Source organism: Rhinolophus sinicus, chromosome 12 (genome assembly GCF_057876585.1).
Source record: "Rhinolophus sinicus isolate RSI-liver-muscle chromosome 12, RSI-T2T, whole genome shotgun sequence".
NCBI classification, from domain to species: Eukaryota; Metazoa; Chordata; class Mammalia; order Chiroptera; family Rhinolophidae; genus Rhinolophus; species Rhinolophus sinicus.
This window is the reverse complement of record NC_142512.1, coordinates 47406208-47549927: the sequence shown is the minus strand read 5'-3', so window position 1 is coordinate 47549927 and position 143720 is coordinate 47406208. Positions and strand designations below refer to the sequence as shown.

The 143720-nt window shown below is 46.9% G+C and overlaps 1 protein-coding gene and 1 long non-coding RNA gene across 4 annotated transcripts; one reads left to right on the top strand and one right to left on the bottom strand.

Annotated features, from left to right (window-relative positions):
* Window positions 1–22574: 22574 nt before the first annotated feature.
* Window positions 22575–23985, bottom strand: LOC141568883 (uncharacterized). The gene is made up of 2 exons (XR_012492136.1): window positions 23706–23985; window positions 22575–22802 (listed from the first exon to the last, which is right to left on the bottom strand). It is a non-coding gene; the product is annotated as an uncharacterized LOC141568883 (long non-coding RNA).
* Window positions 23986–32545: 8560 nt separating this feature from the next.
* Window positions 32546–95692, top strand: RGS9 (regulator of G protein signaling 9). 3 transcript variants are annotated; one of them, XM_019733013.3, is made up of 19 exons: window positions 32546–32775; window positions 43892–43988; window positions 47647–47697; window positions 49172–49278; window positions 49476–49527; window positions 49788–49846; window positions 50627–50703; window positions 54067–54148; window positions 61237–61299; window positions 69324–69353; window positions 69897–69958; window positions 71825–71938; window positions 73818–73933; window positions 77265–77352; window positions 79254–79392; window positions 81489–81574; window positions 83839–83956; window positions 93567–94039; window positions 94203–95692. In XM_019733013.3, exons 1-19 carry the CDS (start codon window positions 32719–32721, stop codon window positions 94351–94353), a joined length of 2022 nt encoding a protein of 673 aa, XP_019588572.3. In that variant the 5' UTR covers window positions 32546–32718; the 3' UTR covers window positions 94354–95692. The 3 variants fall into 3 exon arrangements, with proteins under 3 accessions (XP_019588572.3, XP_019588571.3, XP_088658462.1); XM_019733012.3 differs by having other exon boundaries at window positions 32581–32775; window positions 61237–61308; XM_088802336.1 differs by lacking the exons at window positions 93567–94039; window positions 94203–95692 and having other exon boundaries at window positions 32581–32775; window positions 83839–84160.
* The last annotated feature ends 48028 nt before the right edge of the window (window positions 95693–143720 follow it).

Genomic DNA, 143720 nt, shown 5'->3' with positions numbered 1-143720 from the left:
TGTACTAAGTCTTCAAAATCTAGTGTGCATTTTACATTTGCAGGAATCTTAATTCAGATGCTAAATTTTCATTGAGGATATCTGGTCTGTGTTTAGATTTCATAAAAATTACAGTTGAAAAAGGACATTCACAAAACCAAATGTTTCTGAACGTACTTAATGTTTTCCAGTAACTGAGTGGAGTGTCAGTCTTTAAATTTAATCACAATTAAATAAAATACAAAATTAAGTTCCTCAGTGTCATTAGCCACATTTCAAGTGCTCACTAGTGACTTGAAGCTAGTGGCTATTTGCTGGGCAGAAGCCTTGAACGACTGGTTACAAGGAAAGGAGTGAGGAAGCACGTCCAGGCAGGTGACACAGCCTGACAGTGGGCATGCATCTGGTGTGTGCCTGGGGGCAACGTGGCAGCTGGTGACCAGACCCAACCAGCTGGGGGTGAAGAGGCATGGTGGGGTCAGGTGGGGAAGGGTTTCGATCCCTGGGGATGCTGTCAAGATTGCATTCTGTCAGTAACCTGGAATCACTGGAATATTTCTGAGCAGGGGATGGGTGACGTGTGCACTATTTTTAAGACTGGTGCCCAGGAGGGGATGGAGAGAGGCGAGACAACAGTCTAGGAGGCAGCGTGGAGGTGGCCGTGGGGATTCAGGTAGGCAGTGGGAGCTCCCGCTAGTGTGAGAATGATTAGAATCACCCAGAGTCTTTACAAAGCCAGACTCCATAGGACTTAGAAAGCAATGAGGCTCTTTAGAGTGAGGACAAGGAAAGGGGCAGAGAGGGCAGGAGGATTGGTGCTTACATGCTTGGGCAACTGGGTTGACATGGGAAGGTTTAAGAAACCAGGTTACCTCTGCAGGTCAGGAAGGAACTCCTCTAGGACAGAAGGCAGAAGCCAGGCCCAGGAGACCGGACTTTTTAGAAAACAAATATATAATTCATAACATCCATTCCACCCTATGAATCACACAGTGATCCTGACTTTGCCCAGAGCCTCTGAGATTGTGAAAGTCACTAGGGACTTTTAGTTCTAGGGAACTCCTGGAGGTGCTGGGTCCAGGCTGGAGTCCAGTTAAGGACTTTTCAGATGTCAGAGAGGAAAGTTCTAGGCAGCAACTCCTCGTTCTCTGGCTAGTTTTTCATACCCCTAATATCTGCCCTGGGGAAAGCATTACTTCTAGTGTGAATTCAGGTTTTGTCGCATTGTAAGGGAGCAGACTGCTGGGAAGGAAGCTGCTTATCCCTGTTTCACCCCCAACCCCCAATCCTCCAGTGGCTCGAGTCACTGTGACCTCCAGTCTTCACGTCCAGATGACCCCGGTCAGAAGGAAGCCTGCTGGGGCTGCTGGCACATAGTGAGGGACTGACCTAGGGACTGTGAAGCAAGCCCAACACTGCATTGTCTGGACAGGTGGGGAATGCCTGCTTGGGCCGGGCACTGCACTGCATGTTGGAAGTACATAGGGGAAGAAGTTTACAAGGAGTTTACGGTGGGTAAGGCCAACTGATCACCCAGCCATCACTGTACTAAGTGCTCTGTGCCATGAAGGGGGCAGGGACAGCCATGAGAGAGCATCTCAACTGGCCTGGAAGGTTGGAGTGGGGCCTCTCTGAAAGCGGTGGGTGATACTTGAGTGGAGCTTTAACAAAAGAGAAAGGGGAGAGGGGGCATGAGGGCGGGGGAATAACATCCAGATGAAGACTAGGAGCCATGGAATAAAACTGACATCATGGTGGTGGTCACTGTCTGTGAGCTCTTGCTAAACGCTAGGCACGGTCCTAGGGCTTCTCTTCTGTGAGCCTTCTCCCCATTTCCCAGATGGGGAAACTGAAGCTCTTAGAGGTCAAGTGCACTCGCCAAAGTCACACTCAAGGGATGGTGCTAATTCAGTTCCAGAAATGCCTGACTCATGCCATCTCTTTTAGCAGCACAGTGCACTCCAGGGTTGCAAATCCTTCCGCGTCATATTGGGAAAACATGGGGACCCCACACTGATCTACAAACATTGGGTTTCAGTATTGTCTCGATGAGTGGACCAAAGTCATATGTGAAGGGTGTCATGAAGTATGCCCGGTTGCTGACTGGAGTAACTGGAAGAGGGGAACAGGTAGTTCCGTGAAGGACACGAAGGGGCCACCGAAGCAGCTGTAACGGCCCTGCCCAGCACGGCAGTATCAGTATTAGGGCAGAAGTGTGCCGAGCGGGCCTCACCCCCAATGTGTCCAAGCAGCTCTCAGCGCCCTGGCTGGGTGGGTCTGGGCAGACGCTTCCTCCCGAGGCTGGCTAGGCGTCACGCGTGGGCTTTCCTAGGTCAGGCAGGTTTATCTTCAGCTGGACCAAGGAGGCAGTTTGTATAAGCGGCAGTGTGTGTAAACACAGACTATCTCCCAGTCCAACGTTTCCTTTGCGGAGGCTCCTTTTCCAACTGGGATACTTGATTCCAACTTTCTTATCAACTGGAGCTTCCTACTCTGATAAAAGGAAGCTATTAAAGTCCATTTCCTGGTATTGCTTTGACCTCACCAGGGCAGGCTTGCATTGAAGTGAATGTCCCTGAGAGGAGAATATTTTTCACCTTCAAAAATCTGTCATCCAGCCACTAATCTCCCACGTGAAACAAGCCTACAGGCATTTTGAAAATGTGTTTCGCCAAAGCTTTATGCCTCTAATGTTTCCTTTCTATTCCACCTAGTTTAAGTGTATTTGTTTGGCTTTTGGGGCTCTCCTCAAGCCGGCCCAGGCTGCTTCTAGCACCTTATTTCTAGACTTCTTTCCTTCCCAACGGCAGTCTCCCCTTTACTCTCCCTCAGATAGGTCCCACTCACACTTTTAAACCGTTCCTCATACTTCCCCTGCTTCCCTCTGCCCTTCTGATTGTAAAAGTCCTACCCTCCTCTCTTTCCAAGTGCTATGGAAATAAGGAATAGAAGGAAAAAGAAATGGTGAAAGACATCTCTCAAGATCTGGCTAAAAAAAACCCAGGGTACTTTAACTTTCATTTTCCTCTCTCTCGTCTGAACTCCTATGGAACTCAGAGTCTCTGTCACACAACGCAGGACTTGTGGTAGCCAGGCTCCAGGCTAAGCCCCAAAGAGTCTCTACTGGTATTCCCCTCCCTGGTGAAGCCCCTCCCAAAATAAACAGGCCTGACCCGAGTAACTAATTGGTTATGGTGGCATAGAATTTCATAATAAAAGACGTGTGGCTCCCACCTCGCTCTCCTGGATTACTAACCCGAGAAGCCCGCAGCCATCTTGTGAAGACACTGACGCAGCCCCCTGCTGGGGTGCACCGGGGAAGAAGTGAGGCGTCCTGTCAATAGCCGCAGCCAACTTGCCAGCCATCTGGGAAGCAGATCCCAAGGCATCAGCTTGTCTGCAACCTCTTGAGCAGTACTGAGCTAGAACCAGGTAGCTATAGGTGGCTACCAAATTCCTCACCCACAGAAACTATATGACACAATAAATGTCTATTGTTGTATTAAGCTGCTAAATTTGGGGTCATTTTATACACAGCAATTGATAACGAATTCAGGACTTAAAACTATTAGGTTGGTGCAAAAGTCATTGCGGTTTTTGCAATTATTGTTAAACCGCAATCACTTTTGCACCAACCTAGTAACAATGATAATAATTAGAAGAACGGCAGTTGACATGACCGAGTGCTTGGTAAGTGCCAGACATTGCTTAGCACTCTGTATATCTACAACATCACATTTAACAGTACAGTCAATAATAACAACAACACTGACAGAGGGCCAGAGACTGTTATAAGTGCTTCACAGACATTCCACTCAATCCTCAGAAGTGTCCCCATTCCACTCAATCCTCAGAAGTGTTCCCACGCAGTACATACAGTGTCCTAGGCTTAGTACATGTAAGGAAATCGAGCCAGAAAGAAATGGAGTGACGTGTCTAGGGCACACAGCTTGGATGTGGCAGAACTGAGATTGGAACCCAGCCTGGTCTAACGCCTGCGCCCCTGACCACTCTTCCTCGTGTGTTCGTTCTGTTCTGCGAGCCTTGGCTCCCAGTCCAGGCAGACCCTCTTTCTGTAGTGACCGGGTCTTTTGCCTTTGATTCCCCATCATGATGTGCACCTAGCCAAGGGCTAGAGAAGTGCTCGCAGTTTGTATAAGGTCTACTGCATTCCTTGGCTCAGCATGTAATCAGTCAACCAGTTGACGCTGGCACTTATCACACATAAATACGGTAAAGCTTTCTCAGGCAGAGCAGGACTGCTGCCACACAGAGAGAGCAGGACAATGGCACCACCTGAAGCAATGTATTTTTTTAGAAAAACCCGTGAAGAGTCTCACTGGACTGGTTTGTCCACACAGGCAGGGCCAGGACTGTGGCCCTCCAGGCTCCTTGACCCTCCAGGCTCCTAACTTGCCCATTCCAGGGTACTTAGCTCCTACCACAGACCCTGGGGACATTCAAAGTACCTTCTATTTATCAATCAGAGTAACCTCTGGCATCTATTTCACTTAAAAGCACAATCACGCAGTTCCACGCAAACCTCAGTGCACTTCAGCTCCTGCCTCCTGCTCTGGGAGAGCCTGGGAGAAAAGAGGGTGTGGATTCTGCAAAACTGGGGAGTCCTTATTTAAAAGGGTCACTGGAAGCGGCTGCTAGGAGGAGCTTAAGAGAATGGGTGGCTGGCAAACCCTCTGTCAGTTAGGTTCTTTTGTGTCATTTTGCTCCAGCATCGAGCTGACGACTCAAGAGTTGCTTTAAAAATTCATTTTACCGACTATTTGTTGAGCACTTACCAGGAGCAGAACCCCAGACCATAAAGATTAATATGACAGGGGCCCTGCTTCCAAAGTGCTACCATCTAGTGAGGAAGACAGATGAAAGTGGAATATATGATTCAGACCACTTTAAAGGCTTGAACAGGGGAGGGGGAGGGCAGCTGCCGGGCTCCAGTTTTCAAATGGGAACGTCATGGTCACAGCCACTCAAATGTTATCCCGATGGCCTGCTTATCCTCTTGCAGCTGGAAGCAGGATGCCAGGCTGGATGGAAAGAGCTGCTTTTACGTCCTGTTCCAAGGGCTTCTTGGAAAGACAGAAGGAAGGATAAGAAAGCACAGGCTCTTGAGTCCTAGCCTCCTTCTCTCACCAGAGCTGTGAGTCACCTTGGGAAACTGTCAGCAGAACCCTCCGTCCCGAAACTTTACTTGGTCGTTTTGACCGAGCATGAGACCGAGAGTGTCCCAGGGGCTGGTCTGTGTGAGTGGGCACAAAAATTATGCTAGAGTCGGGGATACTCCTGGAAACGGCGACCTCTCCTTGCTACCTTAGCTGATCAGAAGTCACTGACTCAGGTCATAGCCCTGGAAGCCTACAGGGTCCCAGGCATTGCACTGGGAGCTGGGGATTTGAATGTACTTGCGTCCTTGGGGGTGCCTCAGGTTTACAAATTACCAGACATCACAGACCTCGGAGGGTCACTTTTAAGGCACAACTTTAAATCGGTGACTGACAGGATGCACTCAGTATTCCCAGCAGAGGCCCAGGGAGACTCCACACTCCAGGACGCCAGCCTCACAGCAAGGAAGCCTCCAAGCTCTTCTCAGGGTCAGCCTCCCCAGCTGCATGCATTTCCCAGAGCTGTGCTAATGAAGAGCCAAAACTTCAAACAACAGAAATGCGTTGTCTCAGTTCTGGAGGCTACAAGTCTGAAACCAAGGTGTGGGCAGGGCCACGCTCTTTCTGACAGCTCTGTGGGCCGGGGGTGGGGGGCATCCTTCTAGAATTCTCTAGGCAAACTCTCTAGCTGCTGGTGTTTGCCAGCACTCCGCGGCAGCCCTTGGCTAATAGAGTCACATGATCATCTTCTCACCATGTGTCTTCACATGGTCTTCCCTCTGTTCAAATTTCCCCTTTCTATAAGGACGCTAATCATATTGGATTAAGGCCCGCCTAACCTCATTTTAACTTGATTTCCTCTGTACAGATCATATTTCCAAATAAGGGTGCATTGTGAAGTACTGGGTGTCAGGACTTGGACATATCTTTGGGGGGCCCACAATTCAACCCTTATCACTAGCCTCACCAGCCTATTCTTGGCCAGGCCCATATCCAAGGGAGAAGGAAAGAAAGAGAGAGAGAAAGAATGAACCAAGGCCAAGGAGGAGATAGTAGAAAACAGACTCAAGAGCACGCACAGCTGGAGGTGGTGGCCTTGAACAGGGGAAAAGACACCTACGCTGTGAAAGGAGTGAATCAAGATGAGTTGGAGGAGGGGTAGGAGTCGAGGCCACCAGCTGCTTAGCCGAGCCTGTTGCCTTTGGAGAAGAAGAGGGGTGGAGGTTTGATCTGGGACTTGAGAAGGAGGCCGATTCGTGAAAGACCTGCCGAGGGAGCTGACGTATTCAAGGAGGGGACGTGTAGTTTGAGGACCTAAATTAGCTGGTAACCTTGGGATTGTACTGCAGGGGTTTCACAGTTGGGCTTTCCTCCAGTTCTCCTATTCAATTGCATATGCAATTTCCCCAGTACTTGGGGTAACTGAAGGTGACTCTGTGGAGAGAGGGCCCAAAGAGGGGATTGAGAAGTTAGTTCACGGGACTGACCTGGAGTCCAGGCTGAGTGGGGTGAGATGTGCAACCAGGGAGGGCCGGATGGGTGACGGGCACTCGGGAGGGGAGTGAGGGAGGCAGAGAGAGCTGGAGGAACTAGAAGCCAGCCCCCAGGAGCTGAAATCCGGGTTTTGAAGGCGGCATACTGTGGGTGACGACAAGGTCCAGGATAAGGCTTTGCGCGTGGTGGTGAGTGGGCGGCTGGAGGGGCAGCAGAGGTCCTTGGGGATCTACGAGATTACAAAGTTCGATGGGTCACCCAGGGGGACCCTGAAGTCACCCAAGAAGGGAAAAAACCTGCAGCCATACCTGGATGGGTGGAAGGAGGCAAAGCTGGGTGGTATGAGCCCCAAAGGAGGTGGGTTTTTAGTATCTGAGTGGGGGAGTGTCCAAGGAAGCAAAGAGAAGTCGGCTCCCTCCCGCCTTGGGCATGGGGGAGGGAGGAAGGGGAGAAGCTGCTGAGTTCAGGGAGGGGTACTGGGAGGACAGAGGGCAGTTTGTTTAGGAAGGGGGCTCCTGGGGAACCGCAGATAAGATGGGAAGGGGGTGGGGAGGTGGGGAAGGGTGCAGTGAGGGGCAGGGTGTGGGGTGTGAAGAAGTTGTCTGAGCCCCCAGCTGTACCCCTGGGGATGCCTGGGGATCCCCTGGGGATGCCCGCAGTCCGGAGGAGACATGGAGCCCCTGGGAGCAGTGAGTGTCACAAGCAGGCACAGAACCAGGGCCAAAGAAGAGGAAGGAAACATGCTCTGACTGGGGCCTAGGGAGACATTCCGGAAGGGGGCATGGGGCTGCGGCAACTGTCAACCTTGTGTAGGAGGGGATTAGGCCAAGAGAGAGGCAAGAGCCCAAAGCAGGTTCAACACGTGCCCAGGAAAAAGCAAGTCACCTGAATTGACTAAAGAAGGGGGTGCTAAGGAGCGGGGAGCAGCAATGGCTGGAAAATTAGTTCACATTAGTTCCAGCCTCAGAATGCCAGGATGAGGGATGTGGCCTTCATCTTGGGGGCAACTGGGAGTCACAGAAGATCTTTAAGGAAGGCATGCTAGCGGTCTTTAAGGAAGAGAAATTCTCTGGGTTTGGATAGAAAAGAAGTGTTTGGTGTCTGCAGAGCAGCCTTGGCTTTGAACCTAGGAGGGCTGCCTCCCAAAGAAGAGAGAAGGGAGGCCAACGGGCAGAACTAGTGTTTCTAAGGCGAAGGTGTCACTAATGTTACTAGGGACAGAGCGAGAAAGGGGAAGTGGGGAGAGGGAAGGGGGAGAAAGGCAGTGTTTAGACCCACATGGGAGCAAAGAGAAATAACAGCAAGGGAGATAGGATTTGAAACTCTGTCTAAATAAAGAAAGTGAAACTTGTGGATGTCAAAATCCTCCCAGGTGCCCATGTTTTCATTTCCTTTGTGTATCCTGGATCACTCATCTTCCTGCGCCTTTCAAGAAGCTGAAAAGAAAATCAGAGGCAGAACATAGCAGGTGGGAACTTTGGAAAGTCCCTGGCTTTGGAAAGTCACAGTTGGACAGACACACTTGCTCCTGCTTCCCATCTGTTCCTCAGGAAAGAAGGTGTCTGCTGGAAGCAGAAGGAGGGGCTGGCGGTACAGGAAGCGTGAGGCTGAATCTATTGCAGGAACACCAGGGATGCCTAAGCCCTGGGGGAGATCTTGGTGGCCAGTGTCCCCAGGGTCATCAGATGGTTACTATTTGGGCCGAGGCAGCCCAGGGCAGAGTTTGGAGTATGGACTCTGCAACCAGCCTGCCTGGGGTGAAATCCCCTTATTGTTCAAAGCTACCTGACCTGGGCTAGTTAAAGTCTCTTTGAGTCAGTTTCATAAATGTAGCCTCCCCACGGGGAATGTATGCCTATACCACATTTTATTTATCCATCCATCCCTCAATGGACACTTGAGTTTCTTCCACCTTTGGGCTACTGTGAATAACACTGCTATGAACATGGTGCATAAATCCAACCTTTGCCTTTTACAAGTGGACCAAGAAAAGTCGTAATGGAAGGACCTAACCCAGTCTGGGGAGGGAGTCAGGGAAGACTTTTGTCCGAGGAAGTGACATTTAACTGGAACCCAAAGGATGAGAAGTTAGCCAGGTAAATAATAAGTGAAGAATAGTTTCAGCCACACGTGACAGCCCTGAGGCAGAAAGAGGCTTGGGCTTTTCCAAAAATGGAAAGGGGGCCAGTCTGGTGGAGGCATAAAGATGGAGAGAGAGAGAGTGAGAGAGAGAGAGAGAGAGAGAGAGAGGCATAGAATGGGCCCGAGGGGCCTTGTAGGATTTACTACAAACGGGCTTTTCCCTAAGGACTACGATAGACAACTGAAGCTTTCTAAGCAGAAGAATAAAATGTCCATGTCTGGAGTTAAAACAAAAAAATCGCTCCAGTCATAGTGGGAGGAATGAATTGGAAGCTGAAAGGGGGTGTGAGACCGGAATGAATGTGGCCCCATTAGGCACCATTGTAGTTGCCCAGGCAAGAGGTGCTGGTAGCTTGGGTTTAGCTGGTAGCAGTGGAGATGATAGAAGTAGATGCATTAAAGAAACCTCCAGAAGACAGTCAACAGAAATTGATGATTGATTAGATCTCAGGAGTAAAGGAGAAAGAGGTATCTGATCAACTCATAGGTTTGTGGCATGAGCAAGTGGGGGGGTGTTGGTATTCTTTGCTGAGGTAGGGAACAGTGAAGAAGTCATAATTGGACCATAGGGAGTATTTACTCAGCTTTGGACATCACAAAGTTCAGATCCCAAATGCCATGTGAGGCATTTGGCTCTCAGCCATGGACGTATGGCTCTCAGAAAAGAGTCTGTGTGACATGAGATATGGGCCATGTTTAAGATAATAATGGGGGCCCACATTCACTGAATCATCAACATGTAAGAGATATTACCATTATGTTCATTTTTAGATGGGGAGCTGAAACATGGATGGGCTATGAAATTTACCTGGTCTCAAACGACCCATGAATGACAGCACAGGAATGTGAACCCAGGTAGTCAGGTATAGCATCTGCCGGTTTAACTATTCTGCAGTCCTGGGGAGTTAGGAGAGTGGGTGTGCCTGGCCCAACCTTTCCCTTTTACAAGTGAAAAAAAAATCATCAGGAATAAATCACTTACTCAAGGTCGCCCCAGCTAGTTATAGCAGAGTTGGGACCCGATTCCAAGTCTCCTGGCCTCCAGCACGTCCCTTTCTCTCATATGTTCCATTTCAGGTCATTCAAATTTCTTTTCCCAGATTAGATGTTATTAAATTTTAAAAACTTTGCTTTTCTCTATTTATAAATTTTCAGCAGTGAGTACGCATATTTATAATGGAAAAAAAGAGACTTGTAAAAGCAAAGACATCAATATTATTAAGCAGAACCCACCTGACTCCCAGTTAAGGGAGGTATATTGTGGTGTCCCGTGGGTATAAAAGATGGGATAGTATTGTCATGTTTGCCTTTGATAATTTCTAGCAGGTGTTTCTAGGAAATTCCTGCTCTGGACTCATTGCAGGCACTCCGATCCTTAGGATGGAAAGGACAGAAGGGAAACATTTCTTATTATAGAGTGACATACTGGGGGTGACTAAGCTCATACTTAGGTCAGATACTCTATGTGAAATCCTTGACGTTGTGGCATCCATTCACATGCCTACCGGCTTTCTCCCCTCCTCACTTGCTCACTCACCTACCTTACCTGGAGAGTATGGAGGTGCAGAGAGGAGAGAGGGGTCTGGGCTTGCAGGAATGAGACATCCTTTTTACTTCCAAGCTAAGCTGATCACTGTTGATCAGGGTGTCCAAACTGCGGCCCGTGGGCCAACTGCCGTCCGCAATCCATTGTTAATTGTCCTGCAGCAAATTCCAAAAATATATTTAGTTTACTTAAATAACCCAGGTGAGGCAATACGTACTTCACCTCGAGTGAGTGGCTCGGCTGTTTGTGTATTTTACCGCATAGGGCCCTTGGTGAAAAATGTTGAACAAAGTTTGGACACCCCTGCTGTAGATGGACAGAGTGCTCTGATCAATTGTCATGTAAGGAGAGCAAGACATTTATCAAACTCAAATATGTTTTCACCACACCGTTATTTCAGGGTATCTTGGAGTAAAATAAAACAATTCAGGTTCAAAAAATCGTTTGGATAAATATAGCTGTTTATGTTGAACACCGCTGAGGTTGCTCGTTGTTTTCCTTTCTTCCCATCTTGCCTAATTCATTAAGCCATGTCCCACTCATCTTTCAAGTATCGTTTATTTAATACGTTTATATCCCAAGTCATTCCAAAAAGGAGTTGTTGTGGCTTACCAAAAGAAAAAAAGCCCAGACAATACAACCAACGGTATATGAACTCAAATAAGAAAACAGATCAGAGAAAAACATTAGAGATCAAATGTTCATTTCAGTTGTTCCAAGGAGCCAGCCTAATGCCAGATTTAAAGTGTTCTGCTGGTCGAGATGAAAAAGGAATCAGGGAAAAGGATACATTGTGGGGCTTTTTCTTTTTTCTTTCTTTCTTTCTTTTTTTAGGGAAGACTAAGTGTTTCTTGGTACTAAACTTTGAAAGAAATTTCTCCGATAGTACATGGTAGAGAGACAGAATGGACAATATCTTGACAACAGTTTTGGGTCAAATCAGAATTTTTTCACAAAAAAATTCACATGGCTCATTCCTATAATGACTTTTGATAATAGTTAGAAATTCTAACACTGCAGTTTAGCCCAGAGAGGCTGATTCTGTGCAAGCATTTGATCAGTTCTTGATCAAAGCACACCTGATGAAGGTGACTGACAGGCAAGAACTTTTTGGATATAAGTGCTGTTTCCTAATGTATTAGCTATTCTTTCATGTTGTGTCTTTGTTTGAAAATGTAAACAAGGTGTCATCAATGTTGTCATCCAAATCATTATGATTTTTAACAGGATGAGATTTGGAGTGAATCCTGTGACACGCAACTGGAGACCTATCTCTATGCCTGCACTGATGGTTATAGAGGAAATGGGGAAATGGTCATTCAGGAATGAATCCACTTAAGTTAATTCTCCTCTGATCTATTTCTTTCTTGATACCATGTCTTTTTTCACAATTAAGTCAATGGTGCATACAGGGGATGCATAATATAAAATGGTAAAGTATAAATTAAAAATCAGGACAAAGGCAAATTAAATGTTGTCAAGACCAGAGTGGGTATAGGGTGAGGTAGGACAGAACGAAGATATGACGGCAATAAAGTTCTACTGTCGCTCTGAATTGGCTGCAGATCTGCTTTGGACTTCCTACAAGGGAGAGGCAAAGTTCACTTTTTCCCCTCTGGTCCACAAATGTCTTGCTGGAACACCAGTATACCATGTTTCCATTGTTCCCTAATCTGTAGCCCATTACCTCCTAGGAAAACTAACTAAAGATGATATAATTTGCTTTCTGTGACCCGGCAATAGCCCCCAGTGGTCTTCACTTACATTTGTAAGAGCACTTGGGGTATCTCTGCCTGGCTCTGTGCTGCTGTTCCATTCTCGTTTCTACCCTAGGCTTCCACTGCCTGTTCAGAGTTTGTCTCCCTCATAACTCTAGCTCACCTATGGCTTTGCTTCAATATGGGCCTGATTCCACCTTAGGGCTTCTTTTCGAATTCGGCTACCTTTATTAGCTGGCTCAAGTGGCTATTAATATTTCCAAGAGTGATGATCTGGTTGGTCCAGTTCATCATTTTATATCTGGCCATGTTATAGGTTGTTGACCAGTCTATGGACTAGTGGCCAGTTATAGGTTGTTGGCCAGTCTGTGGTCTAGTTAGCCAGGGGTCAAGTTACATGGTCCAAAATATGAGGCAGGGAGTGGGGTGGGGATGTGGAGGGAGCTGTGAGTGAAACCATTTTCCTTACAATGAGGTTTAAGCATGGCAAGCAACCAAAGACTTCATCTGCTCATCTGGGTGAGAGATTGAGCATAAGCATGGCAGACCAGCTGCCTTCTTGCTCTGTTGCATCTGTTTATAAAATAAAGGGCTTTGTCTTTCTGAAAACCTTTCCTTCTGAGTTGCTCAAGTCATTCTCTTTGGAAGTATGTCAGAGGTTTGGGGAAGCCCTGCAGTAAACAATCCCTTTAAAATGTATTAGGCATATGGACTTCTGAATGTATTTTATTATAACTCCCTCCCCACTTAAAAAAAATGTCATATGGATTTATAGTCGGTGGAACAAGTCTTTTTAGACCTTTGCTACTCAGACTGAGGTCAGCATGGGCATCACCTGGGAGCCTGTTGGAAATGCAGAATCTCAGCCTCTCACAGACCTACTGAATCTGCATTCTGACAACTTCTCCAAGGGCCTCGTGTGTCCATTAACATTTGAGAAGCGGGGCTTGCAGAGCAAACTGTGGGAAGCGCTGAACAACTCTGACCAGTAACTGAGGCTTCAAGAAGTGATGTGACTTGTTTGAAGTCCCCCAATGCATCAGTAACAGATCTGGAGTCAGAACTCCTCGTCATAGTCTCTTTCCACCACCCCGGTATCTCCCTCATCTAGGAAACGAGGAGTCTTGGTTAGATCATTGTTAGAGAAGTAAATTGGCATGTGATCAGGGTGAGCACGATTTATCATCCAAACATAGTCACTTTTGGGAGTGCAAGAAGACGCCACGAACTACTTTAGGACAATAGGTGCCAACTGACACAGGTGGTCACTCTATATGTTATTTTACAGTGCCCTCCCACATCTGTTAACTCATTGAAACAGCATCAACATCCAATGACTACATGATCTAAAGTGCTATGAAACCTGGTTCTCAAGTAAACACACACACGGTCGTACTATCTCTGTTCATCGGTTTATACATCACATAGATAAAAATCACAATCTGACTTAATCAAGGAAAAAAGGAGAAAGCCCAAATCAACAAAATATGAGAATGGGGAAACAATCACAGATACACACACATTTAAAACAAGTTTGAAATTACTTTGTGTAAGTCATTCCAATACATTTGAAAACCTGGATGAAACGACTGGTTCCCCCCATCACACCGCATTGCAGTGGCCCAGCTGGGGCTGGAAGCTAAATGTCATGGCTTTCTGCCATCATCTCCCTGAGTCAACCAGACTTTTATAGAGTATGGTTTCTGAAACTGGTGTTCCAGTGCTTTAACTCAGAGCTAAGGTGTCTAGGTAGCTTGGCAGGAACTCAGTTCTTATCCTGGGATGGGAACCAGATTATCTGTGGAGTTGTTTGCTGAATGCACCTCTTATGGCAAATGCCCACCTGCATTCTTCTGATATCAGCTTTATCTGCCACTCTCCAGCTGCCCAGCCCTAGAAATGAAAAATAGGCATGTCCCTGATCCTGAGAATCCTGAGCATTAGGCCTGAGAGGTCTCATGTTGTCGGAGATTAGTTAATTCTAGTCCCTCTTTTTATAGATGAAGAAATTGAGAATAAGGGGAAGGAAGTAACTGTCAAAAAATAGTTGTACATATATACAATGGAATATTGCTCTGCCATAAAAAAGAATGAAATTTTATCATTTGGGACAACATGGATAGACCTTGAGGGTATTATGCTAAGTGAAATCAGTCAGACTAAGAAAGACAAATACTCTGCGATCTCATTTACGAGTATATGTGGAATCTAAAGAAGAAAATGAATGAACAAAGAAAACAGAAACAGACTCAGATACAGAGAACAAACTGATGGTTACTAGATGGGAGGGAGGTTGGGGGCTGGGTGAGAAAGGTGAAAGGATTAAGAAGTACAAATTGGTAGTTACAAAATAGTCATGGAGATGTAAAATACAGCATAGGGAATATAGTCAATAATATGGTAATAACTATGTACAGTGTCAGATGGGTAATAGACTTCTTGAGTTATCACTTTATGAGGCATATAAATGTTTCATCACAATGTTGTTTTGTACACCTGAAACTAATTAAAAAAATTTTTTTAAGTCTCAAAGATCTAAGAGAAACTGGTTTACCCAACATTCACCACCTGCCAGTCAGGGTTCTAAGTAATTTCACATGTTTTAGTTTCATAATCTCAAAACCAAAACGAAAACCAAAACACCTACTGCCCACCCAACCCTCCCCAGCCCCCACCCCCGGAAAACTTAAAACACGCACGAAGACGGTGCAGTATCTCCATTGATCAGATGGGGAAAATGAAGGCCATCGTTTCTGTAACTCCCTTGAGATCCTACAGCTAGTGGCAAACCTGGAGCTCAGAGCCAGCTCATGTGGAAGGTGAACATCATTTTTCACCGCCAACCACACTCCGCTGCCAATTGAACCCGGTTATTCCTTCTGCCACAACACCTCACTCACTCGCTTTTCTCTCGTTAGATTAGGAAACTGACACGTAGTGACTCGGTGGCAGGCTAGCCAGGGCTCCAAAGCCCGTGGCAGACTGCTTTACCGCCCCAGGCTTTAGTGGTTGGTGTGAGCCAAGGCTCGCTCTTTGCGACAGACCCTCCCACTCGCGGGTCGCGGACACCCGGTTCTCACCTGAGCTTCTGCTGGGTTCCCGCGGATCAGGACACCGCCCCCTGGCGCATGCTAATGAGCCCGCGGCGCGGCTCGCTGATTGGCTGGAGCGCATTCCAGGGGCTGTCCCAGGGGTGCCCGCTGAGCGAGAGTAAAGAGGTGCCGCAGGCAGCAGCCACCCCCGCCCCGCGACCTCCTGCTTCCCCCACCTCTCCTTGGTCGCCCGGGCCTTGCGGGGCACGCTGACTCTCATTTGAGGGTTTTCCCCTTTCGGTTTGGATGGCATTTCTCCAGAAGATAAGCGTGGTCGGGCCACCTGGGCCCTGGGAAGGGCGCAGGGACCCAACTCTGGGAAGTGAAGTGACCGCGGAGATGCTGGGAGGCTCTGAGTGTGTGGGCTGGGGTGGAGGGCATCCTTTACGGTCTTAAGTGACTGGTATGTATTGTAACATAACGGTATCTGTTTAGGTTTCTAAGCTGCCTGTTGGTTCTGAAGAATCAGCACTGCTTGGGCAGCACGTTGGAGGGTGACGAGCCTGTTACCAGGAGCTTTCTCCCCTCTCTTGTGGGCCTGTTCTGAGGGTGTTTCTCCCAGAGGCTCCCGTAGCTTAGAACTCCAGTGGTCCACAGAAGGCATCCTGTATTGCCCTCCTTTCTTTCCCTGGCTCCAAGCCCCTGCTGCCACTTCCCGGATCAATCCTCTCACCAACGCCATGAGATACGTTCGATTATTAACCCCACTTTACAGGTAAGGAAACTGAGGCTAGTAAGGACCAACACTGGAAGGTGAGATACAGTGAAACTGGTCTCAGTGCAATGGTAGAAACATAAAGTACAGCACGCAGTGGGAAGGACTTTCTATGATTCTACGTGAGGAGTTGGGAAAGAGAGCCTTGAAGCTGCGACTGAAGGATGCTGGGGCTTCTGCTGGGTGGAGAAAGGGCAGAAGAAAGACCCAGGCAGCAGGGCAGAGGTGTGTGTGAGTCTGGTGTGTTTGAAGCAAGTTGTTCACTGTTGCTGAGCTTATTATACAAGGGGATTTAAAGCTGAACAGGCAGGCAAGGATGGATCATAAAGATCTCCTACGCTGTTCAAAGGTCTCCAGTTTTTCCCAAAGAAGTCATTCAGGAATTTGGAGCAGGTGAGTCATGTGATCAGATTCAAGTTCAAAAGATCACTCTGAAGTGAGCGAGAGCAATGGATGGGGTGTCATCTTTTTCCTGAGCTAAGAGTTCCGTCACGGTCCTCCTGTGTTCACTACATTCCAGCTGCCTAGGAAATGACAGGTCGAGGAGAGAGGTGTTGGTCAGAAAGGCCCTTCTTTCTCCTGGGGCTCCTCTGCCTCTATCTCAAGTTCAGTGCAACCCCAGGTAGACAGTCCCACCAGCCACACTGCCACTGCCTCTGATGTCTGTTGCAAGGCCTGCTGACTGGCACCCCGCCGGGGAGGGGTCCTGGGCTTGTTTGAGATGTGGTGGAGTGTCCACAGTGCAGAGCTTTGCCTGGGGGAGTTAGCTGATGACACACAGTGGACTTGAGACTGAATGGCAGCACTGTGGTTGGGATATGAGCCCCTACTAGGAAAGAGGGTGCAGGGGTTTTAGGTCGCTAGAACATTTTTGCACAGCCAAAAGGACATGATTAGTATTGTTCCCAGGGAGCCCTCTGGTTTACAGGAACACTCCCTGAGATCTTATGGAGAGTGACACCAACTTAATACTGTGTTTCCCTGAAAATAAGACCTAGCCGGACGGACAATCAGCTCTAATGCGTCTTTTGGAGAAAAAATTAATGTAAGACCCGGTCTTATTTTACTACAAGACTGGAAGGTTGTGATAACAGTGAAACTGGTCTCAGTACAATTAATCTCTCTGGGGTCTCTTATATAAGACCCGGTCTTATATTAATATTTACTCCAAAAGATGCATTAGAGATGATCGTCTGGCTAGGTCTTATCTTCGGGGAAACACGGTATGAGAAGAAACTGAGCACAGGTAAACGGGACATTGAAGCCATTGCTGACACTTTCAGGGATTTTCTGGATTCTTTGAAATACTTTATGTCATACCTCACGCAGATGGAATCTGAGAGGGAAAAAGCTAGGCCTGTTGTGGGGTGAGAGAGGCCAGCGATGACCTCTTTCTTGCAGCATCTGTTTGTGGCCTCAGGAAATAATTGCGGAGAAGTCACGATTCCGGGAGAGCCAGGACACTGTCATCAGAAAGAGAGACAGAGGAGAGAGGAGAGAGGAGAGAGAGAGAGAAACAATGTGGGGAAGGGCCAGGGGGTCTTCAGTGTGTCTGGTGAAAGGAGATAGCTCAGGAGGGATGCACACAGTACACAAAAATGAGGGGGGGCTGGAGAAAGGCCACAGCAGCACCTTTTCTGGCGAGCTTTAATATCAAGGTAGATTTTCTGTTGACGGTGGGCAGGGTTTCTGCTTAAGGAGATGGCCAAGATCACCTCTCTGAGACGCTACGAGTTAGTCATACTTTCGCACTTTAGATTTATTATAATTTTTTTTAGGGAGCCACTTAAGTGAATTTACATGGGAAAAGGTCAGAGGAAAATTATTCTGTGCCCTAATGGGAAGACTGCTGTCTTCATGAGTTCGGGTGGCTGTAACAAAATACCAGATACTGGGTAGCTTATAAACAACAGAAATTTATTTCTCACAGTTCTGGAGGCTGGAAGTCTGAGATTAGAGTGCTAGCACGATAGGGTTCTGGCCAGGGCTGTCTGTCCAGTCACAGACTTCTGGTGGTGTCCTCACGCGGTAGAAGGAACAAAGGATCTCTCTGGGGTCTTTTATAAGGACATGAATCCCACTCACAAAGGCTCTTCCCTCATGACCTAATCACCTCCCAAAGGCCTCACCTCCTACCCCATCACCTTGGCGGGTAGGTTTCAGCATATGAACTTTGGGGGGACACATTCAGATATAGCACCTCCCTAAACGTGTACATGGCACACACGGTCTCTTCCCAGCAAAACCTTCCTTCACATACAATGGGACCTCCCTACTTGAAAGAAATCTGCCTCTTTATTGTGTTTTTAAAAGTAGTTCTTATGGTCCTCTTTGAAGTTTAAAATTCTTCATAGATTGATTTTTTTTTTTTTTTTTTTTTTTTTTAACACAAGGGAAAGGAATGAACCTACTGATATTTTTATCACAGAAGTTTAAATTTCAAACTGGCAAAGCCGGTAAAACGCTTCCATCCACTGTTCAGTTTTGACTCCCTACTAAGAAGATGGTCATTTCATAGTGAAGTACAGTATTTTCAGAACAAGTTACTTCTAATCTGAAAAGTTATGAGTGAAAGGAGGAAGTTTTAAGGCCTGTCACTAGAAATTAGCATAACAGGGTGTGTGTGTGTGTCTGTGTGTGTGTGTGTGAGAGAGTTAAAGGGACAGCTGGCTGCTGTGGGAAGGACTCCTGTCCCCTGGTCCCCAACCCCCCTGCTGGGGACATTGCTTTGCTCCCCTCGCTGACCCAGTAGCCTGAGACGCTGCCAGGCCTGGACATTGCAGCTCCGAATGGAGCCGAAATGAAGTTTCTGTTGCAGAACAGTTCTGTGAGCCAAGGAAGTGTCCGCGCAGATGAAGCCTGCAGTCAGTCTTGCACAAGGAGCCCTGGGCGCCACCTGGGCCCCCACTGGTCCTGCTCGCTGGCTGCGCAGCTAGTGCTGTGCCTGGAGTGACCTCGACCAGGCACCTGATCGCAGCTGTTTCTCCAGAAGATGGTTCAGCTGAAAATGCTAGTTTAGCAGCAGACTGACAGAGGAAATCTGCCCTTAGCGTTGATTTAGGACCTTGTCCCACACTCCTTCCCTCCTCGGGAAGGTGGGAGCCTTCCAGCTTCAGGAGCTGTCTGGCCGAGGGGGGAGGTGGCAGGAAGAATTTTCCCAAGTCAGGGCTCACCTGCAGGATTCTTTCCCGCCAATGTGGACAGGTCTCTCTACCTGGCCCCATCATGGGCTCCTTTCAAAATGCACTTCTTACAGGAATCGTTCCTTGATCATCCCGATGGACTCTGCTCCCTTTGAGCTCCTGTACAGTTTGGATTTCTCTGACCCAAGTGGGGCACAACTTATCCTGTGCTGTTTGTTAATCTCTGTCTGTATACTTTGCTGCCCAAGCTCCTGGAGAACAGAGCTTGTGTATTTGTAGCAATCATAGAATTGGATGCATAAGCAACATTCAATTAAGTCTCTCTCTTTAGAATCAGTTGTCTGAGTTTTTCTTTTGTAGCTTTATTGCTGGTTCCTAATGAGCATATTGTGACAAAACTTCCATCACTACCACTCCCATCCCAGCTGTCACTATTCCTGCATTGCCTTAAGAGATTATATAACTGTTTCACATTCAATTATTTTCATTTAATCTTCACAGCTGCCCTTTTAATAGATGGAGCAGGTATTTTACCCCCCAGTGGATGAAAACAGGTTCAGAGAGGTTAAATGACTGGCCCAGGGTCACACAGCTGACCCAGAAAGTTTCACTGGATCTGGAAAACCAGTGGTTCCATTCAGACCACAGGTACATTTGTGCATTATGTAAAAGGACTTGGTGAATTTAGAGCTCATACATTATAGAGGATTAAGATGAATTGCAGGAAAATGGTTACCGCAAGATGGAATCAGTTAAACTAAGAGGGAGCGTTCCATTTGGATGGCTCTGGACTTGGTGGGCAGGAGTCAGGGTGTTGGTTCCATGTGAGGGGCCCTCCAGGTAGAGATGCAGCAGGTGGGAGGAAGTGGTTATGAGAAGGGCGGGAAGGACTGAGCGAACAGGTGAGGAAAGACCTTTGTTGACACTGTACCTGTTGGCACATATCTTGGTATTTCTCGTCTCCATCCCTCTGCTTATGCTGTATCCTCATCCTGATACCCTTCGTGCCTCACCAGTTTGAGGCTGCGTTCCCAGTTATCTTCTAGACATTTCGGTGTGTATGTTTCAGCACTATGGCACTCACTGAGGGCTTTCTCTACCAAAATAAGCTGCTGCTTTTCTGTTTTCTATTTTGGATACTGCTACCACTATTTGCTTGGCGAGGAGGCTGGAAACCGTGGAATGATGTCCTCTTTCCCTCACCACATCGCATCCAGTCGCTAAGGACTAGAGTCCACATCCACAGTGCTTCCGCTCTCCATTCTCGTCCTCACTGCTCTCCCTGGACTCCCACCTCTCTGCTTGCCCTCCTTTTTGTTACCTTCTGTAATCTTATAAAACAAAGCGAACTCTGATGCTTCTTGCCAATAGCTTTGTCTATTGTTATGGGATGAATTGTGTCCCCCCCCAAAAAAAAAAAAATTCATGTGCTGGAGCCCTAACCCCTAGTACCTCAGAGCATGACTGTATTCAGAGCCTTTCTTAGTCTGTTCGGACTGCCATTAACAGAAGAGCAGACTAGGTGGCTTAAACAGAAATGTATTTTCTCACAGTTCTAGAAGCCGGGAAATCCAAGATCAATGGGCCAGTGAGGTAGGTTTCATTCTGAGGCTTCTCTCCTCGGCTTGTAGGCAGCTGCCATCTTGCTGTGTCCTCACATGACTTCTGTGTGTTCCCAGAGGGAGAGAACAGGCTCTCTCGTGTCTCTTCTTATAAGCACTAATCCTATCAGATCAAGATCCCATCTTTACAACTTCATTTACCCTTAATTACTTCCTAGAGGCCCCATTTCCAAATATAGTCAAAATGGGGGTTAGGGCTTCAATATATAAGTTTGGGGGGGACAAAACATTCAGTCCATAACAGAGATAGAGCCTTTAAAGAGGTGATTACGGTAAAATGAGGCTGTTAGGGTGGGCCCTAATCCAATGTGACTGGTGTTCTTATACAAAGAGGAGAGTAAGACACACAGGGACACACCAGGGGCCTGTACACCACCATCTGCAAGCCAAGAGGAGAGGCTTCGGAAGAAACGGAAAAAACCAACCCTTCTGGCACTTTGATCTCAGATTTGCCAGCCTCCAGAACTGTAAGAAAATACACTTCTGATGTTTAAGATACCCAGTCTGTGGAATTTTGTTATGACAGCTCAAGCAAACTCATACACGTATGAAACGATGTTCAAGGTTTATTGAGTCCTAGATCTATTTGCTCTTCACCACGCATACCATACGCATACCGTGCATTTTTATCCTTTCATGCCTTTGCACGTTTCCTCCTCAGTCTGGAATGCCCGATTTCTCTGTGGCTGAGGCAATAAATTCTCACCAAATAGTCTATGTGCTCTTTTAGTTAGAACTGGGCCACGAGCAGAAGTGATGTGTGTGGCTTCCAGGCTGAAAGCACTGAAAGGCAGGTGCGAATTCCCCACATTTTTCTCTTTCTCTCTCTCTCTCTCTGCATAGCGATCCTGCAGGCATGTGATGGAATGAGAGACCACAATGGTAGCAGTCTGGATCGCTGAGTCATGACATTGAGAGAGATTGAGAGAGTGCCCTGGACATTGCCAACTTGAATTAGCATTTGCATGAGAAATTAATCTTTGTTGTGTTAAACCTTTTGTTACCGCAGCATAAGTCTGTCCTGACTTATACACTCTCCTTTTCTGCCAGTTAAAAGCTTCATCTTTTAAATCCCAGTTTACAGGCTGCCTCCTTCTTTAAAAGCCTTCTAGAATCAACCCACACCCAGTAAGAATTAATTTCTTTCCTTTGTGCTTTCACAGCATGTGTACCTTATGTCTAGCTGATGTTTAATGCTTAGGGTTAGGGTTAGTTAAGTACATGTCGAGTTAGTGACACAGAATGATGAAGAGTATGAATTCTGGAACCAGACTGGCTGGGTCCACATCTCAGCCCTGCCATGGATCAACAGTGGGACCCTCGATGAGTTAATCTTCCAGGACCTTGGTGCATATCTGTCCCTCTAGTACCTTCCAGAACACCTGGTACAATAATTAATTGTTCAATAGTACCCACTTGCCAGGCTCCTTCTTTCTGCCCTACAAAATGAGTTCCAGTCACTGGAACAAGGGCACTCCAATGTAGTTACTGTCATCCTTGGGCTGGTCTTGCTTGAAACTGCAAATTTAGTCACATACTAGTAAGTCACTTCAAAGCTCTCCTTGACAGAGGTTTGTGCCAAACATGTGAAATTACCTCATTATGATCTTCTATTGTTACTTCAATAACTAAGCAATCTTGAATGAAATTCAAGACAATCCTTGTACTAAATTTTATTCTATAATGTTAGGGGACGTTTCCAGTGAATGTCACTTAATGCATACATGCAACAAACTTAAATGGTTTTTAGCTATATTCTATTTATAGGAGAAAATGTTAATCCTATTTTACTAAAGAGAGTCCTTCTAGGAGTCCATGAACAAATTTCCTAGGTTTGTCATTAAGAAGCCCTGAGTTTGTAGAATTTCTACTTGGAACAATTCATTTTTCCAAATAATTATTCCCATTGTTTTATAATTATATATTGATAATATCTGCTCAATAATAGAGATGTTATCTACTGGTCATGATGGTATGTAGGCGGAAAGTTCACAAGGAGGGTTCACTTCCTTTTCCAAATATTGTATGGCTTACAGTACATCATTAATTACGGACCACTTTCTCCAACGTTTGTAAAATAGAAACTATCCTTACTGAAATCCAGTCAGATGATTTTCAAAAAGGAGTTCTCACCAGTCTTTTGAGAAGTGAGAGTGCCTTTAGAGCAGGTCTGAGCCCAGGTGCATGATTTCTTTATGTCAGCATTTCTCAAAATGTGTTCTGGGAAACACCACCTTGGAGAGATATTACTAGGTTATTACTCAAGTTTCTCTGATCAAAATACTTGAGAAACATCAGGCTGATCAAAGTTAGAAGAGTTCCATTACCACAGGGCTTCTCAGAACAAATTAATATTCTATTATTAACTGTGCTAAGAGACCACAGTTCAAATCCCAAACCTATCTGTCCATCTTTCCTTTTCCCCTCGGGAACACATTATGGTAAAAGCTTTTTTATATGAAATATTCCCCAACACAACCTTTAAAATCGTGCCAGAGAAAAGTAAATCCATTTCACAAAAGAACGTACACCACTGCACAATCACACACAGTAGGACAGGATGCCAGACATTAATTATCCTCATTTTAACACGGAGGAGACGCCACTTCAAAAAGTTTAGGCAGTTGGCGCCTGGGACAAGTGGCTGCCCTGGGAGAAGGAGAACCCAGGCCAGTGTTTTGCCAGTAATCTAACATCGCCCGAGTCCCATTTCCCCTTGGCAGGAGAACTTGATTCTAAGTCTTCCTCTTCCACGTGGGAGGCATTCCCACACTCTCCCCCCCACCCCGGACCGTCCTTCCCAGTTACACTCCGCCTTTTCTCCTTTCACCCCATTCTTCTTCCAGGCCCACAGGTCCTCGTGGGTTAACCTACCTCCGCTCTCCCACAGCTGACCACAACTCAATACTAAAGTGCTAGATTTTTAGTTACTTGACTTTTAAATGAGCAAGTGGATCGTTCTCTCAGATGCCCGAAAACAGGCTCTAAGTTATGTATTTTTAAATTGGGGCGTTATAATAATGGGGCCATTATTTTCTACGAATCTTCTTCCGTTATAATAATGGAAAATAATGGGACCATTATTTCCTACGAAACAGTTGGCGACGAGTAGTTATAAAAAGGAAACAAGTCCACACCTCTGGGCATTCGAGGGGCCGCCTGATTCCCAGGCATCACTTCGGGGGGAAGGGGCTGCCGGCGCCATGGCTTCCAGGTGGCCCTTCCGTGAGGCCTTCCTCTCCGCCCCCCCAGCTCCGCGGCGCGTGGTTCCGCGGGGCAGGCGCCGCCCAGGACCCTGCGCCGGCTTCTGGGGCCCGAGCCCAAGTCTCACGTCCCACCCGAGCCCCGAGCAGGTGTGTTGAAAGTAACAGGCCAAGACGCCACCCAACGCCCGTGAATTCAACCCACTAAGGCAGGTGGGGCGGAGCCGGAAGTGGGCCGCCGGCGGAAGTCCGCCTCCCGGGAGCCTGCGTTTCCTCTCTAGGAGTTTGGAGGGATCCGTACCTCTATGGCCCAGACTTCGCAAGATGCTACGGAAGGGAATCCTGGGCGCAAATAAGTGTCTTCGGGTCACTTTCCTACCTGATTTCATACCTGTGTGCACCTGGTAGCACTACTAGTAGAGAGTAGGAGAACTGCCCTCATCAAGACTTAAAAAAATGAAGATACAGAAACACCCCCAAACTTTTATACAATAACACTGCTAAAGTGACCCTAAATTAAAAAATAAAATAAAAAGTTTTTACATTTGAAGTATCTTTTGAACTTGAACCCCAGGCTGGAGCTGGACCTGCTGCTCCTACCTCTTCTCACAGGCCCAGCCCTCTTGTCCCCTGGTACTGCAGGCATGAATGAGCACACCTGTCCTTCCCCTCACCGCCAGGGCCCCAAGTGGCTCATCTGTTGATTCAGGGGTTCATGTTAAAACAATTTTTATACATTCTCTTATTTGGATTTTCCGCTCTAAAAAGAGAAAGAAAGCTATACAAATGTAAATACAGAATCTAATAAAATTAGAATTGTCTAGTTGAAAAAAACAACACAATGGCATCGAACACAAATAAGGGTGCGGTGAAATTAGTTCATTCCGGGCAAACAGAATGTAACTATGCAATCCTGTTGAAAAACCTCTCGCTATTCTATGTCAGAAGTCATTTAACGTCTTTAGGCTCTGACCCATGAAAGATCATTTGTAGAAAATTGACCCCAAGCAAATAATCCAAGAGAAAGGAAAAGCTGCATTTCTGAAGTGATTCTACAATGGACAACTGTTGATTTGGCTTGCCCAACATCCAGTTTTCTTTTTTCTGACTTCAGTGCTAGGATTTTTCTATAGGAAACCAGCTAGCGCTCAGTTCATGTCTGGGGTGAGTGCATGACTCCTGCCTGGCCAATCAGAATATCTCAGGATGGCATGGAGGTAAGGTATAAAGTCAGAGGCCATGCTGGCTGGTCCCAACCCTGGCTCTGCTGCTTAATATGTGCGTGAACTTCAGCTTGTTGTGTCTCCTCTCTGAGTCTCAATTTACTCATTTGTTGAATGGGAGTATTAATAATAGATATCTACTTCATAGGGTTGTAATGAGAACTAAATAAATGAATGGAGGTGTACTAATGTCTGTCATGTATGTACTACCATTATCTTTTCCTACCTCCACACCTCTGAGCAGGACCTTATCACCTTTCCTTTCTTTACTTTTCTTTTGCCTTCCACATACTCCAGTATCATTTCCTGCGTTATCCCATAATTACATTTTATGCCTTTCTTTCCTATTGGAAATGTCCTTGTAGTATAAACCCTGACTTTTTTTTTCCCTTCTTTTTTGTAATGCAAGTGCCTGACTTAAGCTTTGATTGCCACTGGCATCCACTTCAAAGACAGCTATTCCAATAAACACTTTGTCAGCCACACAACTTGATAAAAGAGTCAAGCTGCTGAGGTTCAATTGTTTTAGAGATCTTGGTTGATTTCAATAACTGACCAATTGGGCTGCTTGTTGTTTTCTCTTCCTGTGCTTCAAATTCCTGCTCTCATTTTTAAAATTCACTGATAAAGAGTGAGCTCCCGAAACCCTAGGCTCCCACCCTCAACCCCAATAAAAGCAGAACTCCAGGCATGTTCTCTCTCTCTCTCTCTCCCCCTCTATCCCTCCCCCCACAACCTCACTGTGTGGCCCCAGGTGTTCTGTGTAAGTTCCAAGTTCTGTAAGTAATAAACCTGTATCTTTTCTGTTTCCTGATGGTTATTTCTGAAGCGCATCTTGCAATCACAATAAGAACCACGAAGACTGGTTCAGCCACAACATTGGCTATTGATAGGCCAAGACCAGTACGAAACAACCCTAAAGGCAGGACCCCATCTTGTTCACCCTTACACCATGGTTGCTTAATATAGTTTCCACTCCAGAAACAATGCTCCATAAAGGTTTGTTGAACAAAATTGAACACTCTCTAACACAGAGGAGAGAAAATTGGAACAATGAATGAAAATGTCATAAATCCTAGAGGATTAACAAAAGGGAACTAGAACCACATGAAGCTAGAACAATTTTCTTACCAAAAACAAACAAACAAACAAAAAAACCCAGCTTGATTCTTGGGGATTACAGATTCTGTTTCTTCCTGGCCCTGAACTTCCTCTTGTATAGTGAGCAGATGAATTCTAGCAATAGACTTTCTGAATTACTGCTTCCTTTTTCTGCCTTAGAACCCATCTCTTCCCTTGGGAATTGGCAGGAGAAATGACCATTGCCTTCAGAGAGCCTTGGAGCCACTGAAGATTTCTAAGAAAGGGAGGGATATGATAGTAGCAATAACTTGGGAAAATGAATTCTCTGAGTTTGCACTTTTAAAACTTGAGATATAATTCATGTGCCATAAAATTCACCCTTCTATAGTGTACAATTCAGTGGTTTTAGTATGTTCACCACTGTCCAATTCCAGAACATTTTCATTACTCCAAGAAGAAATTCCGTGCTCATTAGCAGTCACTCCCCATCATTCTTTCCTCCCCTAAAGCTTTGTACTTTTTACAAAACGCTAAATTTGGTGCCTGTAAAGTGGCTTGAATTTTGAACCCAGCAGCGTTGCCTATCAAAGATAAAGAGAGAAAGGAAGGAGCAGAACTAGCCTTTCCAAAGTTCAAGTGATGTAACCAGACATCTGTCTATGTAGAAAGAGAAGAGAGAGAGAAGAGAGAGGAAGCAATACTAGATCCATGATCCATGCATGGGAGCACAGGGACATGAACATGGGCAAAGCAGATCTTCAAAAAGCAGCATCTAGGCCGGCCCGGTGGCTCAGGCGGTTAGAGCTCCATGCTCCTGACTCCGAAGGCTGCCGGTTCGATTCCCACATGGACCAGTGGGCTCTCAACCACAAGGTTGCCAGTTCAATTCCTCGAGTCCCGCAAGGGATGGTGGGCTCTGCCCCCTGCAACTAAGATTGAACACGGCACCTTGAGCTGAGCTGCTGCTGAGCTCCCAGATGGCTCAGTTGGTTGAAGCGCATCCTCTCAACCACAAGGTTGCCGTTCGACTCCCGCAAGGATGGTGGGCTGTGCCCCCTGCAACTAGCAGTAGCAGTTGCAACTGGACCTAGAGCTGAGCTGCGCCCTCCATAACTAAGATTGAAAGGACAACAACGTGTCTTGGAAAAAAAAAAGTCCTGGGAGTACACACTATTCCCCAATAAAGTCTGGTTCCCCTTCCCCAATAAAATCTTAAAAAAAAAAAAAAAAGCAGCATCTAAATAAAGTAGAAGTTATGGATGTTAAAAAAAAGGCCTTGCAGGGGTTAATGTTTTTATTTTCTTTGCATTTCCTGTATCAATCATCTTCCTGTACCCTTCCAGAGTAGTTATTCCTGGGGAAACCAAGGGAAAAAAGCAGAAGGGGCAGAACTTTGGAAAATCCCTTGCTCTGGAAAGTTAAAAAAGACACTTGCTCTCTGTGCCCTCGGGGCCCTTCACAAAGGGTGGTGACGGCTGCTGGAAGCCAGAGGAGGGGCTGTGGTGCGGAGCCTGCCCCACACAGGCAGAGGGAGCCTCTGCTGGTCAGTAGAGGACCCTCAGCTGGTGTCCATTCGGTTTAAACGTCCTTAGCAGGATGGGTGTGTTTGACAAAAGAAGGGGACTTCAGTAAGACTAATACAAATGGAGTGCACCAAGTAGTACATTTTCTTGGGGGATGGGGGGATCTTCTAAACTGGGTCCTTCTTGGCCCTCACCCCACCCCCTCTGACCACTCTGACAGGAATGGTTGGGATATGTAGATGGTAGTGTTCAGCTGTTTTGAATGTCTGTCACATGGAATCGCATTTTGGGGTGGCTGGTCTAAGTCCAGAGGGACCTCGCTTTGTCAGGAGCACTAAATTCTACCCTGCCAGCCTTCCGGCTAATTGCGTTTTTACTCAGAATACTAAAGTCATATGATTTTAAAATAGCAGGAGACTTTTGAATTCAGCAAGTCTGATACTTTTTTATGACTAGTAATAAACTAGAGAATCAGAGCGATTAAGTAATGTGATCAAAGTCATCCCTCTAATTCATAGTGACAGAAAGGACGAATGGTTTCTGGGGACAGCGGGGGCGGGGCGGGGAGGGGTGAAGAGCACAAAGGGCACAAGAAAACTTTTGGGGGAAATAGATGTGCCCATGTCTTGATCGTGGATGCAGTTTCATGGGTGGATATACATATATACGTATCAAAATTATCAAACTGTACATAGTTGAGTGTGTGTCCATTATACCTCAGTAAAGCTGTTTAAAAATGTCACACATCAGTCAGAGGCAGGGCAGGGACCAGAACACACTTCCTGTGCCACGAGGCCTTCATACTTCCCTTAATCTCAGCGCTGTCTTAAAACCAAAGCCTATTTCAAGTTGTGCAAATGCCTTTTCCCGTAATGTCATTTTTTTTAAACGGTCATAGTTCCAAATTTTCTATAGTGAAAAATAATAAGATCCTTAACAAACAAGCAGCAGATGCCGTTCAGCAGTTTCAATCTGACCTGGTCCGTAGGTAGACAGAAATGTACCCCACGGAGTTGGCCGTGGGGGGGGGGGCGCAGAGCTCGGCGTGATTTTGTTCTATTTACCTATGTTTACCTCTGGCAATGCTCATGAAAAGTATCATCTCCGGATGCGTCCAAAGAATTTAATTGAGGATAAAAAAGATAAGGATGAGGTTTTTATAGGACTATACTTTGTGGTGTAGTTGGTGGCTCCCATGGGCCAAAATAGTTTCTGAACAATTCCTGGATGAGGAAGAGGCAGGAAACCTTCCAGAAAAGTTCTAGCTCTTCTCTCCCCCTCCCCGCCCCTCTCTCTCGCCCTCACTGAACAGCCAGAGCCACCAGGTGTGGCCAGCTTCCGGCGGTCTCAAATAGCTTCTTTGTGGAGAAGGTGAAAGTGCAGGGAGAAGGGTGGCTGCTCCACCCTTACTTGCTGTGTTGCTGACCAGCAGGTGGCCCGAGAGATTCTGTCCCGCTGGTCCTGTGTGCTCGCTGGGTAGAAGATAAGGCCCTCTGGTGTGCCCACCAGAATATGTTTTCATGAGCTGTTGCCTCTCTAACAGGAGCTAGGAAGAAACTTGCTTGCATCTAAGGTGTTTCTTTCCTCTATATGACTTTTTAGAATTGCAAATGTAATACCTACTTGTAACACAGTCAAACAAGATAGAATTACATGAATTGCAAATCGAGGGGAGAGTACAGGCAGCGCCCCAGGGAGTCAGATGAATTCACTGTGGTTTCTGTCCTGTCAGGGAGACTTCTGTGTGGGTGTGGGCGGTGCTGTTAACAAGCTGTCCGAGGTGCTTGGGGACACGAGTCAACTCAGAGACCTGTCAGAGACATTTAACCCCTTGTGCTGCTTCTCCGCAGTTTCCTTCCCCTGGTCCCTCCCACCCTGGAATCCTTTGCCCTCCTGCGCAGGCTGTTAGTCACCCAGGAGGCTAACAGACGGCATCACCCAAGCTCCATTGCCCTCTGGCTTCTGGTCAGGACTAAACAATGGGAAGCAGCAGAAGGAGAGAGTGAGGGTATTTATTCCCCTGTGTTTTTTTGAAGCTTTCTCTTCTCAGCCCTTAGCACAGTGGACTGAACTAAACTGTTCAGTGGACTAGGGCTGTTGGAACATTTTGCTGTGGGAATGACCTTAGACCTTTTAAAGGGCACTGCTGTATGGACGGCCCCATCCTTGTGCCTGGACGAGGCTTATCCTACAGGGACAAGGTCCAGGTCCAGGTCCATCACATTGTACAGCGTCCAATGGGCATGACCCCAAGTTAGGCCCTGAATCACACCCTTCTCTTGATGAGGACACTCAAGTCCATAGTGACGACAATGGTGGTGCAGTCCACTTATGTGACTGAGTCACAGGAGCATTGCATTTTAGTCTGATGGCCCTCTGTCACATTGCAAGATAATATTTGCTTTTTGGGTCAGTCCTTTTATTGAGGTATAGTTTACATGCAATGTCATGCTGCAATTTTAAGAGGACAGTTGGATGAATTTTGACAAACTTATTTACCTGTGTAACCACACTCCCATCAAGATATAGAATATTACTCTCACTCCAGAAAGTTCCATTACATTCCTTTCCATTTAATCCCTGATCCAAACTCTCTAAACCCCCCACTCCTACCAAAGCCAACACTCTGTTCTCTGCTCACCTCCCTTTCCCCAACCTCCTGGGACCTCGTGTCCAGTGAATTCCTTGTTACTTCCCTCAAAGGATGCTGATCCTTGCCTCTGTTCCTATTTTTGTGCTGTTCTCTGGGATGTACCTGCATTTATCCCTTTTCACCTGATAAACTCCCTGACTTCCTTTAAGACTCCTCCTCCAGGAAGTCTCCCTGACCTTCTCTTTTACTCAGGCTGGATAGGGTGCCCTGCTACCAAATCTTGTATTGCGTTGAGTGGATCTCCACTATATATAGATTCTGTTTTATAACATTTTTGTTCAAATATTCTTCTCCCCATTCACCGGTGAGCTCCATGAGACAGGGACTGGGTCATATTCCGCTTTGAATTTCTGACTCTAGTGCAATGCCTGACATGCACTATGTTTGTTGTTTAAGTGAATAGGTGAAATTAAATTGATGGTTGTTTTCAGGACATGGTCACCAAACTTTTAACACCACGTTACATGTTAGGCCCTTCTGGTTGCAAGAAGCAAAGACTCAGGATTAGTGGGAGGACTTGCGAAGATGCACGTGCCCTTGGAAAGACATGGAGCCAGGTGAGCTGTAGGGACTTCTCTGTCGGCCTCTTGGCCCCTCTGCTGCACTCCGCCTGCTCCGTTTGTTTGCTTCTCTTTTCTGATCGGTTCTGCTCACCTTTCTTTTCTGCATCCCCATAACTTCAGCTTGTGCTTGGCCTCTGCTTCCTCTGGCCCTGACTTTACCTCTGTTTGGCTCAAGCTGACATTAGTGAAGGTAATAATAATCTAACAAGTTCACCTAAGCTTTTCAGATCCACATCTTGACCACATCGTGGGCTGGGGAGTGGTCATTGGGTCACATGTCCAGCATCTCTGGTCCAATGAGCCAAGGGTAGGTCCTACAAAATGTGGTTGCTTGGAGAGTGGGACCAGACAGAAGACAGGGTGAGGAGGAGAGTGGCAGGCATTCTGAGGCTCTCCTATCCTATGATAGAACAAAATCCCGTGTACTTTTGCCCCTCTTCGCTCCAGAATAATTTAAGTTTCCTCATCCTTGATCTTAGGAAAGCCAGTTATCTCTTCTCTGCTTAGGGTTTATAGAATTAAGGAATGTTGAAGCTGGAAGGAACCTTATAGTTCACTTGCTCCAGCATATCCCAGTGTGTGTTCTGTGTAACGCTAAGCCCAAAAGATGCTCCAGGAAAAATGTCAGGATAATCCTGCACTTTCCTTGGATCTCAGCTCATACTTCTCAGCGATGGACCCCTGTAGAGTCGAGGTTCCTTTAAAAGGGGTGTGCGTGGGGGGCTCTCTGGCTCTGAATCAGGAGTCCATGGAAAGCTCCACAGGGGACCAGCCAGAAATCCCTTGAAAATGTTTGCAAACTTGAGTCAGTGTTGTGTGAATGTGAGAGTGTGTGCACGTGCATACACAAGCATGTTTCCTGAGAGAGTGTCCGTAGCTTTCATCAGTCTTACAGGTGTGTACCACCAAAACTATAGATAAGAACCACTGCTTTAAAGGGCCGTTGGCTGACTGTGCCTTCCTGAGGTAAATCCCTCTTTGTTCTCTTCCAGTTTATCCATTTTATCTGCTACAATTGATGGCCATCCAACTTGTATAAATAGGAAAAGGTGCTTTGTATGACAAAATTTGAAGGGTCCTGATGATTCCTTATCTTTCATTTTCTAGAGAAGAAAACACTAAGGACCAGAGAAGTAAAATATAACTTGCCTAGACCAGGCAGCTGGCTCAGTAGGGACTACAACTTTCCTCCCTTTCTTCTTTACTTCCTTTCTTTCTTTTATTAACCAATATCTCATCAATGCCACTTACGATTTCTTTCCTTAAATATTTATTGAGGGCCAAGCAGTGCGTTACACATTTCCCCATTCAATGATATAGCGATCCTTCTGTTGGAAATTATTATCTCACTTTTTATTTTTACTTTTCAGATGAGGAAATTGAGACCTAGAGACTTTTAAGGAACTTGCCCAAGGTTGCCCAGCAGGCTAGTGGAAGAGCTGGGAGAGGAATTATGCTTTCCACTGCACTTATTAGTGACGCTGTCTTGTCTCACTTCCGTACATAATTCCGAGCCAGGTTTCAAGGCTCGCTCTCTGCGACAGATCCTCCCACTGGTGGGTCCGGGACACGCGGGTTCTCACTTGAGGGGCCGCCGGGTCCCGGCGGAGCCCGACACCTCCCCCTGGCGGCAGGTGGACGCAAGCGCAGCACATATTAATAAGCCCGCGGCTCGGCTCGCTGATTGGCTAGCGCGGATTCCAGCTGCTTTTCCAGGGGCGTGAACTGAGCGAGAGTAAAGGGGTGCCGCAGGCAGCAATCGCCCCAGCCCCGCGCCCTCCCAGTCCCCCCACCTCCTCTTGGGCGCCAGGACGTTTACAGGGCACGCTGGCTTTTTCACTTGGGGGCTTTTCCTTTTCTCTCCCTTTTGTGTTCTTGTTCTGAATTCATCCAAGGTCCAGGATGACAATCCGACACCAAGGCCAGCAGTACAGGCCGAGGATGGCATTTCTCCCGAAGGTAAGCGTGGCCCAGTCACCTGGGCCCTGGGAGGTGCCCAACTCTGGGAAGTGTCCGCAGAGATGTTGGGAGGCTCCCAGCTTATGGGCAGAAGTGGACGGCATCCCTTCTGATTCATTAGCTGCTGCTGGATTCTATGAAATGACTCGTTTGCTGTGTGTGTGTGTGTGTGTGTGTGTGTGTGTGTGTGTGTGTGTGTGTGTGTAAAGACTATAATGTAGTCTTTACACTCTACTATAATGTAGTCTTCATGTAACCTGTTTGTAGTGGAGAATCGAAGCCAGGGGGGATGGTCTGCTGGAGGCTCAAAACAACCTGTTACTCCGGTGCCAGAAGGCAGTGCCGTGGTGGCTGTCAGATTCCAGACTGTCTCCTGATACTGTTGTGAGGCACCCAGGTGTTAAATGAACATTTCGATCATTTTTCTGATCCAAAACTGCAGGATGTTAAAGGAAGTGTGTGTGGCGTGTATGTACACAGAGACCATGGAAATGGTGTGATTTGTAGGATAAAGGGACACCCCACTTCTAGCGCCCCCAGATCCCTCCTTCAAGTATGTATATCAGCGTACCTTGGGGGCTCTCTGAGAGAGCCCCCCACTCCTTTTAAAGGAACCTCGACTCTACAGGGGTCCATCGCTGAGAAAGACCCCTGTGCTGGCTGCAGAAGTCAGAACCTTTTCTCTTGTCACAAAGACTTTCTCAAACCAAGTGAAGCCAGGCTCAGAGTGTTCTGTAGTCACGGGGGAAGTAAAATGCATCTTGTGGGGTGATGTGTTTGGGGACAAAGTGGCTCGTTTTGAAGTTTTAAAATAACCAGTGTCGGAAGAGATCGGCAGAGGATTAGGTCCCAGGTCACTTGTCCACCCTTCCTTCCATCCACAACCTCTTTTCACAGAGCAGTGTCCATCTTCTTAGGCTTATCTTGTTGACTAGAATTAGCTGAATGCTTCGTGACAAGCAGGGCCCTGCCCTGAGCCCCTGGAGCTCGGCAAATTGGTGTAGTCAGTGATCAACTGTCCTTATTTGTCCAGGGCTTTCAATGCTGAAACCTGGACAGTGCCGGGCATGCTGGGGTGGTTGGCCGTACTCTTTTCACTTACTTCAAAAGACTTGTGCTATTGCAGGTAGTAGAGGTGGAAGCATCATCCATAAAACAGAGAGGCGGAATGATGTCTCACCCAGAAAGACGCTTGAGACCTTTTATTGCAGACATCAATTCCTAAAAGCAGAAGAAACCACCTAAGCCTGCTATCTGAAAGCCAAACGTCATCTCCCAGGATTTCCCCAGGACTACCTTCTTCTCCCAGGCAGGGCAGCTGTGGCTTGGAGGCTCAGAGAGTAATGGTCTAGAGGCATTCTGTTTGTTTTTTGAATCTCAGACATTCTCATTATGACTCTTGTCTAGCAGATTTTCTTCGCAGTATCTTGGTCTTCTGACTGGGGTCTTGGTCTCCAGCTTCCCCTTCTCCACCCCAGCTTCCCCTCCCACTTCAGCCTTCCCCTCCTCCACCCAGCTTCCCCTCCCACCCCAGCCGCCCCTCCTCCACAGTATCCTGCGTAATTATGCACAAAAGTTTTCTTTCACAAACCAGCGCTGATTTTCTTGACCCTGACACCCTCCCCTGGCTTCCCATGTTCACAGGATGAAGTCCAAACGTCTCAGCCCAGACACTCAGCATCCTGCTCCGACCCATCTCTCTGGCTTTACCTGCCAGGCACCTTCCACACCTGCCCTCCAGGGAGACAAAACCAAGCAGCCACAAGCACTCAGTGAGGCCCTTGCCGCAAGGACCTGCTGACCTTTCTAAGAACCCCGTGCCCTTTTACGCCTCAGGTTCTTCTACTGGGAAAGCCTTCCTCCGCTTCTCACTTGCTAAGCTCCCACGCAGCCTCCTCCTAGGCCCAGCTCAATGTCCCCTTCTCTGTGAAGTCCAGTTCTCCTGGCCTTCTGAGCAGAGCGACTTCCTTCTTTGTCCTGCAAGGGTCTGCCCTCACCTCCAGTACTGCCCTTTCCCTTTGCTTTGAGGGAAGAGACCCCGTTACTGAGGTCCTCGGCCAGGTCACAGAGCTCCTTAGAGCAGGAGACAGACTAGAGGTCTGCAGAGCACGTCTCAAGAGCCTGGGCCAGGGGACCCTTAACCCTGAGCCCACTGAAGTAGATGTCCAGCCTTCTGAAGAAGGACCCAGACCACAGGAATGGGAACCTGGGTGCAACTGTCATTAACCACTCAATGAATGAGTGTTCATTGAAACGTTCAATGAATATTTATGAAGGATGTTGTGTCTCCAGTGGAGGTCTTACCAACATCATCTCATTTATAGCACAAGACAGTGGTTATTATCACCATTTTTATAGAGGAGAAACTGAGACTTAGAGAACGTTAAGTGTCTCGCCCCAGTCACATAGCCACTAGGTGGGGGAACCAGGAAAAGTATAGGACTGACCATCATCTTTTGTCAAATGATTACAATGCTATGAATATAAAACTATGTCTTCTATCTTATGATGTCGGGCAGAGTGAAGGCTGTAGGAAGGCCTGGCTAAACGTGCCTGAGAGACGTGGAGCTGAAGGAGAAATGGGTGTTCTAGGCAGAGAGAAAGAAGACTATTCCAGGCAGAGGGAACAGCATGTGCTAAGGTGCAGAGGCATGGGAGAGCTGGTGGGGCTGAGGATATGTTGTTCAGGATGGATGGAGTTTGAAGTATGAAGAGGGTGAGGGGCTGAAAAGGTAGGCAGGAACCAGGGGGCCATCACAGACCTTTTGACCCTTTTCAAGGTCGTTTGATTTTAGCCCATAAGGAGCCATTGAGAAATTTGGAATAGGCAATTGACATGGGCAGACTTGTAAACTAAAAAGACCGCCGATGTGGGTGAGAGGAATAGACGGGTGTCTCTTTCTCCCTAAGCTAAGAAGGTTCACTTGGGGTCCTCCTGTGCCCCCTACAACTCCAGCCACCTAGGAAGTGATAGGCTTGTCACAGGGCTGGGGAGAGAAGTGTTGGTCCTAGGGCCCTTCTTTGTCCTGTGGCTGCTGAGGCTTTCACACCTGTGCTCCATCTCAGGCTGGATGCAGTCCCTGAGCAGAGATGCCCACCAGCCAAGCTACCACCACCTCTGACGCCTGGGCTTGTTAAGATGTGATGGAAAGAGGTGGAGGATCCACTTGTCCATGATTTTGTTGGGGTCAGTAGGGGGGTCGGGGGGGGAGTTAGCTGATGATACACAGCAGAAGACTGCCTTCCGTGGCTCCAGCGCGGGCCCATCTCCCTCTGCAATTTCAGATCAACATCCCAGCTTGTGCCAGCTCCCGCTGGCCTTGAGGTGCCCCATGGGATTGACTCTCTTGGTGCCATCTGGAGAAATGTCCTGTTAGACTGCCTTGCTTTCCTGTGTTGCTTCTGGCACCTCCTTTTGCTACAGAAGGGAGTGCAGAAACAGAAGAATTAGGAGACCCGGCAGAGTATGGTTTCTTTTGCTGGTATCATTCTTTCATTCGGCACACATCCATAAATGTGCACTCATGTGCCAGGCTCTGGGCCAGGTGTTAGGGACAGACATGGCTTCTGTCCTTCCGCAGCGTGGAGTCTAATAGACAAAGACAGATGTATAAATAAGGAGAAAAGTGTCCCATAGGTCATGGCAGACGTCGTTACAGGAGTTATATCTACAAATCTATATCTCTGTCTCTGTCTCTAGCTCTAGCTCTCTATAACAAAGGAGGGAGTCGTCACTTCTACCTGGGGTGGGAAAAATCAGGGCAGGTTTCACAAGGGGAGCTTGCAACTGAGTCGAGGAGTGAAAAGTTAGTAGTGTTTCTTTTTTCTTTTTCTTCTTTCGCCAGGAGGATGATAATTGGAGTGACATTTTAGGCAAATACAAAACATGGACATGTGAAGTTACACGGTGGTGTGGTAGACTCACCAAGGATTGGGATAGCTGGCTGGGTGTGAGCAAGAGATTGATGGTGGAAGGGCCTGGAACGAGGGGCTTTGTATATCAGATGAAGGAGTTTGGGGCTTTCTGTGTTCAACAGGAAGCTGTTTGATGTTTTAAAATCAGGGCTGAATAAAGAGAACTGGTGTACATGTTAGAAAGATGGTCCTGATTAGACGGTCTGAGTGCTTCTGTGCCCTGGCTGCACTTTAAAAAATATTGCTATCAAGTTACCATCCTTAGCGTTTCTGATTTTCTTAACAGGTAATTAAGTAATTAAGTGGGTGGAGGTGGAGCCCAAGCATTGGTGTTTTAAGTAAAGCTTCCTAAGTGATTTGAATGCACAGCTAAGATGACAGCCCCTGGGGATATTTGGAAAACTCTGGAGACGGTTTGGGTGGTCACAGCTGAGGAGAGGAATGATACTGGCATCTTGTGGGTAAAGGCAGGATGTGGCTAGGCATCCTGCAGGGCACAGGAACACCCCACAACAAAGTGATCTGGCCCCAAACGTCGGTAATGCCTCGGCTGGAGGGCATGCTGGAGGCTGTAGACATGCCAGTGGAAATGCAGGTGCCAGGTGGGCAGAAGCTGACGGCCCAGCAGGGAGGTTGGATATTCCACTGAGGCAGGAGTTAGTGCGCAGATAGGAAACATGTCAAAAACAAAAGTCGAGTCAACAGATATTGGCCGCTCTTGACTGGGTCATCTGGAATGCTCTCTGGGCTTTGGACCAGAGTGGAAAGAGAAGGTTTCGGGGAAAGACGACTAGTGCTAATGGGTTGGTGCACGTGAAGGTATGCAAGACATTGGGGTGAGATGGCCGGGAGGTCAGCTAGTCTCCGTGTGGTCAGACTTATTGGCTGAAGGCCCCTCTCCTCGGTTAGCAAAACAACCCAGTGGTTCTGGGTCGCTCTTCCCATCCTCGTACAGAAAAGTACTGATTATTATCACCCCCCTGGGAGCCTTCTCTGGCTTAAAGGAAAATTCCAGCCCCAGACTTCTTGCACAGTGAGTGACAGCTCCTTAATTCGGGGAGTGGTGTGGGCGTGGAGGGTGGGATGTGGAGGCCTTCAAAGCCATCATTTCTGCTCCTTCGTGATGTCGGAGGCCCCTGACAGGCCTGCACTCACACCACAGCACGTTGGCAACTGAGAAAGGAAATGTGGGGCTGACATCTCGACCCCACCCCCCCACCCCCAACATGGGGTCAGACAGGGTCCCGCACAGCCTGGTTATGTGACATTTATCTGTTGCCTGGGAAGGAGATATGGCTCCTGGGAGGCGCCGGGGAGCTGAGTCTGGTTAGGAGTGGGCATTGACATTTGGGGTGGGGATGGCTGTCCTTTCTCTCATCTCCAGAGGGGAGGGACTCCCACAGGACACAAGGAGGAGGGTGTAAGAGTTGGCGGCAGTTTGGATCAGAAAGGCAAGTGCTTCTCGCTCTCTGGAGAACTTGGGAAACAATTCAGATGCTCTTATCTACGATGGGCAAAGGGGTTTTCTGAGGGAGGTGAGATAGAAACCAAGCGTGTGTGAGTTTGCTTGGGCTGCCATGACCAAGTACCACAGACTGGGTGGCTTAAACAACAGAAAGTTATTTGCTCACACTTCTGGGGGCGGGAAAGTTTGAGATCATGGTGATGGCAGCGTTGGTTTTATCTGCGGCCTCTCTTCTGGGCTTGCAGATGGCTGCGTTCTCCCTATGTCCTCATGTGGTCTCCCCTCTGTGTGTGTCTGTATCCTCACTTCCTCTTCTTAAAGGGACACCAGTCATATTGGATTAGGGTCTACCCTGATGACCTCATTTTAAATCCATTACCTCTTTAAGACGCTATCGCCAAACAGTCACATTCTGAGGTCCAGGGGGTTAGGACTTCAACATAGGAATTGGGAGAGGACACAATTCAGCTCCTAACAGAATCCCTCGAGACACTGCCACAGCCAGAATTTTACTGTTTCCTTGTGGGGTGATTGGGGAGACCTCTCTGATGAATTTATATGAGGAAAGTTCTGAGGAAAATTGATCGGAATTCCAATGGGCAAAACGCCCTCAAAATGTTATCCATGTGACGAGATTCATGTGATGTTCCCTCCTCCCACCAGCCCTTCCTTTCTTGAAAGGGTAACACACCTGCTAGAAAGGAATTTGACACCCCTTCATTGTGCTTTTAAAATAACTCTAATTATTCCTCCTCTGAAGGTTATTTTCAAATTCTTTATAACCACATATATATATGTATTGTTTTTTTTTTAAGTGAAGAGAAGGGATCAAATCTTCTTTCTATCAGAGAAACTCAGGTTTCTTAACTTGGAAGGTAGGTTTCTATTTCGCCTCCAATATCTGGACCCTCTGTTTCCATGAAACGCTGCTGTTTCATCTGAAAATTATATCTGAATAAATGTAGGGTTTCATCTGGCAGGTAATGTGGGGAAGGGGAGGCCTGGGCCCTCACATCTGAAAAGCAGGCACTTCCTGGAGTAGCATCTCAATCAATGAGAACCCTGGACGGCCAGCCTGAGGCTCCTCTGTCCCCTGGTCCCCAACCCCCCTGCTGACGTTTCTTTGCTCCCTTCACTGACCCAGTGGCCTGAGACACTGTCAGGCCTGGACATTGCAGCTCCGAATGGAGCCAAAATGAACAGTTTCTGTTGCAGAACAATTCTGTGAGCCAAGGAAGTGTCCGCGCAGATGAAGCCTGCAGTCAGTCTTGCACAAGGGGCCCTGGGCGCCACCTGGGCCCCCACTGGTCCTGCTCGCTGGCTGCGCAGCTGGTGCTGTGCCTGGAGTGACCTCGACCAGGCACCTGATTGCAGCTGTTTCTCCAGAAGATGGTTCAGCTGAAAATGCTAGTTTAGCAGCAGACTGACAGAGGAAATCTGCCCTTAGCGTTGATTTAGGACCTTGTCCCACACTCCTTCCCTCCTCGGGAAGGTGGGAGCCTTCCAGCTTCAGGAGCTGTCTGGCCGAGGGGGGAGGTGGCAGGAAGAGTTTTCCCAAGTCAGGGCTCCCCTGCAGGATTCTTTCCCGCCAGTGCAGCTGAGTCAATCTCGCTCTCTCTCTCTGTCTCTCTCTCTCTCTCTCTCTCTCTCTCTGTCTCTCTGTCTCTCTGTCTCTCTCTGTCTCTCTCTCTCTCTCTCTCTCCAATTTTATTTAATTGTGGTAAGAACACTCAATATGAGAATCTACCTTTAAGTGTACACACAATATTGTTACCTTGTAGAGCAGATCTCCAGAACCTATCCTCTTGCTTAAACAAAGTTTCGTGCCCGTTGATGAGCAACTCCCCATTGCCCCCTCCCTCCAACCCCTGGCAATCACCATTCTACTCCTTGATTCTAGAAATTTGCCTTTTGGATACCTCCCATAAGTGGAATCAAGCAGTTCTGGTGGGCCTGACATATTTCACTGAGCAGAATGTCCTCCAGGCTCATGCATTTTGTCGCATATTACAGGACTTCCTTCTTTGTAAAGGCCGAATAACATTCCACTGTATGCATGTGCCACATTTTCTGTATCTATTTATCAGTCAATGGACATTTGTGTTGTTGCCACCTCTTGCCTCTTGAGAATAGTGCTGCAGTGAGCATGGGACTGCTAATATCTCTTAGAGATTCTGGTTTCAATTCTTTTTGATAAATACCCAGAGGTGGGATTGCTGGATCCTATGGTAATTCTATTTAATTTATGGAGGACCCTCCATACTGTTTTCCATAGCAGCTGCGTCATTTTGCATTCCCATCAACGTACTACGTACCACAAGGGCTCCAATTTCCATCTTTTCCATTTCTTGCATGGAGGGACCTTTTCACTCCCCCCCCCCCACCTTGGAATGCAGCCCCTTCCCACTGTCTAGAAAAATCCTGCCTCCCTTCTATGCACTGTGCTTTGATCATCTCAGCCGTCCTCTTCTTCCTGGCTCTTGTTCCAGGCGGTTCCCTCCCCATTTTTTTGGTGCATAATTCCGTCTGCAGTTGCCATCTGATACATTTTTTCTTCGCGCATGGCACGGTACTAAGTGCTTTCAATGCCCAGTCTCACTTAATCTTCACAACATCCCTCTGCTGAGGTAGGTACTACTGCGATCTCCACTTTACAGAGAACTGAGTCCTACTGAGATTTAGCAATTTATCTAGCTTACACATTGGAGCGGGGATTGAACTAAGCTTTTTCTGCCTCCAGGTCCCTAGTGTTTATCTTAGTTAACTTTTTATTCTCATACAAAGGTCTTCCCAACTCTCCGAGGACTGGGAGTATGTTGTTCACCTTTGTGTATCCCCCACCCCAGTGCTGGGTACTTAGTTTGAGCTCAATAAATACCTATATTTGACTGGTTAGTAGCGCAGGATTTTTATTACACAGCCCCACGTGCAAAGTTTCCAAGATGCACTAATCGTACAAATGCTACTCATATTGGTGATTCTAACCATAACTACTGGCATATCTTTCCTTACAAAGTATACATCTTTTTGCATATATAACACATCTGTCCTTATAACGCATCTTCATACAAGTGCTTATATTCTGAGAGATTACAAAACCATACCAACTAGTTGGGTGTAAATGCCCCCATTTTGTGGTAGAGGAAGGAGATTCAGAAAGGAAATCTTACAGTTAGTAGAGAAAAGAAGTCCTACTGAGGCTGCGAGAACCTTGGGTTCCTTTCCTTTGGGCCACGAACACGCACAAACTGTAAAAGGACTTTGTAAACTGTAAAGGGCTGTACAGTGTCTTTTATTAAATAGCAGGAGAATAATGATGCTGTACCCAAGTTAGTATAATCGAGGGGAAACAGGTGGACCAGTGAGCTGTTTTAGTTTGGGTGGGGACAGGTTGGTTTTGAGGTGCCACCTTCCATGAGGATATGTCCAGCTGTACGCTGCTGCCCTGACCTTGGGAGAGGGCTGCCGGCCAGAGAAGGACAAGAAAGGTCTTTGTTCCCACTTGCTCCTTCAGGTTCTTTTCTCCTGTTCCTGCTGCCACTTGAGCCTGGAATGCCCTTGCCCACCATCTTGTTTCCTTTCCACTGCCTAATTCCTATTCATCTTTTTAACATTCACCCCAGGGTCCTCCCACCCATCCTGACCCACTCCTGGCACTGTCATGCTCTCATGATATCATGATTCGCCTTCCTCATGGTACTTCCCATGTTGTCCTGTACTAACTTGGCACTAGACAGAGAGCTCCTTGCACTCAGGGACCACATCTTCTTCTGTCTGGTTTCCCAGAGTCAACCAGGACTACCTGATTACTTGAACAACTGGCTGACCATTTGCAAGCATGTGAGGGGTGGGGTGGGGGAGTGCACCGTTTCCCCATCAGTGAGGCGTTTCCTGAGGGAACATGAAGCTTGAAACCTTTGCATGTGAGGCTTTGTCAATGCCAACCACAGATATTGATGAGAGAAACACTTGGCCTGTCTTTTCTTTAAATTGTACCAACCCATCCAGTTTGTTTGACGATAGCCTTCCGTTGATTTTACTTCCATTTAAGTTTTTCAAGTGGGAAAATATTTTTTTATTAATAAAACATTTAAAAAATACTCAAAAGACAATCAAGGCCGTCCTTGTGGCTGTCTTCCTGCAGCTCCACCTTCCTTGGACAGCTCGTGGATTCGCTTGGGCTGATTCGCTTTCTCACTGATATTCATGACTCTAATTCATAATCTCTGACCCTTAAGTCTTTGGAAGTTGAGACAGACATTTGCAGTCACCTGCCAGACACGATATCTCAGCAGCCCTTCCCAGACAACATTTCAAAGCAGCAGCTTTTGCTGTCAGAAGGTGCTCCTTTTGCCTTTTGTATTTTGGCAACTGGCAACTCTGATCACATATGTTCATAAACTTTGCTACCCTTACTGAACCAATCACTTGCAAATACAGTTAATTCGAGTCAACTAGAATTAGAATTAGGGCTCTAAAAGCCACACTTTCTTATCATCTTTCCTGCTGCTGCCTTCTTTTGTTTATTACTTCCTGCCTCCGCTGTTTATTGGGTACCACCTGGGTGCCAGGTACTGTTCCAGGCAGTTGCAATAGAGCAGCGAACAACAGACAAAAGACCTGCCCCTGAGGAGCTTACTTTCTCAGAGCAAGGGAGACACACAATAAGCAATATATACATAAGTAAATGATTTAGGATATTAGAAGGGGAGTGCTGTAGGAAAAGCGAGTTGGGGGTCAGGAATGCCAGAGGTGGAGTTCAAGATTGCAGCCCTAAGTAGGATGGTCAGGGTGGGCCTCCCGAAACTATTACAAGAGGAAGGAGGTGAGGGAGTGAGACACATAGATCGCTTGGGAAGAGTGGTCCAGGCACAGGGGAATGGCCAGAGCAAAGGCCCTGGGGCAGGAGGCTGGGCACCTGCTTGGCATGGTCAGGAGAAGCAAGGTGGCCAGTGTGGCTGGATCGGAGGTGGGGAGTGGTGGGAGAAGATTCAGGAAGGAAGGGGTCCCAGCCATGGAGACCAGTAGGGGGACTTTGCTCTGACTCTGAGTGGAATGGGTCTTGCAGGGTTTTGAACAGAGGAGCGACATGTTCTAAAATAATAGAAAGACTCACTCTGGCTGTTCTGCTGAGAACAGACCAAGGGATAGAAGAGGCCAGGGTGAAGCCCCATCGTTTTTTTGCCCAGATTATTGCAATAGCTTTGACTGGGTCTCCCTGCTTTTCTCTATCTTGGCAAACTTCTTTATACTTTCGTGTTCTTCTCTCTGTCATGGACCCGTTTCCAAAACGCAGGCCACATTATCCTTCCCTACAAAATCCACACCCTGGGAGTGGCATTCGAGGCCCATTGTGATCTGGCCTCCACTTGCCGTTCCAGCTTCATCTCCCACTCACACCATGGGTACTGTCATCCTCTTATGGTTTTGCTCGTGTTGTCCTCTCACGTTCTGTCCAGCAAAATTCGTTTTTCTTAAGTCCCACCTCCTCTTAAGAGCCTCTGCAGAAGCTCCAAGCCAGGATGAATCTCTCTGACCTCCCACACTCAGGGAGGGTGTTTGTGTCTGTGAAGCACATGGGTGGTTCTGGTTGCGTTACGGTTACTCCATGCCACCGAGGCTGCCAGCTCCTTGGGTTCATCTTCGTGTCTTTTGATGCCCCGGTGCTGCAAAAAGAGCCTGACTCAGCTTTGGAAATGGTGCTGCTCAGCCAGATTTTTCGCTTCTGTCTTGCAGATTGAAGCGCTGGTGAAGGACATGCAGAACCCAGAGACAGGGGTCAGAATGCAGAACCAGAAGATCCTGGTCACCAGCGTCCCTCATGCCATGACAGGTAATGTGCCTTGTGATTTACTCTTGGCCTGGAACGACCATAAGCAGGAGGTGGCATGCTATAGCTCATGGGCCACATTAGGCCCGTGTCCTGTATTTGTCAATAAAGTTTTATTGGAACACATCCACGTCCTCATTTATGTATTGTCTTTGGCTGCTTTTACACTTCAGTGGCGGAGTTAAATTGTTGTGTAGAGACTATATCATGGCCCACCAAACCAAAAATATTTACTCTCTAGCCCCAAACAGAATAAGTTTGCTGATTGCTGGACCACAGGCTTCTTCTGCGGAAGGGGTCAGAAAGAAAGGAGAAAAGGACTCAACAGGTCGCTTTTGAAGCCATTCCTCCCAGGAGGTCACTGAAAAAACTTTTACTGTCATTTTTTGTTTGTTTGCCTTGTTTTGTTTTAAAGAAGTCAGGTAGCAGAAAAACAAAACTACGTGGCAGAAAAAAATTGGCCTTTCTAAGCTCTACCCGCCCCTACCTTCTAATTCATATTCACACCCTTCTTAGCTCCCTTGTGGGGATGGCGCCATTGTCTCCTGTCTCCGGGTGTGGGATGTGGGGCTCCAGAGCATCATTTGAGGAGATGGGTGGGCAGAAGAGGCTGGACCCCCAAATAAGAATGTATTTTGTTACATGCGTTGCATATGTTTCATGGTTTGAGGTTTGCAGTAAAGGGTAGGTTTCCCATTGAGGCAGACTGTCTACAGAAGCACACAGCTTTTCAAAGCACAAGCTGGGGACTCCCGCCTGTGCTGAGCTCCTTGGGAGTCCTCTGTCTCTACCCCTCCCACGACCTCTTCATTTTTCACTCAAGGTGCTTTAGTCTTTGCAGAGGCAAGCTGGCTAACAGTCTCCCATTTCCCTTTCTGATCGCTTGGAAGAAGGAGTGCCCCCGCCAGCCATGTGTCACTTGGGGTTCCTTGAGGGCAAGCAACAGGAGATCAACTCTCATCCCAGCCAGTTGGTCCAAAAGAGGAATTGATTGGAATGTGACGGGGTAGCTCCCCCAAGAAAAGGAAACTTTGGAAAGGCTAGAAACCAGAGTAGCTCGGGCACCCAGAGAGCAGGGCTCCATGGGCAGACATTTCAGGGTGCCTCCGCTGTCCCCCAGTGTTTAAGATGCAGCTGTAGCAATTCTTCCTGAAGGCATCCCTGCCTCGGCCCCCTTTCTGTGCCTGGCTGTCATTAATTCTGGCCCGCATTCTCCACTAGATTAGCAAGCCCTTGCGAGGAGAAATCTCGTTTTGCTCATCTGGGTAACCCCAGTGTTTAGCACAGCTTTGGCTCAGGGTGGAGGTTAAAAGTTTAGTGACTTGTGCTCGCTTTGGCAGCACATGTACTAAAAGTTTATTGACTGAGGGAACCTCAGTCCTGGTCAATCACTGGGCAAAGAGCACTGGACAGTGAGTCAGGCTCCCTGGGACTGAATCATTCGGATGCCTTTCTCTAGCTGTGTAGCCCTAGTTTCAATTTTCTCATTTTAGAAGCAGAAATAGTAACCCCTGTCTGAGAGAGTGATTGAAGGAATTAAATGAGATAGTACTGTGCACGCGGTCAGCATACTAGATGCTCCACGGGTGGTGATAGCGAGCAAGTTCCCGCACAATTATAATCAAGGCAAAGTTAGGGATAGATGTGGCCATCCCCTTTTTGCAGATGTGGCCATTGAGACACAAAGAGGCTCGGCAGCTTGTCCCCATATCACTAAAATCATACATGGCTGAGCGTGGATTTGAGCCCAGCTATGTGACTCCAGCATCTGTATTCTTGTCCACTGTCAATGTGTGTGACCTGCTGTCCTTCTTTGGTTCCTGGTTTTGCCCACCCTGTCATGCTTTCCTTTGTTCCTCCTGCTGGTGAATTCCAGCTGTTTTCAGCATAGGACACAGGAAAAGCTTTGTCTTGCAGTTGTAGCATTAGCACTAATAAAAGCAAATTGGATAATTGCCATTCTTCTCCTTGGATGGCAGGTGACCCAGGACTTCTGGGGGTGAAGGTGGCTGACGTAGGAGCCTGCTGTGCTGTCAGCACAGACCACGTGAGGCAGATGCCAGTGGCCCTGTAATCTCATTCGATCTATTTCAGGGAGCAGTTAAGTGGGATGAGAAACCCTGGGCTCCTTGAAGAGCGCTAACAGTCTGCTGTCTGCCTCGGTCTCTCAGTCTGCACACCACTGTACAGCATTCAATGAGACAGAGGGTGGAAAGTCTAAAACACCCAGTCCTAGGATTTTAAGTAGGATTTTAGATGAAGAATTTTTGCTTTTGAACAGCCAGCTGGGGGTGAATAAAGCTAAGAGCAACAGTGAAAGCAATAACGGTGGGCATTGACGAGATAATGGCTGGACATTGCCCCAGGGCGTGGGTAGGAAGGGCAGCATTATTGCTTGCCTATCCTCAGCCATGCTGTGGGCAGGTAATGAAGCTCAGAGAGTCTGTGAGTGGGTGACAAGCCACCTTCCCCCACTGAAGTTGCACCAGAGGAAATGCCCCTACGCCACCTCTGAGGAGGGAAGTCTCATTTGCAACAGTCCAGTCACAAGGACACAGGCAATGGCCTTCTTCTTGGTGTGTTTTGTGGGTTGGTTCTCATGTAGGCAGGGACCCAGCTTGGCCTTTGTAAAGCAGGCTGAAAGTTGCTGGAAAGTGAGGTCATTGGCGTTTGCAAGATGGCACCTGAATTGAAGCGCTTGGTTCCAGGACATCTTGTCTGTCTTCTGAGATGCTGCTGCCCTCCTCCTCCAAAGAGCATGTTCTGCTTATGGGGCTGGAGGGTCCAGATTGAGTAGGAGGCACACAGCTTCCCTGGGGCCTGGACTTGTTGGAATTTGGCTTTGCCTTGGCCCTTAGGTAAATCTGAATCCTTGGTGGGTGGGTGGCAGGGGTGCACATTCTCCTCCGATCTCATCCTTGTTTGCCTCTCCTGTTACTTCTGATACCAGTTTTCACTCTGCATTGTTCCCAGACCAGCCCTCAGACTTGCAGGTTCCAGGGCAACAGTACAAATGGGCCCACATTCCATTGTCCGAAGTTATAAATCGCCCTACTTAAAATAAGTGCCATCCTCCTGCTTCGACGAAAGAACCTTCACAAAGACCTGGAAGGCCAGGTTTGAATTTAGAATTCTCAGACTCAGTTCTGCCCAGGGACTTGAGGGCATAGGAGAACCAGCCTCCCCATCCTTAGCCCACCCCCCCCTTCTCCTCCCATCCCTGGCTTTGATTTACTCCTGTGTGTCCAGGCTCCATCTAGAGCTCCCCAGACAGCATGTCTTGGGTCTGTTTTTTCTCAGTGTAAGACTTAGTCTGTTTACTTCCTACTTGACGAATGCTAGTCCATGCACAAATTATTCTAAGGTAAGAAAATAAGTCCCACAAGAGAAGCAAAGATTAAGGGTGTGTAGGGGAGGTGAAGCTGGAAATACGGCCGGAGTCAGATCATGGATCCCTGAATTATGGGCTGCAGGGTTTGGATTGAACATCGTGTGGTGGTGGGGGTGGTGGGAGTGGGGGTGGAGGGGAGTCCCTGAAAATTTTGAGCAGAAGAGGGACGAGATCACTGCTGAGCAGGGAGGAGGCCAGTGGGGCAACAGCATGTAGGTCAGTGGATGTGTTGGGTGGCTCTGCTGATGGGCAAATACTTCTGTTTTGCAGGAAGTGATGTTCTACAATGGATCATTCAGCGGCTTTGGATCTCCAGTCTGGGTGAGGGCATGTCTGGTTCTCATGTATCAAGGACAACTATGTGTGCAGCCTCATGAAAGAATCTCTGGAAGGTAGACACTAAATGGAGGCTTAGCCTGTGTCACTGAGAAACTGCCATTTTAATTGGAGAGACAAGGCCTTCATGTGTAAAACAACCAGAATCAAAAGTGAATGCATGATAGTTGGGGGACAAAATTGTTTCCTACAATAGATAGAGAACATGTAAAGAACAGGGGGAATTGGAGAGGAGTCAGACAAGAAATACTTCTAGGAGAGGGTGGTGCATACACACACCTGGTCTTGAAATAAGTGATGCTCGTGAATTGTGGAGAAGAGCTCGGGGGGTCTGGCTTCCCAGAAGGGGAAACCAGCAGGATTAATGGCGTAGAGATGGGATGGACAAGAAATGAAGTTGGTACCGAGAAGAAATTGGGAGAAATGACTTCAGCTGGGTATGGAGGGTGGTGGAGGGATGGGAGTACATCTGGCACACTTGCAGATGCCACAGTTTTTCTGGGAGCTAGGCAATAGGAAGCCAGGGGCTGTTTGAGCTTGGTGGTGTGTATAATAATCATATATAAGCTAGGATGTTTAGTAGCAACTTGAAGGAAAGAAAGGAGCTGAAAGAAGCTGGGTTGCAGGCTTCCCACTAGAAAAGAAGCTGTTGGTACAACAGGAATAAAACACGAGGGTCTGGTCTGTGATGGAGGGCGTGAGACATGAAGAGGGAGGGTTGGGGAGAAAGTCTTCCCGAGGCTTGGAGGCTGAGCTAAGTGATGGCATGTGGGTTGGGTCTTGGGGCAAGGTGGGCCTGGGGGACGGGAGGACTCTCTTAATGGTGGAAAGATACCTGCTTTCATTGGTGCCTCTAAGAAAGAAGCAGGACAGTTTTCTTTGAATTGATGCAAATTCAGAAACAAGACTATGTTTCCAAGCAAACTGGAGGGGGGATAGGGATTAAAATGAGGTGGGGAGGAGCCAGAGTAAATGGACCTGAGGTGCAGTCAGAGTTGAGCTTGGGAGAGAAATTGACAATAAACATGGCCTCCCTTTCCTATGAACTGAAGAAGTGTCTGTTGGTCAAAAAGAGACATTCTCTCCCTACTCCTGGGGACTTCTTCAGACCCTAAGGGCTTAGAAGAAGCTTCTCCAGGATTTCCCCAACTGTTATTCCTAAATGCCTGCAGTGGACCCCCTGTGGCACCTGTTAGCATTCAGAGTCACTGGCTCCCCTCCAAACCTCCTGAGTTGTCATTCCCGGGGGTCTGCCTGGGGAATTCTCCTGTTAGCATGCTCCCCAGCTGGTACTTGTCCACAGCCAAGTTCAGGAGCCACTGTCCTCACTCCCTGGATGAAGTGCCATTAGGATGGGGCCACCTGTCCTTGAATTCGGGGTGCTGTGTGGGGGCCAAGGAATGAGCTTCTGCCTTCAGCCTGTGCTCTTAACTTCCATGTTTCAATTGCTTCTCCCCAGAGGCACAGAACTTGGGCAACTTCATTGTCAAGTATGGCTACATTTATCCCCTGCAAGACCCCAAGAATCTCATCCTCAAACCCGACGGCAGCCTCTACCGATTTCAGGTAAGTCTTGGCCTGGACTTTGGGTATGAATATGGGGTTAATCTTATCTGAAAAATAGTTGTTTGGCTTCATATCCTCACAGACCAGGATATTAGAAAAGATGGTGGTGGTGGTGGTGGGGGGGGGGAAGGCTAAGGAAGTTTTATCTCTTAAGCCACATGGCTGGGAGCTCAGAGGTTTCCTGGTTTCTGTTGTAGACGCCGTATTTCTGGCCAACCCAGCAGTGGCCAGCTGAAGATACAGATTACGGTAAAACTCTTTCCCGTGTTTTGGTAGTGCTTAACATGCTGCTTATTTATTTACTCCCTCCATTTTGGTGGCATTTGTCTTGCTGTCATCATGACCTTTAAGTTAGTTCACATCTGTATTGGGAGTTCCTGGGGGAAGGGAGCGGGTCTGCTGAGTTTTTCTACCAGGCTGAGCACAGCAGCCTCATGCACAGAGAGGCTGCAGATGCGATTTTAAAATATGATGATGATGATGGAAAATGTCATTGTTTTCTTCTGCAGCCATCTATCTAGCCAAGCGAAATATCAAGAAGAAAGGGATTTTAGAAGAATATGAAAAGGTACAAAGATGCTTTGAAGTAGAGGTTATAGTTGAGTGGAATATAATCTTGAGCTGTCTTTTTACCCTGTTCCCCTTATTTCTACATTCCTATGTATTCTTGTCATCCATCCATCCATCATCCATCCATCCATCACACATTCATATATTTAGAAGCAGCTCCCCGAAGTAAATTCTTCCTCACATTGAGCTTCAGTTTCTCCTGCTATAATTTAAGCCCTGCTGTCCCAAAACAATATGACTTAATATGTATGATAATACATATTGTGGCTAACAGATGTGAACTTGAGTGTGTGATGGGAAAACATTAGTATCGACTTTTGTTTTAGGCTAGACGAGTCAGCTTTCTCAGAGGACACATCCTAATCCTCAAAGGGCTAGATTTCTGGGCAGATGGCAGCAATCTGGCTGTGATTTTATTCTCTACACACATATTTTTAGAAGAGCCAGTATCCCACCAATGGTAGATCTTATCTTTTGTGGATTTGTGATGTTCTGTTGTTGAATATTGAGTTTCCATATTCTTACCCGCACCATTCCCCTCTTCCTAATCAGATTTGAATACATTTAGTTTAAAAAATACATGCCAAGTTGAAGCTTTTGGAGAATTTGGTGTTACCCCTTGAATGAATGCCTTTGCAAAGCTGGGGCGGAAGGCTCTTTGGGACGGGCTAGTTGCCACAGAAGCGGGAGCATGCCCTCACTGACTTAGGGCTTTCTGCTCACTGGAAATGGCCTATGCCACGGCACTCAATGTCCTCATTTTGTTTTCCTTTTCTAGGAAAATTACAGTTTCTTGAACAAAAAAATTAACTACAAGTGGGACTTCGTCATTATGCAGGCCAAAGAGCAGTACAGGTGAGTGAAAGGTGACATTCGTCCTCTGATTGACCTCCCTCCCTCCCTTTCTTCTTTGATTCCTTTTATTAAAATAAACTCTTATTGGGCATTTTTGTCTCAAACACTGGACCAGGCATAGGGAACATAGAGACATAGTCTAGTGGGTCAGGCAGATGAGCAAACCGGCCATGATGCTACAGTGACATGAGATCCACAGGCAGGGGTTTGAAAAGAAACTGTAGAAACGACATTGAACTTGGAGGCTGCATAGGAGGTACCTGGGTGAAGGATGATGACGGTGGATGGAGAGGAGAGGTAAGATGGGAGGAACGATATTCTAAGCAGACAGAACCAGAGTCAGCACACTTGAATCATTTCTTTGTAGCAGGAGTGGAGAGCACAGAGCCTGGAACTGTCGGAGGTGAGGCTGGAGCTGCACAGTGTGAGAGCACTTTGTGCTAAGGGCCATGATGGGGGCGGTGAGGGGCATAGAAAGATTTTAAGCAGGGGAGGGATATAATCACATTTACATGTTGTCACCACCCATGCTGCTCTCATTTGCCTGCTGTCCACTTCAGAACTGGAGCCGACATCCCCCTTGAGGGCTCTGCCTTGTCTGTAAGAGCCAGATGTAAATGTTGGAGAGAATGTATCTGTCAGGATAAGTTCGGCTAGCGTAACAAATAGCCCCATGTCTCAGGGGCATGAAACCACAGTGTTCACATCTTGCTTCTGTTACATAGCCACTGTGGGTCTGCTGGGGCTCTGACAGGCTTTGTGCTCGGGGACCCATGCTGAAGGGGCAGCACCATCTGGACTTTGCCTGTTTCTAGAGCAGTGGGGGAGAGAAGAGAGGCTGTGTGGGTCACAAGTGGTACGTGTCACTTCTGCTCACAATTCATTAGCCAAAGCAGGCCATATATATAACTTCAAAGGAGGAGGGGTGGGGATGTATAGTATTACCATGTGGCTGAGATGTATGAGAGTTAGGAATATCTGGGGACCAATACCAGTGATTACCAAAATGGATAAGTGCAGCTGGCCCAGCCTTACTCACTTCGACAGGTCCAGGTTCTGGCAGGTCTAAGCCTGCTAGAGCATGGCGGGGCTACATGGTGGAGACCCCATGCTCATGAAGCAGCCTTGGGACCGGAGTAGTGGTGGATTAGTCAGGGTTCTCCAAGAGAAAGAACCAAGAGAGTGTGTGTATTCCTTACATATGTTATAAGGAATTAGTTCACACAGTTATAATGGATGAGAGGTCCCAAGATCCGTAGTCGGCAAGCTGGAAACCTAGGCGAGCCGGTGGTGTAAGTTCCAGTCTGAAACCTGGCAGGCCTGAGACCCAGGGAGAGCTGATGATTTAGTTGGGCTCTGAAGGTGGGAAAAGACCGGTGTCCCAGCGCAAAGCAGTCAGGCAGGAGGAATCCCCTGTTATTTGCAGGAAGATCAGCCTTTTTGTTCTATTGAGGCCTTCAACGGAAAACACTCTTATCCAAAAACACCCTCAAGACACACCCAGAACAATGTATGACCGAATCTCTGGGCACCCTGTGGCCCAGTCAGGTTGACACATACAATTAACCGTCACAATAGGTGCAGGAGAGCAGGTCCAGCAAAAAACAAAAATCCTAATGGCAGAATGGCTTGATTGCCTCACATGAGGGAAAAATTGTTCTTAGGCCTTGGATTCAGATAGAGGAACATCACTGAGAGAGCTGGCACTGCCCTTTCATCACTGACATATAACCCTACCTGGGTGTGTTTGAGACAAAGCAACATGGGGGTTGTATGGGAGAGGTATGAGGGAGAAGGTGGGGAGAGAGAGAAGCTCTCTGGTGTCTCCCATTATTAGGGCACTCATCCCATTATAAGGGTCCCACTCTCATGACCTCATCTAATTACCTCTTAACCCTAATATCCTCTTAAAGGCTCTAGATCTCCAGAGACCATCACATTGGGGATTCGGGCTTCACCATATGAACTTTGGGGACATACAAATATTCAGTCCATAGCAGTCTGTTTGGTTCAGCAGTATACTCCCGGTGCTTGGAACACAGTGGGAGATAAATAAACACATGAATACATGAATACATGAATGCATGAATGCATGAATGAATGAATAATTGATTGATGGAGTGATAGTATTATTTTAAAAATCATACTATGACAAACTAAAATAATTCCTCATTTACTGACGCCTGTGATTCCATGCATCATGACTGTCCTCCAATAACATCTATCAGAGAAGAGCAGAGGAGCAAAGCCAGAAAGGACCACTGGAATACATTAGTGATTTACCCTATTTACAGGGCTGTCCAGCGCCATGGAAACTCCACAGTGCCTCGGGCTCCTGAGGACAGGGGGTAGTTAACCTGGTAGAAAATCAAGTTAGGTTGGCAAGGGGAAGTTGTAATGACAGTGTTTATATTTAATTTCCCGAGGAGGTTGGCAAAACACCCCTCTGGAATGACTCTGCACCCATCTGGTTCTCTGGATGTTGTTGTGTTATTCACAATACATTAGCTGGCAAATAAATCTGCTGTCTTGTAGAGGGCATGTGCGTCATCCCACGTTGCCTAGGAAAACAAGCATTACCGAATGTGAGCTCAGGTCGCCGTGGAAATGGTGCTGAGTGGTGCCCGTGCATGATAATTAAGGTTGCCTGGCTCCTATAGGAAGAAAACATCATTTTCTATCCAAAATGGGAAAGCGGGAGACTGAAAGATAATAAGTAGCCTTTTATGGCAATAAGCTGGGCTCAGAAAAAACCCTGACTTGTCACCAACTCTTTAAAGTGACAGAGTGGAACTGACAGGTAGGGAGAAATGAGGATTCCCCGAGGCCAGCATTTGCCCCATCACATGCTCTGGGATTGCTTGCTAGCTGCTTGTCCAGATGTGGATTATGTGGTTTCCCAAAGCAGCAAACATTAAGAAGGCAGGTGGTTAGTCACATGTCAGCCTAGAATGTCATCCACGCTCACCCCAGTGGTGAAGTTGGTGGAGTCGATGGCATCCCAGCCCAGGGCTCTCAGGCAGAGCGGGGCTCTGTTTGGGGCCAGACCCCCCGGTTGAAGTCCTATTCCTGCTGTGTGCTGACAGTGTGACCCTGGGCAGGGCATTTGATCTCTTTTTGATTCAGTTCCTTGAACTGTGCAGTGAGAAAAGGTCACTGGGAGGATTAAATGAATTAATGACACATGAAAGCATTTAGCTGGGTGCCTAGCACACAAGTGTCCTATGAGTGTTTGCTGTTGTCATTATTATTACGGCAAACACAGATCAGTCAGGCAGAGCTGCGTCATGAGGAATCGGGTCTATGCCTGAGCAAAAAGATCCAGCCTCTCACTGGCCTTAACCATGGCTTCTGGCTTTTCAGGACTGGAAAGGAAAGGAATAAAGCAGACAGGTACGCACTGGATTGCCAAGAGAAAGCGTATTGGCTGGTCCACCGATGCCCTGTGAGTATTCTCCCTCCTGGTTTCACCCATCTCTTCTGTGCCTCCCCACCCCCACCCTGTCCTCAGCATCCCTGTTGCTGGCTCAGCTCCCTCTGGGGCTGGAACTGAATCAGAGGAGGGGCTGCTCGGTGTTGAGTTAGCATCCAGGGCCTTTTGGCTGGAAGAGGAAATGCACCGCGTGGATGGGCTCTGCTCGTGGCCCATCTGCTAGTGCTAGGACCAGGTGAAATGACCTAAGCCAGGGACCTGAACGAGTTTGTCTTTTAAGAGGGCTAGGACCTTTTTTTTTTTTTTTTTTTGGCCAGGATAGCTTGGAAAAAGAAGAAAAAAACTAGAACATAGCCTCCAAAGCAGAAAAATAAAATGTTGTAGAGAACTGACACTCTGCATATCCAAAGCTATGCCTTATGTCTCTGGCTCCCCCTTCTCCTCTTCTGGATTCAGTCCCCAGAGGCTGTGATGGGGGCGGGGGAGGCGTGAGAGGAGTAAATATGTGCTAAGCTTTATTGCTTAAGGCACATTACATCTCTGGCTGTGGGACTTTAAGTAGCTCAGACAGACAAGCTAGACATTAATGATGTAACTTGTCAAATCTCATCTCTGGGAAGTGGTCGCCTCATCCCCCAGCACAGAGAAACAGGAAGAAACTGTCACCCACTGGAGTAAACTCTGCTGCCTCAGTTTACTCCTCTGTCAGACCCACGTGCTGCGTATGGATCATGGGAGGTGAAAGATGTGAAAGGGATTCTGAAAAGTGACGAGTTCAAAACAAATGCTCTTTCTCTTCCTCCCTTCGTTTACTTGGTTGGCAAGCAACCAAATTCTCAGAATCAAAAAGCAAACTGGGTCAGTCATGGTGCCAAAACGTCTGGAGTTTTGAACTCTGAGCCCATTAGATTTTGGCCATTTTGCTTATTTTCTTTCTACGCTCAAAACAAATACCCCATAAGGTGTTCCATCTTGGGGCCATTGGTTTGGGTGCCTTGTGGCTGAGGTTAAGATCCTGGGGTTCATCCCCAAGAAGCTTGTTTGGTTTTGCTTTGTTTCAGGGCTCCTCCTCTAGATAAACTAGTTAGCCGATGCCCGACACTGGGGGCTGGGTGAAAGAGTGGGTGACTGAGTCAGGGTCCTGAAGAAACAGAGGCAAGCACACGCCTCCCTGTTGGTAGCCCCGGAGTGAGATCTTTGTATGAGAAAGGAATCGTGTATTGTTTAGCCTGCATTCGGTCATCTGTTCCTAAAGAGGGAGACTTGGTGAGCCTACGGGCAAGTGGCCCATACAATGCCCTGGTGGCCAGTGACACCCATGACCGAGGGGATCCTGCTCCTTGCAGAGTGGAGAATGGCTGCCATACTACATGCAGGGGCTCTGTGGTATGGGAATGCCAGTGACTGCATCCCTGGCAAAGCGGCATAGACTGGCTGTGTACACGATCTGCCCTGAGTCCCTCTCCTCCCCTCTGTCCCTGAACCCAGGAGGCCTATGGGGAACAGAACGAAAAACAGATCTGAGTTCCCCCCAGTCCTCCTGGGGTAACCGTTCAACCCCCACACCAGGCAAATGACTGAGTGGCTCTTCCCAGTATGATTCAGAACTACCTAAATTTGACAGTGTGTCTCTATGATTACTACCTCTACCATCTTCTCCGCTGCCTCCACTGCCTCCCACATTGCCCCCACTTTTCCACCTCCATCACCACCATCACCACCATTGACGTTTTCACCGTCGTCATCATCACCATCATCATCATCATCACCGCCGACCTGCATGGAGACCGTTCAGTGTGCCCGGCCCTGCCTGAGGCATCATTTTGCATTCACCGTCTTATTTCATCATTGCTGTCCTGTGTGGGAGGTGATATTGTTCGCCTCATTTTGCTGAGGAGGAAGCAGAGGCTCAGGGATGTTGCTAACCGGCCACAGTGGTACAGCCAGTGAGTGAGAGGGTCTGACCCCAGACTGCACGGCCTTTCCCTCTGAGTCTCTGTACTCTTTTGCCTCCCACGACAATGTCACATGATGTCTCAGTGCATTGAAGACCTTTTCGTAACCTCCTGGGTCTTCAGAGCATTGCATGAGTCACTGCTGCTCTAACAAACATGCTGCCAGGGGTCAAAGGGGCCTGGTCTCTCTTTCATAGCTCGGGGGAGCCAAGTTCAGAATGAGGCTTTGATGTACTCCGAAGTCGTAAAACTTGGACACAAAACTGCTCTTCACATTCAGTCGCTCCTACTGCTGCCCTCTGAGGTCAGACCCAGACCAGTAGTCAAAGATGAGGCTGGAGCGCCTCTGGCTCCTACTCTCTCTCCCCTCCTTTCTTAAAACACTCTCAGCCTCTTGGTGGCCCGAGCGCCTTGGGGTTAGAGACATGCTCTGTGTGAAGAGCGTCCTGTTTGGAGTCTGTCTCAGCCTGGAAATTGAGCAAGCCCGGGAAGCCCAGGAGCTTAGGGACTGTCAGACTGTCTCCCAGAGACCCAAACAGACTGTCAGTTCAGTGGGAAAAGAAGCCAGCCAGGCGAACAAAGCATTTGGCCCCGTGGAGTGTCGAGCAGCCAGGATGTGGACTGACTGTAACCCACTGTGGTGGGCAGGACACGACCTGCGGGTACCGAGTCCATTCATTTCCCTGCTCACTTCTGTTCATTAATCCGTGAGACCTTCATGAGGCCCTGCCTCTGTGCCAACCGAGCAGTTAGGTGCTGGCATAAAGTAACAGCTAAAGGTCGCTGAGTGCCTACTGTGCGCCTGTGATAAGCTCTTGGCATGGATGGTCCCCTTCACCTGAGGACGATGCTGTGAAGTAGGGAGTAGCATCACTCCCATTGTTCCGAAGGGGAGCTCAAGGCTCAGAGAGGTTCAGTAGCTTGCACAGCGCTGGATGTGAATCCACGTCTGTCTGACATGCTGCTGCTGTGGAAGGTGCACCCACACGAGGTCCCCCCTCTCAGCTCAAGGAGCTCAAAATCCAAATTGCCGTAATAGACAGCAGCACTCTCCTAGACATAAGACCCACTGCTGAGGGGCACAGCGGGGGTGATTAAGGGAGGGGGGAGGAATATTGTGTCAGATGTTGTATCAGGGGTTATCATCACGGCTGGAGGACAAGATGAGATGTGGGTGGCTGAGGGGGTCTGATCCCATTCCCATCCTGAGCCCAAATGCCGCCCCTGACTCAGCAACCTGTAATGAAGGAAAACAATGTTCCTCTCTCATTTTTCACCCAAATGGAACAAAGTACAGACCTGGGCACAATGCAAACAACAGTTCATTTTGTAAACGAGCAGAGGGAGAAACGCTTCCTTTATAAAAGTCCTTTTGTGGCCTTTTGTGCATCTTTGCTGCACCATTTGCGACTTTGTGTCTCCGAGGGTACCGGCCACTGACTTATGGACCACGGAAATAGGGAGGATATGACCCAGGGACAGTGGTTTGTACTCTAATCAAGCAGTCACTTTTCTGAATATCAAGCTAAATGGCCGTTGTTTCAACCACAAATGCAGACACTCACCAGAGAAGGAGATTTCTGCCCTCCATTTCCTGTTGAAGTGGGCTAAATGTCCAATGACAGAGAGTGGTGACATAAATTCAGGTAAAGCCACTGATGAAACATTGTGAAGCTATGAAAATGGTATTTTCAAAGGCCATTTATTGACCTAGGAAAATGGTCCAATATTTAATTTTTTTTTTAATTTATAAAAACAGTTTGGAAAATTCCATATGCTCTGATCCAAATTAAAAAAAAAAAGTCAACATCTATTTGGCGAATACCCATTTATGCCAGATGCTTACAAGGCGAGGGGTATATTTGAATGATGAGCTAAGATAGGCATGGCCTGTCCCTCAAGGAGCTTACAATTGGCTGGGGACACAAAGACTAAAAGTGTTGCACAAATAAATGTGTACTGTGCAGAATGGCAGGACAGCTGTGAGAGGCAGGGATCCCAGGCCAGATCGGGGGTCTGGGAACACCTCTCCATGACAGTGACCTTCAAGCCGAGATCTGCTTCAGCCGACTTCTCTAACCTTTCAGTCTAAACTCATCTCCCTGTTTCAGGCTCATTTCTATCTCTTTCCCCCATTTTATTTTGTTTATAAAATTATTTGGTATTTTACTGTTTGTTTTCTATCCCACGCACCTAAAGGCTCTGAACTGATACCGCAGGGAAGGGAGTGCTGATGAGAGAAGCAGAGGCAGACAAGGGAAGGGACAGGAGGTCGTGGGGAGTTGTCACCAAGGAGTGTACATCGGTTCCTACCCTGGTCCTTCTCTGGAGTGCTGATTCTGGGAATGTCGCCTCCTTGGGGACCAGATGTTGGGGGCACACAGTTCCTTTTCTCACCCGAATTATGAAGAATGTAACAAACTGCCTCTTTGGCTGATGCCCAAGGGATGCTGTCACAGCCTGGCATTCTCACTTCCGCCGGTTGCAGGGGGAAGCTTGGCTGTCGCTGGAGGGCTTCCTGTGCATGGCACTGGGGCTGAATGTGTCTGCATGTCCTCTGATCTGCTGGCAGCTCACAGCAGGGACGCTGGCTGCCCTTGTTTCCGGTGCACTGACAGTCAGCTCTGGGTTATCTCCATTCAAGCATCTTCTTGCGTGCTAGAAACTGCGTCAGCAGAGGCTTAAGTGACTATCTTGGGGAACAAAGGCTTTACATTACCCGATGAATGAATGAATGAATGAATGAATGAATGAATGAATGAATGGAGTCTGGGAGTTTCCCAAACCAGCAGGAGCAGAATGGCACCCCCTAGAGAGTTTTGAAGTCTCCATAGGAACAGCTCAGACTTACGGAGATGGCAGGAGTCTGGGCGGTGGGGCAGCCAGAGGAGAGTGCCTGGCCCTTCTGTACAGCTGAGGGAAGCCGGGGGGCCTGGCGCTGGACAGGTTGGCAGAATAATAGAGCCCAGTGGGTGGCTACCACTCCAAGAGTCCAAGGCCATGTGGTCTGGGCAGCTGAGGGCAGCCCTGTGCTGGTCACGGTTACGCGGATACCCCATTGAGTACCGGGGCAGCTGATTTTATATCAAAGCATACGTCAAGTTCAAAGGAGCGAGCTGGAGAACTAATTCAAGACTCAAGGGGATGACCCCGCTGACGCTTCTGAGGCAGTGAGTGCCTGTGGAAGAGCAGCCAGCCAGTGGTTATAGGGGCACTATGGGCATGGGCTGGGTGTGTCAGTGTGTGCATGCGTGTATGTGAGAGTGTGTGCATGTGTGGTGTGAGTGTGTGTGAGCATGTGTCATTGTGAGAGTGAGTGCATGCCTGTGTGAGTGTGAAAGTGGGAAGAGTTTTAAGTAAGTGTGAGGGTGTGTGCAAGTGCGTCTGAGTGTGAGTGTATGAGACTGTGTGGGTGTGTAAATGTGACTGTGAGAGAATGTATGTGTGTGAGATATGAAAGTTGTACGTGTGAGAGAGAGAGAGTGTGTGTGTGTGTGTGAAGTCTGTCTTTAGTTAAGCTGGGGGTTTTCTTTGTACCCGATGGAGGGGCCAAATTCCTAGGACCCACTGTAGGCAAAGGCACTGATTCTGATAAACACACTTCCCACCCTCCTGCCCCATTGCTGGGTTAGAGCCCATTGAGGGCTGGCTTGGGCTTCTATATTGTCCCTTCACAGCACTTGTCACCATTGTAATTTGTCATTTATGTGATTAATTGCTGAGTGGCTGTCTCCCCCGTGAGACCTACTGGGAATGTCTCAAGGCAGGAATCTCTGTCACATTCACCACGGGCTCCCCAGGGCTGAGCACAACGTTAGCCATCCAGCCATCGTAAGTGCTGATAAGTATTTGTTGACTGAGGTCCACATGTAACTACTAGGGTGAGGACAGCCACTCCCTTTCCTTGTCTTTCTCCCAACCCATTTTCTATTTCTTTCTTGTTTTCTCTTCCTTGCCTGGCTGTATGCCCATGGTAGCCTGCTAAGTTGCCAGAATTAGCAAATAAAATATAGGATGCCCAGTTAAATTTGAATTTCGAATAAACAGCAAATGATTTATGTCCCAATATTTTGACACTTATTATATATTTCTACTAAAAACATATGGAATACACTCTTATGTAAAATTACATATCAAAATATTTGCTGTTTATCTGAAATTCAAACTGAACTAGGCATTTTATATTTTATTTGGCAACCATACTTCTGAGCTAAAAATGTGGCTGATCCTACTGGTGAGGCTAAATCTGATGGGAAGAAAGCCCAGTTGCTTCTTGCCTCTGCTTCAATGTCATCAGCCTGGTTAGTCACAGGAGAACTTGGTGGGTGCCTGGAACCAAACCAGAGGGAAGTACAAGACCCAAATTGTTGGCCTGAAGGAACTGAGAGAGACCAAGCAAGATTGGCTGGAGAGGGGTGACATGATGGAAAAGAGAACTGATACAAATTAAAACCCAGCTTTGGGCTAGGCCTTTATTTACAAACATGAGCATAGGATGAATGCAGTCCCTTGCTCAATAATAGCTACCCTCTGTTGAGAGCTTCACACTCCATCTTGTTAAATTCTCACAAGAACCTGACAGGTAGGAGAGATCATCTCCATTTCCCAGAAGGGCTACCACGTGCAGAGAGAAGTAGTTGCTTCCAAGATCTGTCTCATAGCTGGAAGTGGCAGAACCAGGATTGAAGCCCAGAGGAGCCTGGATTCTCCAAATCACTGTACTGTACTTTGAAGAAGGAGCACCATAGGAGGAGCTGGGAGTCCCATGTACTAATCCGAGTGAATTATCATTGAATTTGAGTATTATTTATCTATTTATCCATCCATCCATCCATCCATCCATCCATCCATCCATCCATCCATCCACCCACCCATCCACCCATCCACGCACATCACATCCATCCATCAATGCATGCATGCATCCATTCCACCGTGTTAGGTTCTGGGGAGGCTATGGTAGAACAGTCCCGTGAAGCTCTCCAGCTCACTCAGAGGGTCTTACACACCCTCATAGCTCCCCGTGGGCTAGGCCACAAGCCCTTCTCAACTCAGTCTTGCAGTTGGCAGCATGGCTAAGACCCACAGTTACTTAGAAACTAGAGACTCTCCCCGTAGTGGTCCTTATGTTATTTTTGTTCCATTCAGCCAGGAATGAACAACGTGCTGGACTATGGCCTGGACCGAGTGACCAATCCGAATGAAGTTCAGGTAAACCAGGTAGGTCTCTGCTGCATACTCTGGGCAGAGCCTAGGTCAGGTTCTTAGGCTGGGGAGATGTTCACATGTCTAGCATATGTTCGTGTCTGTTGGTGCAACGGTATCTCCCCTTTGAGACTGCCAGAGAGAGGATGGCGTGGGCTCTGTGATATCAGTGTCAGGGACGAGGCCATGAGTCACTCTTTCCTTTTGCAAATCTGATGAAAGTTATGAAAGCATTCTGCCCCAAATTGCACAGACCGATATTTTGCATACAATTTCAGCCAGTTTCCTGACTCCCTGAAGACTATAGGCCCCAGGCTTGAAACCCTTGACTGCACTTTGGGTTTAAACCTTTATCCACATGACAGGACCTGAAATGTCACACTTTTCTTTTTGCATCTCTGTGGGGTGGGATCTTTGCAAAGATTCTCCTATGCTTTTTGTTTTAAAAGAACCCTTCCTCCTAATATGCCACCATTTATGATGGATGGCCAATTTCCTGTGATGGTTTCCGATTTAAGGAAACGCAGTTCAGAAGCTGTTGAAAGCACACAGGTTAGGGTTTCTCAACCATGACACTATTGTTCTGGGCCAGGTAATTCTTTGGGGGGAGGGGAGCTTTCCTGCACATTGTAGGATGTTTAGCTGCATCCCTGTCTTTTACCCACTAGATGCCAGTAACATCGTGCCTTTCCCTGCCCGCTTCACAGTCCTGACAATCAAAAATGTTTGCAGACATTGTCCCATGTATCTTGTGGGACAAAATTGCCCGAATTGAGAACCACTGATCCCCGTAAACCAGTCTAAGCCCCACTTAAACTAGTCTTAGATAGTTTCCTTGCTTTCTGTCTAACGTTGCCTTGGGATAGGAAAGGGTCAGTGACCTCTTTAGCTTAGTGTGTCATCTGTAAGCCTTGGCAGGGCCTTAAAGCCTGAGTGGAAGCTGGAAGGGATGAACTAGGAAAAGAGGAAGAAGGAAGTCGATGGGGAAAGAAAGGAGCAGGAAAAAGGTGGCAGTACGGCAGCTCTGTGACATGGACACTTTTGCCCTCTGGGACCCAGAACTCAAGATGGCTGTGGGTCCCCCCACCAGTGTGTGAGACAGATGCCCAGGCTTAGGGACACAGTCCTTATGGAGAGAGACTCAGTTCCTAGAGGGTGTCACCTGGGGGGCGTTGCTAAGTCCCTTGTCCACAACTCAAAGCAACCCTTCCTTTGATACATGGATGGCATTGCCAGCCTTCCCCAGCCTTTTCCATGTTCTCCTCGTCAGATGACAGATAATTGCTGAGGCTTGGTTTCCATGGAAACAGAATCATCAAGGCAAATACTGAACCGGGCTGGAAGAGTTGCTTTTTGTTACGGATAACTGGCAGCTCTGGAAGCTTCTCTGGTGTGGAGGAGGGGAGGGTAGAGGTGGAAAGCACCTCACCGTTGGGCTAGGGGAAGAGAGGGCCTTCTGGCTTTCCAAACCCATTTCTTGCCAGATAGATGTTGGCAATTCCGTCAGCTCAGAGTCAGAGCATGTGAGACTGAGGGCTGTGTCCACCGTGCTGATGTTCATCTTTTGTTTACCATCATCTTCTCTGTTTTTCTCTCTCTCTTCCACCAGCTCTCTTTCTCCTGCCGGCACTCTGGCTGCTGTGACTTGTTAAGAAGAATTAAGAACTGTAGTTCTCAAGCAGTTCTCCCTTCTGTCCCCTCAGCCAGCCCCAGTGTGTGTGTATGCTTGTGTGTGTGTCTGATCCAGCTATTAGGGAAATGGGGGCTGGCGCTGGGTTTTATCTGTCTGCAGCACGTCCCTAGTTTGACTAAGTGTCCGCTGTTTTTCCAGGTTTATCTGTCCTGAGACGAGAGGGCGGAGGGAACAGGAAGTGCCTCCATGAGGCCTTGGGAGTGCAAAGGATTCTGATTTCTTTTCCTTTCAGAGAAGAGCTTACAGTGCTGGTTTGAAGAGAGAGGCTTTTTTTGAGAATTAGTGAATTCTTGAAAACATATCCATTTTCCTTAATTGGAGGCAAATAACTCAAAAGAAATAAACACCATCAAGTGTCAGAAAGGAGGCTGTTAGGTCGGCAGGTATCTAGGGTCCTGAGTGACCCATGGTCTCAGGCTGCTGGCTGCTGGTCAGTGTGGCTGCCCAGCCTTGGAAGGACCTGGCCAGGGGCCAGGGGCCCTAGCCAGAAAGCGTGTCCTCACTGTTCTTATACTTTGAAGCATATGGAGGCACCAAGCATACACAGCCCCCACCTTTCCTTTATTTCAGAGAGAATTTGGCCCTCCTGGGGGAGGCTGAGTGGCGGCCGGGCGCTAGCCTGGCTGTGGGCAGTGGTGTGCCCCAGGCTGGCCCTTCTTTCCCCAACCCCAGCAGCGTTGCCATGGTCATTTAGTGACGAGGGCCAATGCAGTGTGAAGAGAGCTTTGCCATCAGAATGAATATCACCCAACCCTGCCACTCTCTAGCTGTGCGATCTTAGACAAGCTCTTGAGCCATTTAAAGCCTCAGTTTCCTTGTCTACAAAATGGGAATAACAATAGCTCCTTCAAAGGATTAAATGAGACATATAGGTGAAGTGTTTGGAATGGTATCCAACATGCTGAGACACTCCACAAACAGTAGCTATTGATGTTATTACAACTGTCACCATGCTGCTAGAGAGCCAATTTAGGGAGCCCGGTAGACCCTAGACCCTGGTTTGGGAGGCCATACTTAGCCCGTTTCCTCTTCTGTCCTTATACCTTCTCATGTTTCTGCCTCAGTTGGAGGCAGCGGGAGGAAGGTACATACCACTTTCAACCTCCCTGCCTAGTCCAGTAAACAGCTGCTGAAAACGGCACAGTTTATAAGGGTATGCACACTGGTCTTCGGGTAAAAGAAAAAACGTGGCTCCACAGTATTAAATACTGTGTTCTGCTGAGCCCTCTATCTGGAGCCCTTAGTGGGTGATGGCTCCTCCTGTACTGCCACCACCTGGGGACAAACAGCTTTCTCCTTGCGGCTCCTGTGTGACTGGTGCTGGTTGGGAAGGGACGACTCTAATGGCTGACATTTGCTGACAGCCTCTTGCATGTCAGGCATGGGGTTAAGTGTTTCACACCTAGTCACAGCTCAGTTAAGACTCACAGCAACCTGTGAGGCCATGAGTGTTATCAGCATGCCTACTTCGTAGTTGGAAACAGAGAGAGTGGGCAACTCAGCCAAGACACACGGCTCAGCAATGGGGAAGCTGGGATTCTCAGCTCGTGGGCACCCAAGCCCACTCCCTATCCCGCCTGATGTGTTTGACTGTCCATTATGTGGCTTCTAGGACCTTTGCTGGATTACATTCAATTCTTGCAGCAGCTTGGTAAGAGAGGTAAATGTCAGTTCCATTTTTCTCACGTGACAAAATAGAAACAGAGAAGTTGAGCAGTTTTGCCCAAGCTGGCCCAGCCAGGTCTACTGCCCTTGCTGTCCCCTGATACCACCATGATCCCCACCCCCTAACCATGCCCTAGGGCCCTGCATCCAGGGCCAGTTTCATGGCAAGTGATTTGTTCACTGGTCCACAGCTCCACACTCATTAGGGCCCTGTCCTTGGTTTAATGTCTTGTTGTTACCGTCTTAAAATTCTTAATCCATTTTATTTTGGGGGGGACAAAGGGCCCTGCATTTTTATTTTGCACTGTGCCCTGCAAATCATATAGTCTGTCCTGCCTCTGTCCTATCAGGGAGTGTGTGGCAGGACAATTACTTCAGAGGATCACAACCTTGAACTCTTGTCTCTTTCGACAGCTAGCTGCCTCCCACCTCTTCTCTTGTCTGCTTTGTATTAACGGCAGCAGTTTCCAGATTTCCTGGTTTCTGACTTTTGACCCTGTCTCCGCTCTCAATGCCTGTGTGCCCCAATTCCTCCTGGTTCTCCTCATCTTGCGTTTTGCATCACGCCTTGCCCGACTCTCACCTCTGTTTCTGCACAGAATCCTGCCTGGCTGTCCCATCCCGGGGTCCGTGCTTCTCCCTGCTCTGGGCTCTTGCACTCCTGCCCGAGTGGCTGGATGGCCACTCAGGGCATGACCTTGACCCTCCTGCCCCGTGACACTTGTCTGCAGCCTGAAAGCTGGTTTCAAGGCCAACAGGCCGGCCACAGAGCTGTGTAAACAAGCTCTAGTTGTGTGTCGCTATTTGGGCAACTCTGCAAGTGACAAACAATATGTTAGAATCCCACGCATGCAGAGCATTTGAAGATTACTCAGACAGAATGTCTTACTATACAAAATGTGTCACTCAGAGAGGGAATAAAGAAGTGACTCCACTCCGGGAGGGCCAACTACTGAGAAAGCAGGGGATCTGTGCATGAATTCCAGCATGAAAAAAAAGTATGTTGATTTCTTTTTTTTTCCTCATGAGGTGGTTTTCTTTGAATTGCTCAGAAATGTATGTGTGTATTTTTAAGAAACTTTATTTTTCAATCAATGCTTCTAATGGTCTTTGGTTAAGTAATAATAATATTGATAGGTTTATGAGATTTGGCAAATAAAAATATAGGATGCCCAGTTAAATTTGAATTTGAGATAAATAGCAAATTATCTTTTTTAGTATAAGTATGTCCCAAATATTGCACAGGCATCCTGTATTTTACCCTGTGAGTAGGGCTAAAACCGTGCCATCCGTATTCTCAGTAGCAATACACGAACTCTAAATCAATAGCCACTGTTATGTTGAGTTGACTGTATGCTGGTCACCTGTCTATTGTCTCATTTAATCCCTTTTTTTCTATCCCCTTTTACAAATGAGAAAGCAGAGGCTTTGACATGCAAAAGTACTCATCCAAAGTCATGTAGCCAATAAGTGACAGAACGAGGATTTTGACCTTGGTCTGATTGCAAAGTCCACACACTTTCTCCCCAAAGTGCATTCTCTCTCAGTCTTTTAGAGAAGTCCAGAACCCTCTCTCCTGCTACCCCAATACATACACACACACACACACACACACACACACGCACACACACACCCTCTAAGGACAGATACCCTGTGTGTCAATCTAGAGGAAGCTGATTCTATAGACAGCTATGCTTAAAGCTAGAAATAAATGCTAAAATCCATGTGGACAATCCAAGGTGGAGGTGGGGAAACCTCAGATTCAGCTGAATCCTATTATTAGAGAGCTTGTTGCAGTCCTGTTCCCAGAAGATAGCTGGTAATTCGGGGAATCAGAAAACCAATGGCAAACCACACCACCAATGCAGGGCCCTAAAGGGAGTAATAAAAGTGGGTGAAGTGCATTAAAATATAAAAACATTGAAACCCTGAAGACTGGGATCATGGCCCCAGAAACAAACGTATTAGGCCAAAGTCAGACCCTGCTACACAGACTCGAAATGACCTGCAAGGACAGCTCCCTATGGGGCAACTGAGACTCTGGCTTATTTCGTCTGTGATCATCCACCCAGGAGCCCAGTGGCCACAGGACAGTGGCCGACAGGAAGTTTTATCTTGGGTCCTGGGCACTTGGAAGGAGGCTGTTTATGATGCCGGCTGCTGAGCACAGGCCCTGTACGATTGTGAGCTTTACCATCGTTACCATTTCTTTCGCCCCAGCTTTATTGAGATATTATTGGCATATACTACATGTAAGTTTAAGGTGTACAAGGTGATGATGATTAGATACATGTACATATTACAAAATGATTACCGCAATAAGGTTAGTTAATACCGTCATCCCCTCGCATAACTGGTTGTGTGTGTGTGTGTGTGTGCGCACACACACGTGTATGTACACGCACACAGTGATAACACTTAAGATCTACTCTCTTACCCACTTTCAGGTATGTAATACAGTATTGCTAATTATCGGCACCACGCGGTGCATTAGGTCCCCAGATCTTATTTATCTTCTAGCTGGGAGTTTGTTTTTACCATCCACAGTGTTAATTAAAGAGTGTTTCCTGTGTTTGTGTTTCATCTTGTGATTGGGGCTCCGCCTCTCTTTTTGTTTTAATTTTACAAGAAATGGCTGGGCAGAGTTATTCCGTTGGGTAGCATTCTGAGCTTCAGGATAAGGAAGGAACTGGTTGGTGACAAGAGCAGGCTGTTTTCTGTTTCTCATGGATCCCTCCTCAGTGCCGCAAAGAGCAGATGAGGTTTGAATTTTAGCTCAGCCAATTACGGACCTGGAGATGTTTAGAAAGTTGCCTGTAAGCTCAGAGCCTCAGGGTTTCCTCAGCTGAATATCAGGGTCATAAAACCTCCCTACCTTAAACATTGTAAGGACTCAAAGAGGTGTAAATTGTTTTGCACTGATGGCTAAGTGGTTATTTTTATGCAGTAGCCCAGCTTTCCTATGACCAGAGATGACAAACCAGTAGGTACTCTTTTTAATCCACTTCAGTAGACGCCAGCAAAAGAATCTGGTTATATTAGGTTTGCATGCAAATCTGCTGTGGCCCCAGGGTCCTTTTCTACTCCTGAAATATTTGTCTTCTGAAACAGTACCTTGTGTTGAGATAGAAGGGGAATGAATATTCAGTGTGGTTGCCAAAACGTTTAGATCATTTGGGGAGTGTCTTCAACTTTTTAAGTGGAAAAATATTCTATTAAGCTTAGACTACATGTCCATTTTTTTTTTTTTTAGGCCTCTGAGTGCAGGGTAGTCATCATTTATTTGCTATTTCTTGAGCATCTGCTCGGCACCAGACATTATGCCAGGGAAGCTAGACATGGTTGGCCTGCTCGTAATGGTGCCTGGTGGGTGATATATATATTAAACAAAGTGTCACCCAAACAAATATATAATTACAATTTTGATAAGTGCTGTGAAGGAGGAAGCCAGGGTGTGTGTGAGATCCAAACAAGAGACCTACCTGAGATTTACCTTTCTGAGATAACTCTCCCCACTCCCCCACCTAGGAAAATGGATTTCCTGTGGAAAGCAATTACATAATAACAATCTAACAAAGCACAATAAAAGCCAGTGTGGATTAGAAAGGAGAGAAAAGTGTGTGACATTCCAGATTGGACCCTCCTTCGTTGCTTGTTAATGAACTCAAGGGCCCGTAGTAGTTTTGCTAACTGGCTAAGGGAAGTAGTATCCTCCTTGGAGTTCTGAGTCTATTCCAAGTGAAGCCCCGATATGTGAAGCAGCATGGATATTCGCAGCCAGAAATTAGGATGGTCAACTTTAAGGAGTGGAAGAGTCAGCACTCGGCAACCCCTAGACACAACCAAACCTAGGAAAACTGAGGCTGGAATCACCAACTGTGCCCAGCCTCCAAGAATTGCATGGAGCAGAAAAGTGATACTAAAGAAGCATGTCTGACTTTAGAAGATTTTAGTAGAAGACAGGTCTGAACGGTTTCCAGGAGCTTCTGAGAGCCCAAACATCCAGCTCCTTTTGGAGCCATTCTTTCTCTGTCAGAAAAAAAAAAAAAGAAAAAGAAAAAGAAAAAGAAAAATCCAGAGAGAGGATGCTCTGCAGGTCCTCCCTGGCAGGAATTTGCTTCAGCAACTTCACTCAGAGGATGAGCCCCGACATAGCATTCAGGGGATGCTGGTCTTGAGGCTTTTGATTGTGTGCTTTATTTTTGGCAATGTGGCTCCCTCCCTCCACCTGGTGGTACAGTCAAGTTGTTATGAATGCCTGAGGAATGATTCTCACCATTCATTCAAATCTCTCTCCTGGGAGAAAAGAAACACTCCAGCTCCACACTAGTTTCCCCATCTTTACCTCTCATTCCATGTAAGATGGTTGGTTCTGTAGGCACTATGGTAGATTGGAACCAATCCCAATCTTGGTCTTTAATTCATCTTGGCTTTTAGTAGAGCACAGTTATAGTGGTAAATCATACTTCTTCCCTCACCCAATCTCTTAGTTGATCTAATTCTCCAATAGTCGTGTAGAATAGGGTGGAGGTATTGGTGATGGGGGAATTCTTTTGAGTAAGAAAAGATGGACAGTTTTCTCACGGGGGAAGCATTTTTATTTTTCAAATGGGTGTTTGAACTGTAATGATTTAATGACATCCGTTTAATGGTGTTTTGCTTTGTTTTACAGAAACAAACAATTACTGCTGTCAGGAAAGAGGTAATTAGACTCCCAGTTCTAGGGAAGTTTGATTTTAAATCCTCTAACAAATTATATGTGCTTTGTCTTTATGCTCTGCACTCAGTAATGAGATGAAAGCCATGTGTTCAAAAAGTTCAAATCATTGTCTCCAAATTAATGGACAGCACAGAATGGCAAAGCATCTTTGGGAAGCTCTGAATGGGGCTGATGCTGAGACTCAGGATATGAGACACCCTCAGAAGGCACAGATGTGAGGGACACGGGAGCAAATGCTGTAGAATATTTGTACCCCCACCCTGACCCTGCTCCTACAATTACAGGGCTGTTCAGAATCTGTCCAGGGCGGCAGGTTACTTATTTTGGCAAATCTTGTATCCAGGGCCCAACACAGAGCCCTGGTAATTGTTAGCCATTCAGATTAGATCTGCTTCTGTTAGTCAGTGGCACGTGAGGGAAAAGGGTGCTGTGATGGGTATATGGCGTCTGGTGCTGGAGGTCATATGTTAGTAACACTCCAGGGTGGGGCAGTTGGACATCTTCTAATGACCGTGTCTCTTCCAGATCATGTATTACCAACAGGCCTTGATGAGGTCGACGGTGAAGTCTTCGGTGTCCCTTGGAGGGTATGTCCCTAATTTATTGGTCTTGCTGAGATTTGAACAATAGGTCGACCAGAGGAGAACTTCTGCTTTAAGGCAAACTAGATGAGTCACATACTGACTTAAGATCCTTATAAACTCTGAGGGACAAAAGAGATATGTTACTAGTTCTTCACTCAGCACAAGTCTCCAGGTCTCGTCTTGTGTTAAGCTAAATCGTTGGGTGAGGTTCTATACAAGTCTGTCAGTTTTCTTGGAATCTAATAATGTGTGGATGGGAAGGTGGGAGGAGTTGAAAGTTCATGGACTGGACCCTATGGGGACCCCTAATAGCCTGTGTTCCTGTCATTATCCATTCAAATTTATTAGGGAAATGTGGGATATGTTTACTGGTTCAATGTAGTATTAAATGTCCACTATTAATCTTTGATTTAAAATCCAATCAGGATAAATTGGAAATTTATGTTTGAGTTATAGAATGTTCAAGTTACCTTGACCCAGTTCCCCATAGGACATTACTTGAGAGACACCAAAGGGTTTAGTGTCCCCCAAATGGCAACAGTTATCCTTTTGAAATGTGGAATTCATTTGAGGACCACCTTGCTAACTCTGTGATTTTTTTGCACACTTGAAAATGGACGTGGTTTAGTCCTGGAGAGGCACATGTGACTTATTTATTCAGACTCGAGATGGAAGATGTTAGGGGTTAGGCTCTTGTAAAAAAATAAATCTCCCAATATCTTTTTACATCTTCCCAAATCCCTGATTTGCAAAAACACTACCTGCCTGAGAAAATGTGCCCTGACCTCACCCACATTTTTCAACGACTTCTGTCTGTGGCTGCTGAGCTCAGTCACAGATGAGAGTAGACCTGTGTGTTCAGTGGGCACTCTGGTTGTCATGGTACTCCTAGTTCTGTAATAAAGCCAAACCCGTCTACGTTGAGATTCTAGAAACCCAGTTTTATGAAACCAGACAGAAAGGACACGGAAGGAGACTCAAAGACTGTCGAATACTTCTTAGACCCACTTTTCAATTTTCATTTGGCTCAGAGCCTCATTACCATAATCTTGACATCATTAGTGTTTGGACCCGTGGACCAGAATTTCTTTTCTTCCCTTCCCTTGCTCCACTAGGGGTCTGATTGAAGAACAAGAGGGCCTTGGGAGTCCTGCACAGAATCGCAAACGCAGCGCTCTGGTATATGTCTGGGGCACGGGTCCTGTTCTATCAGTAGCCCATGGCTGTGAGCAGACTTTGTGGCCAGGGCTTTGTGTGTCTACTGTTGAAGCAATCCCTCACCATGGGGTGGAGGCACGGCAGGTTTTTCCAAACTGCCCAGAAACCAGAAAATGTGTTGAGTCCGAAGGTCTAACTCAACTAGCAGGGATTAGCTCCTGCCTCACATTTGTGAGTGTGCGATTCATGCTTCAATGAGACCATGGGTTTTGAATAATGGGTTTAAATGCCCAAAGGTAGGCATTATCCTCACAAAGCTTGGAACCCAACACATCAACAAGTCTCTGGAAACCTTGTGTTTCCAACACGGTGCCAAGACACCAGTCTAACCATGTACAAACTGAGTCTGCTTTGAATCTTGAAAACTCATGATAAAATGTAAAGAGGTTGTATTTTTAATGAAACAGGTACAGAGAAATTATAAAAGGACTGGATCGGGGGACAACACTTTGTTTCACACGTAAAAGAGGGACAGATTTTGTCAACTACCTGCCAACTTGAGAGCTAGTAGAACATTTTTCTAAGAAGACAGTAATAAGTAGGTAACTAAAAAGATAAGAAAAGGAGGACCGGTCGGTTAATCAACCTGAGTATTGATTTAGTCTCTTGAGTGTTGAACTTCTAGGAAATAGTTTTCTATTTGCTTTTCAGGATCGTCAAATACAGTGAGCAATTTTCGTCCAACGATGCCATCATGTCCGGCTGCCTCCCTAGCAATCCTTGGATAACAGATGACACCCAGTTCTGGGATTTAAATGCCAAATTGTATGTATTTGAAATGTTGGTTTTGTAAAAAATAGCTTTTTGAGTTGTAATTCACATGCCATACAATTCGCCCATTTAAAGTGTACAATTCAATGTGTTTTTTTCCTATATTCATAGAGGTGTGCAACCATCACCACAATTTTAAAACATTTTCATCACCCAAATAAGAACCCCCCGCCACCCCATACCCTTTAGCTATCACTCCCCCTGCCCTGCAATATTCCTCTAGCATCAGGTAACCACCAACCTACTTTCTGTCTCTATGGGTTTGCTTATTCTAGACATTTGATGTAAGTGAAATCACATAATATGTGGTCTTTTGTGATTAGCGTTTTCACTTAGCATAATGCTTCAAGGTTCATCTGTGTTATAGTATGTATCAGTACTCAATCCCTTTTTATGGCTGAGTAATATGCATCGTATGGCATACCACATTTTGTTTATCCATTCATCAGTTGATGGACATTTGGGTTGTCTCTGCCCTTAGCTATTAGGAATAATGCTGCTGTGAACGTTGTGTGCTGATTTTTGTGTGGACATGTTTTCATTTCTCTTAGGTATATACCTGGGAGTGGAACTGCTGGGTCAAATGGTAGCTCTGTTTAACAATACATTGTTTTTGAAAAGAAAACAATTATCTTTAAGGCTTTGCATGCTGGATATCTAATTAGAGTCAAACTAAGTTCCTGGAGGGCAGGCCCCGATTGCTGCCTTGGCAATTATACCTACCAGTCCTTAGCTCTGTTTGTGCATTTGCAACGTGTTGCTGCTAACTGTCGTTGTCTAAATTAGTTGTTTGGAAGAGGGGGCAAAAGCAGGAATACAGGAGAGTGTACGCTAACGAAGGAAGGAAGGAAGAAGAGAAAGGTGTGAGTGTCAAGGTGGAGGGAGAGGTAGAGGAGGAGGAGAGGGGAGGGGGGTTGGTAAGACCAAAGCTTACTTAGATCAACACCAAGACCATCACACTTAAGGCATGAGAAACATACAGGTAGCACAGATGTAGCCAGGTAAGCAGGCATATCTGGGGAGCCCTTTCACTTGTTCCTTATAGCCTGCTGTGGGCAGCTGATGGGTTAAGGAGGGCACTCATCTGGAGTTTGGGGTCACTTGTGTATTAGTGTCAGTTGCAGAGTGGAAGACTCTAGAACCACCTTCTGGGCAGTCTTCCCTCTCCCTCTGGGGCACTAGTTATTAAGATGGTTGCCTGGAGTCTGTGCCTGTCTCCCAGTTAGCAGATAAGAGAGGCGACCTGGATCTCCTTATGGACAAGGTATGCAGAGTTTGGCTCTCCATGGAGGAGAAGGCGGGGCCACCTGTCCTGAGAGGGTTTGGGAAGGAGACCTTTCAAAACATCGAAGTGGGGGTGGGACTTGCATCTTAGAGGGAGTCTGAGGGAGGGTTCCTAGATGACAAATGGGGTCTACCCGGTGGCTCGTGGCTGCAGGCAGGTACAGGAAGGTCCACCAGATGCTGGTGTGTTCCTGTGGTGAAGGGGCAGCTCTGTGGTGGGTGACAGGCACTGAGGTGGGTGGCAGTGGCCACAGCCCTTGTCACCAGTGCTGTCCCAGAATTCTCTCCTGGTCTGGTGTGGCCACTGGCCGTCTCCACAGGCCTTGGAGGAGGCATTCCTGTTCTTTTGCCCTGAAGACAAAGGGAGAGGCTGAGTGTGATGCTCTCCTCTGTGGGAATTCTTCTTACCTTTGGGGTGGCTAGCTCCTGATACAAGGCCCAGGGGACTTGCTGAGGCGCGGAAATGGAGGGGGGTGATTAATGGTGGTTAGTGGGGAGCTAACGCCCCTCACCTCACCCAGGCCACCACCTGGCACAATCTCTCCTTGCACTGAGTGTCTGGTGCATTTACAGTTCATCATCCCTGCAGGGTGGAAATCCCAACCAAGATGCGAGTGGAACGATGGGCCTTCAACTTCAGTGAATTGATCCGAGACCCCAAGGGTCGACAGAGCTTCCAGTACTTTCTCAAGAAAGAATTCAGTGGTGGGTCTCTTTGATTTTTTAAGTTTTCACTTTGAGAAACACTCCTGTAATGTCTAGCATGGGGTTGCCAAGGGGCCCCACAGTTGGGGGGAAATTTCATCTGCTCGTATTAGCATATTTACCTATGCTAATCCTGATTTGATTTTAAATCAAAGATTAATAGTGGATATTTAATAGTACATCGAACCAGTAGACATATCCCACATATCCCTAATAAATTTGAATGGATAAGGACAGGAACACAGGCTATTCGGATTCCCCATAGTGTCCAGTCCATGAACGTTCCCCTCGGGCCACCCTCACTTCCTCACTCTGCTCCTCAGGTCACCAGCCCAAGAGCTCCTGTGTCCCTGTCACTAAGTGCAGCTCCTCAGGGAAACCTGACTAGAAGAGAAGCAGAAAAGCAAGCTTTCTCTTTTTGTCTCCCAGCCCGATTTCCTTCAACTCAGCGCTTCTCTACCCTGGCTGCACATTTAATTTGCCGGGATCCGATCCCCAGAGGTTCCTTTTTAATTTATTTGGGGTGGAAGGTCCCAAGTTTTGCCAGCTTCCCAGGTGACTCTACTATGTGGCCGCGACTGAGAACCACTGCTCCTGGTCTGCTTCCGTCCGGGTCGTAGGAGGGTGAGGACTTGAATGGACGTGGTGGGGCCACGTTTTAGATTCCATCTCTGGACGTGTCATCATGATTAGGCCCTTGTTGCTTCTTGAATGTACAGCACTGAGAAATTAAAGGCCAGCTCAGAACCTATGTCATTAGGTTGAGTATTCCACGGACTTCACCACTTTTGTTGAAATATTTACTTTTATGGAGTTCATTTACTGCCTTGTCCAGTCCCCGGCTCTGGGGAGCAGCACATTTGAGCCTCAATACTCAGCTGCTTACTCCTCCAGACCCACCTGTCTGTGGGGTTCCTCTCGAAACTAATTCCACGAGACATGTCATTAGCCTGTTTGACCTGGTACAGCACATTATATTATAATACGGATTCTGAAAAATCCTTTTCTCTAATCAAGCCTAATTGCCAGAATATAATAAAACCCAGAATAAATAGATGGGAAAGGGGAAAGGTCTTAGCGCCGGCAAGAAGCAACTGGCGAATGAGTGGACAGCGTGCCATCTAGTGGCAAAGTCACAAACCACATCCTGAGTTTATCCTACCCACGCATTACTTAGCAACAAGATCTGAGGACGAGATTTCCTGGCATTATTACAAGAGCACTATTGGCTGTCTCCTTAGGATATTCCCGAGGCTTCACGTATGAACAGGGCACATGATTCAGCAGTTTGCTCATTTGATTAAAAACATTTTAAAATTGAGATATAATTCACATACCGTATCATTCCCATGCCGTAATACACATACACTTTTAAAGTATACAGTTCAGTGATTTTCGTATATTCACGAAGTTGTGCAACCATCACCACTATATAATTCCAGAAAATTTTCACCACCTCAAAAAGAAACCCCTTACCCGTTAGAAATCAATTCAATGTTCCTCTCTCTTCCTCTGAGCCCCACTTCTTTCCTCCCCCCAGCCCTAGGCAACCACTAATCTACTTGCTGTTTTCATGGATTTGCCTATTTTGGACATTGCACATAAATGGAATCATAAAATATTTGTCCTTTTGTCTTCTCTCACTTAGCATAATGTTTTCAAGGTCCATCCATGTTGTAGCATGTAACAATGCTTCATTTCAACTATTTCTAGGTGCCTCGTATAAATGGAATTACTGTGTTTCCCCGAAAATAAAACATAGCCAGACAATCAGCTGTAATGCTTTTTGGAGCAAAAATTAATATAAGACCTGGTGTTATTTTACTATAATCTAAGACCGGGTCTTATAAGACCCGGTCTTAAGACCCAGTCTTATATTAATTTTTGCTCCAAAAGACGCATTAGAGCTTATTGTCTGGCTAGGTCTTATTTTTGCAGAAACACAGTATAAAATATTTGTCCTTTTGTGTTGGGCTTATTTCACTCAGTATAATGTCTTCAAGGTTTACCCATGTTGTATTTTGTGTCAGAATTTCGTTCTTTTTTAAGGCTGGATAATATTCCTTTTTATGTAAGTACCATATTTTGTTTATCCATCCCTCCATTGATGGGCATTTGAGTTGTTTCCACCTTTCGGCTATTGTGAATAACTGCTCACTTAATTTTAACCTTAAGCACTTAACCATCTTTTGCCACGGGCAAGAAGGTCCACCTTGCATTTGATGTAAGATCAGTTGAGCACCTGTTTACTCAGGCCTGCCATCTCAGTCCTAAGAACGACCTGTGTTCGTGGGGGAGGGGAAGGATCTCTATATCATTCTGGGACAGACGTCAGCCAGCTTAACTTGTACAGCCTTTTCCAATCTGCACTACCTGGGGCTTTCCTAAAAAAATACAATGAAAGAAGAAGGGTCTTCTCTTCTCCATGTCCCTGCACAGTGGCATTCCGTGATTCACACATATGCACACCAGGCACACACATGCACACAGGCTCTTGCTGTCCCCCTGGTGTGATCATCTTTAAAACTGCCACCTGGGATGACTGTACCAAGGTAGGCACTAATCTGGGTGGGGGGGAGGGGGGAAGGGAAACTGGTTGGAGAACTTGAAGTTGGAAGGAAATGGAAATGGAGGAGGAGTCTGGCTTTCCTTCTGGACTCAGTTGACTGACCCTCTGTTAAGTCCCCTTAGTGGCCAGGCCTTTTCTGAGAGTCAGTTCATCAGCGTTGCTGCTTGAGTCTCTGTAAGGACCTTTGGCTGGAATATGCCCTGCGAGGGGCTTTAAAAGATGGGGTCTCTGAGGAGGCAGAAGTCTGGCGCCTTCACTGAACATGAGCAAAGTAAACAGAGCTTTTCACGACATAGAAGACCTATCGCGTAGCAACACGTTTATGAGCCCAGTCATATGTGAACTTGTTCAAGCACATTTGCTACAGCCAATTCTAGGACAGAAAAGAAAGTGACGACCTCTGGGGGTTGATATGAGTTCTGAGCTGTCTTGTTGGGGAAAGAACAGCATTCACAATAGACATGTATAGCTGCAAACGTGGCAGGTGCCAATCTAGTAGTTCATTTCAAAGAATACATGTGGAGCGGTCACTAGGTGAGCGACACTCTCCTGGGCCCTGGAAGTCAGACAAAGCTCCTTCCCTCCAGTGTGTTTTGTCCAGCCCCACACCGTGCTGCGGCTTGCTTTGCAGAAGAAAGATAGTCAACATGCTGGGGAACCACATCTATCCCAACTGACCCATTTCTTTTCTTTCCTCTTTTCTTCTCTCAACTGGTTTCCTGTCTGGCTTTCGTCTGTGTGGACCCCCTCCTCCCTGTGCAGGGGAGAATCTGGGATTCTGGGAAGCCTGCGAGGATCTGAAGTATGGAGATCAGTCCAAGGTCAAGGAGAAAGCGGAAGAGATTTACAAGTGAGGATTAGCCAGATCATTGGAGAGCCTCCCCTTGGGCCCCTCGCTGGCTACCCCATTGCTTTTGAGTGGGAGGTACCACACCCCCCATGTCAGCGTCAGCCACTGCACCTGCCATGCTATAAATAGCTCACAGCCGCTTTAGAAGGATTCCCCTGCTCCTAGGGGAATGTGCTTAGGAGTTAAAAAAGCAAGCTGCCCTGAATTACAGTGCTTTGTCTTTGACTAAATCCCCTTATGTCTCCTGAGACATAGGGGCGTGTGTGTCTGTTTGAGAGAGAGAAGAAAGAAAATAGGTGAGATGGGAAAACCTCTTCCCCAGGTCATCTTAGAAAAGTGAGGCCCATGAGGGGAAGGGAGGTTCCCGTCCCTCCCTTCGCCCCCCAGTGTCTGGGACAGTGAGCTCAGCTTGGGGTACAAATGTGGGCACAGCTCTTATTTTGCACTGAGTGACTCTAGCCCGTTTGCTCAGTGTAGCAGTAAGTCTGTCCCTCTTCAGGCCTGGCTTTTCTCCAAATTCCCCTCCAAATTCCCCAAGGGCCAAGGGTTCCAGTTCAGAAGGACCAGCCCTGCTTCTGATGGCCAGGTGGAGAGGGAAGGGGCGGGTGTGATGAGACCACCAGCGTTGCCAAAATGCACAGCTGCTGAAATTGGTACACCCCCCCCCCCCCCCCCCACCTAGAAGGTGCTCTTGTCTTGCTGTATCACATCCCTGCCAGTCCTCTCTGCACTGGCCATAGTAGACACCGGCCTTGGACTTTGAGGGCCCAGTGCAGTTAGTTCATGGTCACGTGCTTGGCCGTGGTTCCTGAAGCTCAAGCCCCATGCTGGGCTGGAACCCGCCCTCCGCAGCCACTGGACTGTGGTGCTGAGCTCCGGGTGGCAGGCCAGGTGGCCCTGCTCTCTGAGCACTTAACCCATTGGACCTCTGGTGTCCTTCCTTCAAATGGGCTCAGAATGGAGCAGCCCGGCTTTCCCAATTTAGAGAGATGCCAACAACATTGAAGTGAGGAGGTTGAGGCCTCACACGTAGCGGTTTCTGTACTTTTTCAAACGTTTGCCCTCTTCCCACAGGGAGGGACTCTGCACACCACCAGAAATGGGGGTGTGGGGGAGATTGTCAGTCCAGGAAGTTCCCGTGACACCTTTCCCCAGGACAATAGTGCTTGACAGCCTTGCACACAACAGCCTTCTCATAGCTCCTAATTCCACAAATCTACTGCAAGGAAACTTGCTGCCTCCACTGTTATATCAGCTTCCTTCCTCCCCAGGCTCCCCAGCTATGGAATCTTAGTCTGAATTCCAGAACTTTCATGTAGAGCTTAGGGGTGTGGCAAAATATCCACATGAGTATTTTAACCCTCCACTACCGAGGATGGGAATTATCGGGGAGCCCCCGAAATCCCAGGTCTCAGGAAGTGTGGCCAGGTTTGGGTTCTCATTGGGGCCCAGGCCATCAGATCTTTGCCCAGGTGCTGGGATTATGGGCTGCCTCCTGACTCAGCATTTGAGATACATCTAGACGGGGCCAAGGGAGAGCAGAGGCCACGGAGCACCCGTTTGGAGGTGTCTTTGCCTGAATCCTGGTAAATAAGGAGGCAGAGGCATTAAGTTGGAGGCTGGGTTCTACGCCCTAATGGCTAGAGTTACCCCACCCATTTCTTGCTCTCCTAGACGCCTGGAAACACCCAGGTTAAACATGCATATTCCCAATACTGGCATGGCTGTTTTCTGGCTTCTAAGAAATGTTGCTTGACAACCTGTGTCTCCAAAAAAGGGACCACTTTCACCCTGGGAGACACAAGTCATGTCAATCAACCCCTCCCTCGCGAGCAGTTGTGAGCTTTTCATTAAACCACCTGGTTTAGCTACTTTTGCTAACCTTTTCCTTCCCACCCCAGGTTATTTCTGGCCCCAGGGGCGAGGCGGTGGATCAACATAGATGGCAAAACCATGGACATCACGGTCAAGGGTCTGAGGCACCCCCACCGCTACGTGCTGGATGCTGCACAAACCCACATCTACATGCTCATGAAGAAGGTAGGTGGGGTCTGTGCTGCAGATCCTCGGGGGCCAGGAAGCCCCTCCCTCCCCAGGCACCCAGAAAGTTCTTTAGATACGGGGGAAAAAGGGAGATGCTATGTGGCTATTGCTTTGCTGGTGTTGGGATGCAGAATCGTCAACTGTCTCTTCTACCTGTCCACACGGCAGGAACCTCCTTGAGCCCCCCAAGTTTGCTGGCTGGGGAGGACCAGTGGTAGATGCTGTGTGTGTGTTCTTAGGGGCCTCTTACTCTGCAGTCGTGGTACTATACTGGCAATAATGACATTGATAATGACAGTATTGCTCTAATAACTTATTTACTGAGGGCTTCCAAGGTGTAGTTGCTATGGGAAACATGGAGCTTTGTATCAAAGACAACCTACAAGGTAAGACTTGCTTCTTCAGAGTGCAGTTGTTTGCCCAGGGTTTCATCAGAGGTGGAGCCCAGATTCAAAAGGGGTCTCCCTGGGTCCTGAGGCCGAGTTCTTAGTCTCTACTATAGAATGGTGGCAGTTCTGGTGGCCCTGGCCCTAAGCAAATGTAACGCATGGAGGGTTTAGTGTGTATAATTATGGTAAAACCCTGTGGGAATTCAGATCACCTTCTGGATTATTAACATAAAATGAATGGGGTGGAAATTTTCAGGACATTGTTAAAAAATAAAGGGAACCTGAGAGAAAATAAATCACTTCCTTAAGAAATTAGAATTTGGGGCTCAGAGTTAGTCTTAGAGAAGTTGTCTAGTATGGTTCCTATTTGGTGTCATGCCCAATGAGACTTTCTTCATAAGCTTCAACTTCTTATATGGCAATTATTCCTTTTATGGCAAAGTATCTCTAGAAACTCTTCTATATGATGTAGGCTGTGTGAATGATGTTTTAAAAATTAATTTTCCTTAGTATCTTTCTTTTACTCAGTCTTTTACGTATATTGTATTATAAAGAGATAGTTTTACCTTGCTTTTAAAATATGTAATAATTTAGAATTTTCACCAAGCCAGATTAGCCTTTTTTTTTTTTTTTTTTTACCATTTACTTGTCATCAGTGGGTTTTTTTAAATCTTACAAGAAGATTTACAGCAGCTTTCTTTAATAATGGTCTCCCTTAATGTATTTTAAAATGCATTTAGATTCTTAAAAATGCATATTTCATACAGCTTTATAGAGAGACGCCCAGGGAGGCCAGCTACGAGCCAGAACAAAACAGAGTCATGGGAAACTTAATAATCATATGTATATATGGAATGTAAGTCGCTAGAGGCCGCGTCTCAAGACAATAAACTCAACATGGCTCAATGGTTTCTTAATCCCTACTCCCAGACTCTCGTATTCTCATAACTTTTATTGCTACGACTCAGTCCTAAGAATGGTACCCCTCCAATTAAAAAAAATAATAAAGTCTCAATCCCTGGATGTTGCTCTGGGCTCTGTCCCCTATTTGTTGGGACTAGAGTTTTGAGTGTGCTTGGAAGCAGCAAGCGTCCATGAAGCGACTGTTCCAAACCTGCGCGGGCGCCAGGAAACCACCACGCAGGAGGACAATGAGTCAGGGCCTTTCCTTGATCAGCTCTTGCCTTTATACCCAAACTCAGGGCAGAAAAGGATGTAAGTGAACTTCAAAGTGGGCCCCATGCTCGTGGTTGCCCATCTTCTTTGGAAGAAGGTATTGGGTGGGAGAGGTTGGCTGTAGGTGTCCTCTTGCCTCATATGTGCTTCACTGAAGAACATCTGGCATGGACTTTAGCGTGCGGGGCTATAGACGCTGGTTCTCTAACTTAAAGTGCAGCAGAATCGCCTGGGGGCTTGTTAAGACTCAGACTGTCCCAGCCCCAGGGCTTTTGTTTCAGTAGGACTGGGGTGAGCCTGAGAATGTGCATTTCTAGCAAGTTCCCAGGTGAAACTGACGCTGCTGGTCTGGGAACCATACTTGAGATCCGTTGTTTTGGACACACACCGAAATGCCTTTCACACAAAGAGACGTATTCTTTTAACCTTGCCATCTAACTGCCAAGGGAGGGCTTGAAATGGCAAGTCTGTTTGTTTGATGTGTCACTTTCCCTCTCACAATTACTGTTTTTCTCCTGTTCCCATTAGGATTCTTATGCTCGCTATTTAAAATCTCCAATCTATAAGGAAATGCTGGCCAAAGCTATTGAACCTCAGGAAACCACCAAGAAAAGGCAAGTGGAATGGCCTGTAATTGCTGGTTGCCTACTATTTTGTTTACGGAGAAGCGAGGGTCTCTTTCAGCCCAATGGGCGTGGTGGAGATATTTGCTTGATGAAAGTATTGGGGACTGGGAAGTATTTCTTAGGGTATGATTGCGTCATTGGCTTCATAATGCCCTGAAATCACCCTAGCAAGATTTCCTTAGTCATCACTGCCAGTACGTTTTGTTTCCCTTATGCTTGTTTGAAAGAATCTTATCAGACTGATAATTACACTTATTGCAAGTGGAGGCATCTCATTGGTTTAAAATTTTAATTTTAACTTTTAATCTTTAAATGTATGTTTTGCAACTCACTGATTTTTAAAAATTGCTACACTTCTTCACCTTTAAACCGATGTATGGGAATTAGTTTAGTCACATCCTCGTATCCTTGTAATGTCCTAAGACCTCATAGAGAGTAGCAGATTACAGAGTCTACAAAAATGGTAGACTGTTAAGGAAAACAAACAGTGATATTCTAAGTGGACTGCCTCTTAGCATCTGTTAGTGATCTCGGGCATTCTCACCTTCCTCATTGGAGCTGTGCATCGTCGCATCTGGCAGAGCCCTTGGGCAAAGGATGAAATAATGTTCTGAGGGGCAGTTTGAACTCTTTTTGGCAGGGGTGGGGGGTGGGGGGCAAGGGGGAGAAGGGCAGGAAGAAGCCTTTATGGGGATCGAAGATTCAAAAGCGTAACCAAACGACAGCTTGTACAAAGATGTAGGACTTTGGTGGAGACTTTCCCAGCACCAGCACGTGTCCTATCCCCCAATGGTTAGCAAATGGTCCTCCGTGTGTCAGCTCAGACCACGTTGGGCTCTTTCCCAGCATCTCCAGGCAATTCAAAAGAGGGGTGGTTGGACCAGAGCATTTATCAAAGGAGCTTTAAAAAAAAACCAACCCAACACAACTTGGTTTCATTCTTGAGGATAATGGCCCTGTTATGAAAAGGAGAGAAAGGAGGTCTTTGTGGGGCTATTCATCTAGGTTTACTGGGTAAGGAAAGGAGTTCAGTGTCCCTGGGGACTGGAAAGCTTCTTTAAGCCACAAGAAAGGGCCGAAATTGCCCCGCCAGCTCTGCCAGAAAATAGTGGATAAGGGAGCGGGGTCTCCTACTTCTCTTTCCAGATACTCTATGAGTGGGGCAGACCTGAGAAATCAGCTGGGATCTTCTCCTGGGCACCCCAGGTGCTTTGAGGGCTGGGTGGCACTAGATCACAGGTGTCATGCTTGGCTTTGGTGTGGGGTACCGCAGTCTGGCAATATTGTCACCGCTAATGTGAGTGGTGACACACGTGTGAATGTTTCTGTAATGTGTGAAGCTCGGTCTGTAACTATGTGGGGACTGTAGTGTGGTCGGTGTTTGTTCCAAGACTTGCAGATGTAAGACAATGTATTAAACTTAATTTTTCCAGGACATGTTAAATCGAGCTTTAAGTCTTCTCTTTGGCAGGGCTGGTGGGAGCCCTCTTTCTCTCTAGGGTGGACACAAGAGTTCTAGGGGCTGATACAGTCTAGAAATTTGGGGATGTCCTACGTTTTAAGTCTACCATGGCTGCTAAAATGCTTGTGTTCTAAGCCTGTGGGTGGCTTAGCTGCTCTCCATCCTCAGATCCCTGGAGCTTTGTCCTGACTTCCAAGTCTCTGGGAGAGAGGGTTTGGTCCCCAGGAATCCATGTTTAACTTTTATGGAAGGTTCTGGCACATGTGCACAGTGCCACCAGCTCTCCAACCCTCTTCAGGCCCCTTCCCCCTTTCTCTGCCCATCAAACCTAGCCCTCTTGGACAGGCCCACTTTTTCCCTCTTTCCTAAAACTTTGGCTTTTGAAAACAAATACTCAACTCTCCCCTGAGGAGAGAACCCTTGGGCTTCCAGTATCCAAACCCTCTTTGCCCCTTCTTTCACAAAGAGCCTCTAGGAAGTTAAAATGACAAATTGGTTTCTAAACATTATAGAAGGCGTGTCTGTAATCATCACCATCCAAGCAGTCTTCCTTGGGCCTGACCTAACTCTGATGGCATTTGGGACTCACACTGGTCCCATGCTCCAAGGGAAGAGGAAAGCACTGAGGTTGGCCATGCCTCTGAGAACTCCACCTGAAATTCACTGGGAGAATGAGGGAACAAGTCCAGATTCTAGCCTTCCAGCCCCACCTCCCACCAGGTGTTACAGGGTCATGGTTGGGCAAGCAGTGTGGCTTTCTGCCAACCTCCAATCCTGTCCTTCCTTCCAGCTCCAGCCTCCTGTTTATGCGGCGCCACCTGCGCTCCAGCCCGAGCCCCGTCATCCTCAGGCAGCTGGAGGAGGAAGCCAAGGCCCGCGAAGCAGCCAACACGGTGGACATCACCCAGGTCATGAGCAAGCTGGACCGTAGGAGCCAACTCAAAAGAGAGCTGCCTCCTAAATAAATCTACAAGTCCTCGGGGTGGTTGGGGCATGCACTTGGGAGAGGCAAACAAAGGCAGGCTCAGAATCTAGAAGATTCCATTCCCCATCAGTGGGGCAGCGGGCTAGTCAGGTTCATCCCATATTCCTCTATCCTCCTTCAGGGTGGGCTTCCCAATACCAGTGCAACGAGAGCTAGTTCTCTCACTCTAGCAACCAAGGGGCAGGGTTGGCAATGGTAGGGGAAGGTGTCATGCAGGGTCTCAGCTCCCACTCCTGGCAGGTGAACGCAGGATATGGTGAGGCCGGAAAGGAACACCAACGGAGCCATAGATAGGGGGTTCATACCACTATATTCTCGCTGGCGGCCAGGCGAGACACAGAAAGTAGAATCCACACAATCCACACCATCTGCAATCCGCGCTTGCTAACCGCACTTGCTAACCACAGTCTGCAATCTGCAACCTGCGCTATTGGCATTTGCTAGCGTAGCCACGGCAGTTATATACAAAACAATAGTGGCTAATGGCCAACTGGTTACAGCTGATGGCCATCTAATAACAGAGTCAGCACCTTTCCACGTGAGGCAGATTACCTGGAAACTGCTCTCCTGGCCCTGTCCCTAAACTCCTCCCCTCCAGGCTCTCACCTCACAATCTACGCAACAAGCATCTTCCGCAAGGGGCTCTATGTGAGGAACCTGGAGTTGGATGCAATATCCTGGGCACAGCCAGGCTTTCTGGGCACAGTCAGACTTCCTGGGCACAGCCAGGGTTTCTCAGGGTACCGCGCTAGAACAATAGTAGCTCATAGCCAAGGTACTTACATGTCCTCGGTGGCGGCTGGTCGAGGTACAAAAAGCAAACATCCATCAGTACGCCAACAAGGAGTCTTCCTGCACCCCAGTCTTGTTGGCGGCTGGTCGAGACACAGGAAGCAAACATCCGCCAGTTCCACCACATTGTAGTGCGTTCCCAAGCAAACAGTCAAGCAGTCCATCAAATCAGGGATGGAAGGCAATGCAGCATGCACAGGTGGCATCACCTTAGTCAGTTCCCTATAGTCCACAGTCATTCGCCAGGGCTGTGCGTTGGCCTCACAATGTGTGCCCTCCCTGCAGGGCGAGGGCTCCAAGTCCTCCCCAACCTGGGGGTGAAGGTTGACCTCGACCTCACCTGCATCCACCGCTGAGGACTCAGCAAGCGTTTTTTCCTGGGACTGCCTCAGCAAGCACTTCCCAGTCCACACGGCCAGCGATGACCTTTGCTTTCTCCAGCCTGTGCTGTTTGGAGAGTTGTCCACGTCTTCCCACCCCTCCATGGGGGTCCAGCTCTCTGGCAGCTGCACAGCTTTTTCTACGCTGGTCGGAGAGCCATCCATATTTCCTCACCCCTCCACAAGGGTCCAGCTCATGAGCAGCCACTGGGCACCACACGCTGTGTGGGGGCCACGTGTCCTCCTGCCCAGTGGCAGACGACTCCGTTACCTAACCAGGAGAACCCTGCTCGCTGCACCAAGTGTAATGCAGGGTCTCAGCTCCCACTCCCGGCAGCTGAATGCAGGACATGGTGAGGCTGAAAAGGAACAACAACGGAGCCATAGATAGGGGAGTCATACCACTACATTGTTGCTGGCGGCCAGGCGAGACACAGGAAGTAGAATCCACACGATCTGCAATCTGCGCTTGCTAACCGCACTCTGCAATCCACAAGCCGCACTATCAATGCTTGCTAGCATAGCCACGGCAGTTATATACAAAACAGTAGTGGCTAATGGCCAACTGGTTACAGCTGATGGCCATCTAATAACCAAGCCAGCACCTTCCCATGTGAGGCGGAGAGCCTGGAAACTGCTCTCCTGGCCCTGTCCCTACAGGAGGTCACCTGACTTAGCTGCTGTGTGACCTCCTATCTATAGTCGGGGGTTCTCGTAGTGAGAACCACAGAGAAAGGCTGATTTGTTTTCCACCATTTGTTTTGGAAAATTAAAGACAAGCCCTCTCCCCAACCCCCAGGGACAGTTCTTTCAGGCACATTTGTTTCAAATAGCTTAGCGAAGCTCCTCATTCCATTCAATTTAGACTCTGCTTCTAAAGCAGTTGGAAATCCTGCCAAGGGACTATTTTCAGGGTTCCCCTATAGATGCACGGCCCTGGACACCTCTGTTACACCTGCGGAGAAAGGTCCTGCTAAGACATTTCTGTTGAGCTTGTTCATAGTCACAATTACTGAGGGTTGGGGACTCTCTCCTTCCCCTTTGTCTCCCCATCCCCTTTTACATGCTAGGTGAATAAGTAGCTGGTAGGAACGAAGGACTCAGGCCTCAGGCCTCTGGAGCAGTCAAGGTGAAATGGCCTTTAAAGGAGCAACTTTTTTGGATGAAGAATGGAGGGGCTTCATTCATGGGAGGAGGGATGGTAGATATCGGCGCCATTCTCAAGATGAATCCGGGTCCAAGATAAAACTCTTGTGCCTGTTTTCTAGATGCTCGTGCTTCCCTCCTCTGTAGCTGTAGACTAGGCCAGCCTTCATGGGCAGGGGTGGAAGGGAAGGTAAATTCAAACTCTGATTTGGGAGGGCTGCAGGTAATTCTTGAAGTTAGGCTTACCCCACACACCGGTGTACGAGTGTAAAGGAGGCAGAACAGGTCTCTGAGCAAGGGACCAATCTTGCACAGCAAGAAGACACATTCAACATGTTTACTGAGCACCTACTGTGTGCCAGGCATCAGTGAATAAATAGACATGGTCCCTGTCTCATGGAGCTTATAGTCTAGGACTGACAAAAGATAATGAAGCCAACTATATCAGGTAGCTGTCGATGTGACGCTGATGTCTGCCACAAAGCTAGCGTGGCACACGACAATATGTGTTTATTGCTCATGTGTATAGGGGCATCTGTGTGGCTCTTGATTTTGGTGGGGCTCACTCCCAGCCTGGGGGTTGATCTGTGCTGGCCTAGGCTGGGCTGAGTAGAATGATTCTTCTCTGCTTCACATGACTTTTATCCTCCAACAGCCTCACCTAGGCATAATTCTATGGTAATTGCAGAATTGCAAGGGAGTGAGTGGAAACATATAAGGTTTTTGAGGTGCAGGCTTAGAACTGGCACCTGGTCTCTTCCATCGCATTTTGTTGGCCGAAGCAAGTCACAGAGCCAGCTTAGAATCAAGGGGTGGAAAATACACTTAATCTCTTTAGTGAGAGAAATTTGAAAGTCTCCTGGTAGAAGACATGGAGACAGGGAGGGGTGAAGAACTGTGGCCATTGCTGGCATCAACAGCACAAACAAATCGGTGATCAAACCTGTAGAATGTGTTACAAAGGAAATGGATATGGTTCTGTGACAGGGAAGATGGGCGGTGTGTAGACAGACTAAGGAGGCCTCTCCCAGGTGGTGACAGATAAGCAAGAGGATGTGAAAGAGTTGGCCTATGGGCTAGGCAAGGAGAACTTTCCAGGCAGAGGGGACTGCGTGGGCAAAGTCCTAGCAGCAGGAAATGGCTTGGAGTGAAGTGAAAGGCCAGGTGAATGGAGCCTGATGGACAAGGGGGAGGTTAGAGAGTTGGGCAGGGCCGTCATCGAGGACTTTTTAGGCTGTTGTAAGGAGTTTGTGGCTTTTGGTTTCATGTTAGCAAAATTATTTCATTATTTACTCTCTCATTTTCCCGAGTCACAGAGTAGTACTTTACACTCTGAAAGAGCAACTAGAGATATGCTTTGTTCATTTCTCTTCCAACTCAGGGAGGTCACACTAAAGCAGAAATTTCACGTAACGAAGCACTGTGAACTGAGTGACATGAGGGGAGGTATCACATCTATCCTGCTCACACTTGGAGCCTAATGGCGAGACCTCATGGGTTGTGCATAAAAATGGCTTTACTCCTGGATGGCAGCAGTTATTACCTCAATGGATGAATAGATGAATGAATGAATGAATGAATGAATGAATGAATGAATGAAAAGAGAACTAGATTTGGGCTCTGGTCCTGGTTCTACCACTAGTCATGTTGTTTTGAGCAAGTCACTTAACCTCCTCTGCTTCCTGATTTGTGAAATGTGGGGTTGGCACCAGATTCATGCTTCTTAAAACAGATTTTATGAATTCCAGAAGGACACCCAGCCTGGGGAATCAATTTCACTTGAAGATTTGGAATGGGAGGAAAGTTAGATAATTTTGAAAATTTCACATTAAAGTGATCATGAATATATTATGAATTAGAATGCAAAATGCACATAAATTTTTAAAGATAAAATTTGGGACATCAAAGGCATTTCATGGCTGGCTGTGGCAGATTCAGGCTTTTCCCTCAGACTCCTGGGAGAGAGTGCTTCTTCAGTTCTCTTGCTATTTGTCCTACTTCTGTGGGAAAGTTTGAGAAGCATGAAACCAGAGATATTTGCCATCCCCACTAACCGAGATCACAAAAATGGTGGTGAAGATGGTGGAGGTGTTGAATTTGTCATGGATTCTTCAGGGCACAGACTACGTCTTGTTAGTCTTTGACTCAACCATCCACCATCCCAGTCCCCACGTGCGGGACATACCTGCTTCCCACGTCTCTCATTCTCCAACAGACTACCAGACGCTCTGCATCAGATACCTAGGTACCCCACACTTATTGATGGAAACCTTCTCAATGGCAGACACATGAGGATCTCACAATCTAGTGAGAGACATAGGCATGTAAACCAAGTAGGTTGTCATTCTTTATTGGATGAAAGGGTGAATAAGTGTTTTAACCTCACCCATCTGAGAAAAGGTAGATGATAAATGGCTTAACTCCTGGATGGCAGCAGTTATGTTCCACAGATGTATTTGAAACACTTGTTTCGTGTAAGAACCAGTGGTGGGTGCTATGGCAGATGCACAAATGGACAGTTGTTCTTTGCTCTCAAGGGCCTGACAAGGGTGCATGGATGCAAATGGCTGCAACCCAAGGCAGAATTCGATTGAGGCTGGGTGGTATAGAACACGCTAGAAGAGCACAGAGATGGGAGAGGATTGTTTGGCCTGGGGGGTTGGGGGGACACACCAGGAGATTCTCTCATGTTTAGTAGTAAAGGAGCCATGGGCCTCGACTCAGTTTTGAGGTTTTATAAGAGTGTCTGCTGCTAGACTCCAGCAGGTGGCAACTGCTCCTGCTAGCTTTGTTTCTATGTATCAAACATAACAGTAGTCCCACAGGGCTTGTTTGAATCTCAAATAGCATCAAAAATATTATTTATCTGGCTAATATTATTGACATATTTAAATCATTATGATGTTCTCTGTTAGGCCATGTCTTAGGCATCGTCTTAATTCCTTAATGCCGTATTTTAAACAGCTTGAGTTTCTCTATTCATGGTGGTGTATATCTTATGCTAGAATATAAGGCATGCTATAAGGTACCAGGATTTCCTTTGTAGAATTTCATTCCCAGGCTTGGCTTTTAGAGAAAGGACTGCTTTTGTTGTGAGGGTTGAGTGTAAATGCAAGGGCTAGGGACAAGAAAATCCAACTAGAGTACTTAGGACAATGCCTGGCATATAATAAGTGCTCAATAAATGCTAGCTGCTGATATTATCATGACAACCATTATCATCCTCACCGTCACCATCATCCTCACTTTCATCACCACCATCATCACCATCATCCTCACCATTATTATCATAACCATCACCACCATCACCACCATCACCACCATCATCACCATCGCCATCCCTAGTAGCTTCATGTAAGCTTGTGCTTTCAGTGTTGTCCAATATAATGATTTATTATACTTTATTACGTAGGAAATTTCCTGAGGTGTATATAAACCATCTCTCAGAGCCTTGCAGTGTGGCCCTCCCAGCTAGGCAGGGACCAGTAGGATATATTTGAGGGGAGGAGAGTAGGGTGTTGATATCATGTCCTCTGTCTACAGCTCCTATGAGAGAGCTGACTAGCAACAGTGTAGTGGCTGGTCAGTCCTTTGGTCCTGAGTTTCATGGCTGATGAAAGGGTCTTTTCAAATTGGGAAGGGCTTGTGCTGGGCTGTGACAAATGAGATGACTGGTAGGAGAAATGATGTGGATTTTTCTCCAGGGGTCCAACTTTGCTCATTTGCTTTCGGGGGCAGTGAGAAGGGCCTAGAAGGGGGGACCGTGCACACTGCATGCTGAACCTGATTGCAGCCCTCTCCTCACCTGCCTGCTTCCAAGAAGTGGGAGTTCACGTGGCCGCAAGGTTTCCTTCAAACTCTCATCCAGTGTCTGGATGGAAAATGAATTACATCTCATTACGTTATCTGCTTTGCCTTTAATTAAAAATCCTGTGATTGTGTCCTCATGTCAACATACCTTCTCCATTTCATGCTCCTTTCTCAACTTCTCTTGGCTGCCTTGCATAATAAAACAACAGCACCAAAACAAACCAAACCAAGCTCTCCTTCACTGTGTCTCTGTCGTGTCACATTTCTTTGCCATGTGCCTTGCATGCCACTGCTTTGCTGCTTTACACCGATGGTAGATATGGCATGGGCTGGAAGGGTGGGGTCTCCAAGTGCAAGCCCCAGGCCTTTGGGGGAGTCATGGTGGAAGGGGGTAGAAAAGGCATCCTGCTTAGAGTGTCCAGGGCCAGTTGGGCTAATGGCTATTTGCCCAGAAGAAATGACCTCAGGTCAGGTGAGTGAAGCGGGGCAGTGGCTACCTTCCTTACCTCTACTGTCATTCATCCTGGAAAAGAGAAGGCGCTGGGGGAGGAGGGGGGTGGGGAAGAGGGCACAGAATTGTGTGGGCGGGGATGTACGGAGTGGCTCATCTTGTCATGGCTGCATGATCTTGGTCAAGTTGCATCATCTCCACGAGCCCCAGTTTTCTTATCTGCAAGACAGAGGTTATAACAGGAGTTTATCACAAATTCTGAGTAAGTGGGATTCAAGTTAAGGAACCAGGGCTGGGGGTGTCCTCAATGAGTTGAGGGAAGAGCATTTTGATGCATCTCGATCTCTCTTAACACAGTCTTTTCCCCAGTTTTGGCATTTCAGTTCACTCTTCAAGACCCCAAGTCCTATCCAAACCCCACAGCCAATGGGATGGTAATATGCTCGTAGATCCGTAGAAAAAGCAAGGACTTTGGCGTTACACAGACCTGGAATCCGATTCTCATTTAGTCACTGTTGTTAGTTGTTTGTTGCCACATAATAAATTAGGACAAACTGCCACTCTTGATTAGCTCATGGCTGGCCAGGTGAGACTAGGCTGGGTCTCTTCTTAGGGTCTTGCTCTCAGGTGTCCCCAGTCTGTCCGTGTCCTTATTTGGGACTGTTGGGAAGCATTTGCTTCCAAGCTCATTCACATTGTTGGTAAGATTTAGTTTCTGTAAGACCGAGGGCCCCAGTTTTTTACTGGCTATTAGCTGAGGGCTGCTCTCAGCTTCCCGACGCTGTCTGAGTTCCTTGCCACGTGGAACCCCTCCATCACAAAGCCAACAGTGGAGACTTTCTTCCTCACTGAATTCCTATCACGCTTCAGACCTCTTTGACTTCTGTCTCTGGTGTCTAGACTCAGATCTGAAGAGCTCATGTGAGGAGGTCAGGCTTACCTGGATAATCCTTTTTTAAAGGCACCTATCACGTAGCCCGGGAATGACTATCGCATGACATTTGTAGTTTATATGCACACAAAGTACAGGGGCCGGAACCTTAGAATGCTACATACCACACTCACTGATTGATGGCGAGAACCTGGAGTGCGGAATGAACCCCTCTGGGCCTCAATATTCTGTTCTCTAAAATGGGATGATTACAAATTCATGGAATACCTAGCACACAGTAGGCACTTAAAAAATTATAGGGCCCTCTTCTTTCACCTAACAGTTGTCGCCTAAACCCTTAATCAGGGCCCAGTCTTCCCCCATTGTTACTCATCTTTGCAGACTGTGCCCGAAGGGGAGCCACACTTCCCTATAAAAGGGAGGTGTTAGAAGCATAGCTCAGAGCTCCTCAAAGTTACTGGGCTTGATAACAAAATGATGACCTCAGGTGTTAGATACTGTCCCTGAGTTGCAGGCCCCTGAGACTCTCCTTCAGTGGGTCTGCGCTGGGACAGGGCTCTACCTTTGTAACAGGTAACCTGGGTAATTCTGATGTGGTTGGTCTGGAGGCCACACTGAGACATCCAGCTAGCGATCAGCTTGGCTTCTCAAAGCCCAATGGCTCCAGGTCTGGTTTGTTGGCCTGTGGGTGGAGCAGAAACACTGACTCCCAGCTGCTGTTACAGAAAGGAATCTTGCTTGAACCTCAGGGGGTGGGTGAGAGAGAATGGAGACCCCCCACCCCCAATGGCAAAGCCCTCTGTGGCCTCCTAGCCTTTCTTTTCTTTCAAAAGCTATTCTTGGATGTGCCAGTCCTTTCCTCTCCAGGTTGGGACTGGCACACACAGGTGACCTGGAAACCAGGCCACACTCCGTGGAAGCAAGCAGCTTCCTCTCAGCGCCTGGAGCTGCCCTCCTTTGGCACCAGGGCAGTGCCCAGGCCCTGGGGGCAGGCAGGTCCCTCTAAGTGGGACCTCTGGGTGTCTGCGACAGTTTCAAAGATGGTTTGTTCTGCACTGAAGTCACTGCTAATTCTCTCTTGGAGGTGCTGTTGGTCCAAGTGTCCTAGGGGCATCCCTCCGAGGACCAGCACATTCTCCGGCTGCATTCACTCTGGGCTTTGATGTGGCTTGTGGCTCCAGGAGGCCTTCAAGAAGGAACACAACAAACCCAGATTGACGGGCCCAAGCACTCGAGGAAGGGAAGAGGGGTGATAGCAGAGAACCTCCCTGAAAATTCCGGTTTTAATTTTCTCTGTCAGCTCCGACAGAACTCTCCCAGGCTTCTTTGGCTGAAAACATGTCTGATCCAGCATTCCTACTCCAATGCTCCAGGACACTGGGACCATGGTGGCCCAGGGAGGTTGAGACCGTTCTCTTCTCCAATGAGTAACCTCCTCACCTTGTGTTTCCTGTTTCCTTCGGGCATGTCCAGATTCCACACTTAGCCTTTCTTCCCGGCCACCCTGCTCTGCCCTCGGGAGGCATGGGGACGTGCTGGCGACAGGCCATCCCCAAGGTGTGGTCAGTGTGGACACAGGTAGGGGTTCAGGTCAAGGTGCATGGTCTCAGGCCTGGAAGAGTCAGTAAGGCACAAGCTGGGGCTTCTTCACCTCTGGCACGCTATTAAAAGCCTCCAGTCCTTAGGTTGGGAACCAAGGATAGAAAAAGGATGAGATGGCGTGTGGCAGGTACTAAGCATTGCTCCTTGGGAGGACGGGAGATGAGGGATGATTAGAAATCTAACCTGGCCACACCCCAGCATCAGTCTGCCTTGGGATGCAAGTGCCCAAGTCTGGGGACCATGGCTAGGGCTTGGAGACAGGCAGGCCCCTTGGCAGGAGGTCTCTGTGTGGCTGTGCCGTTGTCACAGATGGCTTTGGGCATCCTTCCCAACTTCCCAGGGGACAGCCATACGAGGCCTGTGCTGTGGGCCCTGGCAGGGGCTCAGTCAGCAGAGGGTAGTCCCTGGGCCCGTTGGCTAGCCACTCAACTCACTCTGAGCTCTCTCTCCTTCCCTGCAGTCGGGCCAGCACACCGCTCCCAGCCCCCACCTGGCTGTGTACACTGGGACCTGCGTGCCCCCCTCTCCTTCCAGCCCCTTCTCCCCCTCGTGCCGCTCCCCCAGGAAGCCCTTCCCCTCACCGAGCCGCTTCATCCGACGGCCCAGCAGCACCGTCTGCCCCTCACCCATTCGGGTGGACTTGGAGAGCACCTTGGGCTCAGAGCAGAAGGGGGAGGCCCGCAGATCCAGTTTCCGCCACAGACCCTCCAGAGACGCCTCCACTGACTGCCCCTGGCCCCGGCCCGCGCCCAGGGCCCCTCCCAAGGCCCGCATGGCTCTGTCCTTCGGCAGGTTTTTGAGACGAGGCTGTTTAGCCTCACCAGTTTTTGCCAGGCTCTCGCCCAAGTGTCCCCCTGTGTCCCACGGGAAGGTACAGCCCCTGGGAGATGTGGGCCAGCAGCTGCCACGGCTGAAATCCAGGAGAGTGACAAAGTAAGAACCAGAGGGTATTGTGCTCTGTGTGTGTGTGTGTGTGTGTGTGTGTGTGTGTGTGTGTGTGTACATATGTCTGTCGGTGAGCCGTCTATTGAGTCTTCCCTTTTGGTGTTCCTCCTGCACACCCCCCACCCCACTTCCTTTCCTCTCGCACCCGAAGCTTTTTCCAGATCAAAATGGATGTGCCCATGGAGAGTGGGACCTGCCTGATGGACTCGGAGGATACCGGGACAGGAAGGTCGGGTGACCAGGTCATCAAAAAGGAGGTCATCTGCCCCTGGGAGAGTCTGGCTGAGGGGAAAGCTGGCTGAGCCGTGGCCTCGGACCAGGCAGATGGTCCCAGCAGACTCCGCTGGATGGGGACACCGGACGTGCTCTCGAACCAAAGTGCATTAAGATCATACTTGGGGGCCAGGCAGACAAGGTGGGGTGGATGATGGGGCAGAGTGCTCTGTCTGGGCTCCCGGGGACCAACTCCTTCTCTTCCTCCGACCTTCCCTCTTTTGGGCAGAAGAAAGGCATGTGGACCAGAGGACTTTACTTGTTGCCTTAAAACCGATAAAAGGTTAACTTGGAAGAGTCTCTTGGATTGGACTGTTAGTGTGTGTCTGTCTGTGTTCTTAGTTATTTATGAGCTATTATTTAGACTCACTTAGACTCATGTCTTTGGCATTTTTGACAAAGGGAAGTTGGCAATGAGTCACTTCCAAGGCTTGTTAAGCAGGGATAACTCCTTCCCTGCTTAAATTGGTGTGTGCATGATGCTTTTATCAATGGACTTCCCCAGGGGGATGCCCCAGGATGTGGCATCCTACAGGAAGGAGAGGTCTGGGGAAAGGCATCCTTCTAGAATGCCAGGTGTATTGTTCACATCCACCAAGAAGCAGATGCCAAGATGAGGTTAGGATAAAGAGTAGGGGGTGAGGGACTTCACCTCCTCTTTATCCTGATGACCTCTGGGTCATCCTGGCTGACCTCTGGGGAAGGAAGTGGGGGGAGGGAGAGGGTCAGATAGCAGCACAGTTCCAAGAAAGTTTTGGCCAGGCTGCTGGGGTGTCCCTCAGCCAAAGTCACTGTTGGAGGGGTCCTGTGTCTGGTGGAAATGGTTCTGCATTAGTGCCCTCAGCTGTAAGGTCATTGGCTGGGAGCGCCTCTGGGAAGCCTGGCCCGTATGTGCTAGTGGCCTTCAGTCCATGTGCACCCGGCAGCACATTGTCACATCTGCCACACTGTGATTGTCACATCTCCAGTAGTCACTTCTGGAGGTTCGGGCCTCGGCGCCTTCCTCCCACCTCTTCTCCAGCTAGTCACTCAAAGAGATTTTACTGAGCCCCTACTATGTGCCCAGTGCTATGCCAGGCCCTGGGGATGCAGCTGTGACTCCTGGCTTCATGGAATTCATCTAGATCAGTGGTTCTCAACCAGGGGGCAACTTTGCTCCAGGGGACACTGAGCAGTGTCTGGAGACAGTTTAGATTGTTAAGACTGGGTGTGGGGGGTGCTACCGGCATCTAGTGGGTAGAGGCCACAGATGCTGCTAAACATCCTACAGTGCACAGGACAACCCCCTACCCCAACACAACAAAAGATTATGTGGTCCAATAGCAGTGCCACTGTTGAGAAACCCTGAAATAAATGATAGGTTACAACCTGTGCTGCTGGGCATGTGTCCCTTGTCATTTATTTCTGCCCAAAGCCCTGAAGCATTGCCCCAAAGGGTCCTGCTGGGATATTGGGATTGGACAGCGGGTTGAGATTAAGGGTTACAGGGTGAGCAAAACATTTTTAGAAGTTGCATGGAAAGTCATCGTAGGAGAAAAAAATTCAAGTGCTTTGCCAAACCACTCATTTTGCCCCTCCCTTTTAATCCTCAGCTTCATCAGAATTCAATTAGTAAATAAGAGCCCCTCACTTACTTTCAACCTTGGACGACTTACCTTATTTAGCCCATAAACACTGGGCTGCTGAGTCATCTCTGCACACTTCTGAAGATGAATGGGGAGCAGGTGCATGGCCAAAACCTGGACTTGTTGACCCTGCAGGAAAACATGCTTCAATACCAAATGGGCACTGCATGTTAGAGTCTACAGAATCCACTCCTCTGGGCTCACACAGGAGTCACTGATCCAGGGGTACGAGGGGTACGGAAACTTTTCTCCCAGAGAGTAAGAGAAATCAGCTAGGTCTTTCTTGGAAGGTAAGTGGGCCAGTCAACTTGATGTCTTTATTTGCAGAACTGGTCTAAAATGAGAAAGCAAGCCCACGTGGATCCCCAGCATTAATGACCAAAGCCTGCAGGATTCACTGGTTGGATTAGGTACACGCTAATGTGCAGTAACAGAGAGACCCCAGAATGCAGGAAGTGGTGCAAATATGAAGGAATGTCTGCCTCTGTAACTTATTTGTCCAAAGGCAGGAAGCAGTCCAGGACGAGGGCAGTCCAGGGACCAATACTTTTTTTAATCTTGTTGTCCCACTCATCTCCTAGTCACTGGCAGAATGATTCTTCATCTGGTTGGACATGAGAGTCCTCTGGGGAACCGTGAAGGATCCCAGTGCCCAGGACATACCTAGTCCAATCGTGTCAGACTCTGGAGGCAGAAGATCAGGGTGTGTTTTAGAGGCTGTCCCACTGCTTACATGTGTCCCGCCCGTGTGTTAAGCACCTCATTTGGACTTGGGCGAGTGGTTGGTACCTACTATTCTATTCTCAGCCTTTGGGGCCACAGCAGAAACAGAGACAGAAAACACCCTGTTTAAATATGCCATTACATTTGTCAAAGTTTCAGGAATGTGCTTACTTTCCTTCTCTTGAAAACCAACAAGCTGAACAATTTCTCCAAGAGATCTTTGGCAGTTGTTTCTTTGCCCTGTGGGGAGGGGACCCTGGGTGGCCCACTTGAGGCTGTGAATTCCCTGAGCCTGAGAGGAGACTGTACTGTCCCTTGCTTATTTGCTAGGAAAGAGAAGAAGAACCTTTAAGGAGTCTGTACCGGCCAGGTACTCCTGGGGGCCTGGGTGTCCAGAAGGTGAGCTGGGGCGGGTGAGGAGACATGGGACCTCTGCTTACCTCAGCCTCACAGCCCAGCCCTCTGCTCTGGGCACTGGCTCCTCCTCACACTTCACCAGAAGAGGGAGTCCGAGGCTCATGGATCCCCAAAGAGAGGTGGTTGGGATTTCCCCTGAGGAACTGAGAGACCTGTGTTGAAGAAGAAAGAAGTACTTGCAGAGTGGTACTTTCCTCTGGACTGGGGGGAAGGACTGTCCCCTGTGTGCTTTATCCTGTCCTCAGCCCGAGCCCCTCAAGCTGGCCGAGGTGGGGACCCTGGGGGCATCAGTGCTCTCAGTGCTGCCATTGGCTGTGGGACCCCTGCAGGGTTCTCCTGACTGCTGTGCCCTGATGGGGACCAAGGCCAATGCTCTCTGTTCTCAGTGGCTTTGGGGGAGGCTTGAAACCCTCTACAGAAACACTCCCGCAGAAAGAAAACTAGTTCCCTTATGTGTGGACTGCAGCCAATAAAATACACCCTTTGAGGGTCATCTCTTTGTGTCAAGCTCTGACTCCTAGGACTGGAAACCGATTAAGCCTCATTCATCTTTCCCTCCTCAGCCTGAGTGATTTGCCAGCTTCTCCGTTGAGCAGGTGAGGCTAGAGGGCTAGGGTCCCCAGAGGGGCTGGAGTGGGGTGATCCGTAGGGCAAATAAATGGTATGAGAAATCAAACTTTTCAGTTTTGCTGCTGATGGGAGGGACCCATGTATGGCCCTGTGACAAGAGATTGAGGGAGGAGCAGACTCATTTTCTTCTCAAGAAATAGAACAAGGATATTCAAAGGCCTCTGTGAGTAGGAAGAATATGTTGGGGACAGCTGGATTGGGGTATAGGTACAGGTCGCAGCAGGATCAGCCATGTCTAAGGAGGGGAGGGAGTTTGCCCGTGTGCAGAGGTGCGTGAGCATGCGTATACACACGTACCTGTGTGAGCACCCAGGGCCACATGTGTACACCCTGGGGAGTGAATGCGGGGTGTCCGTGTGGTGCACGCATGGGGCACTGTGGACATGGGCCTGGTACAGGCTGCAGTGGGGACACGGTGCACAGCCCAACAAGCACTGGTGAACTTGGAGACCACGATGCACTTGGAAAGCATCACACGATGGGTCCTTGAGAAGGTGGATGTTTATGAAGAATGCGTCTGCTTCCCTGACCCCACAACGTTTAGGGAGAGATGACACAGCATGTTAGACGCGGGTGCTGGGGTGCGGTGAGGTTCAACTGACTTGACCAAGGCCATGTTCTGGGCTGGTCCTTGGCTGAATTACAGCAGCTCTCTTCTCATAACCTTGAGAAAGACTTCCTTTTTCACAGTCCATCTTCTAACCAGCTTTTGCACCCCGTGTGTTCCCTCCTTAACCAAGTTGTCTTGTCCTGAAGTTCTCCATCTTGGGGAGTTAGGGTTACATTTAAAGAGTCCATGACTTCTTCCATTAGTCTTCACTACAGTGTGGTGGGGGCACAGCATCAGTAACCTTATTTTGCAGATGTGATTTCTCCACTTACAGCTGGTAGACACACACCAATCGAAGTTTCATGCACTTAATTTTCTTCGTGTGTGTGTACGCTAAATATATTTAAATTTTGGAATTAAAAAAATACAGAAAATTGCAATGAATATTATAACAAACATCCATACCCACATCACCTAGAATTGACCTGTGTTAATATTTTGCCCTAATTATTTCTAATGCTTAAAAAAAGGCAAAACAGTATCTCTATCCTCCTTATCCCAGGTGAATACACTTACTGCCACTGAATCGCACAGTGAATGGTTAAAATGGTAAGTTTATGTGTTTATTTTATCACAATAAAAAAAAAAGCGGGGGGAACCATTCTTACCACCAGGGCCACATAAAAACAGGTAGCTGACTGGATGCAGCTCCAGGGCCAAAGTTTGCCAACCTTTGTTCTATATTATTATGAGTTTCATGATGGTTTTAAACAAATGAGTCATTATGGTTGTTATTATTGTGTGTTAGTCAATGCTTATTTAACTTCAACAATATGTTTACCCAACTCTTTGCTCACCATTGTCCCTCGGTCTCATTTCCTCCTTCCAGGTACAGTTTTCTTTGTACTGAAGTGCATCCTTTAGTTATTCTCGCATTGATGGCTTTGAGAAGTAAACTGAGTTTTTTTTGTGTTTTTTTTTTCCTGAGAAAGTCTTTATTTTACCCTCATTACTAGTTTACTATTTTCATCTTTACTATTTGTTAAATGATTGTTTAGCTGAATCAAGAATGATAGGTTGGGAGAAAATTTCCTCTCTCTACTTCAGATACTATTATTTCCTCATCGGCCCTGTCTTGTTGCTGACAAGAAGTCCCATTGCTGTTGCTTTATACTTTTTCTTCTCCATTTTGCTTCCAAGAACTGGTGCTTGTGTTGAGTGTTCTGCAGTTTCTGCAATGTGTCCCGGTGTGGAGAAGCTTGTGTGCATGCTGCTGGGTGGCCCTTCTTCAATCTGAGGACTCATGTCTTGTTTCCAGTCTTGAATTTCTCATCCATTGTCTCTGAATAATGGTCCTCACTCCTCCTCCATTATCTCTGTTTTCTTTTGGCAGCTTCTATTGTATGTTTGTTATGCTTTAGGGAGAAGTTCTTCTTTTGTCAGAGTCCCCTTTTTCTGTTCTGGGCAGCCCTTCAGGTATCCCAACTTGAGGGACAGGGTCTTAGGTTTGCTTCTCCAAGTCTCTGGGTCCCTGGACATCTCCTGTTGCTGTCTGCAAGGGCATATATAATGGCTGTGTATATTATATATAACAATTATATATATAAAAAATATACTATATATATTATATATAATATATATAATATTGTTGTACATATACTATTATACATATATTTAAATTGATATATTTCATACAAGTTCATATGTATAGATATAGATATAGATGTAAATAGATACATTGCTCCGAGTTATCGAGTTATAGCATTTCCCCCTCCCTTGTAGCTCCATTTTAACAGAGACCTCTGGCTCAAGAAAATACATCTCCAAACTTAGAAATTTAGATAACACAACAAGCTATGGATACAATTTGGGGGCAGGGAAATTTATTCTCATTGAATGTCTTACGAGCCTGTCTGGCTCTGGCCCTGTCATGAAATGCCTCTTTACTCTTCATCCTAAACACACAAATGAGTCTACACCATCCACCTTCATCCATCCATTCATCTGTCCACCCACCTCTCCCTTCATCCACGCATCCATTTGATGGGATCCCCTTGGACTCACCCATGTGGTATACAGCTTATTTCAAGCTAAAAGCATCTGAACAAACAGTAGCTTGTTCCCGGGGGTGGGGAATCTTATCTAAACTTTTATTTTTTTCTGACTTAAGCAAAGCTTCTCAAAAATACGCCTCCATAAATCCCCTCTCTGGGAAGTTTACAGTTGGAAAGGAGATGGACCACTTGCACCTGGATGAGAAATTATATAAACAAAACCTGATCAAAACTTTCTATATCCTTGCTTGTGTTCCACCACTTGTTTCTCATTACTTCCCACCATTTGCTTTCCCTTGAAATCCTAACCCCTCTTTTTATCAAGATGATATAGAAACCATTAACTACAGCTGTTTGAGGAGCCATTTCTTTGTGTGTTCTGAATGTGAATAAACTTTGTCTTTTCTTTGTTAATCTGGGAATTAATCTGTTAATTAACCTGTTATTTTTATTTTATTTTTTTTGTCAGCTAATTTACAGGCTCCCAAAAAAGGAAGACAAGTTGGCAGAAGGAAAAGTTTTTTTCCTTTAATATATCCATCCATCCATCCATCCATCCATCCATCCATCCATCCATCCATCCATCCATGTTTCATGGTGGGCTTACTAGGCATTTGGTATGCTGTCATGAATAAAATTAGGTCCTGCTCTCAAGGATTCATAGTTTAGTTGGGGAACATAGTTTTAAACTAAGAATTAGAATACACTATATTAGGAAAGGGTGCAGAACATGACAACTCAGGGCACACTGCCTGGTGCACAACACTTTAGGTCACATCCAGGTTCTGCTCTTTCCTAGCTAAGTGACCTTGAGCATTTTATTAAAGCTCCCTAACCCTCAGTTCTCTCATCCATAAATTTGGGATCAGGCTAATACCTGTGTCATATAGGGGTACGCAGATTCTGAGCTAATTTATGTATAAAGCTCAGATCAGTGCCTGGTATATGGTGAATGCTTGCTGAATATTTGCTATTTTTATGTCCAAGGTGGTATTAAAGCAAAGAACCTGGAGAAAGTGTTGCGGGCCCTAAAATGTGGCTCTGTGTGAGTGCATTGGGCTAGTGTACAGAAAGCTTTAGTTCCCTTAAGGAACATGTGGTAGAGAAGGCCAGAACATACTTGTATAAAAATAATCTCAGAGCTCTTACCTTTCACGAAATGCAAAAGAACATGGTGAGATGTTACCCGTATGAAATAAGAAGGCACAGAATGAAGGAGACACCCACCTCTGTAAGGAGCCGACATAAAGCATCTTCTGGAATCCGGTTCCTGGAGAACAAGGACCGAGCAGAGTATATCTCAGCCAACCCGCAAACATAGCTACCCACTACGAGGGTACAGCAAGCTTCATTTCCAGTAGGGCCCAAACACTTGACCCAAATCATCAGCTTCTATTGTGCATGTTACCCATGAGGTATTAGAAAGACCTGGGTTACAGAGCTCTCTGCTTCGCTTGCAGAGTCCCCAGCCCTGGTCCATCCCTTTGCTCAACGTTCTCTCATTCTTCTTTGGCTTCAAAGCAAAGAGAATTTGAAGGCTCACGGTAACACGGCACTCCTGGGCTATTCAGCCAAGCTTCTGGACTACCGGAGGGCCGGCCTCTGCCATTATGTTATGATGATTGGGTTTTATTTTTACCACTCATTACTCTCATCACAGTAAGTTTCTACGATGAGAACCTCTAAAGGGCAGAGTCATACCTACAGCCTCCTCTGTGCAGAGCCTCAGGCAGCACCACACTCGGTTTGGGGTTTGGGGTGTTGAAGACGATCACCTATTAAGATAAAAATCTCCTGATTATGCAGCAAACGTCCAGATACATCACTCTGAGGCTAATACTGTGTATCAGAGGCCCTTTTATTATTTCACTTTTACATCTCTTATTAATCTCTAGTACTTTTGTTGAAACAGGATGAAAAGTCAACAACTTCCTAGAAGTTATTGGTCTGAGATTTTTAGTGTCTTTAAAAAAATCCCTAGTGGTGTTTTTACTGAAATACTAGTCATACTGGATTAGGATGGGCCCTAAATTCAACGACTGAAACCCTTCTAGAAGAAGGGAGGACTCACAGAGACACACAGGGAAGAAGTCTATGTGAAGATGCAGGCAGAGATTGGAACGATGCTGCTACGAGCCGAATAATGCTGAGGACTTCTGGGGCCACTAGGAGCTGAAAGAGGCAAGGAAGGAGCCATCCCGAGAGCTTTCAGAGGGAACGTGCCTCTGCCAACAGCTTGCATTTGGACTTCTGGCCTCCAGAACTGGGAGAAAATAAATTTCTCTTGCTTTAAGCCACCTAGTTTGTGGCACTTTGTTACAGCAGCTCCAGGAAAGTCATACACGATGCTTGCTTGTGTCTAGGTTTGATTATTCTCCTATAGGTGAATATTAAGTTGTTTCCAATTTTTCATGAAAACACGCAGTGCTGTGATAAACGTCCTGGTGTATTCTTTTCTGTGCACATCTACAAGTCTCTCCCCAGCATGGAAACAACACAGAGGGATCGCTGGGTTAAAATGTGCGTATATGTTAAAGACCAATTCCCCATGCCAATTGCCTTGCTAGAAGTCTATGTGAAATTAGATTTCTACCAGCATGAATGCATGAGGGCAATAATTTCCTTACACCCTAGCCAGAACTGATATTGACACTGTTATATTATCTGTGCTAGTGAGTTCTCACTGCTGGAGTTGAGCATTTTCCTCTAGAGGCCAAGGGCATGAGGCCAAGTATACCGGGGCTCCCATCCCCTTGTACAGTCCTAAATCTGGGAGGACGGGACATTGGGGACGATCACAGAGACCGTGGAGCATGTGCTTCCTTGCCTGTCTCCTGTAGGGCATCCCAATCTTGCTGGGGCTTTGGGTGTTTGGTGCCATCAGTGGTTCCAGTGCACAATATATAACAGGAAGTGAGGGAATCATTAGTATGACCTCAGTTACAGTATACTGTGTATTGTTTCAATATGTGATTTATTTCCCCGAGTGATGATGATGGCCACAGGATTGGGTACTATGTCAGTCATCTTTGCATGGATGTAAAAGATAATTAAGAGCCTGGGTTCCTGGAGGGGAGAAAAGTGTGGAGCTGGTTTCAGTTTCCTTCTTGGGGTTCTGCCCTAGAGGCTGCTGGTGCCCCCTACGTCTTCCTCAGTAATACATTCTATCTCTGGAGACGTGTGATCCACCCCTTCCCTCTCTAGATCAGGCCTCAAAATGTCAGCTACCAGGTGACCCTAGAAAATGACTCAGGTCCTTCAGGGGCACCCTGGGCCCTCATTGTGGGGTGTCCCACCTGTAGAGGCTGGCTCTGGGGTTGTTGAAATAGAAGAGACAGCTTCTGCGGAAGCCTACTTAAAATTCACGTTGCCATAGCAGCGTGGCATTAGGCCATGGGTGATCTGGCTGCACGGAGCTTTGATCTTGGGAAAGCAGGGCTTCTTTTACTCTTGAGCTGGTTCTGAGGGGACACTGCCTTGGGGTCAAGCTTTGGCTGCGCTCCTGGGCCTGGGGTTCATCTCAGAAGCGGAAAGCTGGGGACAGGAAGACAGAAAATGAGGCCCTCAGAAGTTGGCTAATCCCTGAGACTGAGATTCTAATCTGGGAGAGTTGGCTTGATGCCCTCAGGGCAAGAGATCTGGGTCTGAAGAGAGAGCAGTCAGATGGGTCTGTAATGAGGGATGTGTAAGAACTGCTGGACTTGTGAGGAAAGCACAGATGAGCTGGTCTGTGTGTGATTTTAGCAACAGAGCTATGGGAGAGAGTGGTTTCTCAGTAGAGGTGGCCTGGCTCAGCAAGTCTCAGCAACGTTAATAATTTAAGGATTCATTCAACACCCGTTATGAGGACTTGCTGTGTGGTTGGTGCTGGGGATGCAAGAATGGCTTGCGTGGCTTCTGCCCTCAAGGACTTTCCAAGTTGTCAGGGCACTAAAACATGCATTACGGTGATAGAAAGCAGAATGTGATCAACTGCCTAGAGAATACAGAGTTTCAGGGAGAGAAGAATCACCCCACTGGTGACATCAAGGTTTCATACATGAGTTTAGGTTGAAACTTACATGACAGGGAGAGGAAAAGGAAAGCATTCCAGTTGGGGGAACCACAAGGACAAAAGATAGAGATAGAGAATAGAGAGGAAAGAGAGGGAATGCATTCAAGAACCACAGGGAGTCGAGATTATTAAAGGGATAGTAGGAGACGATGTTCTAAACAGGTTGATCCCAGAGCTCAGCTGAGGGAAATAGACTTACTCTGATAGGCAATGGGGAGCCGTGGAGGGTTTTGAGCCTGACTATGGCTGATCAGAGCTGCGCTTTAGAAAAATACATCCAGGGACCGGATCTGGGATGGAACGAAAAGAGAAGTAACAGTACGTCTGTGAAATTGCCATAGGATTGGAGAGGTAAGGGGACCGCACTAGGGCAAGACCAGGAGAACTGGGAAGGAAAGAACAGTCAGAGGGTTGAACAGATCTGGAGCATGATGTCAGGGGAAAGGAGAGGATGGAGTTAAAAGTATCTGAGACTGTGGAGCCCAGCGCATTGGAGAGTGGAGTTGCCATTTGATGGGACCTGGTAATCAGGAGGAGGAAGTAAACTGGGGGAGGTAAATTCATGACGTTGAGTTTGAAAATGCCACATGGGTCCCTGGGAGAGGAAACAGGAATGGAGATGTAGCTTTTGTGGACATCTTCAGAGACATAATGAAAATAGTGAAAGCCTGGGAATAGATGAGGGTATTATTGGGGGACAGAGCAAAGGGAAAGAAAAGAAGAGATATAAAAGCAGAATCTGGAGGCGAGTAGAAGTGAGAACGGGTAAGAGGAATCCAGAGGGTGGCCTTAGAGCACTGAGGACCCGCTGGTGGTTAGAGAGTGTGAGTTTCCTTTGAGAGCACCCGGGGAAGTTGTGAGTTGTGTGGCCACTCTGTGTCACAAGAGTTTCATAGGGAAATGCTTCAGCCCCACTCCTAACTGATGTGTCCAAATACATGTCCTTCATTCCATTCTTCATGTAGGCTGATTCTACATATTTGACCTCATAAGTCACATTTTTGGTGACTTTCACCCCTTCTCCTTTTTTCCAAGACATAGTTGAAATTACCTGGTAATATCACATCTATGTAGTATGTAGAAAAAAGTGCTTTATACTTAAACAACTGTTTCTTCCATATTTCTCTCCACGCACTTGACCCATCATGTGTGACGAGGGGCATACAGGTAATAATATTATTTTTCCTTCCCTCATACATATTTATGATTATTTGTTTCATCTGTATCTCAGTGGTTCCTAAATTTTGTACCACTAAAGACCTTTTTATTATTCCGTTCTACCCATGCAGTCCAAGTTTAAAAGGAATTAAGAAAGGGAGTTTAGTTACACTCATATATTTTCCCCACTTTTATTGATTAAAAATTAAGTAACTCCCAATCATCACTTTTGATCCTTAGCTCTTCTGATCTTTTCAGGAGGTTGTAAGACATTCATATGGCCAGAAACTGGTGTAAGAGATGGAAAGACCAGGGATAAAGCTAGAGGGGTACGCCAGAATATGAGTACCATTCTAAGTATGAGATTTTTCTATGAATACAATGGAAAGCCATCAAAAGATTTCAAATCAGGAAGGACATATGCAATTTGTATGGTTGAAAGTTCTCTCTAGTAGCAACGTGGAAAATGGATTAGCTGAACCAAGGAAAGTAGCAACGAAGAAGGAGAGAAATGTAAAGATCTGAGAGATATGTAGGTGGTGAATCAACCGGATTTAGGAGACCATTTGAGTACAAGAGTGTAAGGGTCAAGGGTAAGAAAATAGTGTTTGGTGGAATGGGATTCAGGTAGGGAATGTAGCAAAGTTAGGTCACACTGGATTCCAACGAGGGGGTAGAGAATGAGAGCGAGAGAGTGAGAGAGAGCTACGCGTATTTGGGAGGCAGATGTAAAAGAATATACAACTGCAGGGAAATTTATTAGCCAGAGCATAAATTCATTCATTCAAATGTCAGTGTAATAACCACTGATTGAACAGCAGTTATGTAAGGAACTGTCTCTTCCCTTGAGGAACTGAGTGTCTCCTTAGGAAGACAGACAATAAATGTCAATACAATCTGCTATAATAAAAATATATGCAAAGTTTATGTGGGTATATGTCCCTAAAGCTATATTTTTGCATATGTAACACTTCCTCAAAAATTTTACTAGACCTTTCTGCTATATTTATTATACATATTTTATTATCATCTTTATAGTTTTACTCTGTTTCTTAACAATGCAGCAAAGAGTTGAGACAGGAATTGGAAAAGGAGGAGAAAAAATATTATTTGTAGATAATATTATTGTAAATATAGGAAACTCAAAACAATCACCCCAAATTATATATATTAATTTAAGAATTTAGTAAAAGGGTTAGATAAAAGACAACAATTCAAAATCCAATAACTTTTCTTACATGGTGCCTCACTTATATTACCCACCTTGCCCCGGTAGGCATTTTCTTGTGCAATCCCTGATTACACACTGAATTTAATCCTTGGATTTTATTAGAGCATCAGAGAGCTCTTTCCCTCAACCACACCACTGTGGCTCTTTGCCATCAGCTTATGGAATTTGTTACTATGATCATTGCAGGAAGCTGTTGAGAATGTGGTTCTCTACAATTTACAGGACAGATTTTCCTCTGCACTCAGCGCTAGAAAATACCTCTGTTTCTCCCCAGCCATAATTTTAAAAAAACAACAACAAAAAACCCCATGGGTGCTGTGAATCACGTGGCCCATCGTGGCTCTCTCAGAACTGGCTTCTGGGAAGATCAGAGCTAAATATTCCATAAAGTACAGTGCGTTAGAGTCATATAACATTTGTTGTATATATGGAAAAAAGAATGGAAGGAGATGCATCAAAGCATCAACTGCAACATTGTCACAGGGTTTCCTAAAAGCAGACCCTGAGATGAGGATTCATGGGCAAGTGATTTATTATGAAAATGCTTCCAGGAGAACCCATTCAGGGAGTAGGGAAAACGAGACAGGGAAGGGAGCAAAGGCCAAGTGGGGATGTGATTTCAGCATAATGGAGAGTAACTTCAGTCTCCTCTTACAGGGGAACTCTGGAATGTAAGTCTCCTTCAGCTTTCATCTGCCCAGCTACTCTGCCTCTCTGTACATTTAAGCAAAGCAGCTGCAGTAACATAGAGGTAGACTTTCTGCTTGGGGTTAGAAGCAAAACCACACTGAATCCAGAGGAGGAGATCCAGAAATGGTAAACCCTACACGGTAACTCAGTGGAACACCAGAGTGTGTGTGTGTATATATATATTTTAGCCATTAGTCTTTCTTCTTTCCCTCTTTGCTAAGCTTCTCTCAAAGAATATTTAAGTTACATTTAAGATGATTTAAAATAAATTCAATTTTTTTTATTTAAAAAGTAATACATATTCTTTTCTACAAAAAGATAGGAAATATAAATAAGTAAAAAGTAGAAGATAAAAGCTCCCTAATCTCACCACACAGACATAACCACTGTGATCACCTTCAGGTATATTCTTCTATTAATAAGTGTGTGTGTGTGTGTGTGTCAAGTAGAAATTAGATAGTACTGCAAATACCTCCTTTTAAAGATATTTAGATAAACTTAAATTTGAGAATAGTTTTAGATTTACAGACAAGTTTCAAACAGAGTACAGAGAATTTCCATATACCCCTCACCCAGTTTAATACCTGCTTTTTTCCCCATGAAATCTTTCCCATAACTATATATTCATTTCAACATCATTTTTAATAATGGGATGATATTCAATTATAGGGTTATAGTATAATTTAGTTAACTAATCCCATTTTATTGGATATGTGAGATATTTCTAATTCCCCCCCTTTTTAACTGCTTCTTATAAAAAGTTCCTGTAGGTAGGATTGCTTCGTCATGAAAGAGGAAAAATTTTAAAGCTCTCGATACCTGTTGATCATTTGCCTTTCAGGAGAATACTCAGCAGAATATGTGAGCAGAATACTCAGCAGAATACCCACCTACTGTGGCTATTACAATTTAAAAAGTAATATTTTATTTAACTCCTACTGCCATGATCTTTGTGTCTAGATTATGGTCATTTCTGGAAGAACCTACTGTCTCCTCTCTGGCCATGGGGGTATACTTGGTCTATGTATCCTAGAAGTGCCATGGACCTAAATGTCAGATGAGACCCCGACCGATGGAGGATGGGCATTTGTGGACCAGTGTTCCAGCTCCCTCATGGTTGGTGGGACAAGTTTGAGGTATATTCCACACAGTCCTTCAGAGTGTCCCCAGAGGTACCGAACTCCAGCGGCTCATGGATTTAACCCAGTCATTAACACACACTTCATTGGCTCTCCTCCCTTCCTGTCTCATGTACCCCATTACCTCACGGTACTTTGTGGAATCACTACCCTCCCCACCCCGCAATTAAGCAACTTACTACCGAATCCTTATCTCAAGGTCTCTTTTGGGTAAGGGGGTGGTGATGATATATGGTGACTCAGTACACTCATATCTGAAACAAAAGTTTCAAGAAACAATACTTAACCTGACACATCAAATTAATTCTGATATTTTCTTCTCCATTCTATTCTGCTGGACATGACCCACAAAATTGATTTGATGACCCACTCATCGGTTTCAGTCTGCAGTTTGAAAATCACCATTCTGGAAAGTGGGCATATTAAGGAGAACTGGGTCTTGATCCTAAGGGCAGTTTGATAGTCAAACTCTTCCTTGGGAGGCCCAGCGAGCCGCTGAGGTCAGCAGGGAGGGTTTCTAACAGCCTGTGGATGCCTCCACTTCATCAGATTTCAGACCAACACTTCTTGTCAGGGGGCGACTTCATTGGCCTTGGCTGACCATCCTGGCAAGAAGCCAAACAGAAACAATGACCCCCTTTTCTCTGAATAGTCCTTGAGGTCACCTCGGAGAAGACCAGGGCTGGGAGTGAGGGTGGGGGAGAGCAATTAGGAAAGAGGAGGAGGAGAAAGAGTGGATGTGAATTTTCAAAGGTCAGCCGGAGTATGATGAGCGAACGCGCAGAGATTTATTCCAAATGCCTTTCCTGACTGGAAAAACAACAATAAAAGAAAAAAGAAAAAAAAAGAAAAAAACCCACCCAAACCCACAAGTGGGGTAGAAGTTGAAGAACACTTTAATTCATAAGGAAAAGGGCTTGAATAATTGATGCTGCCGCCATGCCAAAGATAATTTCAGCTCTCTCTCTCTATCTCACAAAGACATTTAGCATTGATTGAGATCAAAGTATCTAGAACCCCTGCTGCCAGGCTGAAAGGCAAAACTTGCAGCGGCCTTTCTCCGCTCTGATAATGTCGTCTTTATGTAGTTAATAAACTGCACACTTCAGTCAAACTATATCATTACAGAAGACTTAGGGAGCTAATAATTTAAAAGCAAAGAATTGCCTCTGTTCTTTACTTTGAACTAAACAACATTCTGTTGAATGAGGAGGACATCAAAGTCTTGTCACTATTACCATGTGGATTGAGCAGAAGGCCGCACAGAGTGGGTACTTCAGTTAGAGAGAGAGAGGGAGAGAGAGGGAGAGAGAGGGAGAGAGAGAGAGAGAGAAGAAAAGATACTGGCGTATCAACCCAAAGGCATACCAGGTGGTTTATAATTATGTTTTCTACTATGCAAGCATAGTAGACAATGGATGTACGTGAACTGGGTCAGACTGTTCATTTTTCACTTTGGCCCCGTTCTGAACTTTGTCTCAACCACCATTGTGTCGACCTCCATCCTGCCTACCCCTCTTGCTACTTCTGGTCCCCCACCCTCTCACCCCGGTTCTGTTTTCCAGCTTCTTTGGCCTCTCTTTGTGAAGGGCAGTAAAACTGTGTATTTCCCTTTCTTAATGCTGGTTTCTCTGTCATTGTGTGGCTTGTCTGTCCCTACTTTGCCTCTCAGACTGCACTGGCTTTGCTGGGTGAGGGCACTCCGGGCACATGTGTTTGGGGTGATGCAACCATTTGGAAGGGGGTGGTCTCCATTTCCTCATCACACACCTGTCCTGCCAGACTCTGTTGTTGGGTAGTTTTAAAGAGCAACCTGGATTTGTAACATGGATTTGTAAGAAGTTGTGTGTTTGTTGTCCCCTTTATAATCATCTTTACCATCCTTTTTTGAACTGGTGTTTGTTGAATACTTTACATGTATCATCTTATGTAATTCTTTCAGTGATTCTAGAAGGTATGGCCAATGTTTTATAAATCAAGAAACTGAGGCTTTTTGCCCTTGCCTTAGAATCCACAGCTTGCGAGTGGCATGCCCGTGGGCTGTTCATTGCAATATTATTTACAGTAATAAGGATTTGGAAATCATCTATTTCTCCAACACTAGATAAGGTAAGGTAAGGTACAGTAAGGTAAATGACTGTACCTCTGTACAGTGGGCTAATATGCAGTCAATAAAAATGCCATCGTGATACAGGATGGGTCCATAATACATTGCTTGGTGGAAAAATTAGGTCACAAAGTTGTATCATACTGGTTGGTATGCGTGCATGTGTGTGTGTGTGTGTGTGTGTGTGTGTGCATGTGTAGACAGTATCTTTAAAATATCAAGGGATATTTTTGTATCTGCATTTCATTTTACCCTTTGTTAACCTCCTCCCAACCCACTATCCTCTGTATTAAAGTTCTGCTCTTTGGAACTTATTGCCTCAGGGAAGAGATGTGAAACAGAAAGAAGTGGAAAAGGAACGTCATGAGGCTTTGGGGCTTAAAAAACAGAAAGGTCCCAGGGCTGAGACAGCAGGAAGCATGATGGATAGATGTTCCCCTAGCCCCACCACAGGAAAAGATTCTCTGGGGTTGATGGGGTGGTGGGGGTGATGGTGGTATGTTGGGGAGCTGGGGAGAGGGAAAGAGGCTGAAAGCTTAGACTCTGGAGGGTTCCTGAGGAAAAAATCCTGAGCCTTGCCTGTCACGGGCCAAGCCTGCCCAGGGCTGTGCAGACATGGAGGATACTTCAGAAGCTCCAAGAACCCAGGGCATGTGAGGCTAATTCCTGAGGGGTTTGACCTCAGACAGGGGATGCTGTGTGGGGAGGATCCTGTGATGGGTCCTCAGGAAGCCTCTAGGGCACACCCTGGCTTGCCCCATGCTCCAAGGGAGCCACGAGGCAGAGGCCCTGAGCCCACAGGGCTTGCAGATGGGAGTCAGGGGCAATGGGCAGCAAACCGTTCAGATGAATGCTGAGATCCACGGGCCAGCTCCCTGGCCCTTCCCTCCTCCCCCTCCTGCCCCTCCCTCTTCCGGCTCTCCAGGAATTTGGACACACCCCAGGGAAAGCAGGGGGACTGAGCTGAAGCATTGAGGTCCTGCCTACCGTGGAAGGTGGACTCACAACAGAAATGAAGCTGAACTAGAGGAAATAAAGATCTATTTCTTGCCCACCTGATGCTTTGGACCGAGATTTATGCTCATTCCAGATGCACAGGAAAGGAGTGAAAGGACATACCACAAAATTACGAGTCAGGGGTTATCGCTGAGTGATTTCTGTTTCCTTCTGGGTGCTTTCCTGTGTTCTTCATGTTTTTTTGCAATAGAACATTCATTCATTTTGAAATCAGAAAAAAAGATTATTTCACATCTTCCTTCAACAACAGCACTAAAACCTTCCCTTTACTAAGGACGCTCATGATGGGGGGCATAGGGCTGGCTGCTCCATATGATCCCTTTCGTTCCTCATAACTGCCCTATGGGGTTGGCATGACCATGATCCCATTTCACAGATAAGAAGTTTGAGGCTCAGAGAAGTTAAGCAACTGACCCACAGTGGCAGAAATATGTTAATGGTATAAGTCTATCTGTCTCCAAGTCCTGTGCTCTTTCCATCTCCATCCCATTGTCTATCAGGGGAACTTTTTCTGCTAAACACAAAATTAGCCAGAGCATCTGGGATGGGGCGAATCTGAGCTTCTAAGCGAGCACAGGTGCTGAGCAGAGCTGGCCTTGCCAATAAACAGAAGCGTCCATACAAAGGGCTGGCCAGCATGGGGCCTGAGGACACAGCTGTCTGTACAGTGTGAAAGGAAAACTTGCCATGATGAATTATATTGATGCAAACAATGAAAGAATCATTTTTGAAAGAACTGAACTGTTGCTAAAAGACAAAGACACATGACCCACATCAACACTGATCTGCTCAGTGTAATTTCTGAACTAGGCATTTTGTCTTAAGGTACATTTTCATTGAAGTTTAACATAAATAGAGAAGCTTGCACAGTGAACCAGGGTACAGCTTGATGAATTTTAAAAAAGTGAGCAGGTCCATGTAACCAGCTCCCAGATCAAGCAACAGGCATTTCAAGAGCCCCTGAAGCCCCCGCAACCCCTCCTCATGCCCTCTTCCAGTTACTTACCCATCCATAAGGGGGTAACAACCACCTGACTTCTAACAAGTTGGATTACTTTTGCCTGTTTTTGAACTTTATGTAGAACTTTAAAAGACAAACTTTATAGCTTTCTGAGCACTATATAAATGGATCATACAGTATGTTTATGAGGTTTATCCATGATGTTTATATAAAGTTTTCATACTCATCGACGTATGAAGGTCTGATAATTAAGCCCACGAACTAATCCTACGAAAAGTGCTACCTACCTCATTGCTGAGTATCACTACCGTCACCTTCGAAGTACTCCCCTTGGGAAGCTATGCATTGACGCCAGTGCCTGGTCCACCCTTCAAAGCAATTTTGGAACTCTTTCTGGAATGGCCATCAGAGCTATCATCGTATTACCCTTGATGTTCTGAATGTCATCAAAATGTCTTCCTTTCAATATTTCCTTTACCTTTGGGTGAAGAAAGAAGTCATTGGGGGCCAGATCAGGTGAGTAGGGAGGGTGTTCCAATACAGTTATTTATTTACTGGCTAAAAACTCCCTCACAGACAGCGCCATGTGAGCTGGTGCATTGTCATGATGCAAGAGCCATGAATTGTTGGTGAAAAGATCTGGTCGTTTTTGTCTAACTTTTTCATGTGGCCTTTTCAGCACTTTCAAATAAAATAGTAACCTTGGTTAACTGTTTGTCCAGTTGGTACAAATTCATAATGAATAATCCCTCTGATATCAAAAGAGGTTAGCAACATTGTTGCAACAAGTTTGTGAACTTAATTGTCAGACCTTCATATAGTATCCATTGAGTGACTGTATTTGTTGTATGTCAGTATATACAGTAGAATTCACCCATTCTCCTGCTGATGGGCATTTGATTGTTTCTATTTCTTTTCATTTTGTTTGGTGAACAGATGTATGCATTTCTTTGGGGGCATATACCTAGGCATGGAATTGCTCAGTCATAGGGTACTTGTATGTTCTGCTTTGGTAGACACCATCAAACCGTTTTCCAAAGTAGTTGCACCAAGTTACATCCCCACTCAGGGAGGGTAAGTGTTTCCAGCTGCTCTCTCTCTCTCTTTCTCTCTCTCTCTCTCTCTCTCTCTCTCTCTCTCTCTCTCTCTCTCTCTCCCTCTCCACCAGTGCTTGGTATTTTCTATTTTGGTGGGTGTGGAGTGGGTCTTGATTCGAAACGTACTGGGCAGTTCTGAAGACCTCAGATCAGAGGCCCCAGGACTTTGTTCACAAACTCTCACTCTGCCTCCCATCTCTGCTCCTTTCTCTTAGGCAGGGAGCATGGCTGCTGGTAGCTCTGGGTCTGGGTCCTTACCATGGGATGGCGTTCTAGGATTAGACTCTTCTATCAAACATGTCTACCTCAGCAACCAGGGAACTGGGTTTGAGAGGTTGGGGATAGAGAGCAACACTGAGAAAACAGAAACTACAGTTCCCAAGGTGCCTCCGAGGGGTCCCCTGTGTAGCCAGGAGGAAGTAAGAAGGACTGGACTCATGAGGGGCTCGTAGGAAAGGAGGAACATGGGAGGACTCTGTGGGGGAGAGGGAAATTCCCCCCTTCCCCTCTTGGGTCTTGCGGCTGGTCAAATAATTAAAATGACATAAGACACACACAGGGAATTCACATAAGCATGAGAATTCCAAAGACAGTAAGGCAAAATGAGGTCTATATGTCATATGGACTAAGGAGAGAAAGGCAAGGATCTGGGACTTCAAAGGGAAGTAAGGCAATTCACAGGGAGATGAAAAGAGCTAATGTTTGCTGGGCCATCTAGAGACAGTAGGTTACAGACAGGACTTTGATCCAAAGGGCCTTGCTGGGTACCTCCCTGTGAGCCACACCTACTTCACATTACACTACGGTTATCTATGGTGATAGTTCTTCCCAGAACAGACCTTCTATCTTAATTCTTTTAGGCACTTTGCGGGAAGGTCAAAGGGTTTTCCTGAGTCTTTTGTTTCTGAAAAATAACGTAATTTTCATGCCAGAGAGACACCTTTAGGAGTGGCAAATTCTGCTTCCCTACAACTCCAAAATGAATTTGGTCTTCACTGAGGCAATATTTATTTTCCTTCATAGTGTCAGGCTCCAGATGTGGTGCTGTGAACACAGGGATAAATAAAATAGCATTCATCTCCTTGAAAAACCCAGTCTAGCTGGGAAGACAGTAATATATGTATAACTAGTAATTATATTATGTGGTAACAGATCAAAACAAAACTTTATTGGGCTACCCAACAGTGATTTTCCATTATTTTTTTGTTTATAGTGCCCTGAGATTTTTCAGGTGACCACATTCTTAGGACAGGTGGGCTACTCTCAGCCCCAAGGGATAAACCATGATTGGACCAAGCCAAGTATAATTCCCACTTCTAGGGATTGTTTAGAGGTGGGCATGTGACCAGAGCTGGTCAATGAAGTGACTTCTGGAGAGAGATTGGGCACCTTCTTCCTGACTTCAGAATGGCTGTGTATAGACATGGCATTCGGAGCACAGGTAGTTGCATTGGCACAAGACCAAGGATGAAAAGCCAAATGCTGAGTTTCACAATATGAAAAAAAAAAAAAGAGCCAGATTCCTAGAGGGCTTTGTTGATCTACTGTACCAACTCCAGAACCAGCTACGGGGGACTGCGTGTTAGGTGAGATAATCATGCAACTTCAACCACTATCCGGCACTCTATATCTGGGAGCAGGACACAGCCCAGGGGGAATGCACGCGCAGGGGAATGCAGGAGCATGGGGGAGAGAGGCAGGCCTTGAAAGTGGAAAGGATCACAGAAGGCATCTTGGGGAGAACATTTCTAAGGTGAGTCATGCAGGATAGACAGATGTGTTAGAAAAAGAGTGGGGAGGGTAGAGAAGGAATTCCACTTAAAGGAAAAGGTCTGAGCAGGATCATGAAGGCATTTGAGTAACAGGTGAGAAATCTAGTGGAAACAGAGCTTAGGGTGCATTGGGGACAGAACTGAACCTGGAAATCTGGGCTGGGGTCAGGTTGGGTAAGTGTCTTAAACGCAATGTTGCCTTGAGGTGAACTCATTGCCTAGGCCAACTTTCGTTCTGGCAGAAGCTCTGGGTTTATTCAAGTTAGGTTTTAATATTGACTAGTTTAAAATGTATTGATTAAATATCTTCAAGCAGGATGTTTGTTATTACATGGCAAGCTCATGCCCTAAGTTAATGTACCTCCAGGAAGGCAGGTTGCGGTAACAGTTTAACTATTTGAGTAGCACCTGATTCAGAATCCATGGCCTGTTTGTAGAACACCTTCTCTGCAGAAAGTTCTACATGCTTTGTGTGATTTATACTTGCAATGTGGCGTGATCTGGGGCACGTTAATTGTATATTTGGAGGCACATGGGAGGTCTAGCAACGTGAAATATCTTTTGTGGAGTCACACAGCTAAAGAGAAAAACAGACCAGATAACTTCCACATCTTTTGGTTCCCTGTACCAAGTAATGTCTAATTTATCACCATCCCAAGAGGATGGGAAAGGCCTCAGGAATGGTGGATTCCATTAATGCAGGCTTCCATTCTCCATCAATGTTAAAAGCCTTCTATTGGTGACCCATTGCTGTGGAACAAACCATGCCACAACTTAGTGCCTTCAAAACAATGGAATCATCTGTTATGCTCACAAATCTGCAGTTTGGGCAGGGCTTGGTGGGGGCAGCTCATCTCTGTTCCATGTGGCCTCAGCTGGGATGACTCAACTGGGGGCTGAAGGATTCCCTTTCAAGTTGACTCACCCATATGGCAAGTTGGTGCTGACTGTTTTCTGGGTGCTCAGCCTCAGCCGGGTCAGTGGGCCTCAGATGCTGTCCACTTGGGCCTCTCCACAGACTGCTTGGGCTTCCTCATAGTATGGTGGTTGCATTCTAAAAATGAGCATCCTAAAAGAACAATGCAGAAGTGTATGACATTCTTATTACATAACCTTAGATGTCACATGGTGCCAATTCTGATATACTCTATTGGACAGGCAGTCATCAGGCCCACCCAGGTTCAAGGGGAGGTAGGAGTGGCAAGGTTCTAGTGGAGCCCGTGGGAAAGGAGATATTATTGCAGACATCTTTGGAAAACACAATCTGCCACAGTCCTTTACCATGGGCTCCAGAACTACTTCACAAAGTCTTATGGCTTTTATGAAGATAAATGTGTCCTAGGGAGAAGGTGACAAAAAAAGAGCTGCAGCCCAAGGCAGAGTAGGTTAAGTTAGTATAGTGGCCAAACGGCGTTTTTTGTGTCCTCCATATCTTTCCCGCTGGATAGAGAATGCTCCCTTTCCATTTGGCCCACTCTTGGTTAGCCACCACTATAATCCTGGCCTGACCAATCAGAATATTTATTCCATATTTCCAGTCACAGTGATTGGTTCAGGAAAAGTCACCTGACCCAAGCCAGGCCTATTGGAGTCAGCCATGGGACCTTAGCTAGAATTACTGGGAAAGAGTCCTACTCTATTCATTGTAATCATTTGCTCTAAGGACCAAGTAAGCTTGGAGCTACTTGGTGTGTAGCATCTTTTTAAGGTTCCATGTGTAAGAGCCTGCCTCAGAATGAAGCCAAAACTGAGGAGAGCAAAGCTGAGAGATAGATGAAGAGAGTTTTCTAATCACATTGTTTATGGACCTGGATTTAGCCACACACAGAGACAAATCTACCTCTGGAGGTTTTGTTGCTAGACACTTTTTGGGGGGCTTAAGCCAGATTGAGTTGAGTTTCTGGCACTTGCCACCAGAAGTATTCTGATTAATCTAGTGCTCTTTCTACGTAAGTATTAACATGGAGAAATTGTATCAGAAGTTTGAAATTTTCAATCTTGGAACAAGATTCAGGGTTCCAAGTATTTGCAATCACCGTGTAAAATATTTCCTCCTCCTTATCCAGAACGGACAAACAGAGGCAAGTCTGGACCTAAAAGACATGGACATATGGCTAAGTGAGACTTGTATGGCTAAGGAAAGCTGGGACACATCTGGTTGGTTCTGCTGTGTTTCTGACACCTATTTCACGTGTGATTTTTATTGTGAATTAAAACCTGGGCAGGATAGAAAACATTTGTTAGTCTGATAGAGTTTTCATCCACCCATTCATCTATTCATCCATCCGTCTCCACGTTAGCCCATTAATTGAGCAAATATCAATTGAGTTTAAATAACTGTTATAAGGCCGTTTGAGAGAGAGGGCTTGAAATACTAGGTCAAGGTCAAATTAGCAAGACATTTCTGTGCCTGGAGGCTGAGGCCCTATTTTTCATCAGAAAAAATGAGAAACTCTAACACAGATTCTTACTATCTAAGTGCTATTACTTGATTCAAACAATTTTCAAAATGGATGATAGAGTGTTATCTGGTCCAATTTTCTCATGTCTGGGATAAGAAAACCCAAACTTGGGGAGCTTGACGGGTTTGTGCAAAGACCTGACATCCACCTCACTCCCCTGTGACTTCATTTGATGATGGCTGGTGGGCAAGAAGAGAAGAGAGGCTGTGGGCAGAACACGCAGGTTACGTGGCAGTAGGGTCAGTTGGGAAGCAGATGCAGCTGGTGTGGTGATGGACGCAGTAGGTGGAACTCACACTGGCATGGAAAGTAGGAAAAAAAAGAGCTGGGAGCCACAGAAAGGCTGCCCCTGTGGGTTTTCTCCCCCAACAGTTAAAACACAGCATATCTGCATAGACTCAGAAAGGAAACAGGCCCAGCGGCCTTGCAGGACACGGTTTCTGAGCGGTGGCTCCAGGAACATGTGAAGTGCCGGCTGCAGGCAGGCTCACGGAGGGTGCCAGGCAGCTCTGCCCAATAGCTCTTTCCCTGACTTCTTTCCTCCAAAAAGGAAATTGCAGGCTTGTTACTGCTTTGCTCAGGACCAGGGATTATGGAGCTTAAACTCTCTCCTTCAAGCCATGTTCAAGTTTTTGACTTAAAAGGGAAGTGTTTCATTTTAGGCCAAATGCATCCCCCTCTTTCCCCCTTCCTGGACCGAGAACAAAGCAATTCAAATCAGAAAACAGAGGTAACTCCATGCGTACTGTCCACAGGGACTCGGCTCCCAACTGGGTCCCAGGGAATGTGATTGAAGTACAACTGAACCTCTTCGCGTTTGTTCAAATGTCATTTAAATAGAAACGTTTCAAATACCTGCCAAGGAACTGCCCAAGGGGTGGCGTGGAATGAAGTAGGGCCCTCACTGCTCTGCGGGCTGCTTGGGCCAGAGACCACAGAGGAGGGACCCAGGCAAGGCTGACTCACCCTGGCTCAAAGGGGAAAAGAGGAGTGGGAAAAGTGAAGAGGGAGGAAAAAGGAAGGAAGGGGGTGGGGACAGAGGCAGGCTTTCTGGGTAGTTTTTCCATTAAAGATACAAGTTACAAATGAGACGCAAGATGCCTGCATTTTGGCATCCTTTTTTTTTTTTTTTTTGTTTCTTTCTTCTTCTTCTTCTTCTTTTTTTTTTTTTTTTTTTTAAAGATATAGACAAATTCAAAGCCTGGAAGGATTCATGATCAAGAGAGTGGTGAGGCCTTGAGATTTGGCCTGTCACTTCTTTGGTGTCATAACGATTCCAGCGTGAATGTACCATGCAGTGGCTCTTTTTCGGCTACCAGTTTAGAAAGAGGACAGCCTGTCTGGCTTGCCTGGGCTTTGTCCAGACAATGGTGGATAGGATTTGATTTGGGGATGGGGCTGAGGATAATGGGTCTTGGTTTTCTTACCCCATATGGTAAAGGTAGCCATGAGGTCAGGGTCTGGAAGCTGTTGGTACCCAGCCCTGGGAGTCTGCAAGCCAGGAGATGTCCAACAAGGAGGAGTCTGGATACCCTATCCTGCCCTTAACGGCAATGGCTACTCTTTTATCAGTTCTGGGTAAAATTTCATGGCAAGAAGAAATCCGCTACTACCAACACTGTTTGAGAGCCACTGAAATAGACATTTCAAAGGCCCTTGACTCTGACATGCTACGAGGTCAAAATTCAGAATTGGAGTGGGGTCATTCTCCCATCCCAAGGGACTTATTATTAATATTGTTGTTGTTATTATTATTATTACTACTACTACTACTATTGCATGGAATTCATTTACTGCATCAAGACCTCCCTTTCCAAGGCAATAGGCTTACCTGGCTGTTGGAAAGCCCATGTTGATGCTAAGATGTAATATAAGCGATTCATTCAGTATATTTGCTTCACGTCAAATCATCGTGACATGATTATGTCTGATGCCTTTGTTTGTCCTTTAGTCTTTGCTCATGGAAAGGCTATAAAGCAGTGGCTCCCACATTTCTCAAGATGAGGACACCTTTTAAATATAAAAAGCTTCTTGCAGATCCCCATATAGTAGCTAGACTTTTCTTATCTGTGGACAGAAAACATATAATGAAAGAAATCCACTATGAATTTAATAATTCTTTGAAAGAAGCTTGTATTTCATTACTATATCGACTTGGGTTTCAAAAGTCATTGCATATATTATGTGTAAGATATTATTCATTCTAGAAATAATGCTTAAGATAAAGACAACTTGAGAGTATAGTTACTTTGGAGTTCACAGATTGGTTAAAAAAAATATCTATCTATATCTATATCTATATCTATATCTATATCTATATCTATATCTATATCTATATCTATATCTATATCTACTTTCTGTTACATATGGAGGAGGACGGCAAATATATGGATTTATGCCCCTGGGCCCCTCTCCTGTGCACACTCCATCATGCCACTGTTTTCCTGCTGAGCCTAGAACTCAGCTTCAGAATCCTTCTCAACACTGTGCACTAAGAAACCACCACTAATCTCTTGGAGTTGGCATATGAGGTCCCACATAAACTCATTTCCTTCCTTTGATACAGACTGTGAGTTTCTAAAGGGCCAGGGTCAGAGGATGCTTGCTTGGCATTGTTCTGAGCCTAAAGTTAATAATGAAAGACTTCTAGAGCTTGGGAAGCATTCACAGGTGGTGCCTGGTTTAACCAGGCTGGTCAGTGACTTATGCAGATGGATTTATGGGACCTTGAGAGAGCTCAGTGTTGGTGATCTTACAAGGAAAGCCTCCCTCTGAATTTGAATTATTAACCTAAAAATGTCTGAGAAGAACACTCAAGAGTTGCTAAAGCGAGGTCTCCCTCTCTCTTATATTTGCTTTCTTATCTTAGCGACAACCTCAGAAAGCCACAGGATAGTCTCAAACAGGGCATAGCCCCTTTCATCACTGTGTTCAGTCCAGAAACAGCTCTGAGGAGTCCCTTTCAGTGAGGATCACCAATGGAAGTGATGGTTCATACATGACGGAAGGGCTCCTGATATGAAGGGGCTGCTTACTGCCAGCCAAGTACTGAAACCATAGAGCTTCCGGGCTGCTCGAGACCCAAGAATCATCTCTGTCTACAGATGAGAGAACTGAGGACCACATCAATGAGTGCTCACATACAATTAACTATTGTTTTAATTAATTAATAGCGATCTAACTTGGCACAATCAAACTTCTACAACCTTGGTCAAATTTCAGTGATTTTGATGGGAAAAATCACAGAAAATATACCATTTAATTTTAAGATGACGTGCTAACCCCCAAGTCAAACTCATTGTGCATTTTGACAATCTTGGTAATAGATTAAATTTGATGGAAATTAGTTCATTTCTTTGCAAGTGGCCATGGGGTAATGGATAGGCAAATGTATAATGCTTCCCCATTGGAATGGCTTGGACAGAAACCCTGTGTCATTCAACTGTCATCACAGTGTCACAGCCATATCAGCTTTTATTAGCCTTTATAAGACCATTAGTCTGGAGGGCAGACATTGTCCTGTCCCCATTATCAATGTGCTGGGAAAGTTCCCTTACCTGCCCATAGCTTTTCTTCTCTTCCCTTTTCAGAGATAAAAGGCCATGGGATCAAAATCCCAGATGGAATTGACAAACTGATTCTAAAATTCAGATAGATAATGAAAGGGACCCAGAGTAGCCAAAACAATCTTGAAAAAGGAGAAGAAAATTGAAGGACTCACTTTCTGATTTCAAAATGTACTACTACAAAAGTAGTACAAAATGTACTACTCATCAAGATTATGTGGTCCTGGCATAAAGATAGACCTATGGAAATCATCATGACCTTGGATTAAGTAATGGTTTTTCAGACATGACACCAAAGGCATAAGCAACCAAAAATAACTGATAAATTGAACTACATCAAAATTAAGTGCTTCAAAGGATACTATCAAGTAAGTGAAAAGACAACCCACAGAATGAGAGGAAAACTGGCAAATCACATATCTTATAACGGTATAGTATCCAGAGCTCTTGCAACTCAAAAAGACAAATAACCCAATTAAAGATTGGACAAAGGACTTGCATAAATACTGATTCAAAGACAATTTACAAATGGCCAACAAGCACATGATACTCAACATCGTTAGTCATTAGAGAAATGTAAGTCAAAGCCAGAATGAGATACTACTTCATACCCGCTGGAGTGGCTATAATAAAAAACATGGACAATAACAAATGTTGGTGAAGATGTGGAGACACTGGGACATTTATACATTGCTGGTGGGGATGTAAAATGGTGCAGCCACTTTGGGAAATAGCTAGTTCTTCGAAAAGTTAAATACAGAGTTACCGTAAGACTCAGCAGTGCTACCCTTAGGTATATACCCAACAGAATTGAAAACAAAAACAAAAACATTCATGTATACACAAAAACTTGTACATGCCTGTTCATAATAGGATTATTCCTAATGGCGCAAAGGTGGGAACATCCCACATGTTTATCAACTGATGAATGGATAAAAATTACTCCTACAAAGGAATATTTTTCGTCCATAAAAATAAAAAACAGACACATGCTACGACATAGATGAACTTTGAAAACACTGTGCTAAGAGAAAGAAGCCAGACACAACAAGCCACGTATTATATGATTCCATTTGTATGAATGTCCAGAATAGGCAGATCCATAGAGACAGGAAGTGTATTAGTAGTTTCCAAGGGCTGAGCATTGGGGATAGAGTAGAAAGTGATCGCTAATGGGTAAAGGATTTCTTTCAGGGGTGATGAAAATATTCTGGAATTACATAGTAGTAATTATTGCTCAAGTTTGTGAGTATATTAAAAACCACTGAATTGTACATTTTTAATGGGTGGATTTTATGCCATGTGAATAATATCTCAATTTTTTTAAGTCCAGGAGGATGAATCTGTAGGACAGATTAAGAGAGCTAAGAGGGCAAGTGAGAGCTTCGGAGGTGTGAACAATCATTTTTCGGGCGGCCAGATGGCTCAGTTGGTTAGAGCGCTAGCTCTGAAGAACAGGGTTGCATATTCGATCCCCACATGGGCCAGTGAGCTGCGCCCTCCACAACTAGATTGAAGGACAACGGCTTGGAGCTGTTGGGCCCTGGGGAAACACACTGTTCCCCAACATTCCTCAATTTAAAAAATTAAGAAAAAAGGTATAAATTTTCTTGGCCACACTAGGATTCTCCTTAATCATCAAATTAAGTGAGGCATGCAAGAGGTCACTTGTCTGTAGTGACAGTGGCCCAAACTAGGTGACTGGGACATGCGTGGTTTAGTCTTATTTCTTCTACTGCTGAGTGATTTATTCAGGTCACTGGACGTTGTCTCATTTTCTCTTCTACATGTAGGTGCCTCTACAGAAAACAGAACATGAACTTCGCAGCCAGACAGAATTGTGTTGAATCTTGGTTTTGTCCTTTGCTCACTGGGGGACCTTGGGCAGCTTACCTGGCCCCCCTCAACCTGAATATCCTCATCTACAACATGGATTGGTGGGAAGATTCAATGTCAAGTTCCAGTCACCTGGTACGTACCCAGTCAGTGTTAATAAGGTGCTTTTGTCCCTTCTCCTCATCTTCCCAGGGTGGTGTGAGCTCGGTGGTTACACATGAGAGAGCATGAGGAGGCAAAGACTGGGTGAAGAGGCAAATGGCACATACCCCCACTCCTGCCCCCATGGGCCCTCACCTAAGCTCTAACAGGAAGGAGATCTGATCACAGCCAAATCCCTCAGGTCTAGATTTTTATCTGAGGGCTATTTCCCATGAGCCCTACAAGAATTCAGCTGGACCATAAGGCTGGACCAGCGCTAGATGACTGTCCTAAACCAGCAAACCACTACAAAGTAGATAAGTATAATGTCTTTCCAGGAACCCAAGCCTCTGCTGCTTCCTCTCCTCCCTTGCAAAAGTGCAGATTGCTTGCCAGGCTCCTATGTACTTACTTGCACCATTGCACTGGCTGCCATGATGTCACTGGACTTCCCCTAGAAAGCCCCTTGCCACCCTCTCCTTCACATCAGAGAGAGCCCGCAGCAGAGGCAGACACTGAGTCAGATGGTTCTTTCCAGAGCCAGCCCCCCTCTCTTCGCCCTCCCTCCACACACTCTGACCCGCAAGCTGGTTTTCATTCTCCTTCTCTCTCAAGCTGCGCAGAGTATCTCTTTCTAACACTTGTCAAAAATTAAAGCGAGACCTGCTTTCAAATGTCCCCTCTGTACTTGCCGATCAGGAAGGCAAGTCTGTCTCTAAAGAATTTGCATTTGCAATTCCAAATATGCACTTGTGCTAAGACGAAAGAATGTCTTCTCGCCTTCAAGCTGGGTTTGGTGTGACCTCTAGGTTTTAATATTTTCAACAAAGTGTCATTTGACGATTCAACCGCATTCAGAAAGAGGAGAACAGTGGACATCCTTTCTTACACGTGCCGATTTGATTGAAAATCAGATGAGAGGACTTAACCCAGGGCCATCTACTTCATTTTTACCTTTTGCTTTCACCCTTTATATAATTTAAAAGCGCTCCAAAGAAACATCATTGTATTTCATTTCTAGGTTTTTAGCTTGTTTTGGTTAAGAGGGTCAACAAGAGATTTCTTAAGAAGATCAAGCTGTCTGCATTTCCTAACACAAAAGCATCAAGTGTTTTTCCTGTCTCTCTATCTCTCACATCCAACCCAGCACCCCCCACGCACCCTCTCCCTAGCTCCAACAGGAAGGAAATCTGATCACAGCCAGTCCCCCAGGTCTAGATTCTGAGAGCAATGTCCCATGAGCCCCACAAGAATCTGGTTGGCTGTGGCTTTCTAGTGTTGTCCCACACAATGGCAAATGTCCCTTTCCAAATGCTCTCAGAGTGGTCGGCTCTGGGTTACTGCCAGATAGGGAGCCTGAAGTGGCTGCGATGGCACAGTCCTGCAGAAAGAGTGTGTCTTGTGCTTCAGAAGTCCTGTTTATGGGTCACAGTTCCCCCCTGGGTTTTTAGCTCTGTTATTCTTCCTCCCCTTTTGTGCACAGAAGGCTCCATCTTGACAAATACGTGGCAGTTACTCCACGACTCAGCCGGTGGATCAGCTTGTCACAATAATCAGTGCTGCCCTGGGCCGTGCCACCCAGCTCCGTGTTACTTAGAAGTCAGCTGAACAGCAGGATTTCTTGCGACAGCTTCATTCAACACTCTGACAGGCCTGTGGGCACAGGATGGGCGGGTTGACACAGATGCTGGCCTCTCTGGGGCCCTGAACAGGTGTCTGATAACCTCACTCAGACCACCCTCACAGTAAAGAGCCCCCTCGTGTTTGAGGTGTGAGGGGCCAGTCTTTAGAGAAGACTTCGGGGAATCCACTTCCTGCCTAATGTCCACGGGCTAGATGGGGGTGTGAGGACCTTGACCTAGGGTCAGCATGGGAGAGCACCACCCTTCACTAATGTGTCATGGCCTGCCCTCCAGGTATTAGTACCTCATTTATACACCAGAAAATAGGCTCAGATCAATGGAGTGCTTTGCCAAAGGTCACAGAGCCAGTAGGTCGCAGAGCCGGCCTGATTGGAGGCCCTCTGAGCAATTAGTTCATGCTTGTACCACCGTACCACCTGTAAAAACAGATGTGATCCTTTGGAGGCCAAGGAAATATCCAACCATCATTGTATGCTTTCAACTGGTAAGAGCCTTTTCACATCCACTTCCGGTATTTTGTTTGCTTCTCCCAATAGATCTCTGCTGGTGCGGTTGGGGCAGATGCCAGACCTGGTACTGGTCTCTCTGCCGTGCTGGCCCCACCAACCCTGGGGGGCAGCTTGCTCCCAGGAGTGTGTGCGTGTCCTTCCTCTTCTGAAAAGCCTGCCTGGGCTCACTGGGCTTCATTTGCACTGTGATCACAGGGGACTCCCGTGGACCAAAGAGAAATGCGATCAAATGAGTTTTTCAGAGCACGTGGAAAGCCTCCCACTCGGTGCGGGATGTGCCGTGCTTCTCGACAGCTTCCGCCTAAGTGTCCTTAAGAGAGGAGAGAGAAGACATCTGAAAATTCTTTGAAGTGTTCCATTTTATCTTAAGACAGAAAGAAAAAAAAAGCCCGTGGAAGATTACATTCTACTTCATCACAGATCTGTGTCTTTGTTTTCTTTCTTTCTGAAAACTGTAGTGAAATACACATAAAATTTACGAAATTTACCATTTTTAAGTATACAGTTCAGTGGCATTAAGTACATTCACATTGTTGTGCAGCCCTCACCACCATCTATCTCCAGAATATTTCATCTTCCTAAACTGAAACTCTGTCCTCATTAAACAGTAACTCTCCATTCTCCCACCCCAGTCCCTGGTGACAACCATTCGCGTTCTGTCTCGATGAATCTGACCACTCTAGGGACCTCCTACAAATGGAATCATATAGTATTTGTCCTTTTGTGACTGGCTTTTTCATTTAGCATAATGTCCTCAAGGTTCATCCATGTTGTAGTAGGTGTCAGAATGTCGTCCCTTTTCAAGGGTGAATGATATTATATACATCATACATACATAAAATATGTATATCACATTTTGTTTATCCATTCCTCTATATCTTTTTCTTTTAAATAAAATGTCTTAAATTACTTACTAGTTAAATAGATTATTCACACAATAAGAAGGCCTGACACGTAAGGCCAGGAATTGGCAAATTTTTCTTTAACGGGACAAACGGTAAACATTTCAAGCTTTTCAGTTCATATGGTCTTTGTCACAATCACGGAACTACACAACTACACAACTCTGCCGTTGGTAGTACGGTTGCCATGAGCCAAACATAAATGAATGGAGGTGTCTGTGTTGCAATAAAACTTTATTTATAAAAACAGGCGGTGGGGCGGATTTGGTCTGTGATCCGTGGTTTTCAGAACCCTGATACGGGGGTCACTGTGGTGTGTCATTAAGAGCCCAGGCGTCGGTGGCCGTGGGATGACTCAGTTCACAAAAAAACTGCTTTCCTCCCCAGGGCCCACACGTTTACCAGGGCCAAGGCCTCACTGGCATGCTCTGCCTAGAACTACACCCAGCTCCGCTCTTCAGGTCCTATGGCTGAGTCTGGCAGCCTCTGGCCAAACTCCCTCTCCCAACATGACTGATTCTCACTCGAATGACCTGGGCCTTCCTGGTACCACCACCCAACGTTTGCCATATATGTTGTTGAATGATTCCGTGACGATTGTGTACAAGAAGTTTTCCTCAGGAGGGCCTCAGTTCCTCTGAAGACCCAGATGGAGATAGACTTTTGAGGAATTGGGGAGCAACTCCAGAAGCCGGGAGTACCTGAAGCCCAGCGCTGGCCCAAGCAAAACCTCCATGTCACTCTACCCCAGTGACGTGTTTGTAGTGGCTTGCAAAGTATCCAGGTTCATGTCCCCTTTTTGGGAGGGATTTTACTCATGACTTTTGGCACCTCCCCTTGGTCTCCTTGAGGTGATCTTTTAGAATGCTAAGCCCGCTGTCAGACACCGTCCGCCAATATCTAAGAGCAGAACACACGAGCCTGGGCACCAGGAAAATTATACAACCTTGAAAACAAGATTTCCAAGTGGAGACTTTCTTCTCTGCTTCCTGGAGAGCCTTCAAAAAGCTTTATTAAGGTAGAACTGGCATGTAATAAGCTTCACATAAAATGTATAATTTGACAAATTTTGACCAGGATATACCCATTAACCCATCACCACAACCAAAAGAGTGAACATATTTCTCTTCTTCTCAAGTTTCCTCAAGTTCCTTGTTAATCGTTCTGTTTCCCGCCTCCCCCACACCTTTCTCCCCAAGAAACCACTGGTCTGCTTTCTGTTATTATAGATCAGTTTGCGTTTTCTAGAGTTTTATATAAATGGATTCATAAAGTATGCATTCCTTTTTGGTTCACTTCTTTTACTAAGCATAATTATTGTGGGATTCATCCATGTTATTGGATGACATGGTGGGGGGGGGGGCATGATGGAAGCCAGATCCAGGGTGGGGTAGGGTTAGGGTTGGGGGTCTGGACTTGGAATACCTTGGTTTATCACTGGCACACTCCCCAACCTGGTGACATATGAAGACCCAGGGGTGGTAAGGAGGTCATGATAACCTCGTCTAGACACTAAACTTATTTTTCAGACAGTTCAGTGTGTTCTGAGATGGTGTTAAAAGGATCTACTGTACGGGGGCAGTGCCCTAGGGTTATAATTTCCTGAATAATCCACCATAAACTTAATTGCCTTTTCTTTGGCTTTGAAGCCCTAAGGCTCCCCTTGGCACAGGACTCCCTCCCACACACACGCCCAGACTCCTGGCAGGAAGTAATGATCGAGTACCTGGGTGCCAGGGCTCCTTGACTCATTCTCCAAATGGTTACTTCTGCCTGGCCCAGGAGCTGGACTCTCCGTCTTCAGGAGGTGATGTCAGGGAGAAGCCACTCTGCCAACCACACATTGGAGCATTGGGAAGCAAATGTCCAGAATTTGCTGCTTCTAAGTCCTGTCTTCAGTGCTTTTCTGAGCACTAACTAGGATTCCAGCTCATCCCCTTGCCCATCCAAGCCCACCCCTCTATGATGTAGGAGCTCCACCAACTCTGCTAGATGCTTCACCTGCGTTGTTTCAGATCTCATTTAGTCTCACTCTAAAAGCCGGGTTACAGAGCACTCATCCTGCAGAGGAAGACACCAAGGCTTGGGGGAAAGTAAAGGAGTTGTGAGAGGTTACGTGGCTAAAGGGTCTAGAGCTGGGGCTCACATTCAGGTCATCTGATTCTAATACAGCGCTCATTCCATTACTCTACACAAATCTGCATTCGTTTCCTAGGGCTGCCATAACAAATTACACAAACTCGGTGGCTTAAAACAACAGGAATTTATTCTTTCTATGGTCAGGGAGCCAGAAGTCCAAAATCAAGGTGCTGGCAGTGTAAGTTCCTTTTGGAGGCTCTGAGGGAGAATCTGTTCCATGCCTCTCTCCAAGCCTCTGGCAGTTGCTGGCAATCTTTGGCACTTGTTGGTTTGTAGACGCATCCCTTCAATCCGGGACCTCTGTCTTCCTATGGGTCTTTATGTGACCTTCTTCTTGTGATAATAATGAAATAAGCTGGACAGTTGGAGGTGCTGTGGGAAAGGTCCCCTGAGCTAAAAGGAGGATTGAAAGTTAGGGACTTCGGGGCTGAGTCCCAGGCAGTCAACTCAGACTTTCCATGCCTGAATGTCCTCATCTGTCAAATGGGGATCATGAAGGTATGTACCCTATGGGTTCTTATAAGAGTTAAATGTACATAAAATGCTTAGCCCCCTGGCTGACATAATTAAGAGCTCAATTAACATTAGCTATGGAAAAACACAATTGATAAGATGGCTTCCATCTCACTGTGAATAAAACCCAAAGTCCTCACTGTGGTGGAAAGACCTCATGTGGTATGGACCCAGTTCTTTTTCATCTCACCTCTGACCCCTCACCCTCTGCATTTCAGGTGCCCTGACCTCTTGGCTGTTTGCCTGTGTCTCTCCAGAGCCTTTGTGTTGTAAGTTCTTTCTGCGTTTGCAGTTCTTTCTGCCTGACTTAATTCTAGTCTCTCTTTAAAGGTCATCTCTTTTGAGATCTTTCCTGATGTCCCTTTTTAAAATACCACCCCATTAAAACAAACAAACAAACAAACAAACAAACAAACAAACAAACAAAGTTCCATCCCAGTCCTCCCAGGTGTTCCCATTCCCAGCACTTCTGGCTTTGTGGGCTGCTTTATTTTTTCTTAGCATTTATCATTAATTGATATATTACATATTTATTTATCTGATTATTTCTGTCTCCCTCCACCAGAGTGCAAGCTTCTCAGGACTGTTCTGATCATTGCCAAATTCCTAATGCCCCTGACAGTGACTGGCAGATAGTAATTCTCAGTAACTATTTGTTCCATGACTGCATGGTCAGGCTGGTCAGTCCCAGTTGGTAGTTTGGTCCATGTATACAATCCTGCACCATTAGCTACCTTTTGCCGAGGGGAATGGCAGTGAGCATTTCCCATATACTCCAGGCACTGTACTCAGTGCCTCAATTCATTTTACAACTACTTTTATAGGTGAAGAAACAGGCTCAGAGAGGTTAAGTTAGTTGCCTAACATCACACAGTACATAACAGGGGAGATGGAATTCAAATCCATGTCTGCCGGTCTCAGCGACTGCCTGTTTTCCACCACCCTAAGCTGGGGTCTCCCTCAGCTTTGGATTCTTGAGGAGGAAAATATGGGTAAAGATGGAATTTGTCCCCAGTAGGGGGTTCCATGGGAAACTCTCCAACCTCAGCTCCCAGAAGAGAGTCCTGGCCTCTGGAATTCTTGGCAGGAGACATGAGATGTGCCTGGAGTCACCTGTCACTGACCTTGCAGAAGTGTGTTCGGAGACTCTTTTAATCTAAAATCCCCTGCAGCTCCCAGCCACCCAGCTCTTAAATCGTGTCAGCAGAACGCTCTCACATTTGTCATTCTTTTCCGGAGTCCCTGACCCAAGGGTTCTCCAGCACAGCTCTCAGCAGCATTCCCACCTCCGTGGTTAGTGGTGCATTGGGAAAGGAGGAGCGGGGTTGGGAGGGACCAGAAGACTTCAGCCGCTCCTCCAGGGACAGGAAGCAGCTTTGTCTTAGAAAAATCCATCTCAAGGAAAAGCTCCAGAAGCTGCCACGAGAGGTTGGAGTCTGTCAAGGGATGTCAAATCAGAGCCACAGGATTGTGGTACAGCTTATGCTAATCCAGCTTCAGAGGCAACTGGCCCCACACAGGCCAGCAGCGTCACCTCCCTGCCACAGGTGTGTCTGTGCTCAGACAATGGGACCCCACACGCTGGATCTCCCAGTGCTCACTGCTTTGCTCTCTACTCTGCCACGGCACCACGTCGAAGGTGTTTGTGAAGCCAATGTACAATTTATTCCTGGCTCTTGGCCCTTTGTGCTCACCTTTCCTGCCAATCCATTGCCTGGTCCAGACCTAGCTCAGATCTCAAATCCATCCTGAAGCCTTCCCAGGTTAACCCGTACAACTCAGATCCCTCCAAAGTGTACCCCATAAAGAAACAGGGGCTGAGGGTCTGTTTCTAGAGCACAGATCTGATGAGAACACTCAGTCCCTTGCTCAGGATAAGCCCAGGGCCTTGCTGAATCTCTAGCCTCATCTTTGCTGCTCCTGATCTCAAGAGCCACAGAGCCTCCCCAGCCATTCCTGCCATTCTGGCCACTTTCTTTGGCCTGGCTTTCTCTTTCTTCTTCCAGGCATTGCTTATGCTGTTCCCCTTGCATAACTGGGTTGAATGGTGCTCCCTCCAAATTCATGTCCTTCCCAGAACCTTGGCTATGGCCTTATTTGGGAATAGGGTTGTTGCAGATGTAATTTGTTAAGATGAGGTCATACTGGAGTAGGGTGGGCCCTTGATCCAATGGGAGTGCTGTCCTTATCAGAGACAGAAATCCACAGGGGAGACAGACATAGACCGGAATGAGGCAGCTACAAGCCAAGGAACACCAAGGATGGTCTCAACTGCCAGATGTTAGGAGAAGGCAAGGAAGTCTCCTTCTCTACAGCACGGTCCTGCTGACACCTTGATTTCGGACTTCTGGGCTCGAGAACTGGGAGAAAATAACTTTCTGTTGTTTTAAGCCACCAGCCTGTAGTACTTTGTTACAGTGGCCCGAGGGAACCAATCCCCCCATCACGGACACTGCCTCTTCACTCCCCAACCCCACGTTCACTCCGTCCTTCCTTGCCCGCCCACCTCCTTCTGACCCTGCAGCCTCGCCACATCAGGCATCGCTTTCTGACCTTGAGAAACCCCATTGGGTCCTCCCAAAACACATCACCATTTTTTCATATTGTCGCCATTTTCTGTGTACTCCTTACTATGTCCTAATTCCCCAATCCCCCACCCCCAACTGTAGGTTCCTTCAGGGCAAGGATTTGGGAGCCTGGCTCTGAGTCATTCCACACAGATCAAAGCTTATTTCTCAGGGCATCTGCCAAGAGAAGAATTCCCCTGAATGGGTCCCGTGGTTGCGCTTGTCATGAACCCATGAACCCTTTGACCATCCCCTTCTTCCTCCCTCTGGGTTGGTGTCCCACCCCTTGCTAGGACACTCCTCTTCCAGATGTCGATGGAAACTCACACCTCTAGGTATGGGATCTGGGGTAGCTGCCAAGGGGCCAGATGACGCAGCTGGTGGAAGCCCCTCGTGGAGGGAAATTTGACCAATGGGGCATGGAAGGGAGCTGGGCGGTTAAGTCCTCCCTTTTTCTATCTTTGGGGAACTACTGGGAAGGGCATTTCCTCCTTGGGGTCACTCTGGGGAAATCCCGTGTACCCAGCCAACGCCCCTCCTGAGTAACCTCAGGGGAAGTAGCTGCCAGTGGCGCGGCCGCCACAGCCTCTCACATCTCCTCACCTCCTCTCCTCTTCTTTCATCCTCACCGCCCTGGGCTTGGGCCTCGCAAAGAGAGAGCCAGGCTTTGCTTGCTAGAGGGCCCAGTCTAAAACCGTGGGCACAGAAGCCTGGGAAATAATCTTGAGCTGATCCCCCTGTCACAGTGCCCATAAGTACGTCAAAGGCTCTGAGAAGTTCTGAAATTAAAAAATGAAGAAAAAATTGGTTTACCTTCCAAGCTAACATTTATTGAACACTTACTCTATGGTAAACATATTACACATAAGCATTTTACACATATTAACTTGTTAAAATTCCCACTGCAATGCTCTGAGGTAGATATTGTTATTATTCCATTTGACTAACAGGGAAACGGAGGCACAGAGCACTTAAGTAACTTGTCTAAGGTAACACAGCAAGTAGAGAAGCCTGGCTTCTAACCCCGGAAGCCTGGCTCCAGAGTGTGTACTCGTAATCATAATGCTATATACTCTTGCTTTAACTTAGAATTACTCTTATTTTAAGATAGATGAAAAAAAAAAGTCATATCACCTGTATATATCAACTGAGCTGGTTCTATGGAAAACAGTTTATCTTGATTTCCTGCAGAGATGTGGTGTAACCAGCCGTGATCCTTCTGCCCTTATCTGCTCAGAGACCTAGCCCAATACCCTGATGAGCTCACCACTTTGCACTACAATAAATATTTGTCGAAAGGGAAGGAAGAAGAGAAGGAGGGAAAGGGTTAGGTTGTCCTTATAAAAAGACCAGGATCCCTATCTCAAGCGCAGGAATGCTGACAGAAATTCCCTGCCACTTTGAATTCCTGGTTATGACCCTCACATTGAAAGGGTCTTCTCTATTACATGGGTTATCATCAGTTGCTCGACTTCTTTGCAGTCTCTAAACATGGGAATGGCCCAAACGGAAACCAGAAGAGGCTGCTGTGATGATGAGACATGGCCCCTTGGCTTCTGGGGGTGGAGCTTCCATGCACAGTTACATAGGTTGAGCACTGCACAACTTTAAGGGTTGCTGTTCACATGCTTGCTATTGCACAGTTGTCCAGAGCAGGGACCACACTATATAGCAACCACAAAGCTGAGGTTAGGGACGGGTGAAGTGGAGGGTAATTGCAGGACCATAATCATTACAAACACAATCTGGCTTATCTGAGTGACTCAGGGTGTAGTCCATCCCATATCACAAAGCACCAGGAAGTTCTGACACTGGCGCCTGGAAACCTGCCCTGTCTGAGGCGAGGCCTGAGTTCTAGCAGGAGTGTCTGTCGTGGCATCACCCTGACAACTTGGCATTGAGTACCCACTTCCTCCCAGCATATGTGGAGCTCTGACTTGCCTCTATCAACATTTGGGGCTGGATCACTCTTTGTTGTGGGGGGCTGTGCTGTGCATTATAGGATGTTTAGCAGCCTCCCTAGTCTCTACCTCTAGTCGTCACAACCCAAACTGTCCCCAGACATTACCAAATATCTCTGGGGCACAAAATCACCCTGAGCTGAGAAGCAATTATCTAGGGGTTAGTGCAGCATTGTCCAATGCAGCAGCCACGGGCTACAGGTGGCTTTGAGCTCTTGAAATGTGACTGGCCCAAACTGAGATGTGTTCTCAGTGTAAATACACACCGGATTTCAAAGAGTTAGTACAACAACAACAACAGAAGTAAAACAGCTCAATAATAATTTTAAAACATTGATTATATGTGAAAATGATCATATTCTGGATATACGAGACTAACATGTAACATTAATTTCACCTATTTCTTTTTACTTTTTGTGATGTCACCACTAGAAAACTTAAAATTACATATGTATCTTGAATTATAGATATACATTATCTATTATATATATATATTAAATTGAAGTTTATTGGGGTAACAGCGGTCAGTAAAGTTACATAGGTTTCAGGTATTTCTTTTGGACAGCGGTGGGTTAGCTTGTTCCTGCTTGCATTAACGTCCTGTAGGCAACACTGTGAAAGAAGTTTGCTAGGCCTGCCTCTGTCTTACCCTGGCCCTCCCCCTGCCCCTGTCATGGGGAACCCTCTGCTGTATCTGAGCACCTAAAGACCATGCTCAGGACCACCTCCTGGAAAAACGTCCCATGCTTGAATCTTCGCCCTCTGCAGGGAGGAAGGATGCAATAAACCAGCTCCTTTTTACCAGCTGGCCATGCAGGGCCCCCTTGTTCCACGAGCATCTGCACGTTTGCATCCAGCAGTCATGGGGTTCTACTGGTTTCACCACCCTGAAACCATTCCATCAGTTTCTTAACCCTTGTTCCTGACTCATCTCCTTCTTCCACATTCGTCCAAACGCACTGCTCTGATGCTATTGATCCCCATTTAAGAACCTTCAATGGCTGCATCATGATCTCTGGAGGAAGCCCAGATATCCCAGCTTGGCACTCGAAGCCAGTTGCAAACTGGCACCATTGACTTTTGGGGGCTCTTATTGCACAGGGTTTCCTTCTGTTCCAACCAAATATCTCCTTGTGTGTCCTCTTCACTTCACATTCTCCCCTCCTTGGTCCTGCCTGTGAAAGCCTATTCATCCTTTAGGTTGGACGCTTTTAAATCCCTCCTTCTCCTCTGAGAACCCTTCAGAGTTTACACGATCCATGGTCACCTTTCCAATCATCAGAACATGTCTGCAGTAATTGGGAGCCATCATCTGATCGTCTTGAGGAAACTCCAGCATCCAGCATCAGCTGACTGTCTCCCTCCTTAGCTTTTTGTGTGTTTAGATGTTTACTTGCAGAGTTTGTAAATCCCTTGGATTTGTCTTATCTGAATAAACTCACGAGAACAACTAGACGTGCTATTTTAAAATTAGGAATCTCCCTCTCACACTGGAGATAGACGGTGATCATATCTGAGCCTCTTGCTGTTCCTAAAATGCCAACACTGTGCAAAGCACATCCGGGTATTCATAAATGTATGTTAATTTGTTTAAGGGAGAATGAGGCCCCCGTTTAGAAGAACAAATCAAAGTGGGGGAGAGGGGGTGTCCAGGCAGGATAGAACCTTGGAAACAAGCGTATCCCATACCAACGTGTAACCCACCCCAGCTCTGATGACCTTCTCTGAGGGCAAGGAGGGTGAAGGTGCCCCCATTCTTTGGCAGAGCCTCTGAGGATGTTCTTTGAGATTAGTGATCTCCTAAGAAGTGGCTGTCCTCTCTTCTCCAGCCACTTTATAGGTCAATATTTGAACTAGCAAATTATGGCAATTAACCAGAACGGTGGGCCTCATTTCTCTGCATCAAATGGTGCCGGGCGGGATAAGGGGTTGTAAACCCTGATTCAAAGGGAAGACAGCCTGCCAAGGAGGAGGGTCCTTCCTGAATAACACACTCCACATGTAATCGACTTGCTTGCAGAGCTGGAGCTGTTACTTTCTGCCCCTTTGCATGACAGAAAAGCCACCCTTTGTTTACTTGCCTATAAATGGCTCTGCCTCACACCCTCCAGGCAACCTGGCCAAGCTGGGAGCAGCCTCACAAACTGTGATGCTTTGAAATAAAGTTCCCTTTTCTTTGGCTTTTTTCCTCAGAACAGAAGGAGAGAAAGAGACAAGAGTCCTCCCAGGCTCTCTCAGGGAGTAGTCCTGCCTGGCCTGAGAGGGGGAAGAACAGACCCGAAACTCTGCCAAATGGTGTGTCCACCTGGCTCTCCCAGGAAGGAGCCGGATTCCAGGGGTTTCCTGGGCCTTGTGCTTGGAGCAGCCAGTAGGTGTCTCTGTTACACACTGCTCACATCCCCCTTGGTTCTTGCAGCAGGACACTCACCAGAAACCAGCTGCAGGAAAGGTCTCCCCCCACCTCTCTGCCCAGGTTGCATCACCCATCTGGCCCAGGGGTGCTCTGGGGGTGTTCCTCACTCCCTGACTTCTTAAGAGGAAGCCGGAGGGGACATTTTAGGGACTCAGAGAAGGCTGGGAAGGCAAGACAAAGCATGAAGGGATGGAGGGACTGGAGGGAGAGGGCAGATATGTACAGAACGGAGGAGGAGCTGGGGGGAAGGGAAAGGGGAGAGGGAAAGGAGCCTGGCAGGAAGGGGGAAGGCAGTATTATAGAGGAATTAAGTACACAGCCCCTGGAGGAAGGGCTAGGTCTGGGTTTGCATCTTACCTCTGACTCTTACAAGCTGTGTGGCTTTAGGCAAATGACTCAACCTCTCTGTTTCCTTGGATGCATCTGTAAATTGAAAGTATAATACCTTGTAGGGTTGTTGAGATGAGCACCCACATGAATAGTGCCTGCCACATAGTAAGCACTCGATAAATCTTAGCTATTTCTTATTAAGTAGACTAGGCAGGCAGGAGAGGCTGCTGCAAACTTGCACGACCCCTCCACCACTTACTCACCCCCCACTCCCATTAAAGACAGGAAGAGGAAGTCAGTAAAATAGGGCAGTGGACAGGAATGCCCCCTTCCCTCTGGTGGTACAGAGATCTGATACCACCAGGTGATTAGATGATGTGCCCGTGGTGAAGGATTCACCTGGAGAAAGCAAGGAGCAGTTGGAGAACTTGGAAGCCAGGTCTATTCAAACCAGCAGGACCTGTGGAGACACACCTGAGGGTTCCCTGAAGGACTGGTGAACGTCAGGCAGAACTGGGAATGTAGTGGTATCACAGACGACCAGGGGAGCCCTGAGGTTGGGAAATGGCAAAGGACTGCTCACCTGTGAAGAAGGAAAAGAGAGCAAAGAAGCCCTGGGAACCAGTGCCCAGCAGATGAAGATGGGAAGACACTAGAACTAATCACCATCTGGGGGAGCATAGGGGTGGTAGAGCATAGTGACTAAGGGCAGGGGCCTTAGGGCTCAGATCCTAATCCTTTCACTGGCGAGGTGGCTGTAGGGCCACCTTCAGTTCCTGCTACCCACCATGAGGATATTGTAAGGATCCAATGAGTTATGTGACATGCCCAATACTATATAATTATTACTGTGAGACAGGAGAAAATAACCAAATAATGTTGTAAAGAGCACATTCCCAGACCGATTTAATTTTAATTCATCTTCACTTTAAGGGGGAAAAAAAATGGCAGGTTGGGGTTCTAAGGGGAATCCAATTATTTTGCTAAACCAAGGCTCCGACAAAAACAACTTATCCAAGGTCTTAAACTCATTAAAAGCAAAGAAGGGATCTGGTCTCTTGAAGTCAAGCGCTTTTAAAAATTATTACTCTTTATCCTGATGTTAAGATTTAATGTACGACAGCATTGCTACAAATGTTTCTCAGAGGAATCATAATAAGTGCTTCTAGAAACAGGGTCTTGTATAGATAACTAAATTTGGGGAATGCTGAGTTAGAGAAATTTACATAGGACTTTTTTTTTTTTTTTTTTTTTTTTTTTACAGTGCAGGAGTTCTCAGAGCCTTTAATATGTCTACGCACATTGAGAATCTCCTAGAGGCCAAAATAGTGAAAAACATTTCTCCAACAAATTAACAATACTTCCCTTGTTTTCTTGAAGCATCTGGTGATGCTAGTATTTGTGGACTGTAGTTTGGGGTGTGTATGTGTGTGTGTGTGTGTGTGTGTGTATGTGTACATTATATATAAAAGCTTTTGATTTGGAATGTCTGTGTCGTTATTGAACATGAACAACTAGTCTCTGGGCACGCTATCCGATCCACTCCACAAACAAGCTCATCACAGTGCAACGAACATCACCTAATCCATGTTGATTAATGTATATATATGTTTAACAAGAAGGATCCACAGCAAATGACAGCACTTACATTTGCACGGTGGGATTACAAGTTATTTTTATTTCCTTCTTACGCTTATCTGCACTTTGTAAATGTTCTACAGTGAACGCATATTTCTCCGGCCAACAAGAAAAGCCATTCTTTATTGTATAATCAGTGCTGTGGCATCTACTTGAAAGAGGGCCGCTCCTCTGGGGATTAACTGCTGGGCTGATCTTTACTAATGACTTAAACAAAAGGATGGAGGTTGTGCTCATCAAATCCTCACATGATACTAAATTTGGTGGGGTGGCTCACACTCAGAGAGCCAAGAATAAAATTCAAAACAACCGTGACAAATTGGAAACATGGCCCTACAAAAACCGGATGAAATTCAATAGTACAATTATAAGGTGATATATTTAGGGCTAAAAGCAGGACCATATGTGTAGGATGAAGATAGGACCAGCTTCCAATTGGTCACCAACTACCAGGTGAGCCCCTACTAGGTGCTTGACCCTGAGCTACGGTTTGGGGCCAGTCACAGGTTTACGGAAAAAAGACCTAATGGCCATTGCTGTCCAACAGACTGAGGACAAGTGAGCAAGACTGTGAGCAAAAATATGTGATCATATTTTTGAAAACAAAGTCCTAACAGAGTGGTCTGGTCTGATGTATAACTCCTGGTTCACGAAAGGAGAGGGTGTTTGAAATCAGGACAACCCTTTCAGTCTAGGACTGCCATCATATGACCTCACCACATCAGGATGTCATTTGTCCCCTGCCAGCCGAGGGGAACATTTTAGTGTCACATCCATGTGTAAGAGGCACTTTGGAGGCTGCAGTGGGGAAGCAGAAAAGTTAGAACTTCTGGGATATTTTACTGGGATATGGGGACAATCAAACAGAATATTTGAAATCTGAGCCATCTCTGCAAAGCCCGTCCTGGAAAGTCTAGGGCATCTGGTCGTAGTCAACAGAGTGCCTTGCCATCTTCAAAGCCAACTGGATTCCGTGCACATAAAAGGCCTGTGACACAGCCCGGCCCCCAAGGCATCCCCCCTTTTGGATCCCGCATTAGTCAGCTCCTCATTAGACTGCTGAGTCGAGTCTGTGTCACCCCTCCAGAAAGGGCTTGGAGAGGCTGGAGGGTGTCCAGGCAGGAGCCACAGGCATGATCAAAGCCATGGAAACTGGGGCCTGTGAAGCAAGGTTAAAGGAATTGGAACTATTTCGCCCGGAGGAAGCCAGGGAGCGTCTGAAAAACCCAACTCCAGAAATGAACCACACAAACCCATGCTAGCCCTGACTTTCTTCCCATCTGCAGCTTTCATCCAGAGGAGCAACAGAAAGTACTACCAATAGCTCGCAGGGATGGTGCACGCATTACGCTCTGGGATTTCTGTTAAGACCTTTTCATGATTATCTCATTTCGTCATCACTACGGTCCTGGGAGGGCCCCTTCCTTCAGATGAAGCCCAACAGAGAAGTCGTGTGACTTGCTTGAGTTCATTGCCCTGGTGTGTGGCGGACATGGGATTTGAACTCAGGCAGTCAGTCCCAGTGCCATTCCAGACTGTTTTCCAACAGCAAATGTTCTGTCCAGGGACCCTTACAAGAGCACATTCATCTCTCATTGCACAGCATGAGAAACTTGTTGATGACTGACTCAAGGTACTGAGCTGTCACCAGATTCAGCTTCAATAATGCACCTTACACAACGAAACGCAACCGCCGCCCACTACGTTGTATCTAGTGTTACAGGCGGAATTCCTAACCTCCAATCCGTATGTTGAAGTCCTAACCCCCCAACACCTCAGATGACTGTGTTTGGAGATCGGGTCTTTATAGCAGTATTAAGGAAAGTGAGCTCATTAGGGTGGGCCCTAATCCAATATGACTAGTGTCCTTACAAGCAGAGGGCGATTAGGACACAGACACTTGCAGAGGAAAGACCATGTGAGGACACAGGGAGAAGATGACCGTTTAGAAGCCGTGGAGAGAGGCCTCAGAAGGAACCAAACCTGCCATCACCTTGATCTCAGACCTCTTTCTTCCAGAACGGTGAGCAAATAAATTCCTGTTGTTTAAGCCATCAGCTTGTGGTACCCTGCTATGGCAGCCCGCGTTGACTAAAATACACCAGGAAATCCTCACACAACCCCCTATTCAGAAAAGGAAACTGAGTCTTGGAGCGTTCCAGGAACTCTTCCACTGTCCCATCCCACAGGGACCTAGAGACAGAAGTAAAGTGAAGCCCCTTTCTTTGACCTGACTTCCTGTATTCCTTTGCATACCCCCCAGGAACACGGCGGAGAAAAAGAAAACTCACAAATATCAGGTAACACTCACCTGAGAGGTCAAACCTCAACTGCCACAAGCTGTGTTTCGGTTCCATATCTCAGCCAGCACAGGCCTTTCAGACTCTCATGTACATTCGCAGAGTGTCAATAGCCAAATTAAACAGGGGGCAGGACCACTGTTGACTGCAAAACAAACAGGGGCAGGAGCACCTGGTAAGGTGATCTTAAAATGCAAGTCTGAGAAAGCTTCCCCGGGCTCCTGGGGGCTGTGTGTGTGTGTGTGTGTGTGTGTGTGTGTGTGTGTGTGTGTGATGAATGCATCAGAGTGTGGAAACACAAATCCTGCCCATCTTGAACTTGAGTGAAGTTCTTGCAGATCAAAGAAAAATGCTTGGCTATTGTCCTGCCAGGGAAAAAGTGGAATTAGGCCTTCGTAAATAAACCTCCACTTAAGTGCAGGGGAACAATTACCACTGAATAAATAGAAATGGAGGATTGAGTTCCACCGGCCCCAGCGCAGGCTCCCCAGGCCCAGGTGGGAGATGGGGCTCCCAGGAGGACCCAAAGAAGATCAGGTCTGGCTTCCCTGCAGGAAGCTGGTTTCTGGATGGGGACTTGCCATCGGGAGGGGCCTGGGGGATTTGCTCATAGATCCTGGACTGGAGCAGCTGGGTCCTCCGATTTCTGTCCACTGAGGGCATAGTCTACACATAACATGATGCCTGGCACATGCTGTGGGTACCAAGTGTTTTCTGTGTGGTTTATTGTGAGGTATCACTGTGGGATGCTGGTGAATAGAGGCCAACAGCAGCTCGGCTATGAAGACACTGGCAGATCTGGTGAGGGGCTGCTTCCCGGTTCATAGACAGCTGTCTTCTCTGCATCCTCTCATGGCAAAGGGAGAGGGAGAGGGAGAGGGAGAGGGAGAGGGAGAGGGAGAGGGAGAGGGAGAGGGAGAGGGAGAGGGAGAGGGAGAGGGAGAGGGAGAGGGAGAGGGAGAGGGAGAGGGAGAGGGAGAGGGAGAGGGAGAGGGAGAGGGAGAGGGAGAGGGAGAGGGAGAGGGAGAGGGAGAGGGAGAGGGAGAGGGAGAGGGAGAGGGAGAGGGAGAGGGAGAGGGAGAGGGAGAGGGAGAGGGAGAGGGAGAGGGAGAGGGAGAGGGAGAGGGAGAGGGAGAGGGAGAGGGAGAGGGAGAGGGAGAGGGAGAGGGAGAGGGAGAGGGAGAGGGAGAGGGAGAGGGAGAGGGAGAGGGAGAGGGAGAGGGAGAGGGAGAGGGAGAGGGAGAGGGAGAGGGAGAGGGAGAGGGAGAGGGAGAGGGAGAGGGAGAGGGAGAGGGAGAGGGAGAGGGAGAGGGAGAGGGAGAGGGAGAGGGAGAGGGAGAGGGAGAGGGAGAGGGAGAGGGAGAGGGAGAGGGAAAATAAGCTCATGACAAGAGATGCATCTCCAAAGATCAGGACAGGAGGCAGCAGAGACTCTAGTGGGAAGCAGGGAAAGTCGGTGAGCGCTGGTAAGAAACAGAATCGAGCTTCCACCCCATGCCAAGCCCATGGAGTGATGGTGGGTCCCTCTGCTGCCAACTCTTCCCTTTGTGCTGACAGGTGGGCAGAAGGGCAGAGGAGCTAAACAACGTTGGCAGGATGAGGGCTCAACGTCCTGTCAGCGAGGTGACCACAAGTCCCCTGAGTGATGTGGGAACTGCCATCTCTAGGCTGCTGCTTCCAGGGGAGGGGGCAGCCCTAGGACACCTGCCCTCAGAAAGGGCGCTTGGGTGAGGGGAATCAGTACTTGTGTTCTCATCCTGCTTCGGTGAAGTTGACCCATCACGGCCTACTCTGTTTTGAGCGTTTTATCTGCTGAGTGACCTCTGCAAGGACACATAGTCCATGATTCTGAAAGGATCTAGGGAGGCTTAGAGCCCATCAGCCAGGAAGCCAAAAGGTCTGACTCTATGGAAAGGAGGAAACCACACAGCCTCTCCTTCCTTTCTCCAGAGCAGGAGCCCATCCTGGCGGGCCCACGGCCTCACGGCCTCACAGCAGTCAGTTTCAAATATTCCATTCATGGGCCTGTAATGGAATCAAGACCAGGCTATTTATATTTACAGATGGTACAAACTTTAGTGGAACAGCAAATGTGCCAGATGTTGTTAGGACAGAGGAAAAATCAGTGAACTTGGTTGATAGAAAGCAAAGGACCCCCTGAAGGTGTTCTGGAACCAAGATACGCAGGACCCTGAACAGGCAGATGACAAAAACACCAGGATGCGAGACCCATTTGACTTAGTGCAGCTTCTGCAGCCCGGCGAGGAGACTGTATTCCGGCCTGTTTGCTGGGGTAAAAAATATGCAGTCATTGTCTATCCCATTGTTCCTTCTGAGACCGTGCGGGGGACCCGAGCAGCAGGCATTTCATCTCCAATTATTTTCAGCCAAGGGAAAAAACAGATGGTAAATAGCACTGAAAAAGTTTTTTTTTTCAGAATTAATATTAATAAAAGATGTGTTAGAGACTCTGAGTGAGTCCCCAGGAATGGGGGCCGCCTTGTGTGCCGGGTGGGGGAAGGGAGGTGGAGGTGGCGAGGAGGCTGGGACAGGGAGAGGTGGCTGCAGAGGGAGAGCAGGCACACGGGGCCCAGAGGGTGCCAGAGGGTAGTGGGGGTGGTAGCTCACCCTTGGGCGGCCAGCACCTGGTCGGGGCTGGAGCCCTAATGCCACGTGGCGCCTGTGGAGGCTCTGAGCTCCGCGGGGGAGGAGGGCGGTGGGGGCCAGGCAGAGGGCTGGCCAGTGCTGGCTTGGAAGGAGCACTGGCGCCAGTGGGCCCCCCTTCCTGCCGGGTGTGGCCCAGATGGCTCTTGTGCAGCTGCGGCACACAGAGAGGCGGGTGGGTATCCTCACCTCCCCAGCCAGCGCTGGCCTCCGTCCCCGGCTCGGCCTGTCCCAACGTCCATCTGTCAGCAAGTGCTATCGAGTGTCCACCAGCTGCCCAGCTGTCCTCTGAGAACTGGGATTCCACGTTCAAGCAGAGAAATGGTTCTGAATCCTTCAGGATTTGTAGACTTCATAGGGGGAAGAGTGACACGCCATGGGATGTGTGTGGAGGGGGAAAGGCAGGGTCCTGGGGACACTCTTTTGTTCATCAAAGCCGTTGAGCTCCTCCTCAGTGCTGGGGATTGTTCTAGGCCCTAGAGAAACACTGGGGAACAAAACAGGGTTCCTTGCCCTCCAAGAGCTTACACCCCATCAGGAGAGAAGCAATAGTTAAATGCACACACGTGTATGTGGACTACCATCCA

Bases quoted from the DNA above. Each gene is read 5' to 3' on its own strand.
- RGS9 (XM_019733012.3), top strand. From the start codon at position 32,719: ATGACAATCCGACACCAAGGCCAGCAGTACAGGCCGAGGATGGCATTT. The intron at 61,309-69,323 runs GTAGGTCTCTGC...TTTGTTTTACAG, and splicing joins ATGAAGTTCAGGTAAACCAG to AAACAAACAATTACTGCTGT. The intron at 79,393-81,488 runs GTAGGTGGGGTC...TGTTCCCATTAG, and splicing joins TCTACATGCTCATGAAGAAG to GATTCTTATGCTCGCTATTT.